This window comes from Syngnathus floridae, chromosome 3 (assembly GCF_059516105.1).
Source record: "Syngnathus floridae isolate MCC-2025c chromosome 3, RoL_Sflo_1.0, whole genome shotgun sequence".
Lineage (NCBI taxonomy): Eukaryota > Metazoa > Chordata > Actinopteri > Syngnathiformes > Syngnathidae > Syngnathus > Syngnathus floridae.
This window is the reverse complement of record NC_142415.1, coordinates 5,124,764-5,268,942: the sequence shown is the minus strand read 5'-3', so window position 1 is coordinate 5,268,942 and position 144,179 is coordinate 5,124,764. Positions and strand designations below refer to the sequence as shown.

Genomic DNA, 144,179 nt, shown 5'->3' with positions numbered 1-144,179 from the left:
CATGGGCGAAGACCCGGCCACCAGACGCTCGCCTTCGAGCCCCGCCTCCAGGCCTGGCTCCAGAGGGGGGCCCCGGTGACCCGCGTCCGGGCGAGGGAAAACAAAGTCCATTTATGGTTTTCATCATAAGGGGCTTGGGTGAGCCGTGCTTTGTCTGACCCCTCACCTAGGACCCGTTTGCCATGGGTGACCCTACCAGGGGCATGAAGCCCCGACAACATGGCTCCTAGGATCATAGGGGCACGCAAACCCCTCCACCACGATAAGGTGACGACTCGCGGAGGGGATGGAAATTTAATTTAAATAAAAGGTCGCTCTGAATCTCTCGCACGTGAACATTTCCACCAATTTATTATACTTTGGGCTTCACCAAGGAGTTGCGATGAATGTGAGGAGATTTTGTGCCCATCACAAGTTTTGTTTGATAGAAGTCAAGTCCATTGTATATGAACAGACTTCACCTACAACACGCTGAAAGGCAGTCGACCCCACTACTCTCCGACAGGCTGAAAAGCGTGAACATTTAACATTGAAAATGTAAATACAGAAATTCTAGCCCTTTCAAGAAAATTCCACATATTTTGTTGTTGTTGTCTTTGTTATTATCAATTGCATACATAACTGCTGTGCAAAACCGTAAGAAATTGCAGATATAAAAACATGGAACAACGATTACAGCAATGTTGTGTCCAATTCTATAGGCTAAAATAATGACCATTTATTTGAATTTCTTCTTCTTGCCATGTTAGGAATATTTATTTTTGAGGCACTGCAACTTGACATCATAGATTATTTATATCTCCCAACACTGAATGGCAAGAACAAGGACTTAATGTGACTGGTATGTTGCGGTCTTAAGACATTGGAATAGTGGTCACAAGATTGGAAAGGCTGCTTTCACAAATTATTAAAGTTCCTCTGACTACTCCATGACACAACAAAAAACAAGAAGATGGCTTTTCCTAAGCCAGGCATATTTTTTAATTTTTAATAAATCGTTGTATTTATTTTATGGAAGTGATGTGTCTCCCCAGGTCACAGTGAACGAACACTAAAAATGTTCAAGTCAATTTCTAAGGCAACAAACATAAACAGAGCTGTGTTACACCATTCATGAATGAATGTGATGCAGATGCACATGTGCACACTCTCAGCTCATTTTATACTGTAAGCTCTTCAAACGTTCACGTTTAAAGAAATGTTTTTGTTTACTCACAAGGGCACTGTCTGTATGAGCGACCAAAAGTACACCATTCTGTGACTACCTCATGGAAACAGGACCTAAATCAGCTACAACCCCCAACTGTCCTCAGAGTTAAAAGAATAATGAAGAATATTGATGTTTTGAATGGACTGATGCACTGCCTTTGAACAAAGAATAGTACAAGAGCATTGAGACAAAAGTAGAGTTAGAGTTTTGTCACGTTCAATTCATATTCTGGATTACACATTAGATTGGGGCTGGTTGTTAAAAAGACAGTCTTCTTTTCTGAGCACGCTCCTGGTGTCCTTGAGAAAGTCACAAAATGACAGTGACATAGCAACATCGAACTGCTCCATTATTCTTGCATCTGCATGCCTACAAGTGTATGAATTGGATCGTTGTATTGTTTAATGCAATTCCCAACTATTTTGACAACATGGAGTGTTGAGCATCATGTGAAACTTGCGACAGACCAACAGCAACATATTATTTGGATTGTTATAGTAGTAGTAATACATTTACTTTTATTCATCGCTTTGCAAGGAAAATATCCGCTTGAAAATCTTGTAATATCTCTAAACACTTTCTGTCACCACATTCAATCTTAAAGATAATGTATACAAATTTTACAACGGCAGGAAATAAAGATGAAAGAATAATACAGTGGTCATCCTTTAGCATGTTTAATGTCTTCCACCCTTTATAAGAAGACAAAAAACATTTGTCGGGTCAAGGGTATCTGTTATTGAATGGGAGCGCTTCACTCACAGCTCTGTTTTAGGTGTGTGATGGAGTAACTATGAGTGGGACAGCCTAGTTATTCCACACTAACCAACCAACTTTTGCTATGTAGGGGAGCTCAAGAATTAATGTTCACAAAAACAATATGTGTGCTTTACAAGTTCTCTCCGGGCAATCTGGTTTGCTTCCACATCCCAAAAACCCGATTAGCCGATTGAGCACTCCAAATTGCCCCTAGGTTGTGGTGGGAGTGTGAACGGTTGTTCGTCTCTGTGTACCCTGCGATTGGCTGGCAACCGGTTCAGGGTGTCCCCCTCTGGATAGGCTCCAGCACGCCCGCGATTCACATGGGGACAAGTGGTATAGAAAATGGATAGATGGATATACTGTATATATTAAACACAAACGGGCTTTATAAAGATAATTTACATTTGGAACAATGATATTGTGTTGATTCAAATGCAAAGTGCCTATTAACAATAATTTCAGAAGTTTTCACATCATTGTAGACCACTTGAACGTTCTCACAGTTGAGCTCAGTTGTCATTTTGTCACCTTGACAACTCAAAGTTAAATTAGTGCAAATGTAAATCAACTTCAAAATATGCACAATAAAGTATGTACAAAGTAAGTTTGTTGATTCAAGCTATGCACATGTAGTAAGTGTGTGTATGGGTGTCTGCATGTGTGTGTTTACGTGTGGATATTCTTTGTAAAGGTAACCTGACACACAACAAAGAACTACAAATTTATAGCTGTCTCACCAGGGAGGTTTTGGTTCTTTTTCAAAATAACCTCTATAAATTTAAGTCAGTATTTCGGATTCTATACAGTGCCACTGCTATTAACAACTAAATATAACAACCACTCTACCAAGCCGCCCCAAGCCTCACATCCAAAGAGATCAGATAACAGGGGAGCTTTCTGGGGTCATCTGGCTGCACTTAGAACAGTCAAGTCAAGTTAAGTCAAATTTATTTGTATTAGCCCTGAAACAAAATAGTTTCAGAGGGCTTCCACAGGACCACAGTTGACAAATATTACAGACATCAGTAGACAAGTTTCCACCCAGTGGTACACATACATTGGGTTTACTACAGATGATTTGAAAATGGCAATCCCTGACCTGGCTTGCATTTACATTGTCGGGTGCGTCGTAATATGACATCATTGTGCCAAGATGCCGCACGGTGTAAGAAATAGAAACCTTGCAAGCAAGATTACATTTCAGAGATGGACACCCCCCCCCCAAAAAAAAGCACATACACACGTGGTGTAACAGCAGGCAGAAACTTGGGTGTGGGTTCACATCTTGGAGGCAGGTAGCGTACTCACAGGACTCACTGACCTCTCACAACACTTGAGGCAACTCATGTAATGTGTGGGAGGAAAACATGTTGTTGTGTGTCCACCTATGTTTCCATTCAATCAACCATGCCCAAAAATGTGAATGAACCACGCCAAACTCTCCCTTCTCTACACTGAATAAGTCATTAGAATGTAGTACTTCATTTAAACGTGGAAAATTACGCCAGTTACCACGTTTTAGTCATTTGCCACAGATGTAGAGTAAATGATCAAATTAAGTACTATGACTGTTTTACAGCGGTAATAAATGGGTTGAAGAGGTGGTCGTTGGAATTGGTTTCATTCGCAACGCTTAGGGAGTTTTATGGTATCTGACGAAATCCACACAAAGAAATAACATTCCATCATAATACCCATGCATGTCTTTAAAGTTACCTGTGTCTGCTGGCGACTCGAGTACCTTGAGAGTGCGCATTCCCGCCGGCGTATAGGTTATAAGAGGTCCTGAGCGGGAACGCGCTTTTGGCGTCCACGCAGGTCAAGAGAGCTAGCAGAGGCAAAAGAAGTGCCATCCCGTTGATCAATACCCGATCAATACAGGATGTCGTTACAAATTAGTTTGGGAAGGCTGATTCAACTGTTGATAAACGTCCCGGCTCCATGGAGACAACAATAATAGACGGCAATGTTTTTTTAAGTGAAAAAAAGAAAGTTCGTTCTATCGACCTTGATCCATTTTCGTGATGCTGATCCAAAATTCCCACTTGACGCACAGTTTAATCTCATCAGATCCACTCAGAGTCCCGCCTGTTGTCCACGTTTACTCCGACCAAACCCAACAGATTTTCCCCATCAGAACAATCTATGTCTCATTCGAAACAAAGAAAAGAAGAAAAGGTTGCGACATAGTTGCGAGAGACTCAACCAAATCCAGCTGCTCCTCCTCTACAACATCACCGCCCCCCAAAACTGCCCCCGCCCCTCCCGGAGGAGAAAACAGCCAAATGCATCTGGCACACTTTTCTTACTAGTACAGTTATCCCCCGTTTCTTCGCGGGAGATGCGTTCATGAACCACTCGCGAAAACCGATAATCCGCAAAATAGAAATTTAAATACCAATGTATTGAAATTTCCAGAGTTTCTTGTTTGCTGCAAGAGCGCATGGGTGTATTGTAAGTAACTCACAAGTGTGGTTTACCTTGACAAACAATGCAAAGGGTCCAACCTCAGAATTACCACATTACACTAACAGTGGTTCTTAACCTGGGTTCGATTGAACCCTAGGGGTTCGGCGAGTGGGTCTCAGGGGTTCGGCAAAGCCTCGACTGCGGAGGTCCGAACACCTGATTTATCGTGTAAATTTGTGATGACGCATATCTGAACTGGTCTCGCAAAGGCAACAGCAGAAGTCAGTGTTGTGAGTACATGCATTGTGTTGGTTTTGTTCTTTCAATAACGTGATCTTCATGCACGGCTCATTTTGTGCATCAGTAAAAAACATCCATCCATCCCTCCATCCATCCATTATCTGAACCGCTTAGTCCCCACGGGGGTCACGGGCGTGCTGGAGCCTATCCCAGCCGTCATCGGGCAGTAGGCGGGGGACACCCTGAACTGGTTGCCAGCCAATCGCAGGGCACACAGAGACAGACAACCAATCGCACTCACACTCACACCTAGGGACAATTTGGATTCTTCAATCGGCCTACCAAGCATGTTTTTGGAATGTGGGAGGAAACCGGAGTGCCCGGAGAAAACCCACGCGGGCCCCGGGAGAACAAGCAAGCTCCACACGGGGAGGGCTGGAGTTGGAATCGAACCCGCACCCTCCTAACTGTGAGGCGGACGTGCTACCCAGTGCACCACCGAGCCGCCCCAGTAAAAAAAGTAAAAAACATCTGTCTTGAATTTGAAAAGAGTAATTGTATTTTTCACTAAAGAGGGGTTCGGTAAATGCGCATATGAAACTGTCAGGGTTCAGTACATCCAAGAAGGTTAAGAACCACTGCACTAATAACATCATGCATAGCAAAATCAAAGTGAGTCACAGTTGTGCATGAATCTCCTGTTGCATTGTGGTCCAGTACACAATATTAATATTAATATATTAATATTCCAAACCCTCCCTGATGATTTATTCCCGTAATAACTATTGCCACAGTGTTCTGTGCATGTATTGTACATTTACAGTAAATAAAAGAACATATAATATCGTCACGTCCCAACTCCTTCGGCACCGGTTGGTGATTGTTTCCTTGCGCGTGGCCGGCTGCCGCCTCCATCCATCCATCCATCCATCCATCCATCCATCCATCCATCCATCCATCCATCCATCCATCCATCCATCTTCTTCCGCTTATTCGGGGTCGGGTCGCGGGGGCAGCAGCTTTAGGAGGGACTCCCAGACTTCCCTCTCCCCAGCCACTTCATCCAGCTCATCCCGGGGGATCCCAAGGCGTTCCCAGGCCAGCTGAGACATAGTCTCTCCAGCGCGTCCTGGGTCGTCCCCGGGGTCTCCTACCGGTGGGACATGCCCGGAACACCTCCCCAGGGAGGCGTCCAGGAGGCATCCTGATAAGATGCCCGAGCCACCTCATCTGGCTCCTCTCAACGTGGAGGAGTAGCGACTCTACTCCGAGTCTCTCCCGGATGACCGAGCTTTTCACCCTATCTCTAAGGGAGAGCCCGGACATCCTGTGGAGAAAACTCATTTCAGCCGCTTGTATCCGGGATCTCGTTCTTTTGGTCACGACCCATAGCTCGTGACCATAGGTGAGGGTAGGAGCGTAAATCGACCGGTAAATTGAGAGCTTTGCCTTTTGGCTCAGCTCTCTCTTCACCACAACGGACCGGTACTGGGTCCGCATTACTGCCGTACCCCGTACTCCCGAAGCACCCTCCACAGAACCTCCCGAGGGACACGGTCAAACGCCTTCTCCAAGTCCACAAAACACACGTGGACTGGTTGGGCGAACTCCCATGCACCCTCGAGGGTCCTGCCGAGGGTGTAGAGCTGGTCCACTGTTCCACGGCCAGGACGAAAGCCACACTGCTCCTCCTGAATCCGAGGTTCGACCTCCCGACGGACCCTCCTCTCCAGCACCCCTGAATAGACCTTACCAGGGAGGCTGAGGAGTGTGATTCCCCTGTAATTGGAACACATCCTCCAGTCCCCCTTCTTAAAGAGGGGAACCACCACCCCAGTCTGCCAATCCAGAGGCACTGTCCCCGATGTCCACGCAACGTTGTAGAGGCGCGATAGTAAAACGGCCCGATAGGACTCCTTCTTCAGCTTGACGGCATCCCTTACCGCCGGTGTCCACCAGCGGGTTCGGGGATTGCCGCCACGACAGGCACCAACGACCTTACGGCCACAGCTCTGGTCGGCCGCCTCGACAATGGAGGCGCGGAACATGGTCCACTCGGACTCAATGTCCCCCGCCTCCCCCGGGACGTGGGAAAAGCTCTGCCGGAGGTGGGAGTTGAAGCTCTTCCTGACAGGAGATTCTGCCAGACGTTCCCAGCAGACCCTCACAGAGCGTTTGGGTCTGCCAGGTCGGACCGGCAACTTCCCCCACCATCGGAGCCAACCCACCACCAGGTGGTGATCAGTTGACAGCTCCGCCCCTCTCTTCACCCGAGTGTCCAAAACATGCGGCCGCAAATCCGATGACACGACTACAAAGTCGATCATCGAACTGCGGCCTAGGGTGTCCTGGTGCCAAGTGCACACATGGACACCCTTATGCTTGAACATGGTGTTCATTATTGAAAATCCATGTCGAGCACAGAAGTCCAACAATAGAACACCGCTCGGGTTCAGATCGGGGGGGCCGTTCCTCCCAATCACGCCCTTCCAGGTCTCACTGTCATTGCCCACGAGAGCATTGAAGTCACCCAGTAGAACGATGGAGTCCCCAGAAGGAGCGCTCTCCAGCACTTCCTCCAGGGACCCCAAGAAGGGTGGGTACTCTGAGCTGCTGTTTGGTGCATAGACACAAACAACAGTCAGGACCCGTCCCCCCACCCGAAGGCGGAGGGAGGCTACCCTCTCGTTCACCGGGGTGAACCCCAATGTGCAGGCGCCCAGCCGGGGGGCAATAAGTATACCCACACCTGCTCCACGCCTCTCACCGTGGGCAACTCCAGAGTGGAAGAGAGTCCAGCCCCTCTTGAGAGGGCTTGTATCGGAACCCAAACTGTGCGTGGAGGCTAGCCCGACTATATCTAGTCGGAATTTTTCTTCCTCGCACACCAGCTCGGGCTCCTTTCCAGCTAGAGAGGTGACATTCAGAGGTGACTATCTATCAGGCAGGACGCACCGAGTGGTCCATGGTAATACGTCCTCTGAGCTTTATAATGTTACGTGTGGTGTTCCACAGGGATCGGTACTCGGACCGATTTTATTTAATATTTATATGATTCCGCTTGGGGACATAATACGTAAATATAATATTAGCTTTCAATGCTATGCGGATGAAACCCAATTATATATGCCGTTATCGATGACAGATCCACGGGACTGTTGTAATCCCGAGGCGTGCCTTGCGGAGATCAAGCAATGGATGTCTCTCAAGTTCCTTCGTCTTAACCCAGATGAAACTGAGATGTTGATAATTGGTCCTACTCGTTATCAACACTTATTTAAGGAAACCACTATAACTATAGATAACCGGACTATCACTCAGAGTGATACGGTAACTAATCTCGGGGTAATATTTGACCAAACGCTCTCCTTTCAAAAACACATTAAGAATATAACCAGGATTGCGTTTTTTCACCTTCGTAATATTGCTAAGATTCGTCCTATCCTCTCGACCGGGGATGCGGAAACCATTATACATGCGTTCGTTACGTCGCGCCTGGACTACTGTAATGTATTATTCTCTGGTCTTCCTAAGTCCAGTATCAAAAGTCTACAGTTAGTGCAAAATGCCGCTGCGAGGCTGCTCTCACGGTCAAGAAAATTTGATCACATTACCCCAATATTAGCCAAATTACATTGGCTCCCGGTCCATTTAAGATGTGACTTCAAGGTTCTTCTACTAACCTATAAATCACTGCATGGCTTAGCACCTTCATATCTCGTCGACCTTGTCGTTCCTTATGTTCCGTCTCGTAACCTTCGTTCGCAAAACGCTAGTCTTTTAGTTATACCGAGGGCCAAGAAAATGTCTGCAGGGTCTAGAGCATTCTCTATTCGGGCTCCAGAGCTTTGGAATGCCCTACCAATGGATATTAGAACTACTACCTCAGTAGAAACATTTAAGACACGTTTAAAGACACATTTCTATGAGATGGCCTTTAACTAACTTGTGATGGCCGATTTGGCCGGAGTTTGTTTTGTTCTCTCTGCCCACACCCTCCCCGGCTGGGGCGGGGGGTTAGGTGGCTCAAAAGCTGATAGCGGCTCGCTGGATTCTCGGGGACCAATTCAAGATGAAGGAACTGCAGCTCAACCCCCTTGAAGACACGGCCAGGACAATCGAGGGCACCTCCGACATCCATTTTTTCATTGATTTTCATATTATGTATTACTTGTGCACTCTCTGCATCCATTACAACCTGGTGATCCTGAAAGGGGGATCCTTCCATCTGTGGTCCCTTCTAAGGTTTCTCATTTTCCCCTGGCAGGGTTTTTTTGAGTTTTTCCTTGCCCTTTTGGGAGCTTATGATCAGGGGATGCTTTGAGAATAATTGTCAATATTTGGCTATGTGAAGCCCTTTGAGACTGTTTGTGATTTAGGGCTATACAAATAAACTTGACTTGACTTGACTTGACATTCCATGTCCCAAGAGCCAGCTTCTGCAGCCGGGGATCAGACCGCCAAGGTCCCTGCCTTTGGCTGCCGCCCAGCACACATTGCACCCGACCCCTTCGGCCCCTCCCACAGGTGGTGAGCCCATGGGAAGGGGGACCCACGTTTCCTTTTCGGGCTATGCCCGGCCGGGCCCCATGGGCGAAGGCCCGGCCACCAGACGCTCGCCTTCGAGCCCCGCCTCCAGGCCTGGCTCCAGAGGGAGGCCCCGGTGACCCGCGTCCGGGCGAGGGAAAACGAAGTCCATTTATTTCAATCGTCATAAGGGGCTTCTGTGAGCCGTGCTTTGTCTGGCCCCTCACCTAGGACCCGTTTGCCATGGGTGACCCTACCAGGGGCATGAAGCCCCCGACAACATGGCTCCTAGGATCATAAGGGCACGCAAACCCCTCCACCACGATAAGGTGACGACTCACGGAGGGGTCCTGCGCCTAAATGTCCACAGTGATGCACATAGCTCAGAGGCACGCCCGCGCTATCGGGCTCATTGCCACTGCCCCACGCATGTTGGAAAAAAAAGCACTGCCGTCCAGGAGTCAGGACGGCAGTGCTTTTTTCCTACATGCGCTGCAGGCGAAGCGCAAAGTGGCAAGGGATCACTGTACTGCCGTTCGTGTTCTACTGTCTCTCTTTTATATTTATTGAGGGGACGATTTACTTTTGATTGTGGAAATGATTTTGGGCAGTTTTAAAACAAAGTAGATTTACGATTTTTATATGTCATTGTTCATTCAAAAGGCCCAATTGAACAGTTCACTTTGTTATTTGCCTGTTCTTGTATGGTACATTTTTATCAAGTGGTGCATGAATCACAATGTCATTGTCCTCAGGTGTTTTTAATGGAGCATGCGTAAATGTTCAGGTTCATGACCTTGACACAGAGGTTGTCAACCAAAACCGAGCTGACACAAACGGGTGACACAAACCTTTAGGTGTTTTAGGCCTTCAGAAGCAGCTTACCCATTTCAGCAATGTAAAATATGACACAAGACAAAAGTAAATGAAACAAATAATTCAGTATGTGTGTTGAAGAACTATAGATTAATGACCAGATAATAACGAAAATCAACATTGCACGATATCTACATGTTCTTGCTCTTTCAAAGGTCAAACTGACCAATTATATTAATTAAATAAGTTGAATTTGAATGATTTTATTCCTATTCTTCTTTTGCTATGATTTGCTTGTATTCTTTGTGATTTAGATTTTTTTTTTGGGTCAGTCTGAATTGGCTTTCACAAAATAAGTTGATGAAACCTTTTTTTCCTTTTTTCCACGGCATACATTTTTTACAGCCTGTTATCTGGTTTATTCACAATAATGCAATTTAGTCTGAAGAAATCAGAGCCTGTGTTTCTAAATTGTTTTGATTCACCAACAGGAAAAGTAAATGTCAGCATGTGGATTATTTATTACTTTTTCCAAGACGGTTATATTTCCATCACTACTTTTTCATTCAAAATATCAAACGGAACTCTTGAGTGTTCATACTTGAACTTTTCTCTGGTTTAATCTTCACAACAGGACCAAACACTATCAGCAGACTGACATTTTAAACTTACATGAAATAGTAATACGTTATCACAGTTTAAAAGCGCAGGGTGGTGCTGAGTACAAAATGATTTATTTATACTTTTTACCAGAAGTGGGCAATTTACCAAACAACATCATAGTGATAGTCCAACAAATGAAAAATCACGTCTCATTCAAATGCTTAAGTGCATGGTGGAGATCAAATTGTCTGGGGATGTGTGAACTTTTTTCCCCTCCTCTTGTGAGCTCAAAGCAATGCGCAGTGAGTGAAATCACTCCCTCATACAAACAAACAAACAAACAAACAAACAAACAAACAAACAAACAAACACTCACGAGACAAATGGTATTTCGGCACAATATTTCACATCCGGTCTGAATGTAGTGTTTTTACAGATTACACACCAGAGACAAAAGAGGACTAGGAGGTTTGTCGCCACTTGACCCTGGTAGCGACGATCACTCAGACGTACAATAGAGAAACGTTTGTCCTCAGTCTCTCCTTTTGTAACTTTCTCGTCCTTCGTAAGCAAAATGGGCATCCGTCAATAACGGACGGATGGACCATTTCATCACTGGGACTGAATGCTGTTTTTTGTACTGATAGTAAATACTGATTTAGAACTGCTCTACTGTAGTGCAGAGGTTTGGAGGTGTTTAGCGATGATGTATTGGAAGATAAAGGTAACTGTTTTTAGATTTAGTAATAATTGTATTCATTCTCAAAACCTTGAAGAGATGGTCTTGGTGCACTTGCAAATGGACTGTGGAGCAGTTTAGTTCATCTCAACTGTGTAAGTCTTGCAGCACATCTCTACGCCTGTCTTTGGGCGCAGTGCAGGAACTTCTGGAACTTTTATATGAGTGTAAAGACAATTTTATAAAGCCTCTCTGATGACTCAAAGGCCTTAAGTATCCACAGAGCGGGGTAATTCCGGTAAATAATTGCAACAATATGGCACAGTTCTGACAGATTCACTGTCAAAGGGCTTTTGGCTTGTGAGATAAAAATACACAAGCACTTACATGAACAGATGACATCACACGCATGAGGAAAAACCTGACAATGTCTAACCTTCAGTAGTAGATGATGATAAAACTCACTTGTAAAAAACATGTTTTAATATAGATTATCCCCATGACTGCATTTTATTTAACCTGAGAAGAAAACAACCTTGTAGATTTCCTGGAGCACAAGGAAATGTCATATCAGTGACTTACTAAATTTACTCCATGCATAACAATGAAGAGTGACCAGCATGCATGCGAGCACACGCAAGCAAACACACGTACACACTAGCTGAACTGTCTGCTCCCACTGTAAGTGGGGTGTGTTGTATTTCAGTTACAATGCATTACATCAGTAACTAAATAGATGCCTCAAGCGTCGACCCTTGTCCAGTGAAATGGATCATGACTGGTATCGCTCTTTTCTGACATTGAGTAATGCTGACAGCGACAAAATATAATCGTGAACAAGGAAACGTAAGAAACACTTATCATAGAAAATATGATAAATGTGCTTACTTATCCTCTTTCAGTTATTTTTACTGTTTCCTTCTTGCCCTCTGGAGGTTGCTGCTGATGTCACCAACTGTTCTTTTTTAACCTCACAAACTAGCAATTTCTTTCATGTTCAAGTCAGTCTGAATTATATTGGCTGTGCCAGTGTTTCTGCGACTCTGGCAGATTTTCTATCTTTTCCGAGATTCACTCCTAATTATTTTTCAAATGTACTGTACTCTGTTTATCATGTTGTGTCACATATAGTAGTTTACAATCCTCCCCTGAATGAAAAAGCAAAAAGTTATATCTTCTCAGTTGTAGTATATCAGAACCTGATGTAATTACTAGCCCATAAAATTCATAAAAATAAATAGTGAACAGTTTCTTATGTCAAGTCAAGTTGAATTTATTTAAATATTCCTTAATCACCAAAAATGTCTCAAAGGGCTTCACATGCCCACAGTTGGTAATTATTGTCGACTTCTTAACCCCCAGGAGGCAAGGAAAAACCTACAAAACCCCAGCTGGGGGAAAAATGAGAAACCTTAAGAAGGGACCACAGATGGGAGGATCCTCCTTCCATGACGACCAGGCTGCAATGGATGCAGAGTGGGCAACATTTAACAAATAATACATATAAAACAATACAAAATAAGGTAATGTAGATGTTCATAATCAAGTAAAGAACTGCAGGAAGACGTCCTCAGTCATCATGGCAACACCTGCAAGGAAATGGTCCAACCCACTGCTTGTCTTGGTTAGTTGATGTAGAATCCATACAGCAACTTACAGTTTGGGTGTCACTTCGCCCCCTCCACAAGGGGAGGAGGGGGCAGAAGAGAGAGAGCACAAAGTGCAGCTTGTTTGTCTCACTGCACATTTTTCAAGCACAAACAAGCACTACCCTGGGCTGAAATGGTCAATTAAAAACAGTGATAGATGGGTATTTTGGAAGCTGTCATTGTAAGGTTGCTTACATTTGTGTTTTGATCAGGTTTCTTGTTTTTTTATGGAAAATAAAATGTTTATTTCTATCTTTTAAGGAAGATGCTTTTTTTCAAATGTTCTGTGACTTGGGTGATACAATCCATCCATTTTCAACACCACTTTTCCTGTTCAGTGGGGGTGCTGGAACCTACTCCAGCTCACATCGTGCGAAAGGCAGACTTCATCCTAAACTGGTCACCAGCCAGTTGCAGGGATGATACAATGTTTTGTCCAAACTAAATAAATCAATTAAAACTCTCAGTCTAAATATGGAATGTCGTCAGAAGTCCACACATAAACTCAAATATCATTGTTTGTCCCCCTCCTAATATGACCAAGAGATACTAGAGCAGCAAAACAAATCTTGATGGAAATATTCTTTATTTGATCTCACATATCAGACACCTTCCTTGGGAGGAGCCATAAGCCCACCAAGGCAGTATTTTCCCCATCACCCGGTGAATTTACTTTCATGTGACTATTTTCCAATGAACACTTTGTTCTCAACAAACTTCCAGTCAGAGTAAAGATTGCAGTTGACCCATCGCGTCTCTTAATCATACTTGGAGCAACACTATGTAATTTGACGTGAAAATACTTACATAAGCACTTTTAGAGTCAAGGTGGTTCTGTGTTTGCTCATTCAGCCCTCCCTTTTGTTTAAAAGAGTATCCTGCCATATTCATAAGTGAGTTGGAAATATTGTAATGTGGTCAAATCCATGTATATTTGTTCTCCTATTTAAAGCCACACAATAATTCAGACGGTAAAGTTTGCCCACTGCACGTTTTACACCCACACGTACAAAGGTTTTTAATGATCTTAAAGTCAATTCACTTCAATTTCAACTGACCCTAAGGTTTGTTCTTCTACTTCAAGACAAGAAAACACTGATAATAAATAATATCATACCCAGAGACACATATTAACCAATTGCCAAACGTCATATCAGTGAACTCTCTGGGTTTTTAATAAATCCTTTTAGTGATGATTAGAAATTTCTCATCATCTCCAATATAAACTTTTGTCCACATTGTTATATTGAGCTACACTAGCTATCGTCAATGTAAACTGGTTTCCAAGTCTGTGAATTTTATAGTACCTTTTAGCCCCCCTAGAACACTGCACTTCAAAAGGTTAGTCCTATTTGAGTCAAAAGATATTTCAAAGACTGAATGGGAGGCAGAGCCTTCAGCTGTCTGGCTCCTCTGCAATTGAACTATCTTCAAGTTTTGGTCAGGAAGGTCTATTTTTAGGAATAGATTAAAACACTCTTTTGATTTGAGTTAGTGGTGGCTCAGACTTATCCCGAATACCGTAATTCCCGGACTACAAGCTGCGACTTTTTTCCAAAATTTTGGACCCTGCGGCTTATAGTCAGGTGCGGCTTATATAAGATTTTTTTTGTGATTTTTGTGATGACTTGATCACTTTTACTCTTAACACTATTATATACAGTAAAACCTACAAAACAAACTGACAAATAACTCGTTTTCAAATCAGACAAGTAAAAACTGGTCAAATATTTAAAAAAAAAAGATATTATTAAAAGTGAAGACAATTTGCAATTCTAGTAATGACACGAATTTGATGCACAATTTGTCTTCGCGGGCCACATAGAATGATGTGGCGGGCCGTATCTGGCCCCCGGGCCTTGAGTTTGACACCTGTGCTCTAAACCCTTTCTCTTACTCTGCCATGTCACTTAGAGATTACACAAAGCAGTGGCGCTGTTTGGACCATCTGCATTGTATTAAAACCCAATCAATCAGCATTTATATTCAACTCTTCTGACATTTTGCTCACCAAAAACAAGTTGTAATGAATGTGAACTTTTTATTCAGAAGGTTACTTTGAACCTTAAACGGCAGCGCGGCGTACTTATGGATTTTACGGCCTCCAGCCTCCAGGGGACGCTCTGGCAAGAAGCAAGAGCGAGACAGGCGAAGAAGAGATAATGCGCCAAAGAAGACGCGCTAGTTTGTGTTTACATTTCGCGCAGCACGCAGAACGCGATCAAGACGGACATTACTGAAAGGAAGCATTTATACACAAACCGTCATCATGGGGGACAAAAGAAATACATATGATGCCACTTTTAAGCCAAAGGCAGTCGATGTTGATGACATTATCTTGTGTCTACTGTACTGATCTCCCTGTGCGTTATGTACTTCATGTACGTTGTCACAGTTCATCAGCCAACCAATCTCATGTATAGAACACTTGAGCCAGGATTCAGAGCGTCTTGCTCCCTTTATTTCGATTCAGTGTTAAACACGACGAGTGAAACTGCAAGTGAAACAACAAACACACTTAGTTTCTTATATAAGTTTTCTTCTTATCTTATAAACAATAATAAAGTTATCCAATAAAACAATGATAACTTACAGCCGTTGATTCCGTGAGCATAAGGAGAGGAGAAAGTTTCGCTTAGATGACGCGAGTAACGCCAACGTCTCTCAACTCATCACTTGTCAAGTCGCTTCAACAAAAACATGCGCAGCTTCCGGTGCGTTTCAAAATGCATTTCCGGTTTGCTTCCGAACGACAAATAACCATTGTGTATGCTTCTTTAAGTAGAAAACATTTCTTACATCATGAAAACAATTCTGAGGGCACAACATCTACTCTGGAGCGTACTTATGGATTTTTACGGCCTCCGGTCTCCAGGGGGCGCTCTAGCAGGAAGCAAGAACGAGACAGACGAAGAAGAGATAATGCGCCGAAGAAGACGTGCCAGTTTGTGTTTTGATCGTCTCGCGCATTACGCACACACCCGTGCTCAGACAAAGTCAGGAAGCTTGTATACACGAACCGTCATTATGGGGGACAAAAGAAATGCATATGATGCCGCTTTTAAGCTATACATGTCGCTCGCTAGTTTAATGTAATTTAGAGCTTCGTGCATGAATAAGATTAGCATGAACAGACCCTCTTCACACTCGAAGAAATGCATAAAATCGACGACGAAAGAGAGACTGAGAAAGTGTGAGGCGAAGGATATCTAACGCTATTCCAATCGGACACTAAGGAGGAAGACTTCGATGGTTTCAGTGCACAGGAGGAAGACGAAGACGGCTCTTTTTTTACTTTTACTGCTATGCTTTTTTTAACCAGCCCTGTTAGTGCTGTGCTACCGTGTTGCTGCTGTGTTACCGCCGCGTCTCAGTGACTTTGCTGTGTTACTGTCACGGTCGGGATGGAACATGGAGCAGGGCGACCAAGTGCAGCTTGGACCAGGGTTTATTGAGGGAAAAGGGAAGTGGAACGAGGCATCGAGGGAAACAGACGAGAACTGGCAAACTAATAACATGACAGACTGACCGACAGGGATGGCAAACAAAAACAGACTCGAAACAGACAGGAACCACAAGGACAGCAAACGGGACGACATCGACGATCCGACAGGGAGTGAGGGGCAGACAGGACTTATATACACGACAGGTAACCAGAGGCAGGTGGGAATAATTACACTGATCATGGGCACACAGGAGGGGAGGGGCGAGCACACAGACACACGAACAGAACTATGAAACGATCGGGGACGAGTCCTGACAGTTACTTCCGTGTTGCTGCGGTATTACTGCCGCGTCACAGGCAGTGTTTGGAAAGAAATGTTAAGGTATGTTATTAAAGCTTTAAAAAAAAAAAACTTATTGTGTCCAGTGTTTCTTTGCTAATAACTCGCGTGCACACTTCCGTGTTGCTGCGGTACTACTGCTGCGTCACAGGCAATGTTTAGAAAGACATGTTCAAGTATTTAATTAAAACGTTAAAAAGGCTTTCTATGTACTGTCTTTCTTTGTAAAAAAACTCGTGTGCACGTGCGGCTTATAGTCCGGTGCGGCTTATGTAAGAAAAAAACTGAAATATCCCTGAATTTTAGCTGGTGCGGTTTATAATCCGCTGCGGTTTATAGGCCGGCAATTACGGTACTCGCTGATCATTTTGAAGGTGTACAAGAGCGCTTCTCAACTTCAGTCTTGAATGCAACGAGAATGGCCTAATATCACTGTCATAACTCATACTGGGATGGTTGTATTCATTCATTTGTATCTGCAGTCTATCTGTTCTAAAGTAGTTGCTGGAACTACAGGGGAAAAACACAACCCTTTTTTTTTCTTTTACGAAGGGGGACAACACTAACTTGTTCTATGCCTCAAGCATTAAAAGAGGTGTGGTTGGTTTCCGGTAAAAGGTGTGTTTGGTGAGCAAATTAATAGCAAGCATCTGTAAGAATGTATCTTCAATGTTTTTCCACCTTCTACCTACCAGAGGAACTAAAGTTTAATTCACACGCTGACTCAAACTTTTGCAAAACATACTACACATATATTGACTGGTTCCATAACACTATTATATAATCTTTAACTCAAAATAATTGCGACTACAAATTATCTAGATGTCTTGATGTATTTTCCACACTCATAATGTTCTCTGAATTTGAAAAACATTCACAACAATAATAATAATGATAATAATAAAAAAAAACATTCCCCAAATATTTGGTATCTTGTGGTCTTTGGGGTCTCAGATAATGTGCTCACCCTGAAGCTAAAGTCGTGCCCTCTTCTCCATCAGCTGTCTGACCTGCAGGCTATCACCTGCCCATCATTGCCGAGGCGTAAATCAGTTCACAAGTTTGACACACTCAGCGAATGAAAAATACATCTAACGTCAAAGAAAGGGTAAATTTCTTCAATTGAAGAAAAACATAGTACTGTAATATATCTCAGGGTTTTAAAATGTTCAAAGTTTTGGATTGGTTTGCAACTTAGATTTGTAGTCTTTGTTTCGGTGCTGATATTGTCAGCAAAGTAGCCAGGAGGGAACAATAAAGTTGCCTTTAATTACTTTAAGTGTGATTGTAAAACCACAGTCGCCTGAAGCGTCTTCCTCTTGAGTTTTTTTTGCCATGATCTTCACCAGGAAGGTGAAAGGACACCAGGATGAGACAAGAATGCAAGAAGCAGTTGTTGTCCATTTAGTGGAACGTTTTTGATGTTTATTAATGACAATAGCATGACAAAGTCCACTCCTTTCTGGGCTGGTGTGAAAACACTATTCTTGTCCACTACATACTATGAAGCAGCAGTGAAATTATCCATCCAATGAATAATATTTTTTAACCTTAACCACAATCAAACTTTATTCTGCCCATTTAAGGTGCTTCTCTCAAAAGATTTGATATGTATTACATTACTATTTCCAGGTATTTAGTATTTTTTGTCTGTATGGAATAACATATAAAAACGAATAGATTCTGATAAAAGTCTAAAGAGATTTCTTGATTTTTGGGTTGAAATTAAAAGTTCTCCCTGGTCTGTTCTGCATTAGTACTTGTTTTGTCTCTCCTTCATTTAGTTCCAGCTGGTGTTCAGCCAGCTTGCTTTCTCTCGTGTCATACAAGTTTTATTTCTGTCCTTGTATTTCTTCTATCCTCAAGATATTTCTATCCATGTGTTTGCATGGATATGAGAAACATCCTTTAAAATACCAGGTGTCAAACTCAAGGCCCGGGGGCCAGATATGGCCCGCCACATCTATTCTATACTCGTCTCATTTGAAAACGAATTATTTGTCAGTTTGTTTTGTAGCTTTTACTGTATATAATATGAGGTGCTCATACATTTATTGGGTTGACAGTCATAATGGCCCTCCGAAAGAAGCTATGACTACAATGCGGTCTGCGAAAAAATTGAGTTTGACACCCCTGCTTTAAATAGTTAAATGACAAAGTATTGCTTCCAGTGTGCATCGCCCACATAGGACCCATTCCCATTCAAACAGAATGCAAAAGGGAGCCACCTGAAAAGGAAAACAGCTGATCTCAGGCAATTTCTGACACATGTTTAATGTAAAATATCCACATGTATCTAATGTCCATACATTTCAGTATTAAATTACATATATTATGTATGATAATAATTTAAGGTTTTATAGAGCCATTGTTGGCCCAGTGATAAACAGACTTTTTCCTTTAAAGAAATACCGTTATATTCTATTATGTGTTAATAGAAAAAAAGACTCAAGAATCAAAGAAGCGGTGTCGATTCAAAGTCAAACTCAAAGTCAAAGTCTGTTTTATTGTCAATTTCTTCACATGCCAAGACACACAGAGATCGAAATTAGGTTCCCACTATCCCACGGTGACAAGACATAGTTCACAATGTACATACAAGTAAACAACACAGGAAAATAAAAACAAGAAGGCACAAACAATGAATAAATAAGAGTGATGAATAAATAATAAATAAACAAATAACACAATAAATAAGTACAGGACAAATACCTAAACAACAGCACGTAAAGGATACCACCTTTAGTGTGCTGCATCATCATAAAACCAACACGCACTCTGGTTCAGATTAAGCACTCAGATATCAATCACGGGTTTCAGGAATGTTGGTGAATAAGCAGCAATGGAAAATGGGTCAAAAATTCCAAGATTGTGTTGCTTTACCAGAAATGAAAGATTTTCCAAACACTGGGGGAAACGTTTCAAACCAGATGACAGGTCAATGAGGGTACTGCTGGTGAAACTGATGAATGTATCCATCTTGAAGTGTTTCTATATTATCACAAGTTTTCTTGTGAATAAAAAATTCATCAGTTTGACATCCCAAGATATTTATGTAATACTTGCTGTACACAGCATGACATGGCCGAAAGCAACAGAGCTGGAAAATAGTGTGAAAAATACAGTCAGCAACTCCCTGCTGCACATCAGGCAATCGACACTTGCACAAATTAACTAACTCTTTCCAACCGGAAAAACTACGACCTCCAGTGTTTTCATCAGGAAACAATGTTATGAGGCTCCCCATACGCTGTATGTTCTATTATTTTGAACTACAAACAACATGGCGTGAGTGTCAAGAGATTTTGCCCTGGCCTCTATATGGAAATAATACAAAAAAGGAAACTGAAGATAATTTAAAAGAGAGTCTGCCTGTGGATAATTGAGAGGCATTAGATTCCATTCGTTGATTACAATCGCGCATACGTATCTACAACTGAGACTCTCCAACTCTTTTCTTTTTCATCCAAAAATACATATACAATTCTAAATGCAGTCAATAATTTACTACTGCGTATCTGCTTGGCAATGCTAGTAGCTGGCATACCCTCGCTTCATACTTGAAAAAAAAAAATGGGCTGTGTGAGCTGTGACATCTGTGGCATCGCAACACTCTTAACAAGCAATTCAAGTTTTGAATCATAGCAAAACCAGAGGCTAATGGTTGGCCTTTCATGAAAATAAAGACAGAACCCACTAGTGACAGTTCAGTCGGGTTCAGCTGCTTTGCTGTGTGTTTACAGTGGATAGTCTAGAACCACAGAATTATCAACAAATTCATCACTATCAAGCCAAGGAATTTAAAAAAAAACGTCTTTGACAAGTGTGGGATGAGCGTGTATATTTCAGTTCGGTTCAGCGTGTCTTGAGAGTTATCTTTGTTTATTGTTCAACAGAAACTTCCTCACATTTGGTCTGTGTCTGGTGTTAATCTAAACTGCTTGAACTGTCTTTGGTGGAGGGGTGGGCATACCTGGGGGCCCAAGTTAACCCTTGTAACAGCAACACACACACATACACGCACATGCGAACACACGCATGCACACATACACGCACATGCGAACACACGCATGCACGCACGCATGCACACACACACACATACGCGCACGCATACACGTACGTTTATTTTACTCCCTCCAAAAAAGGAGCTATTGAGGCTGCTGAGATTAGGGTGTAGAAAAAAGAACAAGCAACAGAAACAGTGAAGCCGTGTGGCAGTGAAACAAGACACCTTACTTTGAGTAGATAACACGAGGCAAAACATGCGACTCCATCATGGAGATGACAACAAATGACTATTATTATGCTTTTGCCAAGCATGCAAAAAGACTGCAACTGACAAAATATAATAATCGTGAACAAAAACAGCAGAATATCTGCTAAATATTTAGATGTGTAATTGCATATGGCAAAATCAGTGTTTGGTAAGGAACATCTGTTCACTTTTGTTTTAAAACTGCTTCAAGTCTGGCATGCAGGTCATTGTATGACCACAGACCTGCTCTTTCCAGCTCACTCCACACATATGGCACAATTCAGAATAGCACATGCTGGATGCAAGAGTCAGTTTTGAAAAGACTCAATACGCAATGCCACAATGAACCCCCCAAAACTCATACTGTATGATAATAACTGACAAAGTCTAAAATGAAAGAAATAGAATAGAATAGAATAGAATAGAATAGAATAGAATAGAATAGAATAGAATAGAATAGAATAGAATAGAATAGAATAGAATCTTTTATTGTCATTGTACAACAATGTTTTCGCTAACAACTGACAATAATTAACTGGGACTTTGATGATTAGGAAACGCATTTGTTTTTTGTGATCGCAAAGATTATTGACATTTCAAAAATTTGAAAAATCAGGTTACATTGTCACTGTTGCCAAATTTTCAGAATATCTTGTCCGATGGTAGGTGAATATGTCTAGGAGTTTGTCAATGAAATACTGCGCATCAATATGGATCCCCAACACAAATTTCCATATTCTGGGATATTTTAACTGTTAGTTTGTCCATATTAGTGGCAATATATTTGTCAAGAGCAGCAGCTCAAGGTCTCATAGGCTACAAACCAGTGAACGACAGAATTATAACAGTTAGATTGAAGGGCCAGGCAAAAGATATTACATTGATACAAGTATATGCACCAACTTCTGCAGCAACAGATGAAGAATTAGAAGAATTCTACGAGAATTTACAAAAAGAAGTAGACAACAAAGAACGGCAGGACATCTTAATCATTTCAGGAGATTTCAATGCCAAAGTCGGAAGCAAAAAAAACAGTGAGGAAGATGGACTGATCGGAATGTCAGGGCTAGGGGAAAGAAATGAGAGAGGCTCTAGACTTGCTGAATTTGCACTCTCAAATCAATTGGCAATTAAAAGCACAATGTTTGAGAAACATCCAAGAAGGCTGTATACATGGACATCACTAGATGGAAAAACAAAAAATCAAATTGACTACATCATGGTTGAAAAGCGATGGTCATCTATAATACAAGATGTCACGACAAAACCAAGTGCTGACTGTGACACAGACCATGAACTTCTCGTAGGAACAATGAAACTGAAATTAAAGTGTAAGGAGACAACAACAAGACCTGTCCGTTACGATGTACGAGACATAGATCAGAACTTCACCATAGAAACAAGAAACCGTTTCCAAGCACTGTTGATTGACATTGAAGAAAAAGAACCGGACGACATTGCAAATGAGGCAAAAAAACATATTAATGGAAACAGCCAAAAAACATCTAAAGAAAAAGCGAGGCAAAAAACAACCTTGGATGACAGAAGAGACACTAAACAAGATCGACGAAAGAAAAGAAGCAAAGAAATCCTATGGACTACATAACAAACAGTACAAAGCAATAGCAAAACTTGTGAAGCAAATGTGCAAGGAGGATAAGAAGACATGCCTGGTTAAAAAGTGCCAGAAAATTGAGGACCATATGAGAAAAAACAAAAGCAGAGAAATGTATGAAGAAATAAAGAGTCTCACAAAAACTTTTCAACCCGGTCTTGGGGTAATTAAGGATGAAAACGGCAACACATTGACCGAGAATCAGGCAATTGTGGACAGATGGAGGAGGTACTGTGAGGGGATGTACGCACAAAATGATGCAGAAGAAGTATTGGACCAGATAGAACCAGAAACAGAACCACAATTACCACCACTCAGATCAGAAATCGAATGGGCTATCAAATCCCTTAAAGAAGGAAAAAGTCCTGGATGCGACAACATACAAGCAGAAATGTTGAAAGCAAGTGGAGAAGAAGGAGTAGAGGTATACCAAAAATTGTGCACAAAGATATGGCAAAAAAAACAGTGGCCGACTCACTGGAAAAGGGCAATTTTCATAACTTTACCAAAAAAGGGAGACTTACAATTGTGTTCCAATTACAGAACAATATCGCTTATCAGCCATGCAAGTAAAATACTATTCAAAGTTATCATGAAAAGACTGGAAAGTAAACTGGAAGAGGGAGTTAGCAAAACACAAGCAGGATTTAGAAAAAACAGAGTAACGAGAGACCACATTTTCAATCTACGAATGATGATTCAGAAACATTGGGAAGTGAATATAAATCTTCATACATGCTCCATAGACTACTCAAAAGCCTTTGACTGTGTCAATCATAAAAAGCTCTGGCTAACTCTCCAGGAAATGAACTTCCATCCACATGTGATTAACTTGATTAAATCACTCTACAAGGGCCAACAATCAGCTGTACAACTTGAATGTGGAACAACAGAATGGTTCCCAGTAAAAAAGGGAGAGAGACAAGGGTGCATACTTTCACCACACCTATTTAGTCTTTACACTGAAGGAATCATGAGGGAAGTGGAACACGACCATAGGAGATGTGAATACAATGAAGCAAGAATGCAGGGGCTGACCATCAGAGACCTAAGGTATGCCGATGACCCTGCGCTGCTGGCCACTACTCCAAGAGGGCTGGAAAATCTCATCAGGGCGGTCAAACAACACAGCGAAGAGAAAGACCTATATCTGAATGTGAAGAAAACAAAAATTATGGACACGGACAAGTGTGAAGAGAAGGCGGTAATAACGATTAGTGATGAAGAAATAGAAAGGGTCAGTCATTTTGAGTATCTTGGAGCCAGAATAGAAGCAAATGGAAAAACTACCCCAGAAATACGGCGAAGACTGGCAATGGCATTTGCCAAAGTGAAAAAGATGGAGAAGCTCTGGAAAGGACAGTGTATAGACACAAAAATGAGAATTCTAAAGAGTACAATATTTCCAATTGCAACTTACGGTTGTGAGGCGTGGACCATCAACAGTACTGACAGCAAAAAGATCACCACCTTCGAAATGAAATGCTACAGAAGGATTCTGCGGATATCGTGGATTGATAGGATATCAAATGGTGAGGTGTTGACACGAATGGGAGTTGCATCACCAGTACTGCTGCAGACTGTGAAAAAATTGAAACTGCAATATTTTGGGCATATCAAACGCCATGAGTCACTTGAAAAACACATTCTGGAAACAAAGATGGAGGGTAAAAGAGGAAGAGGAACACCAACAAGAAGATGGGAGCAAGACATACAGGACTGGTTGGGGACGACAACAACAGAAGATGGCAGAATAGCAGAAGTCAGAGTGCTGTTTCACAGGAAGGTTCAAGAGGCAACGTCCTACAGCGGGACAAGCTGAAGAAGAGAGAGAGAGAGAGAGAGAGAGAGTTTGTCCATGTAGCACAAGTGTTGCTCTTTTCAAAGTTTTATATGAAAGACACTATTTATAAAGCATATATTGAATTGAAATGTGAGATTATTGCTTCAGCCTCATTTATTGCAAACAGAATGAGGCTCTCAGACATCTTAGTGTGTTTGGGGCCGTGCTGCGCTCATCTGGACATGTCGGCACACAGAGCAGCCTCGCGTCCTTGCGCCTGCTAATTTAGTCATTTAGTCAGTTATCTGCACTTGGCGTGAAAACGGACGCATGTTCATTTTTCTGCAGGGGGAATTGTTTGGTTCAGCGTGTTTGTGAATTTGGCAGATACGCTACGCTTTGCTGGGCGTTTCTGTCTCACCTACCAGCGCATCTATAATTTGGTGACAAAGAGTAGACTACATTCTACACCAGAGAAAAGCAGGTCTAATTTCAGATGCAGACAGTCAAATGACATTTTTGCTGTATTTAATCGAGGGTCTGACAGACGAATCTGTAATCCACGAATGAGAGCGATGGACAACATTATGTTGATCATTTCATTCACAGATACTGTAGAACACCATTGTGGGACAATCAATTAAAGACTCTGACATGATGTTTTTTGAGTTTTTTTTTTAATCATAAATATGCACCCCCCCAGCCTGACCAAGTCCTCAAAGTTGTGAAAAGTTTGACACATGTTTCCCTTGCTCATGGCTTTTTGTATCAACATAGTTTAAACAGCTTTCTCAAAGGCTGCTTGATCAGGTCAATTTCTGTCATTAACTCCGCCTTTATCGGGGCCGTGGTCGCACACGCTCGTTTGAGGGACCGCGCAGGGCGGAACTATTCGAAGAAGTGGACCTTCGGCGGCAAAGTGCATATGTCAATATTACTAAATATGCTGACGTCAAAGACTCAATGTGAAACAGGTGAAGCAAATAATTCTACAAAAAGGTGACATTTTGTGAGAAAAATGCGCCCAGAGGATGGTTGTTGTTGATTTTGCTGCAAAGCCCATGTTAAGACTCTTTTGACTGACAGATTACAAGATTCATCATCGTCTTCAAGAATATAGTGCTGTATCTTGAAAGTACCCCATCACTATTGTTTGTTGCGGGGTGGGTAATAAGGTTATTTCTGGTTACCTCACCACCAAAGAAGGGATGCTGAACTTTGTCTTTTTTGAGCATTTGCATGATTACTGGGTGATCAATAATAGATCAATGTGAACATTGAAGGGCATCTTGCTGAAATAGAGAGCGCAAGAAAGGTCCAGAATAGAAACATTTTTAAGATGCCAATCATGGCAACCTCGGTTGTGCCTTTCATTGAGGGGCTATAAATTAATGAGGTGGGGTAGTAGTCCAGTCTTTTAACTCAATGGGTTTAGTGCTCTGCGCCATGCCGGCAGGGCTGCGGGTACTATCCCCAAGTTGGGTGATGCTTTTGTTTCCACATCAGGCACAGCGGACTTGGGTTTGCACTTCGACCACCCTGATATTGAGGCAAATAGCGGCTCAGGCAGTGGAGCAGATCATTCAGTAACTGGAGGGATGGCGGTTCAAATCCAGCTCACGTATCGTAACTCACCTTACCTCCAGCGCAACTCACACTGGACATGAATGTTTGGTGATGTTTGGAGGGGCCGTAAGCGCACACTGTCAGCCACACCTCTGATAGGCTGCCTCACGTTCAGCTGTGATGACACACGTAGCTTACTACGACCAGAGTATAAATGGGTGTGTGAGCGCTTTGAGTAAAATTGTGCAGTGTCTTTGAGGGTCCAAAAACGTGCTGTATAAGTTTGATAAAAAAAAAAAACAATAATAATATATATAATCTCATCAGGTTTAGTAAAGATGATATAGGACACAGGTACCTAAAGAAAGACAATGCAAACTTTTTTTCTGCATTCTTACCATGGTACGTCTCTCCTGGAACATGCATGCCACCCACCAATTTCAATTCTAGCTATTCTTTACAATAACTCACTTCTGTTGTAAACCACTATTTTGAACAGCCAATATCATAAACCATATATTATTGTTACAAAGCCGCTTTGCATGTGGCTAAGTCTATTTCTCCCTCCCATCAACAATCTCTTACACTTACCAAGTATAGTAACTGTTTTTGTCCACTGCTCAAAGCAGCAGTAGACCCCCTCTCATGGTAAGAGTCAGTCTTCCACTTTCTGGTAGAATCACTATTTTTATTACCTGCAGGAGGGTCCATGTGTTCAATTGTATATTTTAGTTTCAGTGTATCTTTACTGCCACACCCCGGTGTTTTGTTCCAGAAATGTAATCATTAAATCTCGGTGAAAATCCACACATTGATGATATCCCTTAGGTGGTGATAAAACTTCCCTGGGGGACGGGCCTCAGAGGATCTGTGGGGTTGGCAAACCACCCTGGGTCTCTAGGCTTGCGTGGTGTCCTCTGGCCCCTATGGCTCCCCACATCGTGCCTTTTGCCACCATGTTCCATTGCATTAGACCAGGGACTCTATCATCATTAAATCCACAAGGTAATTGATCCACATTTGCCAAAAAGACAAATTTTCCAGCGAGAGTCTCCTGTTATCAAATCACTGTGCTTAGTTTCTACAAGACATTCTTAATCTAACCACATTCATAAATTTCATTAGCAACTTAACATTTAGTGAAAATTAAAACTTTGAAACTTTTTCCCACATCACTGTGACCAAATTTGAATCTGTTGACTAGATTTTGTGATTTTAGTATCATTTCAGAATGTTTTGTAGGCCCTGCATTTTGGCTGGCAACCAGTTCAGGGTTTACCGCACCTTCCACTCAAAGTCAGCTGAAATGGGTTCCAGTACGAAGGCGACACTAGTGAAAATATGTGGTATATAAAATGGATGGATGGACGGACGATGGATAGTCATTTTCTTTTGCTTATTTAGTCAGTTCAATGTAGATACCTTGTGAAGAGGGAGCAACAGCAATGTGTACATTTATTAGTTTATACAAACTTATATACATTATCATATCAATTTATGTGTAAATACGCTTATTAATTTATACAAACATCGTTGCGCAGTCAGAGCACAGACACAGCACACAGAGCTGGTAATTTTCCATTACACATAAGGCACAGCTCAGTAACTTCATGAGACATAGATACAAAACATTCAAGAGATCATAGGACATTCAGGAGATAACAGAACAAGACAATATATTTTTCCTTCTTTTCCCCTCCCATTTCTTCTCTTCCTTATTCCTGCTTGAAGACACTATAAAGCCTTCTGACCAGAACTATAATGTTGTTTCATCTGCTTAAATGCCTTGCGTACTGACTGCCATTAAACAACACAAGATCTTGCAAATAAAGAACCAACTATTACTCAACATCTTTGTTTTCCTTGCTCGACGACGGACATCTTGAACAAAACGCATCACAACCTAGGGTTAGGGTTTTAACAAAGGGTTTTAAACTAGAGTTTGTGTTTCAAAGTAGGGTTTTAAACTTTAGTTTGTGTTTTGTGCAACACTTGGGTTGATACTACCCGTGTATCCCCATTTCTTTTTTGCTAACTAATCTCTTTCCTTCCAATCAGTGTGACGATAAATGTTAAATGGGCCTCTAACCCACTTTTTTAATCTTTATAATCTATTTATTCTATTTATTTATTTTATTTTATGCACTGATCAGCTGGCACTTTTAAATTTCGTTGTACAAGTGAGACAATGACAATAAAGATCTATTCTATTCTATTCTATTCTATTCTATTCTATTCTATTCTATTCTATTCCATTCTAACCCTCTACCTCATTCACAGTGACACAATGTTACTGTATACCGAATATCATCATCATAGGAACATTACAGCTGATTCAAATAATGACAAAGCCGCAGGAGGAACTTTTCATTTTCTGTATTTGCTCAAGAATACAATGATCTATACCTCTTGTGAATGTGGATCATTAAGGGTGAGCCTGGTGACTGACTAGGGATTGTGCTGTCAGCAAAGATGAAAGAGCAAAGAGAATATTTCAGCTTGAACGCTGGCTCAAGTCCATTTGTAGAGTGCAGCAGTGTGTCCAAGTTTTGGCAGCTCTTGTATGAATGTGCATGTGTAGCCAGTGGCTATTCGGGCAGCCCCACCCGCGGCGCAAACCCACACCAACGTCACTGAAGTGGGAGCACAGAGTGCTGACCACTGAGCTGGTAATCTCTATATGAGCTAACAGGGAGTGAGGTTTTACTAATGTTCAACGCGCACAGCTCAAGCTGGCATCTGTTACACATGCTGTTACCACTAATAGTAATAAAGTGACTGAAATTTCATCCTTGACCACATATGATGACATGGCTGTGGAGGAGCTGAGGACCATAACACCAACCTTTAATTGATTGATTGCAATACCTTTTTGTTGTTATTGTTTTCAAATCCATTTTTGTGGGGAGTTGTAAAGCTTTACAGAAATATCTAACATAAAATAACAATAATACATAAGAACCGATAACAGGCCGTTGGTTGTATTCTCTCAATTCACAATGAACACTTAAACATGTACGTATTAGGGTACAATTACTCCATATCACTAAAGATACTTAAATCTTGGGCCTTCCAAATGCCAGCCCCAAATCCAATTTTTCTCTTCTCTCGTTTGATCTTATGAAAAGAAAAAAAAACACAGGAAATCTTATATTTTAAAGACAACCCTTAGAGATGATTAGTACGCTATTTGGATTCATTGACAAAATGGGCACTCTGGTCTGATCGGATATCAGAGCACAGTGATTCACTTGCAGCATGAAACACGCACAACAAGGTCAATGTAATTGGAAGTACTTAAAAAATACCAACATTGCCAGCATCGTCATGGAAGACGGAAACGTTATGCAAAGCAATATGCATCCTGCTACTTTGGATTTGAATGCATCCCGCAGTTGTGCATGCAATTTCATTAATGCAACGATTAAGGGCTCATGTTGATAAACAATAGACACCGATTTATGAAAGCAAAAAAGAGATAGAGATTTTATGTGTTGTTGATGTAAGGTACAAAATTTTTTTTATTCAAGCCTGTTGTTATGCTTTGCAAATAGTTTTGTTATATCTTCATTCAAAATCAGATCATAGTAAATATCTGTTTTGTCAACCACTGCTTGTTATAGACGGACTTTATATTCACAGGAAAATGTGTTGAAGATGTAACTTGAGTCACTGCCAATCCTCATACTAAACTTAAACTTCCGGTTCAAGATGGCGTGCACACGCAGCGGCCACTCTCTGTCCCGTTCGGTGTTTTGTGAGTGTTTACTGAGTGTTTGTCCGGCAGTTTTGTGTGTGTTCGTCTCGTGTGATACGTCGTGCTACTAGTGCGGCGGGCATGTTCTGCTCAACATCGGCGGAAGTGGGTTTTATGGCGTTCTGGACTTTGGTGCGGAGAGATTAAGGGCGCTCGGACTGCTTCGTCATGGAGCGACGCCGCACTGGCCTGCTCTTCCTCCCCCGGTTGGACTGCGTCGTGAGCTCGGACTGCTCCGTCCTGGAGCATTGTTGGGATGCGTCGGCAGCGGGTCTGCGAGGCAGCGGAAGAGGGGCCAGCGCGAAGACGTCGGGCCAGGCTTGCGGCCAACCCAGCTCGCCCAGCCGTGCCTTCCATTCTCCTGGCGTACGTTCGTTCGCGGGACGACAAGATGGGTTGCGTTCGCCTGATAGGATCCACGAACCGGACAGTGTGTGCCTGCTGTGTGCTCGTGTTCACAGTGGCCTGGTTGACTGTCATCTTTCCGGACTCTGCTGTGCATCGGGAGCGGCTAGCGTGCTATCACTCTTATATGTTCATCTTCTTGTTTTATTTTTCCTGTGTTGTTTACTTGTATGTGCGTTGTGAACTCTGTCTTGTCACCCTGGGATAGTGAGAAACGTAATTTCGATCTCTTTGTGTGTCTTGACATGCGGAGGAATTGACAATAAAGGAGACTTTGACTTTGAAACAGTTATGTAGGACTACTATTCATTAACATGTATGATCACCCAAAAAATGGTGCGACCCAATCATGCGCTCGAGCCACCAACTTGGCCACACGAATGGTTGTGAGGAGCGAAGGTACAGAAAATTGATGGATGGTTGATTTGAATAACAATGGCATCAAAGATGCTGAACACAATGGCACCACACACCTGGAAGTAGCCAGGAATAGAGTCAAGTATGTATGATCAAAATAAGAAAATATTAAACTATGATAGTATAATGAAACCTCAGGTGGAAATTATGTGTAGAAATCAAACACCCACTCAGTTAAAGGCAGCTGGAAGTCATTAGACCTACCCCCCAAACTCACCACCCCACCCCTGCATTGTAAGTCCTCACTCTCTGACTTTGCTGGTGAAAGACTGCAAGAACATTCGGAGAATGTTGGAAGAACACTGTAAAAGCAATGTCATTCGGACATAAGAAACAATGTACAGTGTATCTAACCTGATTTGTGCCTCATCAGAAACTTTGCTGAATAGCACATGCACCCCACACAGACACGCAGACACAAATACATCAAAACTTTGGCTTTAGTATGTGCTTACTGCTATTCTACTTTGTTTGTTTTCATTTATATTTTTAATTTGAACAGGACACAATATTAAATGTGGACTTACAATTGCCTTGAAAAAGTTACTTTTTCTCTTTATTGTTTAAGAAAAAAAAAGCTTACCATAGGCTTACCATTGCATGTTCTCCTGCTGTTTATCGATCTAAAATACTGATTTCTTTCCGCTGATGAAATATAAACTCGGATTCTGTCTGCCCAAATTGAAGGATTTGTCATAGTGTTGTCTTGCTTTTGTGCTTTGTGCTTTGACTGTTATTCAACTTCAACAAGTAGATGCCTGACTTCTTTCTGTACACGGAACCCTGCATGTGTTTCAATATTTCCATATTCATATTTTTTACCTCACATCTTTTTAGACGTCCTCTATTTTGCTATCTTTGAACAGGATTTTTATGCAAGTCCCTTTGCATAGACAGTGTTTTTTTTTAAGATGCTGTTCCGTGCACTGATGCAAATAAATACACATTTTATATTTTCATAATGCAAATTATACATCTGGTTAGGAAGTGTGTGGTCCTATGAGGCCCCCCAGCAGCGCTAACAAAAATTGTAGTGCTCTCTATCGTGTTAGATTGTGCATTTTTGGAGTAGCGCCACATTTACCATATGATGTAATATACAGAAGGACCCTGCTGGATTCTGTCCACAATTTAGGGAGCGCGTTATCTGCGCCTCATGGCAAAAGCCTTTGCCAATCACCTGTTATCCAATTTACTCACTGCGTGCTCGTTTGATTTCTTCAGATTTAGGAAAATGCAAAGACACTGAAGCAGAAATTAGACTTACACAGATTGGTTGAGTTCAATCACAATTCTTGTTCAAAAAGCTCTGTTTTCAGGAAAGTACAATACAGCGCTGGGCCCTTCAAGAGCGGAAAGTTTCCATTCAGAAAAGGCAAAGTCCAAGGTTGTTAGATCAGTTTTATATTCAGTAGCACATTGTGGGCCGGGATTGATGGGCGATGAGTCTTCGGGGTGGGGCAAGTTCGAAGCAGAGTCTGCTTGCATGGGAGTGGTGCTGATTATGGGCGATTCGGTGTGGAGGTGGGGGGCTATTGGTGTGTGTGTGTGTGGAGGGGGGCTGTTGTCTTCCATCCCGTCTTTCGGCCCTGGCGATCATCTTTGGCCGAGTCTTTGGGTGGCTCCTTCTGGCACCTGCTGGTTTTATCTCCACGTGACCTACCGGTGAACATTCTTCTCCAATCTTAGACATACACTGTCGTACTGCTGGATTCTTTTAATTTTGTCATTTTGTACGAAATTATGTTAGCTTTTGGCTATGACATCATTAATCTATTGCTGTTCTTTTGATACATCGTGTCTTTGCTTATTCTTAGTTTAATCATGCTTCCAACCGTATCTTTTCTTTGTTAGGCAAACTATTTCCCTCTGTGCAGAGTGTTCAGTAGTAATCAAAAACTGGCGTCTAGTATTAGTCAAAACATAAGATACAATCAAGTACTGAACGGTCAAGAAGACTCTGGTCGTGTCCATGATTCAGAGAAAAAACATCAGGCATGCATTACACAGTTCCTTAAGGGTCATTAAGCTATTTAGGCAATATATCAAAAGTCATTTGTTATTTCAAAGTGCTCAGAAATATATCAGATCATAAAGTTATAAAAACCTTTCTCATCACCACTTATTAAAAATGTCTAGTTATGTCTTCTTTATTGATTTGGTGTGTAAGTATAATTATATGCTTAAAATGTTTCTTTTATTTATTTAAGATGTGAATATACTTGTCTGCTTATGTACTTTATTCAATGAGGTTTGAGCATATCTGTTTTTGTAGCTAGGCAGGACTTTTTGTATTTCGACCCCATTTCCTGCAACCCCATTGGTTTGAAATAGTGGCAATACTTAACCATACACTAGTCAAGCATGTTTATGGCTTTATATGTAGGCATGGATGAAATAACAGTAGTGACGTTTGTCACCCAAATTTGAGTGACATTTGAAAATATTATATGGAGACTTGTCCAATTTTTAATCCCAATCAAAAAATGAAATTGGCCATGGGTGGAGTTGGGGATTGATTTCATTAAAATGGGCAATGACCGTTGAGTCCATGGACTCAAGTACCATATTCTTCGGACTAAAAGTCGCTCCGGAGTACAAGTCATCAGTCATAAAATGCACAATATAGAGGAAAAAAAACATACGCACCGGAGTTTAAGTCGCATTTTGGGGGAAATTGATTTTACATAATCCAACACCAAGAACAGACATGAACCAGCAACAACAGGCTAAACGATACGGTATGCTAACGTGACAAACACAAACAAGGAGCTGAGAAGGGGCCTGGCGTAATATTAACAGTTATCCAAATAACTATAACATTAATCACACCTTTATCAAACCATCTGTGTCACTCCAAATCATTAAATCCATCGATCGAATTCTTCGTCCTTTATGTAAACAACGCCGCGTGTGCGCCGCGCCACTGACGTCGGACTTGTCGTCAGTTGCAGTTCAAATTATTCCACAGGCCCATATAACAATATATAAGTACATATCAAAATATATCAAATAGCTATAATATAAACAACAATTTTATCAAACCATCCGTGTCACTCCAAATCATTAAATACATCGATCAAATTCTTCATCCTTTATGTAAACAACAGTTGCAGTTCAAATTAGCGAGTAATCCCTCGGTACATCGCGGTTTGTTTATTACAGTTTCACTACATCGCGGATTTTTGAATTTTGAAAATTTGTGAATAATTTCACATATAAAAGTTAAAAGTTAAAGTCCCAATGATTGTCACACACACAACTGGGTGCAGTGAAATTTGTCTCTGCATTTAACCCATCCCCGAAGGGAGCAGTGGGCAGCAGCGGTGCCGCGCCCGGGAATCATTTGGTGATCTAACCCCCCAATTCCAACCCTTAATGCTGAGTGCCAAGCAGGGAGGCAATGGGTCCCATTTGTATAGTCTTTGGTATGACCCGGCCAGGGTTTGAACCCACAACCTTCCAGACACTCTACCACTAGGCCACTGATACTAGTTGCTCCTGAGTATAAATCCCCCCCCCCTACCCCCCCACCCAAACTATGAAAAAAACCGCAACTTATACTCTGAAAAATACGGTACATCTTGGTTGCTGTGAATGCCTATTCCTATGCAACACAACAAGATCAGCTCAGATGATTAATAAGCTTATTCACACGAACATTCCACGGTTTGGTGTGCCAAACTCAATTCAGTCTGACAATGGCATTCATTTCATGGCAGAAAATGGCAAGAGGTGGAAGAGATTGGTTTTAAAACATTTGGGTGGAGCAATTCACTCCCATTTCCAGGTTTGGTTGAAAGGGTTTATCTTAAACGACAGGTTGTTCATTGACTGGCAACGTTGTTGTTCTTTTCTTGGCAAATTATGAATCACTCACACATTCACTTTCTGAACTGGTGATGTCTGGTAAGTAGAATGACAGTGCCTTCATTGACTTGTTTGCAAACAACAAATGCAGACATTCACTCACTGATTCGTTCGTGAACGCCAATAACATGGGAGTACGTTCAGTAAAAGTCCCTTCCCCACCTAAAGCTCGGTAATGATTGGTCATTCCTGAAGATTTACAATTGAGTGACAGAGTCTGCATTTCCGATCTCGAGAGCATTGATGTCACAGACATAGAACCCTGAGCCCTCCAGCGAACATGTGATTTTAGCACATTTTCCAGCATCATAAAGAGACTCTTCATTTTTGTTCTTTGCATACAACTTCAGTGTATCTTCACTTTTCATTTTAGTTTCAACACACTTTCGTCCTGTAATTTGTTTGATCTAGTAATTTACTGTCGATTGAAAATTGCGTTCTCGTCTGCTGGTCAGTTGGTTGGTCGACAAGCCCTTTTCCGACCAAGTCCATATTAATATCTCAGACATCAGTTTCGCGGGACGAGAATGTGATTAACCATTATTGTGTGTGCAGGAGGGGCATATACAGTCTGTAAAATTGATTAGAAATTAAAATAATATTATAATTAAATAAATCAAGTGTACTTTTCTTAATAAATATAACAGACAAAGACATTAAATCATTTGCTGACATGAAATTGTGACCTGGAAAAAAAAGAAAGCATAAGATGAGCAAAGGCTGTTTTGAAAAGGTAAAAAAAAAAAAAAAAAAACTTTCTCTCCCCAGAACCTATTTCTTGAAGAGTCATTTCTATTCAAATACTATGCTAGAAATGTACTTACAGGTCTCTTTCTAATCATACAGTACACCAGATCTTTATTTATTTTACTTAAAATCTCCAAGGACCAAAACCCTGAGTCACCACTGAATTCCAATGAAACCACTCTTAAACTGAAATTTACATGGCAATAAAAAAAGGTTTAACAGTCCACATTGACAGCAGCACACAGCAGAGGGGAAAAGTCTGTCTTAAGACCATCTTAAAAAGCCAAATAAAACTGGTGGACTCCAAACTGAATATATGGAGGGTTTGCCATGCAAATTGTTGAAACATTGGGACTGAAACATTAATATTAAAAAGAAATAACAACACTATTCTAGAAAATCTACTTTCACATACTTTAATTAGAAACCTTACCAATGCAGGACAAAGGACAGGATGGCTGATTCTCTGTGTTTGGAAGTAGAGAGTCAATATTTGGTCTTACAGGAAAGTGCATGGATAGGCTAGATGCAATAGCTAATGCAAAGCAATCTAGATAAGACAATGACCAAACAGTTAGTATGGCAGTGTAGCACAATTACAGTAATCACTCGCTACATCGCGATTCGCTTATCGTGACTTAAGTACATCGCGGATGTCCCCCCCCCCCCCCAAAAAAAAACAACAAAAAATTCACAAATTCAAAATACCGTATTTGCCGGTGTATTGGTCGACCTTTTTTCGATCCAAAATCGACCGAAAAAAATCGACCTCGACTTATACACCGAGTCATGAAATTTAACTTCGTATTCATCGCTTCAAATGTGATGGTAACCAAGGCCGTTTCTCATGCATCTCATTGTGCGTGGGTGTGCGTCCGTCAGGCTCATCAAACAGCGAGAAACTGAATCATTATAAAGCGTTCGTCGCATTAACACGCATCCTCAGCAACAATTTCAAATATTCTCACCTCAATAACGGACATCGAAAGCCAGACAGCGACGATGACTGCTAGGGGGAAGTACTGGGTATTGAGCGAATGTGCGAGTCATCGCGCGTCAAGCAACGACAATAACTACCGGTACGTAAACATTCAATCGCCATGTCTACATGAATGTCGTTGGCACTTAGAAAATATTCGCCAAACTTGGCCAGACTTCCAGGGGAAGAGGCCGAATTTTCACTTGTTCTGGCCGACCGGAGGAACCAGCCGAGGCGGACACTTTACGGCGGTTGAGTCGTTGGCACTTAGAAAATATTCGCCAAACTTGGCCGGACTTCCAGGGGAAGAGGCCGAATTTTCACTTGTTATGGCCGACATGGGGAACCAGCCGAGGCGGACACTTTACGGCGGTTGAGTCGTTCGCACTTTGAAAATATTTGCCAAACTTGGCCAGACTTCCAGGGGAAGAGGCCGAATTTTCACTTGTGATGGCCGACATGGGGAACCAGCCGAGGCGGACACTTTACGGCGCAAGAGCCGTTGGCACTTAGAAAATTTGAACCGGGCGGCGTGCGCGAGTGCGCGGCCCGCTGGAAGTCGAATGAGGCTCCGCGATTTCATCCGCGGTGCTTATAAAGTGCCGATCCGCTCGGCGGGAGCTATTTTCGGCCACTTGGCGCGTGCGCACGGCCTCCCGGATGTGCCGGGCGGCGTGCGCGAGCTCGCCGGCCGCTGGAAGTCGAATGAGGCTCCGCGATCTCCTCCCGGTGCTTATAAAGAGCCGATCCGCTCGGCGGGAGCTATTTCCGGCCACTTGGCGCGTGCGCACGGCCTCCCAGTGGTGCCAAGCGGCGTGCGCTAGTGCGCTGGCCGCTGGAAGTCGAATGAGGCTCCGCGATCTCCTCCGCGGTGCTTATAAAGTGCCGATCCGCTCGGCTTGGAGCTATTTCCGGCCTCCCGGTGGTGCCGGGCGGCGTGCACGAGCTCGCCGGCCGCTGGAAGTCGAATGAGGCTCCGCGATCTCCTCCGCGGTGCTTATAAACAGCCGATCCGCTCGGCTGGAGCTATTTCCGGCCACTGCGCATGCGCACGGCCTCCCGGAATTTGAACACATTTCGTCAATAAATTTCACATATTTCTGATTGAATTTTGAAGTTTAATATAATGCAACAATTGAGCTCGACTTATACAAAGGATATATCATAAAATCGTAAATTTCCGTCGAATTTTAGGGGGTCGACTGATACACCGAGTCGACTTATACACGGCAAATACGGTAAACCTTCTAAATTGAGGAATTATTGCTTGAAAGTTGCCCACACGGCAGCAGAAGGCAGGGAGTGTCCACACAATTGCAGTACGTACACTTGTACCTTTTTATAAAAAAAAGTTATCATAATAAGAGTTGTAAAAACATATTTACAGTATTGTACCTTCTTATAAAATATTTGTTGGAATGTACAATCAAACTTACTGACGATATTGTGTGATGGGTGACGTGGGTGTTTTTTTATTTCCAAGCCCAGCGATGCAGCCATCCATCTAAGAAAGCAGTTTGACGTTCACCCTTGATTTGTCTTGAGAGCTACTTTTGATACCCGTAATTAAATAATAATTAAAATAACATAATTGAATTAAAGTGATCCACCTACGGCCCTCCCTGTGTGGCGTTTGCATGTTTGCAATAAATTCATCTTTATTTTCTCCGAGCACTCCGGTTTCCTTCCAAAAATATGCTTGGTAGGCCGATTGAGCAATCCAAATTGTCCCTTGGTGTGAGTGCGAATGGTTGTTCGTCTCTGTGTGCCCTGCAATTGGCTGGCAACCAGTTCAAGGTGTCGCCTACTGCCCGCGACCCCCACGGAGACAAGCGGTATCGAAAATGGATGAATGGATGGAATTAAATTGAATTAAAATACTAATAAAAAAAAGATCTACACTATAAGCATGAGATTGCTCTGCAATCACAATGAGTCAGACCGTCTCTGTGATATGAGTGCATTGGTCATGCACGCCCTTGAAAACTGACATCATTTCCAACTCTTGCAGTTATAGTAAGGTAAATATAAGCAGGAAGCACTTTATCACTGTGTGACAAAACATTTGCTTACAGTGGATGAGGCCCTGCTGTAAACATAGTGAGGTCTTGAGCATGTTAAGATGGGATCATAAGTTTCAAGTTTCTCATCTTTATTTCTCAATCTTTTCATTGAGCATTACAATACCAAACATCATTCTGTGTCTTTGTGCAGCATGTGTGTCTTGATTGGTACTGCCTACCTCCTGCCTACTTTGTTCAAAAACTCTTTTTTTCACATTTCAAATACACTTTTACATTTGCTGATAGGAACTATACACTGGACTTAGTACTCTGGGCAAGTTTTTGAGGATGATCCATGGTTGTTAGTTAGAGATAATGAGTGGCATGTTTCAAATCCATCTCATCTGCAAACTCGACGAGCTGGGCCTCAGTACCTCCCTCTGCAACTGGGTACTGGACTTCCTCTGTCAGAGGCCTCAGGTGGTGCGTGTTGGCGACAAAATCTCCGCCAGCATCACGCTGAGCACGGGGGCCCCCCAGGGCTGCGTGCTCAGTCCATTGCTCTTCACCCTGCTGACGCATGACTGCACTGCGACCTACAGCGACAACCGCATAGTAAAGTTTGCTGACGACACGACTCTGGTGGGTCTCATCACGAAGGGCGACAAGACTCAGTACAGGTCGGAAGTTGACCTTCTGACCACGTGGTGCAGGGACAACAACCTCCTGCTGAACGTCAATAAGACCAAGGAAATCATTCTTGACTTCCGGAAGGGTCACACAACACACCTGCCGCTGATCATCGACGGTGCTGTGGTGGAGAGGGTGAGCTGCACTAAGTTCCTGGGGGTGCACATCAGTGAGGACCTCTCCTGGTCCGCAAACACCTCGTCACTGGCAAAGAAAGCTCAGCGCCGCCTGTACTTCCTGCGGAAGCTCAGGCGTGCATGTGCTCCTCAGGCAGTCCTGTCTACATTCTACCGTGGCACCATTGAGAGCGTCCTCACCGGTTGCATCGCTGTCTGGGGTGGTAACTGCACTGAACAGAACTTGAAGGCCCTGCAGCGCATAGTGAATACGGCTGGTAAGATTATTGGTGCTTCGCTCCCCTCCCTGAAGGACATTTACGCCTCCCATCTCGCCCGCAAGGCAACCTCGATTGCCAGAGATGTGAGTCACCCGGCTCACTCTTTGTTTGACCTTCTGCCCTCTGGGAAGAGGTACAGGAGAGCCTGCGCTCCCGCACCACCAGACTCGCCAACAGCTTCTTTCTCCAGGCTGTTAGGGCCCTGAACTCGCTACCCCCTTCTGCGTAGCGTGCGGCACTGTTGCGCTATTTTCGGGAATGTCTGCTGTACGCGCACTTGCTCCTTTTTTTTCTGCTCCTCTTATTTATTTATTTATTGTTGTGTTATTTATTCAGTATTTATTCAGCACGCTTTTGTTATACTTGTTTACTTGTTTGTCTGTCCGTGGGATAGGGGGGAACGAAATTTCGGTTTCTTTGTGTGTCTTTGGCATGTGGAGAAATTGACAATAAAGCTGACTTTGACTTTGGAAATCCTCCTTTTGAGGTTAGAATACTTGCACTGTGGCTTGTCTATGTGTAAGTCGATCTTTGCTTCACAGTCTGACTGCACCATCATTGGCTGGCTCACTCACTCACTATTTATACAATCAGTGGATGCGCCACATGGCAACCAGTGTAAACAGCTCCATTGGAGATGTTGAAAGGCATCCATCCAACAAAGTGTCATCATATTAGAGAGTAGTGTTGGAGTCAAGACCACACCAACTGAGACAGCACCGAGACTACAGAGTATCGAGACTGGGACGAGACAAAATTAAAACTGAACAAAATGACCCAAGATGACCAGTATCTTTACTAGGTTGGTCTTGCGTGTTTGGGGCCATCTTGCGCTGACCTGGGCGTGCCAGCGCACAAAGCTTTTAATTCCATACAAAAAAACACCACCAAATGTGTGAGCAAATTTATTGGAACAGATTGACCCATCGGTTTCAGATGTGAACTTGGAGTCAGTGCTTTGCAGCATTTGGCTGCAATTTTCAGATAAAAGACATCGTGAAAAGTTTGTGTTTCTTATCCTCCCAGTGATAAGTTAAAGAGAAAGCATGGGTGTGGATAAAACAACTTACTGGCTAACAGCTGTTTTGGGTTATTACAAAAAGACAATGCAAAATACTTTGTAAAAAATATATATATATAAACAAAAAATGTGCAAGATTTAGCAGACAGAAAGAAATGTTTTATTGTCATGAAAGACACACATTTACTCTGTGTGACATGTTATTGTCCTTCTGCCTTAGGTCCCACTTCAAATTTGAAAGGTTGAACAGGTCGCATGTTTCATAGTTGTGTAGTGTTGAAAGACTTTGAAAGTGTCAACTTGACAACTAAGGTCCCATTTAGAGGGTGGCACCAATGCACCAAAAGTTGTTTGCTAACCACTAAAACATAGAAGAGGAAATAGAAGACAAAGAAGAACAAATCCAAGAATACAATGAAGGAGATAACAACAAAGTCAAAGGAAAAGCATTGATAGAAAACTGGTGATTTAGGATGCACTTTAAACCAGGATTGTACCTTCGCAAAAATGCAACAAAGGATTCTGGTTAAGTGAAGCAAAACTTTTAAGTAAAACATTTTGGCCTATTGGCGGCTTGGTGACGCACTGGGTAGCACTTCCGCCTCATAGTTAGGTGGGTGCGGGTTCGATTCCACCTCCCTGTGTGGAGTTTGCATGTTCTCCCCGGGCCCGCGTGGGTTTTCTCCGGGCACTCCGGTTTCCTCCCACATCCCAAAAACATGCTTGGTAGGCTGATTGAAGACTTCAAACTGTCCCTAGGTGTGAGTGTGAGTGCAAATGGTTGTTTGTCTCTGTGTGCCCTGCGATTGGCTGGCAACCGGTTCAGGGTGTCCCCCTCCTACTGCCCGATGACGACTGGGATAGGCTCCAGCACACCCACGACCCCCGTGGGGACTAAGCGGTTCATAAAATGGATGGATGGATTTTGGCCTATTTAGCAGTTCAGTAGCAAATGAAGGTAGGCTATTTGAAATATATGTATGTGTAAAGCTCCACCGTATGATGTAGGTAGATACTGGACTATGATTTCTTTTTTTTCCCCCTTTTTTTTGGTGAAGGGGGGCAGACTGACGATTTACACACTAAAAGCGATGACCAAAGTGTTTCAAATAGAAATGATGAACTGACTTACAGTTTCGTTATGGTTGAAAAAAATGACGAACTTACGATTACGGAAGGCTGCCCATGCCGCTGACGATTGTTAATGATGGACCGTCGCAATTTAGTAAAATACCCACCCTTGTTTTTAACCACAACTTTCAGTCGTCAAAACGTTATTGATTGATTGATTGATTGATTAAAAAATATTTACCAGTCTCAGGAAGACTCCAATCTCTGTTTCTTTTGCAGCCGTCATTGTAGACAATGGGTGTTTCTGAAGTCTGAATGGCAGAATGCACTTAGTGGAAAGGTGCACAAGCAGGGGCCCTAAAAATAGAGAATAGTGCAGGTTGCAAAATGTTTTTTTTTTTTTTTTTGCAGCCCTGAAACATCAGCGTTAATTTAACATACCAGTTCCTTGCTGCATTACATTTGTATTAAAACAAATAAAACACATACGACATTGACAATAACTTCAAAGACAGACCAACAAGACATTTGTTGCACAATGATTACCAACGTGATGGTCCTTTACTTTCTGCTCCAATCTAGATAGGAACCACTATCACTAAGGGTGTATTCAGACCTGACTGTTTGGTCCACTTTAAAAGGACCAGCGTTCAATTCTCACGCTGATCCAGACCTTTTATGCAAGTGTGAATACACGCATATAAATCCTGGTGCAGATTAAAGAACCGGACCGAGACTCGCTTTTTAAAATGATCTCGGTTCGTTTCCAAACGAACTCTGGTGCGGTTCGCTTCAGGTGTGAATACAAACACGCATCCGAACCAACAGCACAAATATGCAGAGCAGGAACGCAGCGCAGAGGACTCGCATGTTTTCCTCCATTTCTGGGTCTGTGCTCTGTGTGCCGCCCTGGTCATTGCTGTCCAATGGGAGCACAGATCGTCACAAGCGTCGATGTGTTTACAAAATATACTTCACTTGCCAAATGTACAGTCTGAATAGGAACCGCATCAAACAAACAAACAAAAAAAATTAAGTCCGCTTTTGGCCCGGACCAAACAAGTGGATTAAAGTTCTTTTTGGTCTGAAAACACCCTAAATGTGTTTTCCTGAAGACAAGATGAGTATTTCTTAAATGCTGATATGACAGGACGAAATGAAGCTTCATCATGGAAGTAGAAAACACTTCAAACTGGAAACATCCATTCGAGTATTTGGTCAAGGGTCATCAGAACGGCATATCTTGGTAGACAGACGATTTTTGAAAGTGGGTGGATTCTGAATGAAATACGTTTGTTTTATCATTTTGGATGTATTGTTAAAGCATTAGTAGATATTTGTAGATAGGGTTAAATATTGATCATTTTCAGTGTACAACCCAACCCAATTCATACGAGTATAACAAAACGGTCAGGGGGAACACGGGACAAAAAAGGTTGGAAACCACTGGCCTACATTGTCAAGGTATGTACATCGAATTAACTTTGTATATGGTCATTAGAGGATGCTGCATTTTCAGCAGAAGTGCACGTTTTTGTATTTGTCATTAGAAGATGCTGCATTTCAATAAATTATATTTACATTGCACTTTACATTTTAAGAAAATCTCAAAGTGCTACAGAAACGCTTTTTAAAAAAGAAATGTCTTAAGACCATTTTTAAAAGTGTAAACCAACTGCGGTGCTCTCAGGTGGACTGGTAGGACATCTACCAAGGTAGTGTGTTACTTCTCAAACACTATACAAATGTTGGTTCATTACCGTCAATATGGGGTCTAGCCACTGTTTTTTTTTTAAAAAAGAGGTCAAAATATATTACTGTTCGACTTCCAAAGAAACAAAAGTACGTGTACGATTAAACTTTAAAACAAATAGTATGAAAGCCCTACCCTTCCTCATTACCTTTTAAATAAATAACAAATAAATACCAGTGATTTTTTTAAGGGCTGACATTTAAGTACTGTGTTTCCATCCTAAATGGAACCTGCTTTCAAAATCCATCCATCCATTATCTGAACCGTTTATTCAAGCATCACTATAATCTATGATACTACAGTGATGGGATATGATGGGACTACCATGATATTTGTTGTATCATCGGAGGCCAGTGTTTTCAAAAGTGACTAAACACTGCTATCTCCTGTCCATCCTATGTAATTACATCATGATGATCATCAACACAAAAATTGAGGCATTTAATACTAGTTGTGAAATTCAAGACATTTACATGTAGGTAAGAAGATAGATAGATAGATAGATAGATAGATAGATAGATAGATAGATAGATAGATAGATAGATAGATAGATAGATAGATAGATAGATAGAGAGAGAGAGAGAGAGAGAGCGAGAGAGAGAGAGAGAGAGAGACAGTAGGATTTAGTGATCCGAGGGGAAATTTAGTTGCCAGCAGTTAAATACTTAAAATACATAAACAGACAATGTAAACATCATACACGACAAAAACGATAACAAAAGAGATGAAAACAATATATTAGATTAAATAGTATAATAATAAATAATTAAATAGATCAAATAAATCAATAATAAACAGTATCATGACCGTGAACGCGCCCCTAACTCCCTCAACGAGTTAAAAAGTTTCACGGCATGGAGAAGAAATGCCTCAGCCTTGCCGTGGAGCAAGACGGTGTCAAAAGTCTGTCACTGAAGCTACTCCTCCGCCCAATGACGGTGCTGTACAGTGGGTGGACGGGGTTGTCTTTGATGGACAGCAGCCCTGCCAACATCCGCTGTTCTGCCACAGTCGCCAGATCAGGCAGCTCCATGCCCACAAAGAACCCCCCCCCTCTCGTTTCACTACCCTGGTTTACACTACAGTTCACGAGGTTTACGCTTAAAAAGGTTTACACCTAAATCCCCATTAAACAAGTGTCTGCTCAGTGGTAATCTTCCAGTGGAGCAAAACCTAACAAAAAATATTGTAAAAATAAAATAAATAAAAATATCGAAAATGTTTTAAAGTTTATCCAAACTTATTTTGCTGGTGCTTGGGGGCATGATAAAAGCGTGCAGCTGCGTACTTTTAAGAGCCACAAAATTGCTTCCTTATTCCATCTCATCTCATGCCGATGTGTAAGGTATGTCGGTGGTCAGTGCCCACAAAAAAACGAAAATACAACAAATCTGTTTAATCATTTAAAGAAGTACCACCCAAGTGATTTTACACAAATCATGAAATTGTGAGCGGAGTCTCAAGTAACAAATTAAGATGAATTTGGGCATGGTGTGTGATAATGTGATGTGATGCTAAGGGGCAGTCAGGGTACGGTGTGGATGCAAACATTTATTCTCATGCACACAAATAAAAAAAAAAGGTCAAATCCATCTGCTTCCCAGTTCATGTAAAAAACAAATATAAAAGAAACAGGAGGAATGTTAGAAGGATAAAGATTGTTGAACTTGGTCAAAAGTCCATAAGGTCCCATGAACAGTATTTTTCAAAAAGTGAAGACTACCGTTATTCACATTACCTATATTTTGTATTTCAATTCATCCAAATTAATGCATTTTATGTTAGCTAATGAAAAATAGTTTTACAATTGGTGTTATCCAAACATTCTTTAAGTTATTAAATTGTAACAAACTATTATTTGCTCATTAAAATATGACATGAAGATGTTCTGCTGTATCTTTATTGGATGCATTGTATATACAAATATCATATTAGAGACAGTAATAGGGGGACAGGTAAATGTCACACGGGTAAGCAACTGCCCTTGTTTTTTTTACCGTAAATGAGTCAGAGCAAAATTTGGTTCATAATGGGTGCTTGTCTTAGAATATTTCAATTTTAGAAGCATCCTTGCAGAAGATAATGAACCCGATTCTCATATAGTGTTGTCAGCAAAAGAGCTACTTACTTTACTTGGATGGTACTATACACGCCATTAGCACTGTGTGAATGGGTGAATGAGGTAGCATTGTAAAAGCACTATGAGTAGCTTGAAGGTACAAATGCATTATATAAATACAGCCATTACCATTCACTTGACAGCCTCTCTCCACAGATGTAGATCAAAGAATGCTTTTGGAATTAAGTGTATTTCCTCCACTGATAGCCATTTCCTGTAAACACTCAGTCTATCAGTCTATCCTCTTGTAATTTGAACTGGTATACTAAAGGCGCCGTTGGTCTTTTTGTGCATTGGCGTTTAAGTGTATTATGGTCCTGCTATTGCTGACCATAATTGACAGTTAATCAAAACTATACTAGATTAAACCCTTATTATGGTACATATAGTAGGTTTTGATATTCTCCCTAGATTTTGAGACTCACTTTGAGTGAAAGGCAATTTAAAATAAAAATAGAATGGGCTGAACGGTACGGTATGCTAAAGTTACATAAACATATAAACAAGGAACTGAGAACGTGCCTGGCGTAACATATTAAGAGTTATTTAAATAACTATAGCATAAATAACATGCTTACAAGTTTATTGAACCATCCGTGTCACCCCAAATCAGGAAATCCAACGAAATCTTCACGCTCTGTGTCACTTCTAAACAACTATACTAATCCCGGAAGTAGAAGATGGAGCGTCAGTTGCAGTTCTAATTATTCCACAGGCCTAGAGCGCCCTTATGCGGTTTAATAATAATAATAATACATTTTATTTGTAAGGCGCCTTTCAAGGCACTCAAGGTCGCCAAACACACATAAAATAGCAGGCACAATGAAAAGAAAAGAGAGTCTAAAAGCAAAGAACATCTGCAGCAGAGTAGTAAAATTAGGCAAATGCCTGCCTAAATAGGTGGGTTTTGAGGTGGGATATGAACAGTTGGATGGAATCAATGTTTCTGATGTCCGGGGGGAGGGAATTCCAGAGGCGAGGGGCAGAGCAACTGAAGCCTCTGGCCCCCAGAGTTGACAGACGAAATGGGGGGACAGTGAGGGTGATACTGGTTTAGTGTGAAAGTACCATGTGAATTGATATAATGTGTTAATCCGGTCCCGTGTATAAGTCGCACCCCTGGCCAAACTGACAGAAAACTGTGACTGATAGTTCGGAAAGTACTTAGTTGCTTCAGACGTAAGGCAATAAGCAATCGCAAAAGGTTCATCAGTATCGTAAGTGTCCCGTAAGTACAGTAATGGCTGGAAGGTCATCATTTCATGACATAAAACTGTTCATTGTCCTCAATGTCAAACAGTAATTTTGTAAATATCAGAGAAACAGCTCCATAAGCATAATTTTCCTTAAAACTTGTTTTTTTAAAAGGTTTTTTTTTTTTGGGTGGTTTTGTGGTTTTGTGCTTTTGCGTTTTATCGTGCCTCTTGTCCACCCAAAGACATTTGGGATGTGACCCTTTAGAGCAGGGGTGGGCAATTAATTTTTACAAGGAGCCACATGAAAAACCTGTGTTGTGTCAGAGTGCCACACCTACGATAACTTAAACCTGCTCAATTTTCTTCCATTGTAAAATGCACTAAATTATTTATTTTGAATAGTTGGTACTGGTAATTAGAAGAATACAATTCTTCTGTTTATATTTATATTAAGCTATGTGAAATTGTGGTGTAAAGGTGAAATAAAAAAACAATTATTAATCAGTACAATTTATTCTTAACTTCTTTAACTTTTCCTAAAATGACAAAGCCGCTCCATCTCTGGGTGTGAAGTTTGATAAAAAGTCCTTGTTGGGCTTGCAGTTTTGCTAGCAATGCATCAGCCTCTGATGCGCCCTGTTTATCAGACACATGTATTTTTTGCCATGCTTGGTCGTGTAGTGGCGACTCAAATTATATTCTTTAAACACAGCGACCTGTGTACCACAAATCAGGCACATGACTTTACCTTTCATTTCTGTATAGAAATACTTGGCAGTCCATGTCTTGTTGAAAACACGGCGCTCCTTGTCAACTTTTCTTTTCTTCGCGTTAGCACACATTTTGAGGGCAGCATTACTTCGCGCTGTTCACCTACACGCACAGCTCACATGCACGCACGCTACACGGAAGTGCGACACCTTTCAAAATAAAAGCGAAACAGTTGTATTGTACGCACGACACAATTTTTATTTTATTTTTTTAAAATTACGATTGGCCTCATGCGGGCCGGACAGGGACGCACAAAGGGCTGGATGTGGCCCGCGGGCCGTAATTTGCCGAGGTTTGCTTTAGAGAATGGATGTATGGTTTACTTGTTTTTGTTTTGTTCAATTGTTTATGTTTTGCACTTCAGTATTGTATTGTTTTGACTTATTATTTGGAATGTACGATAAATTGAAAATAGAAAAGATGCAAACAACTTACCTTTTGATACATTGAAAATGACACCTTTGGCATTGAATTGTCCAATTTCTTCTTTTGGAATTTTGTTGCTAAAAAGGCCAGCAGACCCTTTGCACATTAGCCTACATGACTGTCCGCACATACAAATGATTGACAGAGTATTGGTTATGCCCTCTACAGTTTGATGGAAAGTTATAAATATTCATCCATTCTGTGTACCACCTATCCACACTTGGAAGGTTTTGTGGAGGCTTTCGCGGCGGACTTTCAGCTACCATGGCTCACTAGTCTAGGTTTGGTTACATTCAAACGTTCTTGCTCTGTAGCTAACAACAGTTAGCCATCTCTCCCACTTCACTTTCCTTATTTAGAGCTAACTCTCATGTGCCACATCTCTGGGATGTACTCGGTTCCACATTGTTGACGTTCCTCATATTCTCTTCCAATGAATGGCCAAAAATGCAGAAAACAATCAACAACAGGTCTAAACAACATCCAATAGATAAAAATCAGGTGGTAACTTACAAACAGGATAAAAATGACCAGAGCTTGTGTAACAGGCTGAGACACAAAGGTGCCAAATTGACTTTCTTTGACTTCAGTTGATCTTGAAACATATTCTCAATTGCAATCAATGCACCTGATTAAAAATTATCATTATTATTGATGCATTTGGAAGCAGAACTTTGCTATGGTAGGTTTTATAATTGCTACAGAAATACAAAGCTTACAAGACTGACTTGTTACCGTATTTGCCGGTGTATTGGTCGACCTTTTTTCGATCCAAAATCGACCGAAAAAAATTGACCTCGACTTATACACCGAGTCATAAAATTTAACTTCGTATTCATCGCTTCAAATGTGATGGTAACCAAGGCCGTTTCTCATGCATCTCATTGTGCGTGGGTGTGCGTCCGTCAGGCTCATCAAACAGCGAGAAACTGAATCATTATAAAGCGTTCGTCGCATTAACACGCATCCTCAGCAACAATTTCAAATATTCTCACCTCAATAACGGACATCGAAAGCCAGACAGCGACGATGACTGCTAGGGGGAAGTACTAGGTATTGAGCGAATGTGCGAGTCATCGTGCGTCAAGCAACGACAATAACTACCGGTACGTAAACATTCAATCGCCATGTCTAAATGAATGTCGTTGGCACTTAGAAAATATTCGCCAAACTTGGCCAGACTTCCAGGGGAAGAGGCCAAATTTTCACTTGTTCTGGCCGACCGGAGGAACCAGCCGAGGCGGACACTTTACGGTGGTTGAGTCGTTCGCACTTAGAAAATATTCGCCAAACTTGGCCGGACTTCCAGGGGAAGAGGCCGAATTTTCACTTGTTATGGCCGACATGGGGAACCAGCCGAGGCGGACACTTTACGGCGGTTGAGTCGTTCGCACTTTGAAAATCTTTGCCAATCTTGGCCAGACTTCCAGGGGAAGAGGCTGAATTTTCACTTGTGGTGGCCGACATGGGGAACCAGCCGAGGCGGACACTTTACGGCGGTTGAGTCGTTGGCACTTGGAAAATATTCGCCAAACTTAGCCAGACTTCCAGGGGAAGAGGCCGAATTTTCACTTGTTCTGGCCGACATGGGGAACCAGCCGAGGCGGACTCTTTATGGCGCAAGAGCCGTTGGCACTTAGAAAATTTGAACCGGGCGGCGTGCGCGAGTGCGCGGCCTGCTGGAAGTCGAATGAGGCTCCGCGATTTCATCCGCGGTGCTTATAAAGTGCCGATCCGCTCGGCGGGAGCTATTTTCGGCCACTTGGCGCGTGCGCACGGCCTCCCGGATGTGCCGGGCGGCGTGCGCGAGCTCGCCGGCCGCTGGAAGTCGAATGAGGCTCCGCGATCTCCTCCGCGGTGCTTATAAACAACTGATCCGCTCGGCGGGAGCTATTTTCGGCCACTTGGCACGTGCGCACGGCCTCCCGGATGTGCCGGGCGGCGTGCGCGAGCTCGCCGGGCGCTGGAAGTCGAATGAGGCTCCGCGATCTCCTCCGCGATGCTTATAAACAGCCGATCCGCTCGGCGGGAGCTATTTTCGGCCACTTGCCGCGTGCGCATGGCCTCCCGGATGTGCCGGGCGGCGTGCGCGAGCTCGCCGGCCGCTGGAGGTCGAATGAGGCTCCGCGATCTCCTCCCGGTGCTTATAAAGAGCCGATCCGCTCGGCGGGAGCTATTTCCGGCCACTTGGCGCGTGCGCACGGCCTGGTGCCAGGCGGCGTGCACGAGTGCGCTGGCCGCTGGAAGTCGAATGAGGCTCCGCGATCTCCTCCGCGGTGCTTATAAAGTGCCGATCCGCTCGGCTTGGAGCTATTTCCGGCCTCCCGGTGGTGCCGGGCAGCGTGCACGAGTGCGCTGGCCGCTGGAAGTGGAATGAGGCTCCGCGATCTCCTCCGCGGTGCTTATAAAGTGCCGATCCGCTCGGCTTGGAGCTATTTCCGGCCTCCCGGTGGTGCCGGGCGGCGTGCACGAGTGCGCTGGCCGCTGGAAGTCGAATGAGGCTCCGCGATCTCCTCCGCGGTGCTTATAAAGTGCCGATCCGCTCGGCTTGGAGCTATTTCCGGCCTCCCGGTGGTGCCGGGCGGCGTGCACGAGCTCGCCGGCCGCTGGAAGTCGAATGAGGCTCCGCGATCTCCTCCGCGGTGCTTATAAACAGCTGATCCGCTCGGCTGGAGCTATTTCCGGCCACTGCGCATGCGCACGGCCTCCCGGAATTTGAACACATTTTGTCAATAAATTTCGCATATTTCTGATTGAATTTTGAAGTTTAATATAATGCAACAATTGAGCTCGACTTATACAAAGGATATATCATAAAATCGTAAATTTCCGTCAAATTTCAGGGGGTCGACTTATACACCGAGTTGACTTATACACCGGCAAATACGGTAATTCTAGTGTTGCACTGTGGTGTATACGGTATAAACAAGACTACATTATTACAAAGGGAAAGTTTATCTAAAGCACTGACATAGAAAAATAAGTAATTTGATTCAATAACAATAATAAATAGTGCCTGAGCTCAGGCCTTATTTCTTACAATCAATATCCAGTTTCACAATACAGCAAAGGCACTACATTATTGCTTTTAACATAATAAGCAACAAGTCGATGGATGGTCAATTGATGGTAATAGTGTGGGACCAGGACTCTTCATAATTCATGTTCATGCATAATCCTCTCATAATGTTCCTGGTTAAGGCCCCTGCTGCATCTGCTTTGCTCAAGACCTGGATTTTTGTCTGTTCAGCTCTTGTATTAATTACATTAATGTGGGCAGAGAAAAAGGGCAATAGGTCATAAAACTAGAAAAAACAAAGAGGTTGACAGAGATGGACATAAAAAACTCAACCTTCTTATCTCTTACCACATTTATAAAATACACACATACAGTAGTTTCTATACTATAAGTAACTAAACTGGATTAAAAGGCGCATCTTCATTGAATTTTTCATTTTAGAATTTTTTTTTCATAAATAGGGCACACCGGATTAAAAGGCGCATACAGTGGGGGAAATAAGTATTAGACCCCTTGCTGATTTTGCAGGTTTGCCCACTTACAAAGAATGCAACGACCTACTATTTTAATCATATGTACATTCTAACTGTGAGAGACAGAATCCCAAAGAAAATTCCAGAAATTCACATCATATGAATTTATAAAAATTGATGACCGTCTGATGAGGAAAAACAAGTATTTGAACCCCTGGACAAACAGCATGTTAATATTTTGAAGAAAAGCCATTATTGGCCAGCACAGATGTCAAACGGTTTTTATAGTTGGTGACAAGCTTTGTGCACATTTCGGCAGGGATGTTGGCCCACTCCTCCCTGCATACAGCCTCCAAATCATTCAGGTTCCGAGGTTGTCGCCTGGAAACTCGAATTTTAAGCTCCCTCCAAAGATTTTCAATTGGATTCAGGTCTGGAGACTGGCTAGGCCACTCCAGAACCTTGATGTGCTTCTTCTTCAGCCACTCTTTTGTTGCTTTGGCGGTGTGCTTAGGATCGATGTCGTGCTGAAACACCCATCCTCGACCCATCTTCAGCTGTCTCACTGAGGGAAGGAGATGTTGGTCCAGAATTCTACGATACATGGCCCCGTCCATCCTCCCCTCAATACGATGGAGTTGTCCCGTCCCCTTGGCTGAAAAGCACCCCCAAAGCATGATGTTGCCACCACCATGCTTGACTGTGGGGATGGTGTTCTTTGGGTTGTACTCTGTGTTCTTTGCCCTCCAAACACAACGAGTTGAGTTGAGGCCAAAAAGTTATATTTTGGTCTCATCTGACCACATCACCTTATTCCAGGCCTCTTCTGAGTCGTCCAGGTGCTGAATGGCGAACTTCATGAGTGCCTGTACATGTTTCTTCTTGAGCAGGGGGGCCTTGCGTGCGCGGCAGGATTCCAATCCATGACGGCGTAGTGTGTTACCAACCATTTCTTTTGTAACTGTGGTCCCAGCTGCCTTCAGTTGATTCATCAGTTCCCCCCTTGTGGTTTTGGGATGATTCCTCACCATTCGCATGATCAGGGACACCCCACGAGGTGAGATCTTGTGTGGAGGCCCAGACCGAGGGAGGTTGGCGGTGGTGTGGTGCTTCTTCCATTTCCTGATAACTGCACCGACAGTTGATCTTTTCTCTCCAAGTTGCTTTCCGATTCTCTTGTAGCCCATCCCAGCCTTGTGCAGATCAACAATCCAGTCTCCTGACCTGAATCCAATTGAAAATCTTTGGAGGGAGCTTAAAATTCCAGTTGCCAGGTGACAACCTCGGAACCTGAATGATTTGGAGGCTGTCTGCAGGGAGGAGTGGGCCAACATCCCTGCCGAAATGTGCACAAAGCTTGTCACCAACTATAAAAACCGTTTGACATCTGTTCTGGTCAATAATGGCTTTTCTACAAAATATTAACATGCTGTTTGTCCAGGGGTTCAAATGCTTGTTTTTCCTCATCAGACGGTTATCAGTTTTTTTAAATTCATATGATGTGAATTTCTGGAATTTTCTTTGGGATTCTGTCTCTCACTGTTAGAATGTACATATGATTAAAATAGTAGATCGTTGCATTCTTTGTAAGTGGGCAAACCTGCAAAATCAGCAAGGGGTCAAATACTTATTTCCCCCACTGTAGAATAGAAGCTACTACATCAAACTGGGGTTGACTAGGGTTGCGTTATCCATCCACTAGATAGAGCTGTGCTAATGTCAACCCAGTCCATGAGGTAAAAAAAAGTCCAACTTCCATTCCATATGAAAGTGACGTATGAAAGTTAGTTTCTTACTTGGCCCACCCATTTTTGATGGTCATAAACTTTCTTCAGTTTAAAAGAAAAAAGCGAGTGTTGATGAGTATAATGCGTTGATTAGCTTGTTAGCTTTGGCGCCGGGTTTGTGTACGCGCAGCCAAATGCTGCGGTGAGGGAGTGTGGTCACTGTCTATTGCGCATGTGCGGTTCACTGTGATTGCCTGCCGACAGGCTTACCTGCATGTCATTCGATCGATGAGATGGATTCTGGCCTATAGACAAAATGTTTTTTTTTTTAAATGTCAAGTGATCAACCAGTAGTAGCTTACTTCGGTGATGCCCCTGACTACGATTGCCGTAATGCTGAAAGCGATCCGACCTTGTAATTTACTAGTTGTACTGAAACGTACTGAAACATTTTGGCAGAGCGCTGTGTACAACCAATATGGATCAATAAAACTGCTCCATATATAAGGGGCTCTGCATTATAAGGCGCACTGTGGTATTTTGAGTAAATTATAAGCTTTTAAGTGAGCCCTATAGTGCTGAAAATACGGTACTATAACTAATTTAACGCTACTAATCCCTATTAATTCTTTACTTACAGCAAACATTTTAAAAAAAAAAGATAAAACTTTTGAGGGCGGATGTAAAATCAAGCAAGAGAATCTGTTTGTCACGCACAAGTGCAGTCCTATAGTATCTGGGGACCGAGTTGTACAAGTTAATGGAAATAATGGTGGAAAAAGGTTTTAAATTATTTTTCCTGGTCTCATTTTTCCCATCACAAAAACCTGGAATTTGATCAGGGGTGTGCAGACTTTCATATAGACTGTCTCAAAATTTTCAGCTGAGGGGATAAAGGGAATGTGACTTATCTAGGCAATTTTGTTTAGTATCATATTTATAGCTTATTGAAAGGTCCCAATAAAATACGTTCAGTTCTTAAAACTTGAATACATTTACTGCAGATGCAATATATGGCTCAGTCAGATTTCACCATCCTGCCTTTTGTTGCATAGTTTACATGGTGAGGGTATCACAACAACAGCAACTAAACCTTATGAAATGGTTTCGATGGATTGTCTATTATGCTGTGTTGAATGTCTTAAGGCTAGCTTCTACATACTACCCAAATGCTGTTCTTTGACTTGACCATGTTACGGAATTGCTTTTGAGTACCATTCTTATTGTTCCTAGAAATTACCAACCACAGTGTTATCCTGTGGTCTAGGGAGGATCAGATCAAAATCATATAGGTTCTTAGATCTTTGGATTATTGCAAGTGTCTCCAGCTATAGCGCTGCATGGAGAGACTGAACAACAAAAATGTTTTTTGTCTCTTTCTTTTCTTTGGGTGCGGAGCGGGGGAGGGGGCTGGAATAGTGTTGTCGTCCACCAACAATTTATCCATCCATCCGTCTGTCCATCCATCCATTCTTTTTGTCTCAACGTACTGAGTGGAATCACTTCAAGAACGACTTATTGACTTTCTCAGTTCAGTTTAGCAAAGCTGTACATTAAATTCCCCCATCCACAAATGTTTTTATTTGCATCTCTACTGGGCCATCAAAATATGTCTTTACATGGAACTAGTCTGTGGTGCAAAAAAAAAAAAAGTTGGGGACCTCAGCCTAACAGTAACCTTTTTGGCCAGAATATGCAAAAAGGCACAAATGAAGCATTGATGGGGTACGGTTTGGTACGAATGCTTTTTAAAAATGATGCGTGATGTACAGAGAATCGACACTTTTAGGACCAGTTTACAGCAGATTGTGAAAATAGTGAAAAGTGAAGTGCCCACTTCAGGTATGCAATGAGACCTTTCCCCAGACGGAGGAGTTCAAGTATGTTGGGGTCTTGTTTGTAAAGTAATAAGGGAGTGGGATATCAATGGGTAGATTGGTGCGGCATCTAGTAACAGTGATGCAGACTGGGCTGCACTTCTGGACTGCACTTTCCGAGAGCCACCCATACACAGTGAACAGCCAAAATTAGTTTCATCCACAAGGTCTCTGGACTCATCCTTAAGACCATATCGCACTGAGTGGCAAAGGTGTACAAGCGTTTGTGAATGGAGTGAATATAACATTTTAGTCAGGGTTCGTTCAAGGTTGCAAACGATCTCAAAGATGATTGCCAGACATTCCACAACAGTTTTAAAGATTGCAAATAGAACATGGTCAATATTTCTTGGCAACAAAAGAAACTGTTTGCAACAATTAAAACTATTGGCAAATGTCCCTAGGGAACACGCAGAACATGCTGAAGAGAACTATTGTATGTCTCTCAGTGGGCTTGGGAAAACCCTGAGGATGTCCCTGAAAGAGTTGGATGAAGTGACCACGGAGAGGGAAGTCTGGACTTCTTGCTTAAGCAACTACCCTCATGACCCAAGCTTAGAGGCTATTACCTTTCGAAAGAACCAGTCAGGAACCTCTCAAGAACCCTAGTTGTGTACAATGGTGCTATATGGAACCAGGGGTGATCGCTAAAACCAGAAGTGTAATACAACACTCAGAAGCATCTTGATTTTTTTAGAGTTCCATAGCCATTATATTTTATCCCTGACCTTTAGGAATCATTATTAGAACATCACCACGGTGTTGTGCTTTTGTGAAACCTTTATTCGAGACTATTGCTTGTCATCCATCCGTCCGTCCGTCTGACAAACGGATCGTTAGCCAGTCACAGGCCATTAAAACAAATTAATACCAAATACTGTAGTTGAAGGATGGGGGTAGAAACTATCTTTTGCGTGGGCGTTCAATTTTATTATTGAATCCCCAGTTGGTCTTCACGGATTAAAACTCTAAGGTGAAAAATAAGGTGGATGGAAGAAAACATATTTCTCCTCCCCGGCCCAGATGTATAGGTGATGGGGTCGGCTAAATGTGAGAATGATTAATGTGTTATTCTGTAGTTAAAGTTTTATTTGCCCAATAATTGCGAATATTTTGTAACGCTTTAAAATAATGAACATGATATAATGATATAATGAACATGAAATAATGAATAATAATGAGCAATGAAACTGTGTAATACTGACTAGAAAACAAACAAACAATTAGCTAATTGAGTACGAAGCATTCGGTTCATTAGGCTACAAATTTGTGTTATGTTTTTATAAATGTGCTTTGTAATTTAAATTCCACTTAAAAATGGGTTCAGTAGATTACACATATCCAGTGAATTAGACAATAATGCAAAATATACAGGTAACTAAGAACCAGCTTATCATTCATACAATAACAGCTTCTGGACTGTACTAATTTTCATTGTGAGTTGTTCCCAATCACTGGTGCTTTGTCTGGCTTCTTACTTCACCTGTAAGGATATAATTATACTTATTGTTCTTCATTTGTTCTGCAGAAGCTTAAGCAAATTTGCTGAGTGATTCATACATAACCAGACTAACTCTGATGAAGAGTATTAGCAGTGTGTGGCATCTATAGTATAGTATATACTCACATGCAGACACACCCAGACAGTCCCTGAAGCTAAAAGATAGACTAAGATAATCAAACTGGCCTTGAATGGATCGTATTTTAAAGGTCTCAAAAACAATAGTGAATTAACCATCTCTCACTTCTATAAATTAATCTGTTTATATTTAGAGTGTACATATGAAAATATTTAATATCTTACTAAATTGTGTACAAAGTCATAAGGTGTAAACATTTCCTCCACTCTGACTGACCTCCACAACCCAATTCACTTCTTAGTCTAAATAACCCTCCAAATACCTCTGTGCTGCTTTGTTTGCTGTTCTTGAACTAGGTGTTCATGGGAATAGATTGGATCATGTCCACCGGGAATTTTTCTGATTGTCATTATTTTTGTTTTCAGTCACGCTTTCAAGCTAATTCTTTCAGTATCAAACCTGGATCAGACCAAGTGAATCCTGCACATCAGGATTTTATCATGTTGAACGTTCGCCTTGTCCTATCACAATAAGTACAGCTCAGAGGCCCAACAATGTCTGGTAGGGGTGTAAAACTTTACCATTGCATTGCAACCTGGTGCTGGCCATCGTAGACCATCAAATCAATATATGTATGAGCTCTTTATGACTGACAGCATTGTTCAAATGTTCCTCTGAGCAGTGAGGTACTTGAGAGCAGCTGAGCCATACTTCCTGGACAACTCTTGATGGAACTCCTCTTTCAAGGTCTTCAGGCAGTCGCGATAGCTAGTGCTAGAACGAAACTTGGAGATGTCAAAGCTTGGCGCATGGGGCATGTGGATCATGAATGCATTCGGTAGAACCATAAGGTCATACTCCTGAAAGGAAGAAAAAAATATTATTAATAATTTAATCTGGCATTTATTGACCTCAATATTGCGTATGTTTGTAGATATTTAGTGTTTGCAGTATTAATATGTTCTGTTAAAACAGAAGTCAGCCTGGAATTTGCATTGCGAAACATCATGTGATCAAGCCCATAAAACATGAATTGTGATGTTCAAAATGTAAACCCAAGGGCACTTTGACGTCTATCACATTCAACAGCAGGAAGCGGTGCGGATTAAAATGTTTAACTCTTTGGCTGTTTGGAAACAGTTACCATATTTTCCGCACCATAAGGCGCTTCGGATTAAAAGGCGCAGACTCAATTGTGGGTGGGTTTCTGTACTTATCCACACAAGGCGCATCACATTATAGGGCGCATGCATACCATGACTTACAGTGAACAAAAAAAAAAAAAACGTCACGGAGGTAAGTGACTTTGGTTGAACGAGTTCAATTGTACTTTATTCTACTATTTAACCATGTACTTTACTGTACTAACATTAGTCAATATTCATACGCAAATCCATCAAAGTCCTCTACTTCTGTATCCAAATTAAACAGTTGGGGAAGTTTGCCATTAAACATGATAAGTTCCCGCTCAGCATTGTCTCGTCGTTGTCACGTTGCTTTTCGGCAATGAATCCGGCTTTCCATAAAGCTTGAGTTGTGTCTTGTAAGCAGGGCTGTGGACTCGGTCCGAGTCCGGCCTCTTGACCACCGAGTCCGAGTCCGAGTCTGAGTCTGAGTCCGGCTGTCCATTTTTTCTGTTAATTCATGTGACTGCTTAGTCTTTATTCAAGGCTAATTTAGATCAAAATCAAAATAATGATATAAGCTGGGTGACATAATCATCCTTGACATTGGTACATAATGTAAACATTAGCCTAAGTGCAACTCAACGTGGCCGCATTGATTGTAAGCAGGGCTGTGGACAGTATTCCTACGCGCATTCTCAGCAGCATGGTGAAAATAAAATTGAACGTATTTTTTTTTTATTGTCGGACTCGGTGGACTCGGTCAAAATCAGCACCGAGTCCGAGTCCGGCAAAAATGACCGAGTCCGAGTCCCCGAGTCCGGCAAAAATGACCGAGTCCGACCGAGTCCCCGAGTCCGAGTCCAGAGCCCTGCTTGTAAGCATGTCCAAATTGATCGTATTTATTCATTAATGGCGGCAGAGGGACCTCTCTATGTATTACGTACAGTCCTCTGATTGGTTTACAGCCCCGATCTACGTAAAACATAATGTCATCTGATTGGTTCATCGGGTCTATACATTACGCCTACATATTACGGGTGGCTCAGTGGAGCACTGGTTAGCACGTCGTCCTCACAGTTAGGAGGGTTCGAATCCACCTCGGGCCCTCCCTGTGTGGAGTTTGCATGTTCTCCCCGAACTTGCATGGGTTTTCTCTGAGCGCTCCGGTTTCATCCCATATCCCCAAAACAGGCTTGGTAGGCCGATTGAGCACTCCAAATTGTCCCTAGGTGTGAGTGCAAGTGCGAATGGTTGTTGGTCTCCGTGTGTCCTGCGATTGGCTGGCAACCAGTTCAGGGTGTCCCCCGCCTACTGATAGGCTCGAGCACGGCTGTGACCCCCGTGGGGACAAGCGGTATAGAACACATTTCTGTGTAGAGGAAGCCACACAACAACATTTATAGATTTTGGAATTTGGACCACACAAAAGGTGCACCTTATTAAAAGGTGCGCATTAGTTTTTGAGAAAATTAAAGGGTTTTAAGTGTGCCTCATGATGCGTAAAATACGGTAGAATAATTCTTAATCCGAAGATAATATTCATCAGAATACCGTGTTTTGAGTAGTGGGGGCACTCAGAACATATTACTGCAAATATTTTTTTTCTGTTGACTTCTGCTTTAATAACCCGACAAGTTCAAACAACAGGCTGAAATGCATCGTTCATCGTATGCAGCGATATGAAGTACAGTGCGTATTACAGAATTGTGTTGTACAGTACCTGTGCGTCTAGCTCTATTATATGGGAAACCTTGTTCCAGCCAAAGCCCACAAAGCGCTGATCATATTCCGGACAATGTCGTTTCACTACAACATAAGGTTCAAAATCTGCCTCCCAGTCTACTTGATATGGTGTGGTGGCTGTCCTCCATTTCGCGTAGTTGGTAGGAGCGTGGCCTTTAGGCCACACATGGTACCTGCAGATACAATAACTCATGGTGAAAAAATGTGTTTAAAATTGAAAATTGCTTTACCAGGTTATCTTAACAGGTTCCTAACCTAAAGTGTTCTTTATAATATTCATTGTATTTCATTATGTTACCTTGACTTGGCATTCACAGAGTTCCTGTGGTTGGAAGATGGACGACGGGTTACCGTTCATGTGTGTCATTTGACTTTTGTTATCTGAGCCATTGTCGTTACTTTATGTTGTGTTTCTGTGATCTTTGATATAAATATTTATATATATTGCACCTACACCAATGGCACATTGTGGATTTATTACACTTTCCCCAGGTATAGAGAAAGCAACTCAAAAAGTGAGTATGATTAATCCATCTTTCATGAATCACTTTCACACCGTGGGAATAAATCTGAGATGAACACATTATGCATTTACTAGTTCCCTTAATCTAAAATCTTTGATCCCTTCTGAAACTAAGAATGTTGAGAATAATTCAATAAACCCTCAACAGTACATTTTGAATCTGCCTCTCTCCATTGTCTAGAACTTCTTGATTATTCCCAAACAATGAGTGGATAAAACAACCTCAATCAAATGTTACTATTTAGTTATAATTGAATACCTGGTGCTGCTTCTGGTGCAGTGGTTTTTAACCTGGGTTTAGTCGAACCCTAGGGGTTCGGTGAGTCAGTCTCAGGGGTTCGGCAGAGCCTCCACTGCGAAGGTCTGAACACACCTGAATTATTGTGTAAATTCGTGATGACAAATATCTGAACTGGTCTCACAAAGGCAATTGCAGAAGTCACACTGATTTGCAGGTTTGTAATTTTTTTGAGTTCATGCATTGTGTTGGTTATGTTCTTTGAACAAGGTGATGATCATGCATGGCTCATTTTGTGCACCAGTCAGAGATGGGACCAAGTCACGCATGTGCAAGTCTCAAGTAAGTCTCAAGTCTTAACCTTCAAGTCTCAAGTAAGTCCCAAGTCATTTTTTTCTTGGGCATGTCAAGTCAAGTCCTTAAATAGGTCAAGTCAAGTCCAAGTCAAGTCCTTAAATAGGTCAAGTCCAAGTCAAGTCACCTTATTATTGCAATTTTACCCGCAAAATCTGATCTTATTAGTAAAAAGACAAGATATCAGTAACTTTAAGTAACCATCATTGTCCAATGTGTCTAACCTGTTTAAAAAATATGACAATAATTTGGATTTGCACTGTAATTACTGATATTCAGTAAAATACACCATAGAATCAAACAAAAAAGAAATTACCTCATACAATGATTTATTGACAGCTCAATCTAAACAAATGAACGTCTGCCGACAGTGTCTGACACATTTGAGTTGCAAATATGAAAAAATAATCCGAAAAAAATCTGAGAGAAGAAACACAAAGAGCTTTAGAAACATTTTATGTTTCATCTGTAACATCTGGAGACACCGGAGCTCTATAAACTTCAATTTTCAACATTGTCAGAAATGTTTTGTAGCATATCTCACACTGTGCTGTCCGTCTTTTGCCGTCATAAAAGTAATTGCGATAGCCGAAGGTGATGACTCGCGGTACCGCTCCCGCTCCTGCTGACATGTTTGCGTATGTCTGATATAAAGGGGCGTGATTCTCCAATAAAAACGTTCGGTAGGTAGAGAGGGCACGACTGATTGATTGACATTGTAGTGATCCAATCATGACAACGCCATTCTCAGCCTGCGCTCCTGCCGTGTTACCGATATTATATATTTTTTAAATGTATTATTAATTTTATATTCAAACTGAAAACATAAACTAAATAACACTGAAGTCATTCAAGTCATCGTGTCTCAAGTCAAGTCAAGTCCCGAGTCTTTAACTTCCAAGTCCAAGTCGAGTCTCAAGTTTTTTCATTTTTTGTCAAGTCAAGTCACAAGTCATCAAAACAGCGACTCGAGTCCAAGTCACAGTGACTCGAGTCCCCATCTCTGGCACCAGTAATAAATAAACATTGACGTCTTAAATTTGAATAATATAATTTGTTCACTAAAGAGGGTTTCGGTGAATGCGCATATGAAACGGGTGGGGTTGGGTACCTCCAATAAGGTTAGGAACCACTGTTCTGGTGGCATATGCTGTCCTTAGTTTTTTCTCAAAACATTTATCGTTCAAAACCAATGAAAATACTAATAGAAACGTTGAATTATGTCATGTCGAATTGTGTGATAGTTTTTCTGGGCAGAGAAAATAAATAGATCAACATTCAAGAATGTTGGTTGTTGCACTTGCTTTAATGCATAATGTCATGATGTTTTACTTGCAAATGAGTAATTTCACTGAGTCATTTCACACTTACGGGTAGACTGTATAGAATTTAGTGCCATCTAACGGTGAACTCATAGAATGCAAGAACGAGAGCGGGATATTCTGTCCCAGGAACGGAAAAGGTTCGTCCATTTTACAGATGAGGCTCAACCATTGAAATTTGTCTTTACATTGACATCATTCTTTAGATGAAGTACATATTATTTCATATATGTTTTACAATATTATTTAGGCAAAAAAAATCCCCAATTTGCTCTTTTATCCATTGAAACGAACGGCCCTCATACTAGGTCTTTATGTTAAGGAGTGTCCACAAGCACTTAATGGAAGTGAGGTCATAGATGATAGCGGCCACATGTACTTTTTCTCCTTTGGACCCAAAGGTTCAATTATTATATTTGCAGCGTGGGATGATTTGTTGTTTATATTATTATTCTTATTATTCATGTTTTTAATGCTTTGTTTAGTTCTTTTTAAAACATGACAGGAATTGGTCAGTTACAAACTCCTCATACCTCATACAAACTGTACCAGGCCGTCAGTGAACAGCAAACGGCGCACCCTGACGGTTTCACCATCTTCGCTGGAGACTTCAATCATGCCAACCTGAAGTCTGTTTTCCCGAGGCTTCACCAGCATGTTCCTTTTCCGACACGTGGAGACAGCTTCCTGGACCTGGTCTACTCGGCGCAAAAGGGAGCCTTCAAAGCCACCCCCCTCCCCCATCTGGGGCTTTCTGACCATCTCACCGTTTTGCTTTTGCCCGCATACAGACAATTGGTAAAGGCATCCAGGCCGGTTCGGAGGCAGGTTCGAGTGTGGCCTGAGGGTGCCTCCGATGCACTTCGTGACTGCTTCGACACCACTGACTGGGACTTGTTTAAGCAGGCAGCCACCTACAACGATTGGACGGACATAGAGGAATATACTGACTCTGTTACCTCTTACATCACGAAGTGCATCGATGATGTGACTTGCTCGAAATCCGTCGTCACTCGCGCGAACTGGAAGCCGTGGCTGACGGGGGCTGTCCTCAGACTGTTGAGGGCCAGGGACAAGGCTTTCAGAGCAGGGGATGAGGCTGGCTTGAGGACAGCGAGGGCCGACCTGTCCCGAGGCATCAAAGAAGCGAAGAAGGCGTTCTCGTGCAAGGTCTCCACCCATTTCAAGGACAGCAAGGACGCACGTAGCCTTTGGCGGGGCATTCAGACCATCACAGACTACAAGCCCGCGCCGAGGAGCTGTGAGGGCGACGTCCGCCTGCTGAACTATCTGAACCGCTTCTTTGCTCGCTTCGACGCCCAGAACAGCACTTGCCCGCTGAAGACCAGTCCCTCCCCGCACGAGCAGCCCCTGCGCCTCTCTGCCGACGGTGTGAGGAGGGCACTTGCCGCTATTGACACCCGTAAGGCGGCGGGCCCTGACAACATCCCGGGTCGAGCGCTGAAGGACTGCGCTGGGGAGCTGTCGGGTGTCTTCACAGACATCTTTAACGTTTCCCTGCAGCAGGCCATCGTCCCCTCGTGTTTCAAGGCTGCCACCATCGTTCCTGTGCCGAAGAAACCTGCACCGTCCTGCTTCAATGACTACCGCCCTGTGGCACTGACGCCCATCATCATGAAGTGCTTTGAGCGGCTGGTCTTGGAGCACATCAAGTCCGTTCTCCCCCCCACCATTGACCCTTTCCAGTTTGCGTACCGTGCCAAGCGGTCCTCTGAGGATGCCATCTGCTCTGCCCTCCACTCGGCCCTCACCCACCTGGAGAGAAAGGACTCATATGTGAGGTTGCTGTTTGTGGACTTCAGCTCTGCCTTCAACACCATTGTGCCGCAGCGACTCATCTCCAAACTCGACGAGCTGGGCCTCAGTACCTCCCTCTGCAACTGGATACTGGACTTCCTCTGTCAGAGGCCTCAGGTGGTGCGTGTTGGCGACAAAATCTCCGCCAGCATCACGCTGAGCACGGGGGCCCCCCAGGGCTGCGTGCTCAGTCCATTGCTCTTCACCCTGCTGACGCATGACTGCACTGCGACCTACACCGACAACCGCATAGTGAAGTTTGCTGACGACACGACTCTGGTGGGTCTCATCACGAAGGGCGACGAGACTCGGTACAGGTCGGAAGTTGACCTTCTGACCACGTGGTGCAGGGACAACAACCTCCTGCTGAACGTCAGTAAGACCAAGGAAATCATTGTGGACTTCCGGAAGGGTCACACAACACACCTGCCGCTGATCATCGACGGTGCTGTGGTGGAGAGGGTGAGCTGCACCAAGTTCCTGGGGGTGCACATCAGTGAGGACCTCTCCTGGTCCGCGAACACCTCGTCACTGGCAAAGAAAGCTCAGCGCCGCCTGTATTTCCTGCGGAAGCTCAGGCGTGCATGTGCTCCTCAGGCAGTCCTGTCTACATTCTACCGTGGCACCATTGAGAGCGTCCTCACCAGTTGCATCGCTGTCTGGGGTGGTAACTGCACTGAACAGAACTTGAAGGCCCTGCAGCGCATAGTGAATACGGCTGGTAAGATTATTGGTGCTTCGCTTCCCTCCCTGAAGGACATTTACACCTCCCATCTCGCCCGCAAGGCAACCTCGATTGCCAGAGATGTGAGTCACCCGGCTCACTCCTTGTTTGACCTTCTGCCCTCTGGGAAGAGGTACAGGAGCCTGCGCTCCCGCACCACCAGACTCGCCAACAGCTTCTTTCTCCAGGCTGTTAGGGCCCTGAACTCGCTACCCCCTTCTGCGTAGCGTGCGGCACTGTTGCGCTATTTTCGGGAATGTCTGCTGTACGCGTTTTTACGCTCCTCTTAATTAATTATTTATTTATTTATTGTTGTGTTATTTATTCATTATTTATTCAGCACGCTTTTGTTATACTTGTTTACTGTTTGTCTGTTGTGAGCCATGTCTTGTCACCGTGGGATAGGGGGGAACGAAATTTCGGTTTCTTTGTGTGTCTTTGGCATGTGGAGAAATTGACAATAAAGCTGACTTTGACTTTGACTTTGACTCATACTTTGTAGAGCTGATCATCTCCATCCCCATTATTCCAGCATAAAACATTCTTACTAAAAAATCTCTTTGCCAACGTCATAGCCTTTTTGGGACATGCTGTCCATCCACCTTGTCCATCTGGACCATCCATCGGCCCATTTGTACAAAAAAAACAAAAAACAATAAATGGTATTTGTGGGATGCCAGCTTGAGCTGTGCTTACCACGTTAGTAAAACCTCAGTTGCAGTAACCTCATATAGAGTGCTGACTGCTTAGCGGTTTCTAGTTCAGTAGTCAGTGCTCTGCACTCCCAAGCCAGTGATGGTGGCCATGTGAGATCAAGCCCGTATTTGACCAAGGGCATGACAATTTTGCATATTCACTGTACTAGTGGAGATATATGTAGCTCCACTTCAAACTTTGGGAAGATTTTAAGAGTGTAGAGACATTCTCAGACCTACGACAAATCAAAGCAGCTGTTGGAAATTCCAATTACAACGTAGTTAAGTTAAATAACACCATAGTGTTGTTCCATTATTACACAATGACAACTCGAAATAAGAATTTAACTCAAATGAACACTGCGTAACTAAGGGACTGTGAGATGACTAAGCATTTCTTAGGATATTGTGAACAAGCGGGTGTAATATAGCAGATTGGAAGTCAGCTAGTCTTACCTGAGATAATCATAGAGACCATACATTGGTAAGAAGTCCACATCCGTCAGGAAAACGTAGGGAGTGTTTGCATTCTTCAGGGCAACATTCCTCACCAGGTTGACGGGGTAGAACTGTCCCTCCTTATAAACAATATGATAGCCAACGTTCTTTCGGTTTTTCAGAACCTCTGAAGCTTGAGCATAGCGGAGGAACTGTTGAGCTTCTGCATCAAACATATATAGCGCCAGACTGATGGGCCCTTCCCAGTCCTTGCAAATGGCCTCCAGCATCTGCAGCCTTCAGATGAAACAGACAAAACAAAATTTTAAACAGATGGATCATAATGCCGATAGGTTAGGTACAGTATATTAATTAGCATGTACATGTATGTAATGAATAGCCGCAACAAGGATATGAGGGGTACGTAACTCCTGATGTCAACACAAATGCACAGTCATTGATACTTTGCGATACGAAATTACAGAAATACAAAATCATCACAGGGTTTATTTGGTCTTTGCTCTATAACAATGTATATAGATATGTAGATGTTTTTCAGTCGTTCAAATGTTTTATCCAGATTTTCTTGATATTCTTCTTCTAACTGTTGCAATGAAAATAAAAATGAAAAATAAAATGTCTTTATGGCAGGTACCTATCCATAGAAAGTTGAGCTACAAGAGTGACATCATTCCCATCCTCTGTGGGTGTATATTCATACTGCAGAAAGTAAAGATGGACCCTGTGAACGGTGAGTCGCTCACGGTGGAAGTCATAACACTGATCATCCTCATCCAGCTCCTCCAGAGCAGTCTGCAACTGAAGATAAATGAACATTTGTTGAAACAGTTTCAAGTAACTGCGATCGAGTGAAAAACTTTAGAAATGGATTCACATATTCTGGGCAGACACAACATGCAACTGTTTGCTGCTCATATGAGGGAGAGTATTACAATAGTGAAGTCTACTGCAGATAAAAGCATAGAGGAGATTCTCCTGGGCTGCTTGGGGCACTCAACCCATCACTTCGAATGTTTTTCAGATGGTAGAAGGTTATTTTAGTGATAGATCTGATTATGACTGCTGAGAGTCAGATACAAATCTACCAGTACACCAAGATTTCAGAGAGGGATGCCCAATATTGTTTTTCAAGCAGATACCAATACATTCCTGTTTCGCAACACAGGCATTTTTTTTCATTTGTGTTTATGCAGAGTTAACAGTGCTTCCTGGACAACTCGATAGACATCGTCAAATATCTGCCCTTGCTCTCTCAGGATTCTCAGGAGTCCATTATTTCTGAACTGATCTATTTTCATGTTTGTAAATATTAAGTTTCCAATTAAAGTTAATTGATACTTGATTGGAATTTTTTTACAACTATTGAGAGGATTGTTTTATTTTTTACTTTAATGGTCAAAGTCCATATCGTCTATATTTTCAACTGCATGATTTGCAAATCATTTGAATCAAATATCAGTAAAGTACATAAATGAATAGCAGGTGTACTTTAAATATTGTTTATATGACCAGTTAAATTTTTATTTAAATTACATTTTGTTGCTATAATCAATTTATCTCGGTGGGTCACAATAATCTTGATTTCTTTTATACCAAAAAGTCAAAGTCAAAGTCTGCTTCATTTTCAATTTCTTCAGATGCCAAGACACACAAAGAGATCGAAATTAGGTTCCCACTATCCCACGGTGACAAGACATAGTTCACAATGTACATACAAGTAAACAACACAAGAAAATAAAACAAGAAGGCACAAACAATGAATAAATAAGAGTGATGAATAAATAATAAATAAACAAATAACACAACAAATAAGTACAGGACGCTATGCAGAAGGGGGAAGAGAGTTCAGGATCCTAACAGCCTGGAGAATGAAGCTGTTGGTGAGTCTGGCGGTGCGGGAGCGCGGGCTCCTATACCTCTTCCCAGAGGGCAGAAGATCAAACAAAGAGTGAGCGGGGTGACTCACATCACTCACAATCGTGGTCGCCTTGCGGGCGAGATGGGAGGTGTAAATGCCCTTCAGGGAGGGGAGTGAAGCACCAATAATCTTACCAGCCGTGTTCACTATGCGCTGCAGGGCCATCATGTTATACTCAGTGCAGCTACCACCCCAGCAGGGACGTGCACTCATAGGAGGCAGGTGAGGCAGTGCCTCACCTTGCCACCAGGGGCCGTAAAGGGCTCAACATGGCTTCCTCAGCTGTCACCATAAGTTGTTAAAAAATGAATAATACAATAAAACATAATATATCTGTCCTGTGGTCTATGCTTTTAAAGCAATTTTGGTGTGTTTCCTATACATTTGGATCATTTTCATTGTCAAAATAGCTGTACTTCTTGTTCAAATAACAACGGGAGACGCGAATCATGGAGGCTGCGGCAGTGATAGGTCGTGCCTCTCAGGGCGTGCGTGTGAGAGTGTGCACCACTCACACACACACTGTAGTGAGCGCGTGCAAACGGCGCGTGCTTGCAGTCAGCGGGAAAAGGCGCGTGTCTTGAAGCAGCCAGTACCTGTGCCACAAAGATGGGGCGATAGTGAGCCTGCAGCTAATTGTTCAGGACTCATTAATCACGACACGAGTAAATGCGAGAGTAAATTAAGAAGAAGAAAAACAACAACAAAGTCATCGAGATCTTCGTCCAGAAGGACAGGAGAATGGACTTCATTTACAAGTAAAGGTAAGAATACTGCAGTGGTGTGTTTAAATGTACAGTGGTGTGTTTAAAATGTTATTAAATTTAATCAAGAATGGGATAACAACCATGTATGCTTGTAAATCTGACTTGTGAGTCAGTGCCTCAGCGTCATACAGTACGTTTGTAAACCTGACTCTGAGTCAGTGCCTCACTAACCCCAACCCTCACCACATGTCACTGCACCCCAGACAAGCGATAGAACTGGAGAGGACGCTCTCAATGGTGCCATGGTAGAATGTAGTCATGACGGCCGGAGGAGCACTTGCTCGCCTGAGTTTCCGCAGGAAGTACAGGCGGCGCTGAGCTTTCTTCGCCAGTGGCGGACCAGGAGAGGTCCTCACTGATGTGCACGCCCAGGAATCTGGTGCTGCTCACCTTCTCCACCACAGCACCGTCGATGGTCAGCGGCAGGTGGTGGGTGTGACCCTTCCGGAAGTTAACAACAATTTCCTTGGTCATGTTGACGTTCAGCAGGAGGTTGTTGTCCCTGCACCACACGGTCAGAAGGTCAACCTCCAACCTGTACTGAGTCTCGTCGCCCTTGGTGATGAGACCCACCAGAGTCATGTTGTCATCAAATTTCACTATGCGGTTATCGCTGTAGGACGCAGTGCAGTCATGCGTCAGCAAGGTGAAGAGCAGCGGACTGAGCACACAGCCTTGGGGGGGCCCTCGTGCTCAGGGTGATGCTGGCGGAGATTTTGTCGCCAACACGTACCACCTGAGGCCTCTGACAGAGGAAGTCCAGTCGCTAGTTGCAGAGGTAGGTACTGAGGCCCAGCTTGTTGAGTTTGCAGATGAGTCTTTGTGGCACAATGGTGTTGAAGGCAGAACTGAAGTCCACAAACAGCAATCTCACATACGAGTCCCTACTCTCCAGGTGGGAGAGGGCCGAGTGGAGGACAGAGCAGATGGCATCCTCAGAGGACCGTTTGGCTCGGTACGCAAACTGGAAGGGGTCTATGGTGGGAGGGAGAATGGATCTGATGTGCTCCATGACAAGCCGCTCAAAGCACTTCATGATGATGTGCGTCAGTGCCACGGGGCGGTAGTCATTGAAGCACGACGGAGCAGGCTTCTTCGGCACAGGTAAGATGGTGGCAGCCTTGAAACACGAAGGGACGATGGCCTGCTGCAGGGAAATGTTAAAGATGTCCGTGAAGACACCCGTCAGCTCCCCAGCGCAGTCCTTCAGCGCTTGACCTGGGATGTTGTCAGGGCCTGCCGCCTTACGGGTGTTGATAGCGGCAGGCCCATGGAAAACAACTTCCGGACGGCTTCTCTGGTCCACCATCCAAAGTCTCAGAATGGAGAAGCAGTGCACCGTTAACACTGTGTGTAGTGGAGATGGAATGCTGCTGACCTCGACTCGGGACGTCGTGGGTTGGTGGGGAAAAAACTTAGAGGACCTGCTCAATTCCACTGACACACCTTTCATTGAGGCAGCACAGCCTGGAGACTCTCGAGTGGACTTTCTGTGGTTGAAATCACTGAGGTGGTTCTAAAGGTCCTCAGTGGCCCCAGGGGTGAATGAGATCCACCCGGGGTTCCTAAAGGCTCTGGATGTTGTGGGGCTGTCCTGGCTGACACGCCTCTGCAACATAGCGTGGACATCGGGAACAGTGCCTCTTGATTGGTTGATCGGGGTGGTGGTTACTTTCTTTAAGAAAGAATACCGACGGCAGAGTGTGTTCCAACTACAGAGGAATCACACTCCTCAGCCTACCCGGTAAGGTCTATTCACGAGTGGTGGAGAAGAGGGTCCGTCAGGAGGTAGAATCTCGGATACTTTGTATTGTATCAGTATTGGCGATATTGGCACCAGTAATTACTTGGTATCGATCGATACCAAAATCACAGGTATCGCACAGCTCTATTTGAAACTGTTAGTTGTGCATGAGATCACTTATGTTTGAACTTCCTCACATTTTTATTTATTCATCTTCTTTTCATCATATGTGAAGTCAACAATTTGGGATTTATAACATTCCTTTTTCTAATCTTATTCCGTGTCAGATAGTATTTCTTAAAACAGTTAAGTGCACTATTACATTGATCATTTGTTTAAACATGAAAAAGTTAGAAAACTGTCACGTGCCCGCTCCTCCAGTACTCTTGTCAGCGCCCTGCCGGTACGCCGGGGTGTCAATCATGAATTGTAAATTGTTATTTATGTTATAGTTATTTGATATATAGTTTATATATACGTAGTTGTATAGGCCTGTGGAATAACTGGAACCTCAATTGACGATGAGTCTGACGTCAGCGCCACATGTTTTTCCGGAGTCAGCAGCGGCGTTATTTACACAGAGGACGAAGATTTTGATGGATTTAATGATTTGGAGGGGCACGGATGGTTCGATAAAATTGTTATTTATGTTATAGTTATTTGATATATAGTTTATATATTGTTTTCTAGGCCTGTTTAATAACTGGAGACGCAACTGACGATAAGTCTGACGTCAACGCTGCATGTACTTCCGGAGTCAAAGGCGGCGTTGTTTACACAGAGGATGAAGATTTTGATGGATTTAATGATTTGGAATGACACAGATGGTTTGATAAAATTGTTATTTATGTTGTAGTTATTTGAAATATAGTTTATATATTGTTATATAGACCTGTGGAAAAATTGGAACCGCAACGGACGATGAATCTGACGTCCGCGCCGCATGTACTTCTGGAGTCAGCAGCGGTGTTGTTTACACAGAGGATGAAGATGTTGATGGATTTAATTATTTGGAGTGACGCGGATGGTTTGATAAGATTGTTATTCATGTGATAGTTATTTGATATATAGTTTATATATAGTTATATAGGCCTGCGGAATAACTGGAACCGCAACTGATGATGAGTCCGACGTCAGCGCTGCATGCACTTCTGGAGTCAACAGTGGCGTTGTTTACACAGAGGACGAAGATTTCGATGGATTTAATGATTTGGAGTGACCCGGATGGTTTGATAAACGTGTTATTTCTGTTACAGTTATTTGAATACCGTAATTTCCGGACTATAAGTCGCGTTTTTTTTCATAGTTTGGGTGGGGGGGTGACTTATACTCAGGAGCGACTTATATATGGTTTTTTTTTCCACAAATTTTTACTTGATCATTAAGACATCACTTAAAAGTATAGTTGACCACTTCCCATGTTATTTTTAGTATAGTTGATCACTTAACATGCTTTTATATCTTTATCTTGAACATATTCAAAACATAAAAAATAGAGAAAACATCAAATAAAGCAATTAACTCTTTAAAGCACCATATCCAAGTCCACTGTCTGTTTGCTCCTCTTATATTTATTATTATTACTTATCATTATTTGTTTATTTATCATTTATTCAACACTCTTATTTATTCATTGTTTATCCCTTCTTGGGTTTTTTTGTGTTGCTTGTATGCATATGTGTAATATCTCACCGAGGGATAGTGGGAACGTAATTTCAATCTCTTTGTGTGTCTTGGTATATGAAAAAAAATAGACAATAAAGCAGACTTTGTCTTTGATAAAACAACCAAATAAACAAAACAAAAAAACTACATCTGAAAAAAATTATATTTTCAGACGAAACTGGATGAGGGCGCTTCAAATTTCACCGTTGGCCGTGACTCATCAACTGGGTGGCCTTAAGAAAAATGGCACCAAAATGAAAGTCATATTTTGCAAGTTACAAACTTCAAGTTTTAAAATAAGCAGCTGAAAACAGTCATCGAGCAGCAGAAAGAAAGTTTGGAGAACCGTGATGTACCAATGGATTACTATTTCAAGTGACGTCAGTGGCACCGCGCGGCGCGACCCACGTAAGCACTACCGGCATCATTAGCGGTGATCATTTCTAAGTGACACGGAGGACAAAGAGTTTGAAGGAATTAAGGATTTGGAGTGACATAGAAGGTTTGAAAAACTATTATGGCTTTTACGCACGCCCGGTCCTACTCTACTGAGTCGGGGGCCGGCGCTCGGCCGAGCGGCTGTCCGCGAACGGTGCATGGGGCTCGGACATGGCCATTACGCACGCCCGGTCCTCTGCCATGGAGCTCTCGTGTCTGGAAGTCCGCGCCGCCACACGCTTAGAAGTTTGTTTTGTGGAATAAAGAGCCGTTTACCAAAACCACGTCTATCCTTGTACTTTGTTAACGCTACAATATAGTTATATACTAGATCTGTGGAATAAAGACGAGGCTGACGTCAGGGCGCACGCGCGGCGATGTTGACAAAGGACGAGGAATTTGATCGATGGATTTAATGGATTTAAAGTGCACGGATGGTTTGATAATATTATTGCTTATATTATAGTTACCGTATTTGCCGGTGTATTGGTCGACCTTTTTCGATCCAAAATCGACCGAAAAAAATCGACCTCGACTTATACACTGAGTCATAAAATTTAACTTCGTATTCATTGCTTCAAATGTGATGGTAACCAAGGCCGTTTCTCATGCATCTCATTGTGCGTGGGTGTGCGTCCGTCAGGCTCATCAAACAGCAAGAAACTGAATCATTATAAAGCGTTCGTCGCATTAACACGCATCCTCAGCAACAATTTCAAATATTCTCACCTCAATAACGGACATCGAAAGCCAGACAGCGACGATGACTGCTAGGGGGAAGCACTGGGTATTGAGCGAATGTGTGAGTCATCGCGCGTCAAGCAACGACAATAACTACTGGTACGTAAACATTCAATCGCCATGTCTAAATGAATGTCGTTGGCACTTAGAAAATATTCGCCAAACTTGGCCAGACTTCCAGGGGAAGAGGCCGAATTTTCACTTGTTCTGGCCGACCGGAGGAACCAGCCGAGGCGGACACTTTACGGCGGTTGAGTCGTTGGCACTTAGAAAATATTCGCCAAACTTGGCCGGACTTCCAGGGAAAGAGGCCGAATTTTCACTTGTTATGGTCGACATGGGGAACCAGCCGAGGCGGACACTTTACGGCGGTTGAGTCGTTGGCAGTTAGAAAATATTCGCCAAACTTGGCCAGACTTCCAGGGGAAGAGGCCGAATTTTCACTTGTTCTGGCCGACATGGGGAACCAGCCGAGGCGGACTCTTTATGGCGCAAGAGCCGTTGGCACTTAGAAAATTTGAACCGGGCGGCGTGCGCGAGTGCGCGGCCCGCTGGAAGTCGAATGAGGCTCCGCGATCTCCTCCGCGGTGCTTATAAACAGCCGATCCGTTCGGCTGGAGCTATTTCCGGCCACTGCGCAAGCGCACGGCCTCCCGGAATTTGAACACATTTCGTCAATAAATTTCGCATATTTCTGATTGAATTTTGAAGTTTAATATAATGCAACAATTGAGCTCAACTTATACAAAGGATATATCATAAAATCGTAAATTTCCGTCGAATTTTAGGGGGTCAACTTATACACCGAGTCAACTTATACACCGGCAAATACGGTATTTGAAATATAGTTTATCTATCGTTATATGAGCCTGTGGAATATTTTGAAGTGCAAGCGCCCTCAGCCGCGTGCAGCCATTGTTGACAAAGAACGAGCCATGAATAAACACAACATAACCACACCTATCAAACCACATACAACACTCCGTCGAATACTGGTCCACCCAAAAGACAAAATCAACCCGGAAAACAAATGCAATTCCATATACGAAATTCCATGCAAATCATGCAATAAATCATACATTGGAGAGACAGGGAGGAACTTCATCACAAGAAAAATAGAACACAAGAAGGAGTGTGAGAAGGAGACGGCAACAAGACAAACAAGAGCAATAAAACTACAAGCAGAACAGGAGCACTACAAGTCAGCCATAACCGATCACTGTAAAAGAGAAAACCACATCATGAACTGGGAAAAGGCCAGAGTCATCCGCACTGAAGAAAATAAACATCAGCGTTGGATCAGGGAGGCCATTGAGATCCGCAAGCGGGGCCCGAGAACCATCAACAGGGATGAGGGAGCCTATATGCTCTCTACAACCTGGAACAGCATTCTGGAGAGGTGAATGGACAGCAGAGGGCGTGGCTCACCTGTCAAATCTGACAGGTGAGCCACGCCTTCATTCATCCATCTGCTGATAAAGACGCGTCACTATCACATCTGTGACACTCTGATGAAGGCGGAAGAAACCACCGAAACATGTCAGGTAAATAACCTAAAACAATTTGTTTGATATAAAAGAAACCAGTGAAGTGACTGTTGTTGCCTATTCATGCCTGTTCTTGGTGTTGTATTTTGTCAAATAAAGTCCCCCCAAAATGCGACTTGTACTCTGGTGCGACTTTTTTCTTCTTAATTTTGCATTTTATGGCTGATGCGACTCCGGAGCGATTTATAGTCCGGAAAATACGATACATTTATTGTGATCAGTTTATATGCATAATGCACTACTATTAATGTTAAAGTGAGTGTGTTGTTGAAATTGCGCAAACTTTACCTTAAATATCTTAGCTTGTTCATAATATATTTAGTAAAATGGAAATTCATTTGAAGAAAATTGTGGACTTATCATTAGTTCTATGTAAATTTGCAATGAGTTGTACTGGTCTGGCCCACTTGAGATCAGATTATGCTGTAACCAAAATGAGTTTGACACCCTTGCTCTACGCACATCGTTCACAGACACACCCACGTACTAATCAGCGCTCATTGCACATCACCGACACCTGCTCCTGGTTCATTATCTCCACTACTTAAGCGCAGCTCTCGAGATGCGCGTTGTCAGTCTGTCCGTGATGCTGCCTGTTTGTTCACTGGTTGTTCTCCGACAGACTCCCGTTGCCGACCTTGCCCGTCTGTTTGCCCGACCATTCCTGAACGCTGGCCCACTGCCTATCCCTGACCACGTCTCTGCCTTACATCCTGCTTGCCTGTCTGATCGTTCTGCTCCGAACTCTTTCTGGTCTGACCTCTTACCTGTCCCCTACCACGAACTCGCCTTGTCCTTGTCTGGCTCCGCGTCGCTCGACGCCTGCTTGCCTATCAGCTTGTCTGCCTGCCCGCTTGCTCTCACTCCGCAAGCCACCAGCTGTGTTCCGGCACCAGTCATCGGCTAGCCTTGCTGCTGCTGCACCTGCTCGACCAGCACTCCAGCCTCCCACTCCCCTTTTCCCTCTATTCAAAAAACAAAGTCTCATGCTGCACTTAATTGCTCTGCCTGGTCTGTCACAGACACCTCTCTCCCCCATGGAATATAATGTGAAATTAATGTGAAATAATTTACAGGTAGACATTTTTCATTACTGAAATATGTCCCAAAACATTTAGGACATTAACTGAAGTATGTACTCTACTCGCTAAAATGGCACTGTGTGTGTGTACATGTACATAAGTGTGTTAATTTAACCTGGATGCTCTCTGGACTAGCTTGACTCGAGCAGCCAAATAGCTCCCGCCGCAACAAGTTCCCATCATACTCCAGGAAGGTCAGGTAAAGGTTCCTGAAAAACTCCACATGCTTATTCTTCACACGAAGCTTCTTTGGAGAGTTCCAGTGGATTACCTATAAGAACAGATTCATGCTATTGGTCCTTGGGTACTAAACAGGTCAAACTGACACGTCTTTGAAAACAGCGTCTGGAAGAAAATTACATACAATGACCCAAAACATCGCAGGAGGGTTTCAGAGAATATCTGCCTTTTGGAAAGGAAATGTTAAACGAGTGTACTGTAATGACATTCACAAGCTTAGCCAATTATTAAAACTAATTAATTGAAATAATCATTAGATGCACCCCTAAATGACTGTGTTAAAAATCATAAAATATATTGTGATATCTATATTGTGATATATATTAAGATATATAATATTTTTTTGTGTCATTATTTTTAGACACATTGGGCTCTATTTTTTCAGACACATTTGCGGCGAGATGAAAATACTAGCAGATCTTAATTTAATGTCAAGCACAAGGCTCACTGCACGTTTGCCAATTCGGTAGACCTGTCTGTAGAAAACAGTAGGTCAAATGACAATTATGAAAAAACAAATCTATTTAATTTTACACCTCCTCAGATCACTGGTGCAAGATAGGCTGATGGTCGAACAGGATTTTATTAAATTTGACTGGGGCACAGGCAGATACTGAGGTCTCCGGATATATCAGTCGTGAGCAGCGACCATGGTTCACATTATCAAGCAGTGACAATGCTTTACTTACTCACGGATCGTTATAATTTTGCATCGTCCTCTTACACCCAATTTTGAAACTCAATTTTGTGTGCGCATACCTTGAGGTCAGAAACCTCAGTGTAGCACAGTTCAGAGCGGGTGTGATCAGACAGCTGAACATTCCGGAAGCAGGGCAACTGGTAGACCAAGGCTGGGTTCTGTTTTATGAACGCATTGAAGATATCCTAAAAGCACAAGACTGTCTAAATATTATAGGTCTTTTTTGTTTACATATGATTAGCTTCTAAAATCGGACTAAAGAATACATTTTTGAACTACAGAAGCCTTTCTCACCTGATCAGCCAGAGATGTACTGAGCATACTCATTAACTCTCTCTCTCTGCTGTCAGACGCCACATCTGCGGCCATCCAATTTGTCGCAATCGCTCCAGGTATAGGAGAATTACACCTAATTTTGCATTATAATCAAAAGGAAATAAAACTTTAAAGCCATAATTTTAGGGATGGCTGGATAACAAATTGTTTATAATCAACATCTGTAAGTGTTCAGCACTCTAGGTGCAACATCCAACCTGATATTGATAGGAGCAAACTGCTATCTTGTGTCAGAATCCTACCTGTGTTGAAGCCTCGGCCAAGTGCAGGCCACGGTCTATGATTTTTCCACAGATTTCCAAGGTACCAATCACTCTGGTTCTCCACAAGACCAATGACCTGTTTGTCTGAGAATACATAAAACAAGATATAATCAACCAAACATGCTACAGATAGAGAGGCAGATTAACTGTTATCCATCCATCCATCCATCCATCCATCCATCCATCCATCCATCCATCCATCCATCCATCCATCCATCCATCCATCCATCCATCCATCTTCTTCCACTTATCTGGGGTTAGGTCGCAGGGGCAGCAGCTTCAGGGGGGTGGCCAAATGTGATGGCCAAGGCCGAAAGACGGGATGGAAAACAACAGCCCCTGTGAGAGTGGTGCTCACTCTAATTTATTTTGCAAGAACCACACGGGAGATAGTATGCCCTTTAAACACTTGCAAGTGGAAAATTTGCTCGTTACTGTAGGTACAGTAGTGTTCGAACAAAGCCTGCCTTTGGTCTCTTGCAAGAGCATATTTATTGAGAACAGGTAGGGTGGGGGTGACATTGGACATGTTCGGTGGTCACCTCAGCAACTGGTTAATCAGTGCGGAGGGTCCCAGCTCATTGTTTTACAAGGTCGTGAAAACAGAAACTAGTGGAGCATTTTAGATGACTAACTAAGCAAAATGTTTCCACACCATTTGGAAAGTTTCAATAACTAAATGGTTAAACTTTTCAGAGTCAAGGAAAGGTAAAAGGTTTAAACAAAGTTAATAATTCTAGTCTACATTCCAACATAATCATACGATCAAGATAATCAAGATAATCTGTAAACCCTAACAGCCCCCACCAAGTCAAACCTCTACATACTCACCGAATCGCCCATAATCAGCACCCACTCCCACGGAACCAGCTCTCAGGGAACCAGCACCCACTCCCACGGAATCAGCTCTCACCGAACCAGCACCCACTCCCATGGAATCAAACTCTCCTGCAAACTTGCCCCACCCCCCTGGACTCATCACCCATCAAACTTGGCCCATACCGGCATGTGCAACCGAATATAAGATGACCAAAGAACTTTGAACGTTGCTTTTTCTGAATGGAGACTTTCTGCTCTTGAGCATTGTCGCACGAAAGCGCTTTATTGTTTTTTTTTCCTGAAAACAGAGCTTTCTTAACAAGAATTGTGATTGAACTCAACCAACCTGTGTAAGTCTAATTTCTGTTTCGGTGTCTTATTCTTTTCCTTAAACTGAAGAATGAAAATGAGCATGCAGTGCGTGAATTGGATAACAGGTGATTGGCTATGGGTTTTGCCGTGAGCCGCAGATAGCGCGCTTCCCAAATTGTGGACCAAATCCAACATCGTCTGTGTCCGCACCTGTTGTTCCTGTACTGCTCATCTATTTCCCCTCGGTCTCGTGCGGAGGCTCACGGTCAGAACCTGTCCCGAATCTGTTTCTGGTCGGAGTGGAATTCTGTTTCCTGCCTGCTGTCCGTAAGCCTCTTTCCCGCTTGTGTCTCCTTCCCTTCAATAAACCCTGGTCCAAGCTGCGTTTGGTCTCCCTGCCCCACTCATTCCCTGACATCATGTGTATCAAATATCGACGGAATAGGAGACAGTTTACCATTCAAAATAATTGTGTTTAAAGTTGAACAATATTTACCTGAAAAAAAGTTATATTATTCAGTTCGCGACAAAATAAAAAGTTCTCATTTTTATGTATAAAACAATAACTCAGGTTAAACAAGGTCAAACTATTTTCACATGGAAAATATTTAGTGAACCGTTTTAAGTGAATGTCTACAAATAGTGCACGTTAATTGATTTTCTTGAGTCAATGTAATTGGATCTGTATAAGAGCATCAGCAACGAATATAAACGGCTTAAAGTCGTGGCAGATTTTCCTCAGTTAGATGTGAGTTAATAGCAAGCCACTGTAAGCAGTTGTCAGCACAAAGGCCTTATTACGATTCAGTATAAAGATTAGTCAGGAAGCCGAATGTGATGATGTCACTGGGTCAGGATAAACAATCACAACTGCAAAAAAGCACTCATACACTAACCCACGTGTGCAGGAAGAGACACAAATGTGAATGTGAATGAATCAGGATGAACAATCACAACTACAAAGCACTCTCACCCACGTACAGAAGAGACACAAAGAAGGGGGAGAGAGAGAGAGAGAGAGTGAGAGTGAGATAGAGAGAGAGAGAGAGAGAGAGAGAGAGAGAGAGAGAGAGAGAGAGAGCAGTAACTCAACCTTGGAGGACAAATGTTTTTCATTTTTGTCTAATCCCTTTGAAATGTGTTCCAAAGTAGGTTGTCTTTCTGGGAACACATTTGAATAAATCATCGAGCAGAATAAAACAGCTCAAGAATACAAATTAAGTAACTTATTTGGGTATTTGAAATATTGTATGTACTTGACATGTTTCATCGTTTTATAGGATTTTGCGTGTCTGTGAATTTGTGTATTCACCTAGTATCATAGAATACCATTTAACCTGACAAAAAAATGACAGAGAAAACAAAAAGCAGCATCAACACCATAGATTAACTGTACATTTGTAGGTGAGCTGTCAAATATTAGTAGTCGTCAAATTCCTTCAGCAGTGGGCAGCAAATGTACTGCTAACCGCATTAGCACTAACCACCAACACTGGAGCCCCACACCAATGCCCCTCTCACCAGAACCTATATTTCAAATACTCTGACAACACAGCCATCTTTGCTCTTCTCACATATGTAATTTCTGTCCTGGACTACCGCAACCTCATTCATTTCACCCAGTAGTTTGAGACCAACCATCTCCGCCTCAGTGTCACCCAGAAAAACAAACAACTAAACACACAAACTAAACTATGAGTCCTCACAACTTCACAGCACCCCATTGCCATCAATACCAAAGCAGGAAAACAGCAATTTGGACAAAAAAAAACTCACCTTTGACCAGCGCATCATCTTTTTCCGTTACCATATTCAAGCATCAGCCTATTGTATTTGCTGTTCTACTCCACCTGTTTCTATGAAAATCTGTCTGTTAAATAAACTAAACTCACAGATGGAAACCAGCACTGTTGTAAATATCATTGGCCTGTCCACACACCCACTTTCGCTGAATTCAATAACAAAGGTAGTCCTTGCAGCAATACAACTTCAGTCATTCAAGACACGATTCACCCACTACATAAATGCCCCAGCCTACTGCCCTCAGGCCACAGGTTCAGGTCAGGAGGGCTCTTTTTAGAAGAAGCCATATTCCTGCGGTCATAGCTGCCACTGAGAATTGTGTATGTTGTGTTTTACAAGTGTCTGTATTTTCTTATGTTGGGCTTGTGGGGTCCATGTGTGGCTTGTGGAAGAGAAATGTCTCAGTTTGTTAAAAATATAAACATACGTACTTGCTTTTCAAAACAGAGGGATTTTGATTGAAAACCTAGTCACACCTTGCATTGTCAACAAATTTGCAATTGTCTATTTTGAAGTAAAGAGTCTTTAGCAAAGCTATAGAGCAGGGGTGGGCAAACTTTTTGATCTGCGGGCGAAATTGGGTTCTAAATTTTGACCGGGGGGGCTGAACCAAGAGCAGATGGATGTAGTGTTTGTGTGACGTAATATAAACGACATGTAAAGGTCATTGCATAAAAAGTTTTGGCCTTTAGTAGGTAGTAAAGCATGGATATTCAAAAAGGCCTTTTGAAAACAAATGCATTTATTAACAGCATTAAAAAAAATATTTCACCAAAAACTACTACCAGTAATTCTCATTAAATATGGCACTGTTATTATGAATAACAGTATCCATCACTTCAGCGCCTGCAGGTCAGATTTATGAAAGATGTTTATTTTATGAGGTGAAATCATACGGCAAACATTCTGACCAAATACATCATCTTGAAGAATCGGTGAAAGAATACATCTAAATAAAGTGATAAAGAAATCTAAACGGCAACACGGTAACGGGTATCTGAAAATCAGAGTACAGCTTTAACTCACAAACACCTGGTGACAGAGGTGAGGAAACGGGAAACACCTCCTTAAAATTGGCCCTAAGAACTTTAAAAGTTAAGATTAGTCGCTAACAGGTGGTGCATCAATGTCCTTGAGCATCCTGCATTGTTTGAAAATGAGAATGGTCGCTAGTTTCAATCCCTGCTATTTGTAAAAATCATTTTCAAAATGCATTTTTTTTACAACAAACTAAAGAAACTCCCCTTCATTTTCAGTGGGAACAGTGTTGTTGGGCTCCCTTTTTTGCTAGTGCATCATAGTCTGGATTAAAATTTGTTGTTGCAATTTTTAGGATCGAGCCGACGTGTCGGTCCGTTAACCTAGATCTGTGACGGGCTTTGTTGATGATCATGTGGCTGAACGTCTGCTCACACATGTAGGTCGAGCCAAATTTTCCACTCTTTTTTAAACACTCGGCACTCAGTGTCCACCTTTCTTTTCCTTGGGCCACTTATTTTAATGGAAGGATTCCAGGGGAGGGTTTGTGGGTGGCTTCAGCGTGAAACTGTATCTGAAAATTCAGCGTGCAAATTACGAGAATGCTGACGCCACAGCTCATACTTGAAATTCGACACTGATAGAAATAGAGCGCAGAGTGTACCGGGTCCGTACTACTTACTGAGTACGTACACGCACTTGTGAGTGTGCACCGAGCTATCTGACACGACTTCCGAGAGTAAATGCGCGGGCGGGCGTTTCCCCATCTACTGGGGAAACACAGTCATTGCACAGAAAATAACCCCGAAAAATGTTTACTACAATTTATTAAGCTCTGGCGAGCTGGATTAAGCGGCCCTGTGTGGCCCACGGGGCCGCTTAATCGGGGCCGTAGTTTGCCCATGTCTGCCATAAAGCCTAGTTTCCATTCTTTCCATCCTTTCAGGTTAGTGCTGAACCACCTGAAGGATGTCACGGGCTCCTTGCTTGACCCCCTCCAGTTTGCCTACCGGGCAAACAGGTCAGTGGATGATGCGGTCAACATGGGACTGCACTACATCCTGCACCACCTGGACACCCCAGGAACGTACACCAGGATCCTGTTTGTGGACTTCAGCTCAGCGTTCAACACCATCGCTCCTGACATCCTCCAACAGCAGCTCATCCAGCTCGCGGTGACTGCCTCCACCCGTCAGTGGATCACCAGCTTCCTGACCAACATGAGACAGCGTGTGAAGCTGGGGAGCATAACATCTGACACCCAGACCACCAATACTGGAGCCCCTCAGGGGTGCAGCCTCTCCCCACTGCTCTTCTCTCTCTACACCAACGATTTCTCCTCAGGTGACTCTCCTGTGAAACTCCTGAAGTATGCACCACTCTCATCGGACTGATCCAGGACGGTGATGAGACTGCGTGCACACAGGAGGTGGAGCGGCTGGTCCACTGGTGCAGCCAAAACCACTTGGAGCTGAACCCGTTCAAGACCGTGGAGATGACAGTGGACCACTTTCACCCCTCACTATCCGCAGTAATACTATTCTCTCCACAGACACATTCAATTTCCTGGGAACCACAATCTCTCGGGACCTGAAATGGACCGGCCACATAGACTCTGTCCGGAAGAAGGCCCAGCAGAGGCTGTACTTCCTGAGACAGCTCAAGAAGTTCAACCTGCCGCGGGAGCTGCTGAAGACCTTCTACACTGCCATCATCCAGTCTGTCCTCTGCACCTCCATCACTGTCTGGTTTGGATCGGCCTCCAAACAAGACAACCACAGACTGCAACGGACAATCAGGACTGCAGAAAAGATAATTGAAATCAACCTCCCATCTATCCAAGACTTGTACCTGTCCAGGACCAGGAAACGTGCAAGTAACATCTCTACAGACCCTTCTCACCCAGGTTGCAGTCTGTTTGAACTACTCCCCTCCAGACGGCGTTATAGAGCTTTGTATGCCAAAACCAGCAGACACAGAGACAGCTTCTTCCCGCAGGCTGTTGCTCTGATGAACTCACACCACTCTTAGAGTCTCAGAGTCATTACTGTGCAATAACATCCTGCGCTCCACACATTTTTTGAATTGTCTACACTGTTTGTACTATGTGTCCTCTCTGCATCCATTGCAGCCTGGTCATCCTGGAAGAGGGATCCTCCCATCTGTGGTCTCTTCTCAAGGTTTGTCATTTCCCCTAGCTGGAGTTTTGAGTTTTCCCTTGCCCTCTTGGGAGTTTAAGATCAGGGGATGTTTGAGAATATTTGCCATTTGTCACATGTCCTGAGTGTTGTTAGTCACCTAAATGTTGAAGAGAGGCTGTGATTTACCGAAGTCAAATTCCTTGTTTGGCGTGCTCAAACATGGCGAATTAAAACTCTTGAATCTTGAATCTTGAATCCACTATGGTCACAAATAAAGAAACGCTTATATGAGAAACTAATGTGATTACTGGTCTGGAGAGAGTAACGAGTTAAGTATACTCGTTACAAGAAAAAGTGGTCATCGGGATAACTTGTAACTGTAAAGCACAAGACATTACTGGCATCACTGTTGGTGGTTGTCTTGCTATAAAAAGTTACAGGCCAAACTCATACTTGAAGAACCATCCACTTATAATCAAAGTCTAATATTCTTCTGACAGAAAATGTTAATTGAGACAAGTGTGATTTCAGAATCTGTGTAAAAGTTGGGACCTCATGTGTGAGCATTTGTATTGTCTGTTTCACTTTGATGCTCTTTAAATCTAGTGGGGAAAATTTTTTTGACAAGACCTTTATCATCTTCGAATCATCGCAGCTACCTTAGACAGCAGAGATTGTCTTTTGATATGATAATTGTAGTAACTCATGTTTTACGAACAAGAAGAAGGTGGCAAGGGCATTGGAGAACAAGGGCAAAGTACAACCATTGGGACAAGCTTTGCAAGTATGCACACACCTGTCATACTCTTACCTTGAGATCTTCTGCGTCATAAAAGCTAACTTGCACAGAAGGGACCATCCATGACTGAAATAGGGTGCTCAAAGTTTGGTTGGCCACAGCATCAGTGATTAAATGAAAGTGAAGAGGATTTCTCCTGGAAAATTGAGGGGGAAAAGTCAGCTTGATGAGTTAAACAATAATTAAGACATTAAGAAATCACAATAGTCATTTCTTATAAAACAACAACAACATTGCAGAACAATTTGGAATGTTTGAGCTAATCATTTTTAACACATCAAAGTCAAAGTCTCCTTGATTGTCAATTCCTCCGCATGTCAAGACACACAAAGACATGGCCACCATAGAAAAAGTTTGCCATAACTCACTGATCATCATTAGAACACTTTTATAAAGATCATGTTATCAGATCTTCTCCTCATAAAAGCTGAACACAACCTAGAGGGGTTGGTTGTCTTTCCATGTCCTTCTAAGAGTTTTAATTCCAATTGATAGGGGGCACAAAAGTCAATGGTATCTCCTTACGCAAGTGTGATTAACTTAGAATTTTACACTCAAATCCAACTCGATACTTGAAGATTGGGCTGGGCGATAATTCCATATCAATATGTATCCTGATTGACACAATATCAATAGACAATACCTTTGATAACATTTTCTGAATGCAATATGTGTTGTAGGGTTTGGAAATATTTTTGAGCGTGCAATGTCTCTCCAACCGTTTGAAAGCTAATTGCAGTGCTGTTATTCAGATTGCCCTGAAAACATATGTGTACGGTGATCCCTCGTTTTTCGCAGGATATGTGTTCCAGAACCACCCGCGACAAACAAAAATCCGTGAAGTAGATACGATATATACATTATTTAGAAATTTAAAAATCGATGTATTGAAGTTTCCAACATATAGTATTTCTTGTTGGCGGCTAGAGAGCATGGGTGTATTGTAAGTCCATTGAAAGTGTGGGTTTTCTTGCCTAGCAATGCAAAGGGTCCAACCTCAGAATTACCACACCACACTAAGGCATAGCGAAACCAAATTGAGTCACAGTTGTGCATGAACCTCCTGTTGCATTGTGGTCCAGTACACAATTTAAAAGGCTTTTTAAACCCTCCCCAATACTTTTACGCTACATAAACCTTTCTTATTACCTTTATTAATGTGGAAAATAGGTTTCAGAGTCACTGTGAGCTAGAAAATCACCATGCTCATATTCTATTAATTAAAGTGCACAAGCATACATTTACATACACACAATAATTAATTAAAATGCACAAGTATATATTCGAATATAGGAATAAATATACTTGTACAACTTATCTTATTACACATTCTTTTGGGTATGTGTTTGAATAACTTCTAATAATTAGTAGACATACATATGGCTCAATAGCTCTAAATACAGTGGAGCCTCGGTTTTCGAACACAATCCATTCCAGAAGGCTGTTCGAGAAGTGAATCGTTTGAATTCCGAATCATATTTTCCCATTACAAATAATGGAACAAAAATTAATCCGTTCCAAAACCCTGCCTTTTTTAAGCATTTTTTCATTTGCGTATTTTTGTCCAATCGCACAACTGCAGCGCACCGCCGAACACACAACCGTAGCGCGTCGCCGACCGCGCAACTGCACCGCGCTGGTCACATTATTGTGACAGAGCCGTCACTGAAATTTAGAAAATATTTTTAAAGTCCTGATGTTCCAAAATTTAAGTGGACCTCAATGCGCAGGGAGCTTAGTTTGGTCTGATCGCGCAACCGCAGCGCGCTGGGCGCTCAGTGTCACATTGTTTATGTAGCGTCTTTGTGTTTTAGGATGGCTTTACTGCTCCCACTTGCTTCCTTTGGAGGCATGATTAGAGTTGATGCAATCCTCAGAGTAACGAGAACGTAATAGCGAACGGAGTCAGTTGGCATGCGGGTCCTCTCGGCTCACCTCGCGTGGTTCGACAACCGAATATCGTCCGACATCCGAAGCAAAAAAATCTCGAATTTTTTGTTCGAATACCGATTTGTTCGAGAACCGGGACGTTTGAAAACCGAGGCTCCACTGTAGTATTTATTATAACCAGTGGCTGATGTTATCTTGAACTGCTTGATGTTTTTGTACTGCTTGTGGTTTTTATATAATTAACAATGAATTACGTGCGACATGTTTAAGTTGGGGAAACGAAATAAACAAGTTTGCCCGGAATATGAGACAATGAATTTGGGCATAAAAGACGATTGGGATATCAAGGCCATTAGTAAATAGACATAATAGAGTGGTACAAAATGACAAAAAGAGCTGACGTTGGGAAGAACATCTTTTTTTTCTTATGATGAGTACAAAAAGTATTAATTGCAGTGTGACATTTTTCATGATCTTTATTTTTATGGGAAAAGCGTGTGAGTGCCATATCTGCAGGAACTGGCACCATCTGGTGAAAACAAACCAAGAAGTGGGGAGAAGAACGAGGACAACCACGAGGGCCGCCAAGGACAGGACGAGACGCCAGGAATGATTACAGAAGATGAACTTCTCCCCACCTTTGTGTGTGGCGCAATATAATCTTGCATTGGAGCATTGTCGAAGAGAAAAGCCCAGCTCAGATTTGTAAACCTTTTTCCTGAACGCAGATTTAACATAATCGGCTGAGATTTAACTAATCTGGTATGAGTGTGATTTAGTGTGTGGATATTTTTGTCCTTAGAAGAAAAACGAACATCCGTTAAAGAAGATGGACACAGGTAATTTGAAATGGTTGATGCAAGGCAGAAGGCCCTATCCTCCTATATGTTTTCAATTTTCCAACATTACCATCGCCACACTGTTCTGTGCATGTATTGTGAATAAAAGAATGAACACGTGATATTTTCACATATAAAGTCCTTCTACGCCGGTTGGTGTGCGTGCCCGGCTGCTGCCTCCTGCGCTTGAACTCGGTCACGTCTGCAGTGATACACATTGCTCAGAGGTACACCCCACTCTATCAGGGCGTATTGCTGCTGTCCTGACTCCTGAACGGCAGTGCTTTTTTTCCCACCCTGCGCTTGTCCTCAATGAAGCACATTGCTCGGAGGCATTGTTGCTGTCCTGATTGTTTCTACACAGCGGTGCATTATTATTTTTTTATATTAAACTACGCTGGCGGATTTGATTGCTGTTTGTGCTCTCTCTCCTTCCCCCTCCTCCCTGGCTTTGGGAGGGGACTATGTGACGCCCAAACTGAAAATAGCTGGTTCTACATCTACTAATCAGGACATGAACTGGGGGTTTGGCCATTTGCTGCAGCACTTCATTTGTTTATGGACATCGACATTAGCTTATTTGATATTAATTCACATTGTGTGTTAAATGTTGCCCGTTTTGCATCCATTGCAGCCTGGTCATCCTGGAAGGCAGATTCTCTTAACTGTGGCCCCTTTTCAAGGTTTCTCATATTTTTCCCCTTGCCCTCCTGGGGGTTAAGAACAGGGGAACTCGACAATAATTGCCAACTGTGGCCATGTGAAGCCCTTTGAGAAGTTTTTGTGATTAAGTGCTATATAAATAAATTTGACTTGATTTGACCTATCTGTCAATCCATTCTTTTATCCCAGATGACTGCTAATAACACACTTTGGTGATATTCTAAAAATAAATAATACACCGCATTTCTCACCTGTGAAAGAGGACAGACTTGACGAGTGTGACCATGTCTCTACTAGTTTTGTGTCCAGCGCAAACACAGGCGACATGTATTACCTGTAGAAAAAACAAAAAAATGTAAATGTCATAGAGTGCATACTCAGCATATACACTGATTTTATAATCCCTCGTTTATTGCGGATAATTGGTTCCAAGACCACCCGTGATAGGTGAAAATCCGCGATGTAGAGAAAATATATCGTTACAATATCCACATAAGAATTTTATGAACCTTTATTGTAGTTTTATACACTTTATTGGCTTTTTAAATACTTTTTTGTTTTTTTAAACACTTTTGTAAAACATTTAAAGTCAAATTGACTTTCAGAAACATTCTTATTTATTCAAACAAATACAGTAAATATATTGTTACAATATCCACACAAGACTTTTATGAACCTTTTATGAAGTGTAAATGTGTCAGGCCCCTCTCTGCTCTTGCATACTGGCCGGCTGACGCGACCCCGCGGCCCAGCGCAAGGGCATCTGTACAAGACTATTATAATTTTATTTGTTAACACTTTATAGTACTTTGAAATACCGTATTTGCCGGTGTATTGGTCGACCTTTTTCGATCCAAAATCGACCGAAAAAAATCGACCTCGACTTATACACCGAGTCATAAAATTTAACTTCGTATTCATCGCTTCAAATGTGATGGTAACCAAGGCCGTTTCTCATGCATCTCATTGTGCGTTGCACTTAGAAAATTTGAACCGGGCGGCGTGCGCGAGTGCGCGGCCCGCTGGAAGTCGAATGAGGCGCCGCGACCACCTCCGCGGTGCTTATAAACAGCCGATCCGCTCGGCGGGGGCTATTTTCGGCCACTTGGCTAGTGCGCACGGCCTCCCGGATGTGCCGGGCGGATGCGCGAGCTCGCCGGCCGCTGGAAGTCGAATGAGGCGCCGCGACCACCTCCGCGGTGCTTATAAACAGCCGATCCGCTCGGCGGGGGCTATTTTCGGCCACTTGGCTCGTGCGCACGGCCTCCCGGATGTGCCGGGCGGCTGCGCGAGCTCGCCGGCCGCTGGAAGTCGAATGAGGCGCCGCGACCACCTCCGCGGTGCTTATAAACAGCCGATCCGCTCGGCGGGGGCTATTTTCGGCCACTTGGCTCGTGCGCACGGCCTCCCGGATGTGCCGGGCGGGTGCGCGAGCTCGCCGGCCGCTGGAAGTCCAATGAGGCGCCGCGACCACCTCCGCGGTACTTATAAACAGCCGATCCGCTCGGCGGGGGCTATTTTCGGCCACTTGGCTCGTGCGCACGGCCTCCCGGATGTGCCGGGCGGGTGCGCGAGCTCGCCGGCCGCTGGAAGTCCAATGAGGCGCCGCGATCTCCTCCGCGGTGCTTATAAAGTGCCGATCCGCTCGGCTTGGAGCTATTTCCGGCCGGTTGGTGCCGGGCGGCGTGCGCGAGCTCGCCGGCCGCGATTTCCTCCGCGGTGCTTATAAACAGCCGCATACGCACGGCCTCCCGGAATTTGAACACATTTCGTCAATAAATTTTGCATATTGAATTTTGAAGTTTAATATAATGCAACAATTGAGCTCGACTTATACAAAGGATATATCATAAAATCGTAAATTTCCGTCGAATTTTAGGGGGTCGACTTATACACCGAGTCGACCTGTACACCGGCAAATACGGTAGTTTATTGTACTTTAAACACTTGTTAAAAATATTTTAAAGTGTAAATGTGTCACGGCTCTGCTCTCGCTGTGCAAGGTTGTTTGCATTATCTCTTGCTATTCCTACCAGTAGCTCATCATCATTAAGGCTATGTGCTTGAGGAGTTTCCTCAAAATCTGAAATCTGAATCATTATTGGATTATGTAGCAGATAAGGCCCTATCAGGTAGGCAAAACATTTCAATGGCTTCCTTGACTGAGTAAAACATTTGTCAGCCTGCCATAACACACTACAAATCCCGCAGAGTATTCTTTAAGAACGTTAGCTAAAAAACCTTTCCGTCCAACAAAGATCTATACTAATATGCTATGTCCCAGGAATTTAGGCCTCATCAGTTTTACTCACTGCACAGTAAAATGAAAATTATATTATGCCATTGGCTTTGATCAAATCTGCCTCTGATAGTTTATGAGATGGGCAAATGCAGAAAGGAGATGTGGTGGTGCCAGCAGATGTGTTCAGACAAACTTGGTCAAACGTCACCTGGAAAGAATGGAAATAATAATTATATAGAAATAACAAAACATTAGTATAATAACTATTTAAGTAATAGTAGTACAAATATAATTCCAAATACTATGGGTATGTCTTAATGGTCAAAGAATCTGATGATGTTGACATTTTTTTTTTAGCTTTATTACTAATCAACAGTTTTTCTATATGTGCTTGGGTTCTGTCTTTAGAGTTACTTCTTACAAATGCAGCTGTAACCATTTTTAAAAACAATTTCTGAAAAAAAAAACAAGAAAACATCTTGACGGATTACAACAACATATCCTTTGGCATTCCTGTCCGTCTCCCTAACCCGGTTGACCAGCTGAGTAGAGTGACTGTCTTAAGATTTACTTCTCACAAATGTAATGGCCTCATTTATACATGACACTGACAAGCTTGGCTCTTCACGCCTGTCATTTGGCAGTACCTTGGGAGTTAAAAGTATATATATCTGGTAGTTCTAATGTATTTTATGTGTGGAGCCCTTCATGGTTGTTACTGTTTAGCATCTACATGCTTCCACTTGGTGACATTATACGCAACTATATCATTAGTTTTCACTGTTATGCTAACGATACCCAGTTATATGCCGGTGGAAATAACAAACCCGCGGAATTGCTGTCATCCAGAGGTGTGCCTCGCTGAGATTGAACAATAGATGTCTTTAATTTTTTTTTCTTCTTATTTCCGATAAAACGGACAAGTTGATCAATGCCCCTGCTCATCATCCATACTTATTTATATCTTGTCAAATTCACATTAGTAGAAAAAATTTGTTTTTACTGCCGCAATATCGCAAGGATCTGTCCCATTCTTTCTGTTCGTAATGCAAAAATCATAATTCATCCGTTTGTTATGTCTCACCTTGATTATCGTAACATTTTACTTTCTTGTGTATCTACGTTTATTAATAAAAGTCTGCAGTCAGTTCAAAATGCTGCAGCTGGACTCCTGACAAGGATGAGAAAGTTTGATCATATTAATAATAACTTCCATTGGCTCTCAGTCCATAGATGCAATTTCAAGGTTCTGCTATCTACCAATAAATACCTTCATTCAAAACGCGCAAGTCTTTTATGATCCCGGGAGCCAAACAGAAGTCAGGTTCTTGAGCATTTTCTATTTGGGCTTCAGTGTTCCTGAATAAACCTACCCATATATATTAGAGCCCGCTGCCTTGGTAGAAATGTTTAAAACATGACGAAAGACCTATTTATATACCCTTGCATTGAGTTGAACTACATGTTCGCCTCTGACTGCCGCTTCTACTCTATCTCCTGCCCCATCCTCCCTGGCTCGGGTAGGGGGTGAGGTGACTATGACTGAATTGGAAGTCACTATTTGGATTCTGCCCCAACTAACCAGGACAAGATCTAAGGTGGACCACCTCCTCAGAGGCGCCACTATGGTGTCTCCCTGCAGCGTTTCATAATGTATGATTGAATTGATTTTCACTTTATTTTAAATGATATTGTACAGGATCACATTATGTATTAAATGATGCTCACTGCGGCCTCTTAAAGTTTCTCATTTTTCCCAGATTGTTTTTGTTGTTTTTTCCTTGCCTTTTTAGGGTTATAGTATCAGGGATTTTCTTAATATTTGTCAACTGTGGGAATCCGAAGCCATTTGAGACTTTTCTGTGATTAATTATTATATAAATTAATACTATATATGTATAATATAAATTTGACACAAAAATTGAATTATATGCGATGGAAGTGTGCCCCTCAAATTTAGAACTATGAATAGAAGTCAAAAGCAACTCTCTGATTCTGAAATGGAATTTGTTTTCCCTTTGCATTATAAATTGCTGCTATGTGGTAAGGCCATTACATAGACCTTCAGGTGATGTCTGTGTGAATCAGTCCACTGGTATAAAAATGACCCAGCTCACAATACCAGAAATGTTTTGCCAAAATGTATTTAAAATTTATTTACTTACCAAGGCTAAATATTATTATACAAATATATGTCACAACAGACATGTCATTTAGTTCAAGTTAAGCCCAGTGAGCAGAGCCACTAGCAGTGACCTTGGCAACTTTACATAACAGCTGCCACATCCAGGACATTCACTTAGTCCCTTGATATGAAACTTCAAATTTAGCTCGTCAAATGTGTATGATATCAGTTCACTGGATTTTTAGCAAGAACATTTTCCAAAACTTGGAGATCAGAGGCGGATGGAAGGATCAAAGTGTGTGTGTGTGTGTGTGTGTGTGTGTGCGTGCGTGCGTGCATGCGAGCGTGCGTGCGTGTGTCTCGACGGAACACCACCTTATCATGGTGAGGCATTTTGCGCGTCTCCATGACCCTAAATTATGTCGGCCAGATTCTCGCACTCCTGGCAGGGTCACCCAAGGCGTCATTTTAAAGAGCTAAAATAGAGAGGAGCTGGAAACATAGTTATTCAGATTTTTTTTTTTTGAAAAGCCCAAATAATTGTGTCAGTTGCAGATATATTTGTGAAGTGAAGTCTCAACCAGCTCTGTGCAGTGTGCTCTCCAAACTCCAAATCTATCAACATCATAGTTCACTTCAATTCCGATGAGGCACCATTTCTGTTGCGAATATGGAGTAACAAATGAGCAAACAAATTAAATACTTAATTTATAATTTAGTTAATGGGGTGGAATTCTACTGCCTGCAGTTAACAAAAAACACTGCAGTTACATAATAACTTCGCTGCAAACACAGGTTAACACACTTTGGTAGACAGAATACCCAACGCTAGTTCACATAAACAAAGTAACTCGCCATCGGGGAATTGATCCCCGGTCTTCCGCATGACAGGTGGAGATACTGTCCACTATACTAACGAGGAACACATGTTACGAAGAGGGTCTTTAGTGACTTGTCACTAGAACCGGCCGCGTGGTGGTAGGTTAAGAAGTCCAAGTCAAAGTCTGCTTTATTATAAATTTCTTCACATGCCAAGACACACAAAGAGATCGAAATTACGTTCCCACTATCCCATGGTGACAAGTTCACAATGTACATACAAGTAAACAACACAAGAAAATAAAACAAGAAGGCACAAACAATGAATAAACGAGTGATGAATAAATAATAAATAAACAAATAACACAACAAATAAGTACACTACGCAGAAGGGGGAAGAGAGTTCAGGATCCTAACAGCCTGGAGAATGAAGCTGTTGGTGAGTCTGGCGGTGCGGGAGCGCAGGCTCCTATACCTCTTCCCAGAGGGCAGAAGATCAAACAAAGAGTGAGCGGGGTGACTCACATCACTCACAATCGTGGTCGCCTTGCGGGCGAGATGGGAGGTGTAAATGCCTTTCAGGGAGGGGAGTGAAGCACCAATAATCTTACCAGCCGTGTTCACTATGCACTTCAGGGCCTTCATGTTGTATTCAGTGCAGCTACCACCCCAGATAGCGATACAACTGGAGAGGACGCTCTCAATGGTGCCACGGGAGAATGTAGTCATGACGGCCGGAGGAGCACTTGCTCGCCTGAGTTTCCGCAGGAAGTACAGGCTGAGCTTTCTTCGCCAGTGGTGGACCAGGAGAGGTCCTCACTGATGTAAACGCCCAGGAATCTGGTGCTGCTCACCTTCTCCACCACAGCACCGTTGATGGTCAGCGGCAGGTGGTGGGTGTGACCCTTCCGGAAGTCAACAACAATTTCCTTGGTCATGTTGACGTTCAGCAGGAGGTTGTTGTCCCTGCACCACGCGGTCAGAAGGTCAACCTCCAACCTGTACTGAGTCCCGTCACCCTTGGTGATGAGACCCACCAGAGTCGTGTCGTCAGCAAACTTCACTATGCGGTTGTCGCTGTAGGACGCAGTGCAGTCATGCGTCAGCAGGGTGAAGAGCAGCGGACTGAGCACACAGCCTTGGGGGGCCCCCGTGCTCAGCGTGATGCTGGCGGAGATTTCGTCGCCAACACGTACCACCTGAAGCCTCTGACAGAAGAAGTCCAGTAGCCAGTTGCAGAGGTAGGTACTGAGGCCCAGCTTGTCGAGTTTGCAGATGAGTCTTTGTGGCACAATGGTGTTGAAGGCAGAACTAAAGTCCACAAACAGCGATCTCACATACAAGTCCCTACTCTCCAGGTGGGAGAGCGCCGAGTGGAGGACAGAGCAGATGGCATCCTCAGAGGACCGTTTGGCTCGGTACGCAAACTGGAAGGGGTCTATGGTGGGGGTGAGAATGGATCTGATGTGCTCCATGACAAGCCGCTCAAAGCACTTCATGATGATGGGCGTCAGTGCCACGGGGCGGTAGTCATTAAAGCAGGACGGAGCAGGCTTTTTCAGCACAGTTACGATGGTGGCAGCCTTGAAACACGAAGGGACGATGGCCTGCTGCAGGGAAATGTTAAAGATGTCTGTGAAGACACCCGTCAGCTCCCCAACGCAGTCCTTCAGCGCTCGACCTGGGATGTTGTCAGGGCCTGCCGCCTTACGGGTGTTGATAGCGGCAAGCGCCCTCCTCACGCTGTCGGCAGAGAGGCACAGGGGCTGCTCGTGTGGAGGGGGAGTGGTCTTCAGCGGGCAAGTGCTGTTCTGAGCGTCGAAGCGAGCAAAGAAGCGGTTAAGATCGTTGAGCAGACTGACGTCGCCCTCACAGCTCTGCAACGTGGGCTTGTAGTCCGTGATGGTCTGAATGCCCTGCCAAAGGCTCCGTGCATCCCTGCTGTCCTTGAAGTGGGCGGTAATCTTGCAAGAGAACGCCCTTTTCGCTTCCTTGATGCCCCGGGACAGGTCGGCCTTCGCTGCCCTCAAGCCAGCCTCATTCCCCGCTCTGAAGGCTTTGTCCCTGGCCTTCAGCAGCCTGAGGACAGCCCCCGTCAGCCATGGCTTCCAGTTAGCCCGAGTGACGATGGATTTCGAGTGAGTCACATCAGCAATGCACAGAGTCAGTATACTCCACTGAATTAGATGTTTGTTTTTAACAATGTGCCAACATGATCTTTATTTATATAGCAATTTCACATGCGATTGAATTTGATAACCAGAATTATGAAAACACAATCGATCAGCAAGATATTGCCACTGTGGCTTTAATTAAATTGAAATATTTTTGGTAACTAAATGTGTAGTTGGTAATCAAATGTGTATAATAATAATATGTTTGTTAGATCGCAAAAATTTGTCCCTGTTTTCTAGTAGTAGTCGGCCTGTTGGCGACAAAGTGATCGAGAATTGTCCCTGCATATTACGTTATGAGATCCCTTGACAAAAACTTCATACTACTTGTTTCCACCCGGTTTCGAATCGGGGACCTTTCGCGTGTCAGGCGAACGTGATAACCACTGAAGCAATGGGGTCGAAAAATACAAAAATTCCTGCATAGCTACAAAAACAGATGTGCTCAAACCTCACTGAATAAAGTACATAAGCAGACAAGTATATTCACATGTTAAATCAATAAAAGAAAACATTTTAAGCATATAATTATACCTACACACCAAATCAATAAAGAGGACATAACTAGACATTTTTGATAAGTGGTAATGAGAAAGGTTTTTATAAACTTTATGATCTGATATATATTTCTGAGCACTTTGAAATAACAAATGTCTTGATATATTGCCTAAATAGCTTAATGACCCTTAAGGAACTGTGTAATGCATGCCTGATGTTTTTCTCTAAATCATGGACATGGCCAGAGTCGTCTTGACCGTTCAGTACTTGATTGTATCTTATGTTTTGACTAATGCTAGACGCCAGTTTTGATTACTACTGAACGCTCTGCACAGAGGGACATATTTTGCCTAACAAAGAAAAGATACGGTTGGAAGCATGATTAAACTAAGAATAAGCAAAGACATGAAGTATCAAAAGAACAGCAATAGATTAATGATGTCACAGCCAAAAGCTAACATAATTTCGTACAAAATGACAAAATTGAAAGAATGAGGTACGACAGTGTATGTCAAGATTGGAGAAGAATGTTCACAGGAAGGTCACGTGGAGATAAAACCAGCAGGTGCCAGAGGGAGCCAGCCAAGGACTCGGCCAAAGATGATCGCCAAGGCCGAAAGACGGGATGGAAGAGAACAGCCCCCACACACACCGAATCGCCCGTAACCAGCACCCACTCCCATGGCGAACTTGCCTCACCCCAAAGACTCATCACCCATCAATCTCGGCCCACAATGTGCTCCTGAATATAAGCTGATAAAAGAACCTTGCACATTGCCTTTTCTGAATGGACACTTTTTGCTCTTGAAAGTCCCAGCGCTGTATTGTACTTTCCTGAAAACAGAGCTTTCTAAACAAGAATTGTGATTGAACTCAACCAACCAGTGTAAGTCTAATTTCTGCTTCAGTGTCTTAGCATTTTCCTAAATCTGGCTGATAGTCACCCGAGAGCCCCTCTTTCAAAAAGCAGCATCACGAACTGGCGCTGGAGACAACCTTTTCAAATGGGCTGACACAAAGGTACACCGGCTTGGTTCCAACTGGTTTCGAACCGCAGACCTTTCCTGTGTGAGGCGAACGCGATGACCACTACACTACGGATCGTTGCCTGACTGTGTTACGGGAGCCGCCTTGCAAAAAGTGGCATCATGGACTGGCGCCGCAGATGGATTTTTAAAATGGGCTGACAGAAAAGTTCACATTGGTTGTTTACACCCAGTTTCGAACCGGGGACGTTTCGCCTGTGAGGCAAATGTGATAACCACCACACTATGGAAACTTGCTTGAGGGTTTCATGAGAGCCGTCTTCCAAAAAGTGGCATCACGGACTGGCGCCGGAGACAAATTTTTCAAATGGGCTGACAAAAAGGTACATCTGGCTTGTTTCCAACCGGATCTTTCACGTGTGAGGCGAACGTGATACCCACTACACAATGGAAACTGCCATGGCTAAAACTTGAGAGCCATGTTGCAAAAAGTAGCATCACGGACTGACGCCGGGCCGTTTTCACTTTCGCGTATTAGGCGAACTGGAGAACTGCTTGGTATGACAGTGTCATTATGTACCTTTACATGCTGGGTAGCTGCCACTTCCACTGGGCACTGACACAACACGGGTGTGCACCTCAGTAGTATAGTGGACAGACTCTCCGCCTGCCACGCGGCAGACCCTGGTTCGATTCCCCGATGGGGAGAACTATGTTTTGGGAATAGCTCTAGGCATGTGCGCAAGTGTGCGTGCGCGTGCGGGCGTGCGTGTCTCAACGGGAACACCACCTTATCGTGGTGAGGCACTTTGCGTGTATCCATGACCCCTAGACTATGTCAGCCGGAGTCTCGCACTTCTGGCAGGGTCACCCATGCTGTTTTTTTAAAGAGCTAAAATAGAGAGGAGCTGTAAACATAGTTATTCAGATTTTTTAATGAAAAGCCCATACAATTGTGGTAGTTGCATGTATATTTGTGAAGTCTCAACCAGCTCTGTGCAGTGTGCTCTCCAAACTCCAAATCTACCAACATCATGGTTCACTACAAGTCCGATGAGACACCATTTCTGTTGCGGATATGGAGTAACAAATGAGCAAACTAATTAAATTATTAATTTTGTTAATGGGGTGGAATTCTACTGCCTGCAGTTAACACAAACTGTCACACAAAAAAAATTGTAGTTACATAATAACTCTGCTGCAAACACAGGTTATCACACTTTGGTATACAGAATATCCAATGCTAGTTCACATAAACAAAGCAACTCTCCGTCAGGGAATCGAACCCTGGTCTTCCGCGTGACAAGCGGAGATACTGTCCACTATACTAACGAGGAACATGTGCTGTGCAGAGGGTCTTTTGTGATTTGTCACTAGAACCGTCCGCATAGTGGTAGGTTAAGAACCACTGATTTAGATGTTTGTTTTTAACAGATGTGCCAACATGATCTTTATTTATATAGCATTTTCACATGCGATTGAATTTGATAACCAGAAGCATGAAAGGACAATCCGTCAGCAAGATATTGCCACTCTGGCTTTAAATAAATTGAAATATTATAGGTAACTAAATGTGTAGTTGGAAATTAAATGTGTATAATTTTAATATGTTTGTTAGATTGCACACATTTGTCCCTGTTTTCTAGTAGTAGTAGTAGTAGTGGTAGTAGTTGTAGTAGTGGTAGTAGTAGTAGTTGTTGTTAGATAAATTGTATATATATATGTTATCATGCGTTCTCTAATGGGTACTTATTAATAAGATTATTGCACAGAATGCTTGCTGTTTCGCCTTGCAGACGTCCACCAGACGGATTGTGAAAAACAACAAGTCAAACGATGCTGTCTGGAATTTCCTGACCTTCTAGACCTCTGGGAATCCAAGAAAGTTGTTGATACCTCAAACTATTTTGTTGATGTCTGCACATGGCATTTTGTCCTTGCATTCTTTTCTCATGGCATCTTGTCTGTGACTTCGTGTTTCACATAGCATTTTGTCCTTGCATTCATTTTGTTTCTCATGACATCTTGTCTGTGACTTCTTGGTTCACATAGAATCTCGTTTCTTCTCTAATGAGACAAAGCCCACACCTTCTCCCCACCGATTAGGGGCTAGTCTCACATTGTGGCTAGGGCATTCTAAATAAAAAGAGTGAAGAGTGCAAACAGATTTTTAGTGTAGTCAGATTGCTGTAAATCTGAATGCACTCCTCGCGAGAAAAAACTCAATATTCTGCCTCACTTGTTTTGTCTGCTGATCCTTTTCCTTTATACAGATATTCAGTTAGAGAATTTACCTGACAGAAATTGGGGGCTCGTCCGGGATCTCTACAAGACCAGAAGGGGTTCGGCTGACTTTGTCGACACAGGACAAGTCCTTGGCCAAGGCATATAAAGAAACCCTTTTCACGGGGCTGTCTCGATCAAGTCGGCTGGACACCGGAGTGGTTGACGAGATCATCCGAGGAAAAGAACCGGCAGACTATGAGTATGAATATTGATTAATGAATGTGCAGTGACAAGAGGTCATTTAAAACCTTGACAATTCTAGACCCTATCAAGTGCAATTAGAAACAGTTAAATTCCGCTGGGATGATGGAGTCCCCTGACTTATTCAGTTAAATTCCATGGGAGGGCGGACTCCTCTGTTTCCTAATAGAAGTACAGGTGTTCAGAGCAGTTAAATTCCGCTGAGGTATCGTGGGGCCTCCTAACTTGAAGAGTTTGTTAAAATCCACGGGAAGGCGGACTCCCCTGCTTGCCTGTGAGACGATAAGAGTGCGCGTTGTGTGTGTGTGTGTATGGTTTGACTGAGAGTGATCTCATTAGAGCTCTCCTCTATATAAACACACAGGTTTGTAAACAGTGGCCTTGTGTGGACGCAGAGGCAAGGACTCTCCGCTTCCCCCGGGAAGGTGAAAGGAGACTCACCACACATTGAACATTTAACCACTGTCCTGTGAATAAAGTTGGCTTTAGGACACTGTAGGTGCCATTTGAATTGCCAACTCCGAAATTTAGAATAAATAAACCACGGGAAAATCAAGTAGCAAACAAAAGCCGCTACCCCGACATGAATTAAAATGCAAAGATTGGAAATTGATGGGAGGGGTCGACCCCGAAAATATAAAATATCTTGATAAATGGATAACCGATTACAAATTTGATGGTCAGCTGAAATCGAATTCGTTGAATAACCTAAAGCAATCAATTGATGCTAAATGTGGCGTAAAGAAGAATAAAGACGGATATCACCTAATAGTAAAATGGGAATTGGAAGCTGAGAAGAGAAAATGTCGGCAGATGAGAGGAAAAGTGAAAGATAAGGAAGACGAAGAAAAGATAAAAAGAACTTGCTGTTGCACAGACAGGAAGATGATGAGACAGTGTCAGCGCGGGCTCGCTCGAGAACTGAAGCTGACAATGTGATGAATGACGATGAGAAAAATGATCAAATTATAAAGTCTCTGTACCCCACATTACCAAGCAGAAACCATCCTCCTGAATATAGTGATTCTGCTCATGGTATGTTTACGCGGAGCCGTGCGAAGTTGGGTCCCTCGGCTGACGAATACCCGATGATTCAAGTGGCCAATCCTATGATGATGGAGGACCCACAATTTTAGGATACAGAACATGGACCCAAGCTGATATAAAATCAGCAATTGAGGGTATAGCGTTGCCCACTGAAGATGTTGATCAATACTGTATCGACATTAGACAACTCATTGCCTCCTACAATTTGACAGGCGATGAAGTACAACAGGTTTTCATGGCAACCTTAACCAAACATTGGGCAAGCGTTAAAGGCACCTGGAATCCTTTTGATTTTCAGGGCCGTCCATTGGAATGTCACGGGGGGGCATTACAAACAAAAATTGACCAACTATTGGGCAGGATAAAAATAAAATTCGAACGTAGAGCAAATTACACAGACATTGGCCGAACCAAACAAAGAGAAGATGAGTTGTTTGAAGACTTTAGACACAGACTAGAAAGAGTGTTCAAAGCCAATAGTGGCTTGGAGCATGGAACTAATGTCTATGGGCAACAACTCAAAAATCCTCTACATGCAAATTCGAGACCAGCAATCCAAAACTGGATCACAAAACACATGATCACTTTCCCGACATCTACTTTGCCACAGTTCATTGATCATGCTATACACGCTGAAACAGTTGTCAATTCAAAAAGAGCAAAAAAGAAAGGGAAAACAGGCACCATTTTTTTTAGTTAAAGGAGAGCAGTCTTAAGTGTTCTATCAAAATAGGACCTTCGAACCACGCCTAGGGGGGCGTGGTCGTAACAAATTCCGTGGCAAAGGTAGCAGGGGTACAGTCGTGGTTATCCCAATTATGAAACAAATGGCCAGCCTGCCTCAGGTCAGTCAAAACGGTACAATGCTGAACCTTCTATTTGCTGGTCATGTGGGAAAAAAGGCCATATAGCAAAGAACTGCCCGGGTAATCATGGGGGCGAGAGTAAACCCCCCTTATGACTAACCGACGGTCAAAATACAGTTGAAACAACTGCCTTGCCAACAGCTCCCCCTGTTGACGTAGATGTGAACATTCAAGATTTGCTGATGAACAATATTGAGAAGCCCGTGATAACCCTAATGGTAAATGGGACTCCAATAACTTTTTTGTGTGACTCAGGGGCATGTGTGACCACATGTCGTGACATACCTGCAGATGTGCGAGAAAATGGTAAATCTTTTTGGGTGAGAGCAGGAAATGGCTGGCAACCCCAGTTCCCCAGTCTCGACCAGTTTGGATACGGGACCCAGAAGGGGGAAGTTGTTGCATTCTCATATTGCTGATGCCCATTGCCCTATTAATTTGCTAGGTAGAGATGCTCTCACTGCCCTTGGGCTTTTCCTTGTGCTCTTAACGATCAAATTGTTGTCAAAAGCCGACACCAGGTGCAGGTTTTTGGTCAATTTCACTGCTACTATTTTTATTCATTGGATTTGGCTGACGCAGAAGTGGTGGAATTTGGTTCCCCTCTTTTGGCCCGTGTGGCCACCCTTTTGCACTGCCCTGAACAGGCAATGGAAGCCAATAAACTACACATAACCATGTGGCATAAAGACACACCTGGTCCTGATCACGACTACGAGAACATGCTTGAAGCTGCTACACCTGCCTCTTTGACGACATCTTTCCTTCTGCACGATGGTGAAAGCCGTGCTTGTGTAGTCATAAAAACGGCTCCCCCTGCTGTTCAGAAAATGCACGTGTCTCCCACTCCGCTTCACATCTCCCTCTACAGGCCTCACACTGCAACGTGACAAAGTTTCGGATTTATGGCTGGTGATGTGCATTGGCAGCTTCTGACGGGACTCAGGTTAATCCTGACTCCTTTTATAGTCCTTCCACCAAGCTCTTTAAACAAAATATGACTCAAGACTTGTCATTTATTAGTGGAATCCACGCTGATCCTTGTGTTGAACAAACACCCTCATTTTGAGATTTTGTGTTGACATCCAATGATGAGCACATCCTTGCTGAGGTCCCAAGTCATCTTTGGTCTGCGGGTCCTTCTGACGTTGGTTTAGTGAAAGGGGCGCTTCCTGTTGTCATAAGACCTAGAACTGAATACTGCCCTTTTGTGAGGCAGTATCCTTTAAAACCTGATGCCTTACTGGGTATCGCACCTGTTATCTCTGATTTGTTAAAAGCAGGTGTCATTGTTCCTTGCCCGGATTCTCCTTGCAATACTCCAATTTTCCCTGTAAAGAAGGCACCCCCTTCTGTGGGGTGGAGAATGGTGCAAGACTTGCAGGCTGTAAACAATGCTGTTATTCAGAGAGCACCTTGTGACCCTGACCCGCATACCTTTTTGAATTCATTGACACCTGATGCGAAAATCTTTACAGTGATTGACATTGGCAATGTTTTTTTCTCTGTCCCTATTGCAGAAGAGAGTCAGTTTTGGTTTGCATTTACATATGCTGGCTTGAGGTACACCTTTACAAGGTTACCACAAGGGTATTGTGGAAGCCCAACAATTTACTCGCAGGTGATGGCAGCCAGCATGGCTAAATTTGGCCCGCCAATGGGAAGTCAAATCCTGCTCTATGTTGATGACATTTTAATAACATCTCCTGATTTTTCCTCTTGCTAGAAAGACACGCTTGCAGTGTTGCATCACTTGGCAAGTGAAGGCCACAAGGTCAGCAAGAACAAGCTTCAACTCTGCTCCACTGAAATTAAACATTTGGGCCACAATCTAAGTTCCCAAGGTCGAACTATAGTTGAGAGCAGGAAAACCTCTATTTTGCAAGCTCCTAAAACACTCACAAAGAAACAAATGTCTTTTTTGGGTCTCACAGGTTATTGTAGAAGCTTGATACTTGATTATGCCCAAATTGATGCTCCTCTGTCCAAATTGATGTATGTGGAAAACATCTCAATGTCCACTCACTTAAAATGGACTTCTGAAGCTGAGGATGCTTTTGTTTTGATCAAACAGACTTTGGTCTCCAGCTCCACTCTGGCCTTACCCAACTATGATAAGGCATTTGTCCAAACTGTTGACTGCAAAGGTCATTACATGACCTCTGTTTTGCTCCAATCACATGGCTCGAAGTTGCGACCTATTGCTTTTTATTTCTCTAAACTGGACAGTGTTGCATGTGCTCTCCCACCATGCGTGAGGGCCGTGGTGGCAGCCTCCATGGCTGTGGAGAGCAGTGCTGGTGTTGTGTTGTTTCATCCTTTGACACTGAAAGTTCCTCATGCTGTCTCGGCTCTTCTGCTACAGACTAATATGACCTTTCTGTCGCCTGCACGTCATCTTTCTTGCATGGCCACGTTGCTGTCTCAGCCGCACCTAACCGTTGAAAGATGCACGACACTCAATCCTGCCACTTTCATTCCCCTTCCTGGCGACGGTGAATTCCATGATTGTGTCGATGCTGCTCAACAGATTGCAAGGGCTCGGCCTGATTTGGGAAATACGCCTCTGCCAGATGGTCATGTGGTTTTTGTTGATGGGTCTTCTAAGAAAAATGAATTTGGTGTGACCCTTACTGGGTATGCCATTGTTACTGCTGACGAAGTTTTGGAAGCTGCTAATCTGCCATTCTATATGTCAGCGCAGACCGCTGAGCTCATTGCTTTGACTGGGGCATGCAAATTGTTTGCAAACAAATCCGTCACTATCTGGACTGATAGTCAGTATGCTTTTGCTACAGTGCACGTTTTTGCTCAGCGGTGGAGCAACCGTGGCATGGTGACTTCTACGGGGGAGCCCGTCACCCCTTCCGCATTACTAACTCAACTTTTGGACGCTGTCCAGCTACCTTTAAAGGTGGCGGTTTGCAATTGTGCTGCTCGCACTGTAAGCTCTGGTCCTGTTTGTCTTGGTAATGCTTTTGCTGACGAATCCGCCAAGGCCTCTGCAGAAGGCCTGCTCCATGTCCTCTCGTCTCTCACTGATCATGATTCGATGTCACACATCTCCCCTGATGTGTTGCTTGACATGCAGTCTCAGAGCCCCTCCCAGGAATGACTCTCTTGGGAAAAATGGGGTGCAACTAAAAACACTGATGGTCTTTTTGTGTGACCTTTGGGCAAACCTGTCTTGCCTCGTAACTTGTTCAAATGGGCTGCTATTTCGAGTCATGGGGTCACCCATGTCTCGACGGGGGGTATGGTGAAACAAGTTAAGGCTATTTATACAACATACGGGTTTGCAGCTTTTTCACAACACTTTTGCAGAGCGTGTTTGATCTGTGGTAAACATAACCCACAAGGAAACTTAAGACCTCGGAGAGGGACGTTCCCGACTCCATTGTATCCATTTCAGATAATACACATGGATTATATACAATTAAATAACTGTGAAGGGAAAGAATAGTGTTTAGTCATCGTAGATGCATTTTCTAAATGGGTAGAAACATTTCCCACCAAACATGCTGATGCACTCACAGTGGCAAAATCCTTATGCAAAGACATCATTCCAAGGTATGGTATTCCAGAAAAAGTTTACAGCGACAATGGTCCACATTTTGTAAATCAAATAGTGCATAACATTGGAAGAATGTTCCACATAAATTTAAAGAGCCATTGTTCCTACCATCCACAATCGGCTGGCCTTGTTGAGACATCCAACGCGACTATAAAAAAAGATTACGGAAATGTATGGAAGAAACCAAACGACCATGGACTCAGTGCTTAGACCTGGTCAAAATATACATAAATATTACAAGTACAACAGGGCTAACTCCCTATGAAACTGTGTTTGGAAGACCTTACAGGCTTCCTCAGTTCAAGAACACATGGGAGATCCCCGAGGAAGCCACATTAGCTGATTACATGACAAAAATGTTGGAACGTCAGAAGAATCAAACCAATAACACTGATGATGAACCCATTTCTCCACAGGAAGACCCCAAAGTGGTACCGGGAGAATGGGTTTTGATCAAGAGTATCAAGAGGAAGAATTGGCATTCACCCAAGTGGGAAGGTCCCTTTTTGGTACTACTCACGACACCTAATGCTTTGAAAATAGCCGAACGCAACACGTGGATTCATTTATCTCATTGCAAAAAGGTGATCTCCGCAGAGCCAGCCTAAGTAAGGAAGGTGAGCAAAGTCTGGTAATAGTGCCTGATCCTGGTGCCAAGATCCAGGGTTGACACGAAAGCTAGCAGAAGCCTATTCTGAGACACCAACCCGAAGCTCAGGGTGTTGACTCTGAGGAGTCTAATGACATTAGAGAGTCATTCGTAAAGTGCTTTAACCGGGCCGTAGCCTGCGCAAAGTCTACCATGTGCTTTTGGTTGTTTTTGCTGGTTTGTGTTATTGTTATACTTTTTTCGGGGGTTATTTTACTGATAGAGTACCATGAGCCTCGAACATTCTTCTCTCAACTATCAACACTGATTCTAATCAATATGGCTCATGGGGAAAAATTGCTGGACATAAACGCAACACAAAATCCCCTTTTGATCATGTTGTTTGTACTCCAGAAACCGTCCGCATTCCAACTTGCGTGCCATGGCTTTTGTCCTGGAGTTACAATAATTCATTGATGTTTACTGTGGCTACTAATACGTCTTCTTCTATTATTTTACCTTTGAAAAGTTTGAAAGGTTTTCAAAATGGTCACCCCACTACTGGGGGTGAATGGCTCGGATATTGGTGGTATTTAACTGGCCACCCGGTTAGCACCGACTGGGGCACCCTTGTTGTTAAGGTTTTCCAGGTTATCTTTATCATAGGATTATGTTGGAATGCAACAGGTAATAAATACCTTACCTTGTCCTCCTTACCACAAGGTCGTAAAACATCCCCTGAGATGTTTAGACTAGAGGACAAGGGCTTTCTATTCAGCCCACTCATACCCCCACTCTGTTTCTCTTAATAAATATCCTCTTGCAGGAAGGAGAGTTCAGACCTCCATTCGAACATCGCTGCACGCACAGCAACGAATGGACTCTCCACCTGCAGGTGTCTAAAAGGACTTACTTGTCTCCCGTGTAGTTCTTACAAAATAAGTTGGAGTGAGCAAATCTCTAACACTTGTCACCACACAAACGCGAGATTATTGGCCCTCTGGTTCCAGTGAAGAGGCTGTGTTCTTCGCTAGTCGAGTAACTTTGAGGAATCAGGGCACAAGCCTCCTTTTGACTCTTACACTCCCTGATGGTCAAATTTGTCCACCGAATGCCACCTTGTTTAACACTTTCTGTTGGGGTTTTCAACTGTGGGCTTGGTCCTCTGGAATTGATCCTCACTTTCCTATTGCTATTTGCATTAACAAAACAATGTCGATCGCGGACCATCCCGTTATAAATAATTACACCCTGTCAGCAGGAGCAAAAATCACAAGTGTGCTCCTCACTGATGTAGACAGCTATTTTTTAGCCTCCACGGGAATAAGCGGTCAAACCAACAACTGGCTTCTTATGGTTGAGCAAGCCGCAAAGATGGCTAACACCAGTTGCATTGCATGTATGGGTCCAAAACCTCTTTTTAAAATCATACCTGCAAATATAGTTCCTAGGTGTGCTGTTGTTTTATTGTTAAACTCATCCATTTCACCCACTCATGATTGTTTTAAATGGGATAAGGTTTACCCTGTTGCCTCTATGACAAAACGTAAACCCCTTTTTTCTTCCGATGTAGCTAAGGGTGATTTCACATGCATTAGATTACCTGGTACCGGTGAGAAGATCGGCGCCCTAGCTACTCCATGGTGTGGGTCCATGATTAATGTCACTGCCCCTTTTTTGCCTATTGCTCGTAGTGATATTTGGTTTTGGTGTAATAGTAACAAACTTTATGATAGGTTGCCTTTAAACAGCTTTGGAATTTGCGCCTTGGTAACCCTAAAATTAGTAGAGAATTTTCAAGATGGCGGCGCGTGCACACGCAGCGGCCACTCTCTGTCCCGTCAGTACGGTGATTTGTTCGTCTAATGTGTGTTCGTCCCACAGTCTTGTGTGTTCGTTTCGTCCGTGCTACAAGTACAGCAGGCAGGTTCTGCTTGACATCGGCAGAAGTGGGTTTTGCGGCGTTCTGGACTTTGAAGCGTCGACATTAAAGGCGCTCGGACTGCTACGTCCTGAAACGTCGCCGACCTCACCCGCTATTCCTCCCCCGGTTGGGAGCCGTCGGAAACGGTGTGCGAGGAGGCAGAAGAGGGGCAAGCGCGGAGGCGTCCGGGCCAGGCTGGCGGCCAACCCAGCGCGACCGGCAGTGCCCTCCATTCTTCTGGCGAATGTTCGATCGCTGGACAACAAATGGATTACGTTCGCCTGCTGAGGTCTACGAACCGGACGGTGCGGAACTGCTGTGTGCTCGTGTTCACGAGACCTGGTTGAGTGACAACATTCCGGACTCTGCCGTGCATCTGGAGCGGCTAGCGTGCTATCGGGCGGACCGTGCCATTGTACGAGGGGGAAAGTCGCGAGGAGGTGGAATATGCGTCTACATCCGAGAAGAAGGGTGCCGGGACTCTGTGGTGGTATGTAAGCACTGCTCGCCCCTTGTGGAGTTTGTAATCATTAAGTGCCGTCCTTTTTATCTGCCGAGGGAATTTACCGCGATTCTGCTAGTCGCGGTATACATCCCGCCTTCCAACATCGAAGGAGACAGGAACGCGGCGCTTGGTGAATTGTACCAGGCTGTCCGGTTCGGAGGCAGGTTTGAGTGTGGCCTGAGGGTGCCTCCGATGCACTTCGTGACTGCTTCGACACCACTGACTGGGACTTGTTTAAGCAGGCAGCCACCTACAACGATTGGACGGACATAGAGGAGTATACTGACTCTGTTACCTCTTACATCACGAAGTGCATCGATGATGTGACTTGCTCGAAATCCGTCGTCACTCGCGCAAACTGGAAGCCGTGGCTGACGGGGGCTGTGCTCAGACTGTTGAGGGCCAGGGACAAGGCTTTCAGAGCGGGGGATGAGGCTGGCTTGAGGACAGCGAGGGCCGACCTGTCCCGAGGCATCAAAGAAGCGAAGAAGGCGTTCTCGTGCAAGGTCTCCACCCACTTCAAGGACAGCAAGGACGCACGTAGCCTTTGGCGGGGCATTCAGACCATCACGGACTACAAGCCCGCACCGAGGAGCTGTGATGGCGACGTCCGTCTGCTGAACGATCTGAACCGCTTCTTTGCTCGCTTCGACGCCCAGAACAGCACTTGCCCGCTGAAGACCACTCCCCCCCCACACGAGCAGCCCCTGCGCCTCTCTGCCGACGGTGTGAGGAGGGCGCTTGCCGCTATTGACACCCGTAAGGCGGCAGGCCCTGACAACATCCCGGGTCGAGCGCTGAAGGACTGCGCTGGGGAGCTGTCGGGTGTCTTCACGGACATCTTTAACGTTTCCCTGCAGCAGGCCATCGTCCCCTCGTGTTTCAAGGCTGCCACCATCGTTCCTGTGCCGAAGAAACCTGCACCGTCCTGCTTCAATGACTACCGCCCTGTGGCACTGACGCCCATCATCATGAAGTGCTTTGAGCGGCTGGTCATGGAGCACATCAAGTCCGTTCTCCCCCCCACCATTGACCCTTTCCAGTTTGCGTATCGTGCCAAGCGGTCCTCTGAGGATGCCATCTGCTCTGCCCTCCACTCGGCCCTCACCCTCCCCGAGAGAAAGGACTCATATGTGAGGTTGCTGTTTGTGGACTTCAGCTCTGCTTTCAACACCATTGTGCCGCAGCGACTCATCTGCAAACTCGACGAGCTGGCCTCAGTACCTCCCTCTGCAACTGGCTACTGGACTTCCTCTGTCAGAGGCCTCAGGTGGTGCGTGTTGGCGACAAAATCTCCGCCAGCATCACGCTGAGCAGGGCTGCGTGCTCAGTCCATTGCTCTTCACCCTGCTGACGCATGACTGCACTGCGACCTACAGCGACAACCGCATAGTGAAGTTTGCTGACGACACGACTCTGGTGGGTCTCATCACGAAGGGCGACACGACTCAGTACAGGTCGGAAGTTGACCTTCTGACCACGTGGTGCAGGGACAACAACCTCCTGCTGAACGTCAATAAGACCAAGGAAATCATTCTTGACTTCCGGAAGGGTCACACAACACACCTGCCGCTGATCATCGACGGTGCTGTGGTGGAGAGGGTGAGCTGCACTAAGTTCCTGGGGGTGCACATCAGTGAGGACCTCTCCTGGTCCGCAAACACCTCGTCACTGGCAAAGAAAGCTCAGCGCCGCCTGTACTTCCTGCGGAAGCTCAGGCGTGCATGTGCTCCTCAGGCAGTCCTGTCTACATTCTACCGTGGCACCATTGAGAGCGTCCTTACCGGTTGCATCGCTGTCTGGGGTGGTAACTGCACTGAACAGAACTTGAAGGCCCTGCAGCGCATAGTGAATACGGCTGGTAAGATTATTGGTGCTTCGATCCCCTCCCTGAAGGACATTTACGCCTCCCATCTCGCCCGCAAGGCAACCTCGATTGCCAGAGATGTGAGTCACCCGGCTCACTCTTTGTTTGACCTTCTGCCCTCTGGGAAGAGGTACAGGAGCCTGCGCTCCCGCACCACCAGACTCGCCAACAGCTTCTTTCTCCAGGCTGTTAGGGCCCTGAACTCGCTACCCCCTTCTGCGTAGCGTGCGGCACTGTTGCGCTATTTTCGGGAATGTCTGCTGTACGCGCACTTGCTCCTTTTTTTTCTGCTCCTCTTATTTATTTATTTATTGTTGTGTTATTTATTCAGTATTTATTCAGCACGCTTTTGTTATACTTGTTTACTTGTTTGTCTGTTGTGAGCCATGTCTTGTCACCGTGGGATAGGGGGGAACGAAATTACGGTTTCTTTGTGTGTCTTTGGCATGTGGAGAAATCGACAATAAAGCTGACTTTGACTTTGACTTTGACTATTGTTTCCTGTTCATTTGATACCAATGTCCTCTTATGATCTAACATCTTTTGCTAAGTCCGTAGTGCCCGAATTCTGGCCGAGAACGAAGCGAAACGCCGAATGACAGGGCGCAGCTAAGCCAACTTACATAGACGCCATTGGTGTTCCTAGAGGAGTACCGGATGAGTATAAGCTGGTAAATCAGATAGCAGCTGGTTTTGAATCCGCCCTGTATTGATGGTGTACTCTTAACAAAAATGTTGACAGGATTAACTACATCCATTACAACGTGCAAAGGCTTGGAAACTGGACCGAGGCGGGTTTCAAGGCGGTCCACTCCCAACTGGCCACTACTTCCCTCATGGCTTTCCAGAATCGAACGGCCCTTGACATGCTACTCTCAAAAGAGGGTGGTGTCTGCGCCATGTTCGGTGAGCAATGTTGCACATTTATTCCAAATAATCCTGCAGCCGGCGGAAGCCTGTCCCGGGCCCTTGAGGGCCTGCGGACCTTGAACGGGAAGATGAAGGAACACAGTGGGGTGAACACAGAGGTTTGGACCGACTGGTTGAACGTGTTCGGAAAGTACCGCACCCTGGTTTCCTCTGCCCTGGTCTCCATTGCCGTTTTCTCTGCCATTTTGACCTTGTGTGGATGTTGTTGCATTCCTTGTCTCCGATCCCTAATTAACAGGCTAATTACAACTGCTATCTCTCCACCAGTTGAGACTTTTCCGTTGCTCCAAACGGATGACCTTTCGATCGACGGGTTTTTTTTCTCTAGTGACGACCCGGTCAGCAAATCTATTGTGGTAAACCTGTCCGATTTATTTCCCGACCCTGGCTTTGACAATTAAGACTCAATTTTCTCCCGGGTGTAAGTTAGTTCTTGCAAAATGTGATCTCTTCGCTGAAAATCTTTTGAAGTGACCATATGGGTGATGAGTTGGTCTCCGGGAACTTATGATAAAACAGGGGGGAATTGTTAGATAAATTGTATATATATGTTATCATGCATTCTCTAATGAGTACTTATTAATAAGATTATTGCACAGAATGCTTGCTGTTTCGCCTTGCAGACGTCCACCAGATGGATTGTGAAAAACAAGCCAAACGATGCTGTCTGGAACGTCCTGACCTTCTACACCTCTGAGAATCCAAGAAAGTTGTTGATAGCTCAAACTATTTTGTTGATGTCTGCACATGGCATTTTGTCCTTGCATTCTTTTCTCATGGCATCTTGTCTGTGACTTCTTGTTTCACATAGCATTTTGTCCTTGCATTCGTTTTGTTTCTCATGACATCTTGTCTGTGACTTCTTGGTTCACATAGAATCTCGTTTCTTCTCTAATGAGACAAAGCCCACGCCTTCTCCCCATCTATTAGGGGCTAGTCTCACATTGTGGATAGGGCATTCCAAATTAAAAGAGCGAAGAGTGCAAACAGATTTTCAGTGTAGTCAGATTGCTGTAAATCTGAATGCATTCCTCGCGAGAAAAAACTCAATATTCTGCCTCACTTGTTTTGTCTGCTGATCATTTTCTTTAATACAGATATTCAGTCAGAAAATTTACCTGACAGTAGTAGTAGTAGTTATATCGCACTTTACATTTCAGAGAAATCACAAAGTGCTAATTTAATACCACACCACCTGCTTTTTTTAAAGACACATTATTCACTCCATGTGAGGCCAACGGTATTGATGAAATAAAACACACTTTGGTTAGACCTTTTTTTGTTACAAATTGATTTTAATACATCAAATGTATAGCGATTCTTTCCATCCCAATCTTCAATCAATCTTGAATGCACGTTGCACAATTTTGCTACAAAATCAAACTTGTAACCCAACGCTACATCTTGACTCCGTCTTCCAAAAAGTAGCATCACTGACTGGCGCTGGAGAACATTTTCAAATGGGCTGACAAAAAAGCACATCTGGCTTGCTTTCACCCGGTTTCGATCCGGGGACCTTACACGTGTGAGGCGAACGTGATAACCACTACACCACAGGTGTCAAACTCAAGGCCCACGGGCCAAATACGGCCCACCACATCATTTCATGTGGCCCGCGAAGAAAAATTGTGTGTCATTATTAGAATTACAAGTTGTCTTCACTTTTAATAATATCATTTTTTAAAATATTTGACCAGTTTTTACTCGTCTGATTTGAAAACGAGTTATTTGTCAGTTTGTTTTGTAGCTTATCCTGTATATAATATGAGGTGCTCATACATTTATTTGGGTTGACAGTCATAATGGCCCTCCAAAAGAAGCTGTGACTACAATGCGGCCCGAGAAAAAAATACGTTTGACACCCCTGCACTACACCATGGAAACTGCCCTGTCTGCAACTGGAGAGCCATCTTGCAAAAAATGGCATCACGGACTGACGCCGGGCTGTTTTCACTTTCGCGTGTTAGGCGAATGTGATAACTACCCTGGAGAACTCCTTGGTATGACAGTGTCATTGTGTACCTTTACCTGCTGGGTAGCTGCCACTTCCACTGGGCACTGACACAAGGCCTTCCAACAAAGGCGCACTCCTCGTTAGTATAGTGGACAGTATCTCCGCCTGTAATGCAGAAGACCGGGGTTCGATCCCCTGATGGGGAGAGTTGTATTCTGGGAATACCTTGCGGTTTCCTTGACTTAAGTCAATGCTACTTGGCTTCTTTTAATTCTTTATAATGCTTGAACTACACACATCTTGGGGAACTATTGCACCAAGTGGACTGACATGAACGATGGCTTCAACAGAAGAGATGTCAATTAAAACAAAGGAAGAAATTCTTATCAAACTTCTTAACGGAGGTACAGTAAATCATTGCGTTAGGTTGCAAAAGATATTAGTTGTTCACAGTCAGCTTTGTATAAAATCTTGACCAACTACAAACAAGGGAAGGTTGTTAAAGGCAAGCATACGTCTAAATCAAGGCAAACATCACAGCGTCAAGACGAAAAACAGGAGATTTTTAACACTTTTCTTATTGTGTCAGTTGAAAAGATGTTTGGGGCTGGTGAAATCATTTTTGAAGATCAAGAACATTCCTTAAAGACACATATGGTCTGTTAACACTCAATCCAATTGAAAGATTTGAGTGATTCCACAATTTTTTTCTCCTCGTCTTGTTTTAAACAAGTAATCATTACTGACTACCACGTTTTTATCTTTTAGTGTTTCATAAAGCTAAACAAGCAATTTGCGATTTGAAATCACTTTATTTGAGTCATGTCTGTGATGTGCTTTATTCTGCTAAATTAACTAAAAGAGCATACTCGGAGACAGATGATTCCCTAGTTTTTGCTAGCTAATTTTCACAGGCTTGAGGCCCCGCTGCCAATTTGCTACGTGGACCAAACACCCTCTCTACAAGCTGCTGTGTGCAAGACGTCCATATTGTTAATACCAAAGTAATGAAACCATTACATTTAAAATAATGTACCTGAACAAAAGCAATAATTTCCTGAAGGAGTCCAGAATTTCCTGAGGGAGTAATCCCAAAGGATTAAGAGTCTAAATCTAAATTGATAAATGAAACAGGATACTTAAACCATTTATGCTGGGGGAAAGTAAATTATGTTTATTTACCTCACACTTCTGGACAGCAGGAATTCTTGGACACTCGGTGTGGTTGTTCTTCTCTTCCACTGTGTTGTACCCGTCCTCTGGTCCATTGTCAGCTGAGGCACCCCATGGCTGGTTGCCATAGTTCCTCTCACCTAACTGGGTAGCAGTGTTCTGTGACTGGCTAAATTGTAGTCTAATCTGCCTGTTCTGTTCTTCCACCTTTCGAACCCGTGACTCGAGGATGGCTCGTTCCAAGAACTGAGATGCTGGTGTGTCCACCAAACAAGGAAGAAGGAAAAGGGATCGACGATCTTTGGAAAGGCAAAATAAAATCAGGACTTTCTTTTGTTAACAACTTAAAGGCGCTGACACACTGCACTTGGTTTTTACGGCACAGACATAAATGTGTCCAAACAAAGTACAGGAGTTCTCTCAGTTGTCTCAGTGGTCAACAAAGAGTGTACTTAGTGTGCAAAACATTACTATTAAACATTACATATTGACCACTAACTATATGGACATTTAATGGGGTACAGTAAACTACCAAACAGCCAAGAGCATTTTAAGGCAAAGTGTCTGAAGGAGCAGAACATCTTTGGTGTGTCTTTCTCTGTTTGCTTTAGTCAATGATTAGCCATTCGTCTGTCTGTCCAGCCGTCCATCCATTCGTCCGTCCGTCTGTCCATCCATCCATCCATCCATCCATCCATCCATCCATCCATCCATCCATCCATCCATCCATCCATCCATCCATTTAGACTTTTGACAGTTTTTCCTCATAAAGTGTCTTAAGGAACTTTCACACTGCACTTGTTTTGCTTGCCATACTTGTTGCTGGTTAATAAATGAACAGGAATTTCACTCCCTTAACTTTTCCCACTTTAACCTGAAACAAGTAGCAGGTCCACAATATAGATTTGTCGTCTTTGCAATGAAAATCACTGGCTTTACTGATAGAAGGAGGAAGAGATGAGTGGCAGCAGGAATTAGGAAATGGGTTACAAAGCCATATGAGGATCTCAGGGAGTTCAGGCTTGTCTGTGAACTCCAGCTGTTCAAAGACACCATCGAGGTGTATTTCAGGCTTCTTCAAGTTCCTCAATACTTTTTAATGTAGCCTACAATGCCACCAAAGTATTTAGCACTTTTGATTCGGAAATTAGCCCATGACCATTTCTCCTTCTAGATCCCACATCTAATTTCATACGTAGATGCATTGCACCCAATTTGAAGTCTTTTTAATCTGCGTGGCAGTGTTACAGTGCTAAGGATTGGGGTCAAATCCCCGGCGCCGATGCTGCCAGGCGCGTCAACATGCTGTTCTATTGGTGTGCCACAGCACCTTATCGTTGTGTGTGTTCTGCATTGATCTGCATTGCAGGGTGGTAGAGTGTCCGCCCTGAGACTGGAAGGTTGTGGGTTCAAACCCTGGCTGGGTCATACCAAAGACTATAAAAATGGGACCCATTGCCTCCCTGCTTGGCACTCAGCATTAAGGGTTGGAATTGCGGGGTTAGATCACCAAATGATTCCCGAGCGCGGCACCGCTGCTGCTCACTGCTCCCCTCTCCCCCAGGGGATGGATCAAAATCACACGCGAGTGGGTTAAATGCAGAGGACAAATTTCACCACACCCAGATGTGAGTGTGACGATCATTGAGACTTGACATGACTATAATTACTGTACTTAGTCAAGAGAAAGGTGAGCCAAACAACTGCATCTAAGGTTGTGAGGACGACAAACCACTATTTTGTGAAAATATGTATACGTAGATCAAGCTACACAAAAAAGCAAAGGACTATGTTCCCACTGCCAGTGATATTAGAATGGAAACTCATACTCAACTGAATAGGTTCCAAAGGTGGTGAAAATTGAGCAGCTGTAAAGAAATTGAGCTGAATACAAAGGGATGTTTTTTGTTCTCATATGTTTCAGTCCTCTGATTTGTAATCCAAACCACAATTACGTTAGTCTCCAATAATCAATACCCGGAAACGTTTTGCACATACGGCTTTTCAGAGAAAATTTGTACTCACTCTCCAGGTTCTCAGATAGCAGGTAGAGTCCAGTAAGGAGCACAATGGTCGTTAAAGATGCGACTAAAATCTTCAGGCGTCCACGGCAAAGCAAGGTCATGATGGGATGGTGACTTAGAGATATGGGTGAGAGGTCAAGGGTAATGGGTGGAGGAGAAGAGCGTTTATGGTAACTCAGGTAAGGTGCATCTTTTCATCTGGGAAGGAGACTAAGAAACATCATTTTAAAATATTTTACACTCAATGACAACACATGACATTGTGTCTAACATTAATGCCGCTGTGTCAGGCCATACCCAGCTTCAGACCCAGCCTATTAAGGTCATAGAAAAAAAGCATAGAAGAGCATTTTTGGGGCGGTGGCAACAAGAAAAGTTTTCTATTCTAATTTTTTTTAACACTTACTTGGTATCAAGAAAAAACATGATTGCAACCATTAAAACTGCAATGTTTTGCAACAAAATAACAATCATAGCGTGCACAAACATCCATCCATCCATCCATCCATCCATCCATCCATCCATCCATCCATCCATCCATCCATCCATCCATCGTCTTTCGCTTATCCATGGTCGGGTCGCGGGGGCAGCAGCTTCAGGAGGGACTCCCAGACTTCCCTCTCCCCAGCCACTTCATCCAGCTCATCCCGGGGGATCCCAAGGCGTTCCCAGGCCAGCTGAGAGACATAGTTTCTCCAGCGCGTCCTGGGTCGTCCCCGGGGTCTCCTACCAGTGAGACATGCCCGGAACACCTCCCCAGGGAGGTGACCTGAAGGCATCCTGATGAGACGCCCCAGCTACCTCATCTGGCTCCTCTCAACGTGGAGGAGTAGCGACTCTACTCCGAGTCTCTCCCGGATGACCGAGCTTCTCACCCTATCTCTAAGGGAGAGCCCGGACATCCTGCGGAAAAAAACTCATTGTATCAATTGTATTGTACTCATTGTAAAACTCACTTGTATCCGGGATCTCATTCTTTCGGTCACGACCCATAGCTCGTGACCATAGGTGAGGGTCGGAGCGTAAATTGACCGGTAAATTGAAAACTTTGCCTTTTGGCTCAGCTCTCTCTTTACCGCGACGGACCGGTACAGAGTCCGCATTACTGCCGACGCTGCACCGATCCGCCTTTCGATCTTGCGCTTGCAGGAAATGGGGTCAAAAAACAAAAAATCCTGCCTAGCTACAAAAACAGATATGCTCAAACCTCATTGAATAAAGTACATAAGTAGACAATTAAATAAATAAAAGAAACATTTTAAGCATATAATTATACCTACACACCATATCAATAAAGAAGACATAACTAGACATTTTTGATAAGTGGTGATGAGAAAGGTTTTTATAACTTTATGATCTGATATATTTCTGAGCACTTGATATGCTCAAACCTCATTGAATAAAGTACATAAGTAGACAATTAAATAAATAAAAGAAACATTTTAAGCATATAATTATACCTACACACCATATCAATAAAGAAGACATAACTAGACATTTTTGATAAGTGGTGATGAGAAAGGTTTTTATAACTTTATGATCTGATATATTTCTGAGCACTTTGAAATAACAAATGACTTTTGATATATTGCCTAAATAGCTTAATGACCCTTAAGGAACTGTGTAATGCATGCCTGATGTTTTTTCTCTGAATCATGGACACGACCAGAGTCGTCTTGACCGTTCAGTACTTGATTGTATCTTATGTTTTGACTAATGCTAGACGCCAGTTTTTGATTACTACTGAACGCTCTGCACAGAGGGAAATAGTTTGCCTAACAAAGAAAAGATACGGTTGGAAGCAAGATTAAACTAAGAATAAGCAAAGACATGATGTATCAAAAGAACAGCAATAGATTAATGATGTCACAGCCAAAAGCTAACATGATTTCGTACAAAATGACAAAATTAAAAGTATCCAGCAGTACGACAGTGTATGTCCAAGATTGGAGAAGAATGTTCACAGGAAGGTCACGTGGAGATAAAACCAGCAGGTGCCAGAAGGAGCCACCCAAAGACTCGGCCAAAGATGATCGCCAAGGCCGAAAGACGGGAGGGAAGACAACAGCCCCCACCCGAGAACTCGGCCAAAGATGATCGCCAAGGCCGAAAGACGGGATGGAACACAACAGCCCCCCTCCACACACACACACACCAATAGCCCCCCACCTCCACATCGAATCGCCCATAATCAGCACCACTCCCATGCAAGCAGACTCTCCTTCGAACTTGCCCCACCCCGAAGACTCATCGCCCATCAATCCCGGCCCACAATGTGCTACTGAATATAAAACTGACCTAACAACCTTGGACTTTGCCTTTTTCTGAATGGAGACTTTCCGCTCTTGAAGGGCCCAGCGCCATATTGTACTTTCCTGAAAACAGAGCTTTTTGAACAAGAATTGTGATTGAACTCAACCAATCTGTGTAAGTCTAATTTTTGCTTCAGTGTCTTTGCATTTTCCTAAATCTGAAGAAATCAAACGAGCACGCAGTGAGTAAATTGGATAACAGGTGATTGGCAAAGGCTTTTGCCGTGAGGCGCAGATAACGCGCTCCCTAAATTGTGGACAGAATCCAGCACGCTCCATCCTCCCCTCACTCGTGAACAAGACCCCAAGATACTTAAAGTCCTCCACTTGGAGTAGGATCTCATCCCCGATCCGGAGAGGGCATTCCACCCTTTTTCGATCGAGGACCATGGACTCGGATTTGTAGGTGCTGACCCTCATTCCGACCGCTTCACACTCGGCTGTGAACCGCTCCAGTGAGAACTGGAGATCACGGCCTGACTAAGCCAACAGCACCACGTCGTCTGCAAAAAGCAGAGACACAATGCTGAGGTCCCCAAACCGGACCCCCTCAACGCCTTGGCTACGCCTAAAAATTCTGTCCATAAAAATTATGAACAGAATCGGTGACAAAGGGCAGCCTTGGCGGAGTCCAACCCTCACTGGGAACGAATCCGACTTACTGCCGGAAATGCGGACCAAACATTGGCATCGGTGATACAGGGACCGAACAGCCCTTATCAGTTGGCTCGGCACCCCATACTCCCGAAGCACCCTCCAGAGAACCTCCCAAGGGACACGGTCGAACGCCTTCTCCAAGTCAACAAAACACGTGGACTGATTGGGCGAACTCCCATGCACCCTCGAGGATCCTGCTGAGGGTGTAGAACTGGTCCACTATTCCACGGACAGGACGAAAGCCACACTGCTCCTCCTGAATCCGAGGTTTGACCTCCCGACGGACCCTCCTCTCCAGCACCCCTGAATAGACCTTACCAGGGAGGCTGAGGAGTGCAATTACCCTGTAATTGGAACACAACCTCCGGTCCCCCTTCTTAAAGAGGGGAACCACCACCCCAGTCTGCCAATCCAGAGGTACTGTCCCCGATGTCCACGGAATGTTGTAGAGGCGTGTCAGCCATGACAACCCCACAACATCCAGAGCCCTTAAGAACTCCAGGCGGATCTCATCCAACACCGGGGCCTTGCCACCGAGGAGTTTTTTAACTACCTCAGTGACTTCGACCCCAGAGATTGGAGAGTCCTCCTCAGAGTCCCCAGGCCCTGCTTCCACAATGGAATGCGTGTAGGTGGAATTGAGGAGGTCTTCGAAGTATTCTCCCCACCGACTCATGACGTCCCGAGCCGAGGTCAATAGCACGCCATCCCCACTGTAAACAGAGTTGACGTTGCACTGCTTCCCCCTCCTGAGACGCCGGATGGTGGACCAGAATTTCCTCGAAGCCGTCCAGAAGTCATTCTCCACCAAACTCCTCCCACGCCCGGGTTTTTGCCTCGGCAACCACCGAAGCCGTGTTCCGCTTGGCCATCCGGTACCTGTCAGCTGCCTCCGGAGTCCCGCAGGCCAAAACGGCCCGATAGGACTCCTTCTTCAGCTTGACGGCATCCCTTACCACCGGTGTCCACCAGCGGGTTCGGGAATTGCCGCCACGACAGGCAGCAACGACCTTACGGCCACAGCTCCGGTCGGCCGCCTCAACAATGGAGGCGCGGAACATGGTCCACTCGGACTCAATGTCCCCCGCCTCCCCCGGGACGTGGGAAAAGCTCTGCCGGAGGTGGGATTTGAAGCTCTTCCTGATAGGGGATTCTGTCAGACTTTCCCAGCAGACCCTCACAGAGCGTTTGGGTCTGCCAGGTCGGACCGGCATCTTCCCCCACCATCGGAGCCAACCCACCACCAGGTGGTGATCAGTTGACAGCTCCGGCCCTCTCTTCGCCTGTATGTCCAAAACATGCGGCCGCAAATCCAATGACGCAACTACAAAGTCGATCATTGAACTGCGGCCTAGGGTGTCCTGGTGCCAAGTGCACACATGGATACCCTTATGTTTGAACATGGTGTTCATTATAGAAAATCCATGAAGACCACAGAAGTCCAATAGTAGAACACCGCTCGGGTTCAGATCGGGGTGGCCGTTCCTCCCAATCACGCCCTTCCAGGTCTCACTGTCATTACCCACGTGAGCATTGAAGTCACCCAGTAGAACGATGGAGTCCCCAGAAGGAGCGCTCTCCAGCACTTCCTCCAGGGACCACAAGAAGGGTGGGTACTCTGAGCTGCCGTTTGGTGCATAGACACAAACAACAGTCAGGACCCGTCCCCCCACCCGAAGGCGGAGGGAGGCTACCCTCTCATTCACTGGGGTAAACCCACGATGTGCAGGCGCCCAGCCGGGGGGCAATAAGTATGCCCACACCTGCTCGACGCCTCTCACCGTGGGCAACTCCAGAGTGGAAGAGAGTCCAGCCCCTCTCGAGAGGGCTTGTACCGGAACCCAAACTGTGCGTGGAGGCAAGTCCGACTATGTCTAGTCGGAACTTTTCTGCCTCGCACACCAGCTCGGGCTCCTTTCCAGCCAGAGAGGTGACATTCCATGTCCCAATAGCCAGCTTCTGCAGCTGGGGATCAGACCGCCAAGGTCCCTGCCTTTGGCCACCGCCCAGCTTACACTGCACCCGACCCCTTTTGCTCCTCCCACAGGTGGTGAGCCCATGGGAAGCGGGACCCACGTTTCCTTTTCAGGCTGTGCCCGGCCGGGCCCCATGGGTGAAGGCTCGGCCACCAGACGCTCGCCTTCGAGCCCCGCCTCCAGGCCTGGCACCAGAGGGGGGCCCGGTGACCCGCGCCCGGGCAAGGGAAAATGTAATCCATTTATTTTATTCATCATAAGGGGCTTGTGAGCCGTGCTTTGTCTGACCCCTCACCTAGGACCCGTTTGCCATGGGTGACCCCACCAGGGGCATGAAATCCCAGACAACATGGCTCCTAGGATCACAGGGGCACGCAAACTCCTCCACCACGATAAGGTGACGACTCAAAAACACTTGTGAAGCATTAGCCGGTCAGTGAGATACAAGCTTAAGAGGGAGAAGTTTACAACAAAGTGCACAGCACTTAGTCAACTTTGTGCTTTATGCAAACCATTACATTTGTGCTTCATGCTAACCATTTTTTTCTTTTCTTTTTTTATACCATTTTATATGTGTTAATTGAAATAAAATCAAACTTCTCAAAATTTAGTAATTTTCCATTCCACATCCTTAAATATCAGTAGTGTTAAATTGTGGGCTAATTTGGACAGCTGAAACTGATGAACCCTTCATATTTACTGCATCACATTATACAATTTGAATGAAATTCGTTTTATTGTAGAAACAAAACTTTAAGCTTTAATTTTAGGTTTTTACATTTTCTACCAAACATTTTGTGAAATTTTGGGAGCAAGGATGCAATTTCAATCAATCTTACTTACAGGTGTTTAATGATTTGCTTCCCCCCAATTAGGAAATGAATGTATTTTAATCTTAAAAGGAGATCCCATTTCATGGCAATGAAGAGATGAGAAGGAATTAATCTCAAACCAACTCATCTAACCCTAACCCTAACCCTAACCCTAACCCTCATCACACTAACCCTTACAGCTCTTGTAGTTCTGGAATTTTTTTGCTCTATTTTTTACTATGTTGTGCTGTTTTACATCAGATCGTTTGATGTGCGAAAAAATGGTTCGATATAAAGAGAAATTGTTCTCATGCCAGACATCCCAAAAATGTTATGATAAAATCAAATGCGTGTCGACCTTTTTCAGAGGTGTCAAAGTTTAATGTCAAAAACAAGTCACAATAAATTGTTAGCCACAATATACGTAGAATAGAATCAAAAAGTGTAAAGAAGAGTGGTGAATCGAAAGATTAACCATGAGTAAAAGTTAGTGTACTTTTTGAAACATGCAAACAAAACTTAATAGAATGAGGAACTCAAGAGTTAGGTTTAGAAGTTGACACCGATTAATGCTAATAAATCCAGCAAGGATTTAAAGATAAAGGACGAGAAATGTAGTTGGAGACTTTAATCCTTCCCATTCCCTTTTGTTTTTTTAGAGCTACACTGATATTCCTGAGTTCTAATTGTAGCTGAGAAAACAAAAGATTCTCAGCTGATTTATCTTTAGATCGCGGAGAAAAGCCATAGACTGAAAACAGTAGAAAGTAATCCAATCATTTAAATGTTTTTGTAGGCTATGACAACCTGAACAGAAGACACAAAGGCTGTGTCTCGTCTCTACTTTTTAGTTTGTATTTTTGGCCAATATCAGTATTGCTGTAGACGTCATGGGTGTTTTCGGGGTTTGGTCAGGTACTGTTTGCAATCCTGAACTCATCACATTGGATTTTATTTTAACACAACTGTATTTAAATCTTGCACTAGTTTGCAGGCTGCTGACACCGTCTTGTGCCACGGAGAGGCTGAAGGGTTCATTCCTTCCCTATGCTGTGAGACTTTTAAACTCGTCGCAGGGGTCTGTCTGTCTGTCTGTCTGTCTGTCTGTCTGTCTGTCTGTCTGTCTGTCTGTCTGTCTGTCTGTCTGTCTATCTATCTATCTATCTATCTATCTATCTATCTATCTATCTATCTATCTATCTATCTATCTAGTATGCACACACTTGCCTACCGTCAAGCTGTGGTTGCAAAATCACACTAAATGTTGAACACAAAAACTGCCAGGAATAGTGGTAAACCATGAATAATTTATGTCACCTCAACAGGGGGTTGTAAATATATATGTATGGATGGCAAAAAATCTTGACAAAGCATTTAAAATGAGGATTATATAGCATTTACACCAGGGGTTTTCAACTGGTTTTGTCCAAGGGACTGCCATTATAATCAAGATGCAACCGATATTTTGCAACGAAGGAGGATAAACCTATACAGGCTATTTATTTGCATCTGTATGTTTATTTTGGGAATCTCAGCTACATTTGACATAATTTGGATGGGTAAATAATTCACAAAATTAGCTGGAAAATAAATCAAGTCTAAATAATGAATCAATTTTATTTTTGAAAATGTTACAATTATTTTCCATTTCCATTTTTGCAGCAAGCCTGCAATACCGCCATCGACCACTGGAGAGCCGCGGACCACCGGTTGACAATTCCTGATCTAAACCATAAATCTAACACAACCATGTACTCAAGCTACAGGTTCATTTGTTACATTATTCAACCAAACAAACCACCTTTACGTATAGCTCATCAATAGCTAACATACTACTTGTCCTTTGCTGAATAAAACTCAAGCACAAATTGATTTGACATCACACGTAGACAAATTGAGAGTGGGGCGGGCGACCATTAATCGCAAACTATTAGTATTGGGTCTTGGCCGCCCCTAATCCCTGCACATAGTGGCGGTTCACAGATCGTCTATTCTGCTCTCAGACAGGTATTTAAAGAGAACCCTGTTTACAAGTGAAAAGGTGTTTGAACCCAAAACCTTGCTGCTGAAAAGCAACCTTGTAAACGTTGATTTAGTGCTTTTTTGTGCTCTCAGGAGTTTTGGATTGTTCATCAGGTCAAATGGCGACTCATCTTTGCACAGATTAGAGTACAACAGATGTTCAGCTACACATTCAAAGCTGTCTGTTTTGTCTGTACTTCAGCTATACATTCAAAGCTGTCTGTTTTCTCTAAACACAAAGCATTGTTAAACATCAGAATCCGTACAATTACCTGTAAGACCTGTTTAAATATGACCATTTCCTAGAGATGGAGATTTTGAGAAACCAACTTTTTATGCTGTCTGCAAGCCCTCTCATGTCTATTGTATTGTATAAAATACAGTCAACTTGAACTACAGCAACAATCTCAACCTATTTCTCTTATCATTCACAGTAAAAAAAACAACAACAACACTTTCAACACGCGATGATTCTTCAGCTATGCTGCCCGCAGTGAGGTTTAGTTGCAGAACATATTAAAAGCTGACTTTACCTGAATGGTAAATACTGTATCGTCATTACACGGAAGACTACTGTAATGTCCAAATAGGGGATTTTTATGTCAATCAGAATAGTAAGGAAAAAAAATCATAATCAAATCATAGACAGTGCAACCAGGTTGCAAATGCAAGAGGTAACCTTTGTCCTTACCTGTATATTTCCTCTCCAAAACTTGGCATACCTGCAACATGAATTGAGCTGCTGAGACAGAATTGAATGATCTGCTCCTGCTATTGCACATTTCCAGTTATCCACAGGCTCGGATTCAAACAATAAACTCCATGGGTCTTTTAGTTTGTTCTCTGAAGATGTTTGTCCCACTTCTTCAACTTAGATCGCTGCCTCATGCTCTCATATCCTTTCCTCTCCAACACTCCTCCCACTCCTTTACTTCATGCACAAACACGCTATAAATTGCCTCCACCTCCAAGGGGAGGACTCTGATTTCAGCCCCCTCTGCTCCCTCTTGTTTCTCTTTCAGTTCCTCTGACAAATGGGAAGAGATTGGTGGAAAAAGAGAAACAACAGGGAGAAAGGAGTGGTGTCACCTTGCATATTGTCAGCAACACAAGACGTGTACTTTGTGAGATTATTTTACAGCTGTGGTATGCAGCGTCCTTGAGAAATGAAAGCAAATGCATTTTTTTTGTAGGTGTCTATAATCTTTTACTTTACAGAATTCGCAAAGCCTTGTTCAGTCTCACACGGAGGAAAAAGAAGAAATGTAGCACTTAACACAAGTTAAAATGTTATGGTAATGCTCTGTCAAGTGTTTAAAATGTCGCTGTGGAGATGCCACATTAAGGTCTTGATGGGGAGAGGAAGCAATGTTGTAAAGCAGGGGTGTCAAACTCATTTTTGTCGCGGGCTGCATTGTAGTCCTAGTTTCCTTTGGAAGGCTATTATGACTGTCAAGCCAAACAAATGTATGAACTATATTATATATAGTGTAAAATACAAAACAAACTGACATATAACTCATTTTCAAAACACATTAGAAAATGTAAAAACAATTACAACTGCTCAAATATTTTAAAAAGATGATTTTTAAAGGTGAAGACAATTTCAATTTTAGGAATGACACATGAATTTGATGAACAATTTGTCTTTGCGGGCCACACAAAATGAGGTGGTGGGCCACATCTGGCCCCCGGGCCTTGAGTTTGACATGTTATAAAATCTGGTCAATATCTGGTGTCCCCATTTTTGTGTCTAGTCTTGTATTTGCCAAAATAATCCCCCACTCTTCCTTTAATGCATGGTGCCGTGTTGGAGCGGGTGACGTCATGTCTTTGACAGTCGTCCCTTTCACCCACCACCTGCTAATGTCCAGATTGCTTGTCCATGGAAGGAAATCTTTTCTTTTTTACTAAGTGACTTTAACAAGCCATTATGTGAGGAAACAAGTCCACTGCTTCCCAGACAGACACAGAGGAAGCTCGTCGCCGCTGATGCCGCAGAATATGCTGCTTCTTTGGCACCAAAATCCACACGGGCTCAGCAGTCGACAACACCTACTAATTCTATCAAATTTGGGTTTTCTCCAAAATTTGTATCGTCAATATTGACCACAGGTTTGTCAATCTTTCATTGAAAGGCTGTCGCATGAAAAAGAGCTATTGGAAGAAGGTCTGTCAATCTGTCATTGTCACGATTGTAGATGCCCCGTTCAACAAGCACTTGGATTTCTTTATTATTTATCCTTTGGACATCCATTCAACATGGACTCTGATTTATTCATTTAGTATTTATTCCTTGGCTGTTGAACATGAAATCATCACTCTGATTTGTTTATTACGCATGCAGGGGTGATTATGAGCCACGCCTGTTAGTGATATAGACCCTCGCAAGGGTCGCAGATGCGCTGGAGCCTTTCCAAGCTACCTTCGGTAGTAGGCTGGGGACAACCTGAACTGGTTACCAGCCAATCGCAGAGCACACACTGACAACCAACAATTCACACCCATATTCACAACTACGGATAATTTAGAGTGGTCAATCGGCCTACCAAACTTATCTTTGGAATGTGGGAGAAAACCGGAGTACCCGGAGGACACCCATGCAGGCACAGGGAGAACATGCAAACTCCACACAGGAAGGTCAGAACTGGAATTGAACCCTGCACCTCTGAACTGTGAGGCGACATGCTAACTTGCGTCACCATGCCACCCGTTATATCATCATATTTTTATTTTTTAATCATTTGTAATTTTTTATTTTTTCTGGTCCCTTGTATTAACCTGCAAAAACACTTCTCAAATTGAGAAGGTGGCTCATCTGATTAAGTGATTAGTAAAACCGCTCCACAAAGAAAACATTATTTTGAGCCTTGCCATTTAGTACATAACATAACATAACATAACATAACAAAGACGAGACACCAAAGGAATCAAACGTGAAACGCATACAGCAACTTATATGCAGAAATGGTTATTTTAAAAAGCTCTATAAATAAAGTTGAGCTAAGTTGAATAAACCACACCAAAACACCACTGATATCAACATGTCACAGATTACATTACATTACATTACATTACAGCTTTGTGATTATGATGCAAAATGAAATGGGAGGAGTCCAATAACGCCATATTACATCATATCTATACAAACGTGGTAGGGGTGGGGGGGTTCAAAAAAAGAGCAAGAGAGTCAGAGGAGTTGGAGGTTATTAGCCATAATAAGGGAGTGAATTTCCCCTGTGGATCGCTGACTAGATTTCTACCAAGCTCTACTGATGGAGAATAATCTCCAAGACAGCACCGGAGGGAACAATCTTTTCTCATTCAGTGATATTGAGTGCAGTTTCAATTGCATGTGAGGAACAACATGCATCAATAATTCTATCATTATAAAATGTCTCTTCTTTTAATCATAGGATGTCTTGCCCAATCTTTGTTCACCTACATGCCCACCCGCTTCAATCTCCCTTCATTTCTCTAGTTATCACAATAAAGGCAGCAGCTGGCATAACACCATTTCAATATTTACTCACCAAGTAGAAGAGCATAATTCTCAAAGGGAACGTGATTAAATACTGTTGCTTTCAATAGTGGGATAAAAGTGTTGATATTATCATTTTAACTAACTACTACTAATTTTACTATGCATTTGTCCAAAATATTTTGGCTGTTTACATGCTGACAATGCTGATAACAGGTTTAAATACCACATATTTTATTATAATCAGCCCCGGCCAAAGGTACACAAGTCCCACAGGAACCATATCCTACCTGTTTCATAGCTCTCCCTAATCAAACACACCTGATTCAAATGATTACCTCAACTGCAAGCTCTGTAGAAACCTGAAAGTATCCTGGTCATTTGAATCAGAAGCAGGATATACGTAGCTCTCATGGCACGAGGGTTCCTTACCCCTGGATTAGCGTCCTAACATGAATAGCAAAAAGCCGTGTGCAATAGGTGCCGCCCAGAAATGTGTTGTTTGCCTGTTAATAGTTGAAACATTAAATATCCCACAAGCAATTGTCCTAAAATATTAATTATCACTTCAATTACCCGCCCAGAAATGTGTTGTTTGCCTATGTTAATAGTTGAAACATTAAAGATCCCACAAGCAATTGTCCTAAAATATTAATTATTACTTCAATTACCCGCCCAGAAATGTGTTTGCCTATGTTAATAGTTGAAACATTAAATATCCCACAAGCAATTGTCCTAAAACATTAATTATCATTTCAATTACCCTTGAAAATAAAGAACAGCTGACACATGGAGCACAAGGTCATTGGTGTTTGTGTAGCCTGTAAAAATATCAATTGGAATCTGGTCTGGCAAAAAGGTCAAAATACGCAATTTGAAGTATTCACATTTTCTAAATGTAAACGTACATAATTACCTTTATTATCATGTATAACATCATGAAGTACCTAAAAATTGACAAAGTTATAGTTTTAATGTTGCCAGGAACACATCCCTAGTTTTAATAAAAACGTTTTTTTTTTTTGTTGTTGTTTTTTTTTTGTTTATTTCAGCTCGTACACAGACATCATCAAAGTCACACTTTCTTTACAAAGCTTAGAGTTCGTTCCGTACTCGCCAAAAACGGAACGGGTGGAAGCAGCCTTGCTTATCGAGTCCCGTCCCAAAACTTTCATCCAAAGATAAAAGTTTTAAATCTTTGAAATATCTATAGAAAATTGGAAAAATTATGCTGACCGCAAACTCTCAGCTCCAGACCACTGGAAGTTAATTTCCAATATCAGGTGAGGACATCTGAGATTTTAACCCCTTAAAAGATGAGGACCTCTGAACAGGCTCACAATGATGATTCAGTGTCAACCAAACAACTTTAAAGATCCCATTTAGCTTACAGTTCATGTCCTGAGGTATTATTAGCCATTGGTTATTTTATTGTTGGACTGCTAATTATGTCATTTTTTTTTAGTTGAAATTAAATATTATGAAATGCGTAGTAGGTCTGGCACTGATTCATGAAACCTCTCAGCCAATATGCCTTAACTATAAAAATCGCCTTGTCCCACTCGACTGTTAGTCAGGACATCACATGTTTATGTTTCACCGCTGTCTTGCTCAATGCATCGGATACACGGTGGACACATTGGAGCTAAAATAACATAAAACACATAAAGAATGATTAGGTTGTTCTACATGTAGGGCTCACTTGTGGATTTAAAGTCCATGGAGGAACGCACATCAAATTTTGTGTTTCGATAACCAAGATTTCCCAGGTGCCACACAATAAGAGCAGTGTCACCAAAAACGTCATGGTATGATTTTATGTCTACAAGGGAAACAATACTTTAGTATGAGGAATAATCCCAATAATGCCCCTTACGTACATCTTGTCCTGTCCCTTCCCCCCAGAAATGTGCATTCACGAGAACCAATACGATGTAAAATTCTCTGTAAACTTTAGGGTATTGCCAAAAGACATGGTGTATGACCTACAGCACAAACACACACCCCGACCTACCGAGACGACAAGACTTCTACACAGTCAGCCCCCTCGGCAACGGGTAACAACAACATTGGCACGCGAAAAGAGAAACATATACCGTATTTTTCGGACTAAAAGTCGCTCGGGAATATAGGTCGTATTAGCCATAAAATGCACAATAACGTGAAAAAAACATATATATTGTTAGGGTTTTCCAGGTTATCTTTATCATAGGATTATGTTGGAATGCAACAAGTAATAAATACCTTACCTTGTCCTCCTTATCACAAGGTCGTAAAACATCCCCTGAGATGTTTAGACTAGAGGACAAGGGCTTTCTATTCAGCCCACTCATACCCCCACTCTGTTTCTCTTAATAAATATCCTCTTGCAGGAAGGAGAGTCCAGAGCTCTATTCGAACATCGCTGCACGCACAGCGACGAATGGACTCTCCACCTGCAGGTGTCCAAAAGGATTTACTTGTCTCCCGTGTGGTTCTTGCAAAATAAGTTGGAGTGAACAAATCTCTAACATATATAAGTCGCTCCGGAGTATAAGTCGCATTTTGGGGGAAATTTATTTGACAAAATCCAACACCAAGAACAGACATGAACGAGCAACAACAGGCTAAACGATAGGTATGCTAACGTGACATAAACACAAACGAACAGCTGAGAACGGGCCTGACGTAACATTCAGAGTTATTCAAATAACTATTACATAAGTAACACATTTATAAAACCATCTGTGTCACTCCAATTCATTAAATCCATCAATCGTCCTTTATGTCAACAATGGGTGCGCGCCGCTGACGGCGCTTGCACTTCAAAATATTCCACAGGCCCATATAACGATATATAATTTATATATCAAATAACTATTATATAAGCAATAATATTATCACACCATCTGTGTCACTCCAAATCATTAAATCCATCGATCAAATTCCTCGTCCTTTGTCAACAACGCAGCGCGTGCGCCCTGACGTCAGCCTCATTGTTATTCCACAGATCTAGTATATAACTTTATTGTAGCGTTAACAAAGTACAAGGAAAGATGTGGGTTTGGTAAACGGCTCTTTAGTCAACAAAACAAGAGTTCAACGAGCCAACAACTACTGGACTGTAACGATAAAAAAATATACAAGTTGCTACATGAAATAAAATACATCAAATAACTATAACATAAATAGTTCACCGCCACACGGCCCCAAGCACTGGCGTGGACTTCCAGGCGTGTGGCGGCGTGGACTTCCATCCCCGGAGATGGCACTTCCAGCCACGAAGGTGGAAGAGAGCTCCATAGAATAGGACCTGGCGTGCATAAAAGCCATGTCCGAGCCCCAGCCACAGTCCCCGGACAGCAACCCGGCCGAGCACCGGCCCCCGACTTCCATCCACGGAGGTGAAAGAGAGCTCCGTAGAGTAGAACTGGGCGTGCGTATAAGCCATGTCCGAGCCCCATCCACCGTCCCCGGACACCCACCCGGCCGGGCGCCGGCCCCCGACTTCCATCCACGGAGGTGAAAGAGAGCTCTGTAGAGTAGGACCGGGCATGCGTATAAGCCATAATAGTTTTTCAAACCGTCTGTGTCACTCCAAATCATTAAATCCTTCAAACTCTTCGTCCTCCGTGTCACTTACAAACAAAGCCGCTAATGATGCCGGTAGTACGTGGGGCCCTTTGTCATCTTCGTCATCCCGTGATCAAATCTTTGTCCTTTATGTAAACAACCGCCGCGCTGTGCTGCTGACGTCAATTGAAATTCAAATTACAGTAATCCCTTGCTACATCGCGGTTCGTTTATCGCGGATTCACTTCTTTTTTTTTATTTTGAAAATGTATGAAAAAATTCACATATAAGTCGCTCCTCAGTATAAGTCGCCCCCCCCCCCCCCCCCCCCCGGCCAAACTATGAAAAAAACGCGTTTTATAGTCTGAAAAATATGGTATGCAAGCAGAGACGGGCACTTAACCAAATGTTGCCATTCCTTTTTGCATCCTTTGATCTCGACCAGGGTGCCCTACTATCCTTTCCCTCCATCCTTATTCATCGTACAGTCGTCCCCTGTCCCCCCCTCCGTCCTTGTACACGAAAAGGGCTTCGTCCATCCATCAATCTTCAGCCCATAAAAAAGTCAACAAAAAGTTCCCTTGTGGGGCTTAGTCGCTTGCCTGAGCCCACGTCCCTTGTGTACAAGCTTTGTTGTTTGGGATTTTTTTTTCCCGACTAAAGGGACTTTATGTGTTACAGCTAGTTTTGTTGTGCCTGTACCGAGAGTGAGTACCTGTTTACTTGAGAACGTGTTTTCTCTTAGTGCTTTCCACGTGTACACATTTTTTTATTTGGGTTTTCTTTTCTCACTAACGGGACCTTCTGTGTGAGTGGTTAGTGTTGTTGTGCGTGTACCTAGAGTGAGTAACCATTTGTTTGAGATCATGTTTTCTGTTACTGCTTTATTTTGACTGATTGTTGTTTTCTTTATTTGCTTCTATGAGTGATGCGCAACTGTGCACATTCCCATTTTACTCAGTTTTATAATTCGGGCTGAAGACCGTAAAAACAGTGGGCTGTTGTACTTTTGATTCAGCCTTGTGTTACTTTACAGTTCATTGCTGGTGGCTCACAGCGCAGTAAGCAGTCATGGAGGACCCAGTTACTTATATTAGGTACAATTATAGAGCAGATAATTGTAAAACAACAACAACAACGGATAAACGAAACTAAAAGGTCCGGGGATAATTCTTATATGCTAGTCCAGTCCTGGTTTGGATGCTGCGTAATGCTCTACTGAAAATATTGTAATTCAGATAAACAAAATTAAAAGGTCCGCGGACAATTTTTATATGCTAGTTCAGTCCTGGTTTGGATGCTGCGTACTGCTATATTGAAAATATGGTAATTTACTGTAAGTTTGGCAAGAATTGTCATTCACAAATATGTTGCAGTAAACACATATGGTACATACATTCAATATATAATATATATGTACATTCCACTTGAAAGAAAGCAGTTTGAAGACAAGTCAAAGACAATCAATTGAGAAAAAAAGGACATTTTGTCCAGTTACGTTTGTATAAGTGTCTGTAAAATTCCTATTTAAAAAGCAAGTTTGCTCTACAATTACTATAGAATACTGGAAATAACACCCCCTTTAAAAAAAAATAAAGGGGAAGGCGATCCCAAAATCTTCTACAATAGTATGTTCTATGGACCCCCACTAGTCTAATCAGTATTGCATTAATGCAATTAATCTGAATCATCACCCCCCCACCATCCTGACACACACACACACACACACACAAACACACACACACACACACACACATAAAACTTGTCACCATTGATGTCATTAATAATAATAAATTCCAGTCAATTTATTGTTACACAAACAATTTGACAATCAGGACTATTATACAAATTAATTGTCAATTTATTCATGACTATTAAGACGACAAATTATTATTCACTTTTGTCATTCTTTGCGTATTTTCACTTCAAGTCATGAGCCTGACCGAATCACACCTCTTATGAGAAACAAACTAATCAAAAGTGAAGATGAGAAACGCCCAATGTAGAGCAAAATAGGTGACTCTTCAAGCAAATCACATGAACTCAAATGTTACTAATGTGTCCAGTCAGAGATAGAATGCGTTGGAAGGTCTGGGGTCAGGGGATTTGGAGTGGCAGAAAGGAAAGCCGATTGTGGGTGACTGCCCGTGCTCCTTGTCAGGTCTCTCTATAGGCACTATCATCGGGAAGGAAATTGTGTTAAGTGTGCGGGTGTTTGTTTGCCACATTGAAGTTCTTACAGGTCATGCAAAGCTACAAGTAGAGCACATCAATCAAACAACCCGCTCAGAACATAGAAACCAACACACACAGACTTGGTGATGGAGTCAATAAAATTCTGTTGCCATCTTAGTTGTAGCCACACCAGATAATATGCATCTATAATGTCCCAAGATTGGTGAACATTGTTTGAACACTGTTTGAGTTTACATTGGATACCCACCATATATGTGAGGGGACTGTGGGTATGTGACAAAAATCCTCATGCATGTACTGGAAATAATGTTGATTCTTGCTGTGGCCACAAGACATGATCCTAATATTGTCATTTCCCTTGTTAACCATATAGGTCAATTTCTTTGTGTGCTAATAACTCTTTCCCTCGTGTCCAACGGTCACTACTTGCATTGAATTCTCTAGACAATTGCCTTCAATGTTCACAGGGGCGCGACTGGACATTAAGTAGACCACTTGTACGAGGGAGTTGCCACTTAATATATCATACAAGTTCAATACTCTGAATACCATCTTCCTTTGCTTTCTTTTCCTATGCTTTTAAATTAAGGTTCGGGCTTCGCGGTAAATATTTCCCATATTTGTCACAAATGTCTGTAATAATATAATGCAAATGATGCCACGATTTTCTTCACAGATAGTTCTTAATATGATAAAGAAAGTTAAATCAGTCAATCCAATGACACAATGTTTACATATGCCAGCGTTCTGCAATAGTAACAAGGATTCACAAGCTACCCCCTCTGCTGAAGCCTCAGGCCCTGAATATATCCATCCATCCATCCATCCATCCATCCATCCATCCATCCATCCATCCATCCATCCATCTTCATCCGCTTATCCGGGGTCGGGTCGCGGGGGCAGCAGCTTTAGGAAGGACTCACAGACTTCCCTCTCCCCAGCTACTTCATCCAGCTCATCCCAAGGGCATCCCAAGGCATTCCCAGGCCAGCTGAGAGACAGTCTCTCCAGCGCGTCCTGGGTCATCCGGGGTCTCCTACCGGCGGGACATGCCCGGAACACCTCCCCAGGGAGAAGTCCAGGAGGCATCCTGATGAGATGCCTGAGCCACCTCATCTGGCTCCTCTCAACGTGGAGGAGCAGCGGCTCTACTCCGAGTCTCTCCCGGATGACCAAGCTTCTCACCCTATCTCTAAGGGAGAGCCCGGACACCCTGCGGAAGAAACTCATTTCGGCCGCTTGTATCCTGGATCTTGTTCTTTCGGTCACGACCCATAGCTCGTGACCATAGGTGAGGGTAGGAGCATAGATCGACCGGTAAATCGAAAGCTTTGCCTTTTGGCTCAGCTCTCGCTTCACCACGACAGACCGGTACAGAGTCCGCATTACTGCCGATGCTGCACCGACCCGCCTGTTGATCTTGCACTCCAACCTGCCCTCACTCGTGAACAAGACCCCTAGATACTTGAACTCCTCCACTTGGGGCAGGATCTCATCCCCGATCCGGAGAGGGCATTCCACCCTTTTCCGACCGAGGACAATGGACTCGGATTCGGAGGTGCTGACCCTCATCCCGACCGCTTCACACTCGGCTGTGAACCGCTCCAGTGAGAGCTGGAGATCACGACTTGAAGAAGCCAACAGCACCATGTCGTCTGCAAAAAGCAGAAACGCAAAGCTGAGATCCCCAAACCGGACACCCTCAACGCCTTGTCTGCCCCTAGAAATTCTGTCCATAAAAATTATGAACAGAATCGGTGACAAAGCGCAGCCTTGGCAGAGTCCAATCCTCACTGGGAACGAATCCGACTTACTGCCGGAGATGCGCACCAAACTCTGGCATCGGTGATACAGGGACCAAACCGCCCTTATCAGTTGGCTCGGCACCCCATACTCCCGAAGCACCCTCCACAGAACCTCCCGAGGGACACAGTCGAAAGCCTTCTCTGTTAGGGTTGAGAGATTAGTTTCATACTATGATTATGTTGGAATGTAACCTGTAATAATTAACCTAACTTGTCCTGTCTTAACAAAGTGGTAGAACAAAGTGCTAAGATCCTTTAAACTGATTGACCAGCTGCAGAGGACACAATCAAAGTTGTTCTGTTTACACAACATAGTAAAACACCCCCTGCTATGATTTGATCAGAGGCCAGGGGTTTCACCCCCACTATCACCCCCACCCTGTTTCTCTCAATAAAAATGCTCTTGGAAGAGTCCTGAGTCAGACCTCATTCGATCATCGCTGTATGCACAGCGGCGAATCACTCTCCACTTGCAAGTGCTTAAAAGGGGCATACTGTGTGGTTCTCGTGTGGTTCTTGCAAAATAAGTTGTGAGTGAGCACCACTCTAACATTTTGGTGCCGTGACCCGGATCCCTCATACCCGCTGCTGGTGGACGGAGGATGACGTGCTGCATTGTCGACAAGCCAGCGTCCATTGGGAGGACCTGGAAAAGAAAGACCTGGGAAAAAAAATTCTTCGCTGGGCCAGCATCTTAGGTCTGCCTTCGTCTGACAACAGTGGATTGACGGGATCCGGAAGTGCAACGAACCAGGGGACAAGTAAGTAAAAGCCCTAAAGTAAAAGATGTGAAACGGGTAAAAAGTAGAGGTGCACGAGATATAGTTTGGGTTTAAGTCCCAGTGGAACAAACAGGCTAAGAAAAGCAGAGCTTCTTTTTCGTTCATCGAAGAAGTGTGTAGATTCTTCTTCGCCTGTTTTTCCAAGGTAAGGGATCAGGCTTGGGTTAGTGTCCCAGTGGAAGAAACGTGCTAAGAAAAACAGAGCTTCTTTTTTGTTAATCAAAGAAGAGCGTAGATTTTTCTTTGTCCGTTTTTCCGGCCAAAGAACAGCTTGGGTTTGACTCCCGGTGGAGGAAACGGGCTAGAAAAAAACAGAGCTTCTTTTTCTTAATTAAAGAAGGGCATAGATTCTTTATTGTCCGTTTTTCCAAGCTGTTTGCATGAAAGTTGTGTGGTTGAGTGTGACTGGTAGGATAAATCGACTAAAAAGCAGTTCTAGCATTGATCCACGGCAATAACACAGGCTAGTAATTTGTTGAAAGGTCAGTTTAAACCTGCATTGAGGATCCTCAAAGAAAAAAAAAACCTTGAAAAAAAACTGAAAAAACTAAAACTACTAAAATTAAGATGGGAAATAAAAAGGGTAAATCTCTAGCTCTTGAAGGAGATGAGAGGTACATGGCGAGTAGATTTTCTAATTGTATGCAATACATGCCGAAGTGGAAGAAAAAGTATGGAGTACAAGGAAAGTTGAAAGTTGAAATGTTTAACGTAGTGGTAGAACTTTTGGAGGAGGGTGTGGCTAGGAAACCAAAGGGATTGAGAAAGGAAAGAAAAGAGAGAGAAGTACCTTGTGCTAGAATGTGGTTGAAAGCTTCACAAGAGAGAAGAGAACAAATTCAAAAGACAAAAACTAGAAAGATAAAAAGTGATGAGGCCACCATTCAATTAAGATTTGAAAAAGAATTCAGGTTGCACAGTGGCATCCCAGTCAATGATGCAGCTGAGAGTGCTTATCAGCAACATCTTAAAAATGTGCTCCTCACTGGTTTCCCCCCTGAATTAGGCAGCTGGGTGAGGAAACACTTGAAGGAAGCTGACACTGCTTGTGTTACAACAACCATGCAGTGGGCCAGAGACGCTGACAAAGTGATTGAGAAAGGCAAAAGTTCTGACGTATTTCATCTAGATAATGATGATAATGATCTAGATGAAGATACAACAGTCTTCTTCTAAAGTTCCCAAAGGGGCAGAGGAAGAGTTAGAGGCCAACAAGGTCGCAATGTCAGGCTGGGAACAAGGCGGAGGACTCGGATGCAGAGTCGTTTCTTTCTCTGATTTATTCCAGCACACACACTGATTAAAAGTACAACTCAAAACGCCTCTTGCGAGGGAAAACACGTGGCAAAAAGTTCAAACAAAAGCGTCGCACTGGGGCGAGACAAAAAGCCTATGGGGATCAAGGCACTAACAAAAAGCGTCGCTCGGTGGCGAGACAAAAAGGCTATGGGGATCAAGGCACTAACAAAAAGCGTCGCTCTGTGGCGAGACAAAAAGGAGGAATCTTACTGAGAGCTCGGACGTCAAAGAATTGCTGGTGGTCGGGACGAGGCAAGACACACTGGCACAAGACAAGGGGAAGACACGGACTAAATACACACAAAATGGCGGGGACACAGGTGCTGACAATTAGTGTCAACTACACAGGTGCACACAATCGGGATCAGGGAAGACAAGACAACCAAACACCGAGGAAGGAAACACGAACTGAAACGGAAGGGATGACAAAATAAAACAGGAAGTAACGCGACCGCATGACATAACTCCCCCCCCCAGGGCCGGATCCCAGACGGCCCAGGAGCCTCAGGGTGAGCTGCATAAAAGTCCTCAAACAGTCCCGGGTCCAAAATATAACTAGGCGGCACCCATTGCCGCTCCTCCGGCCCATAACCCTCCCAGTCCACCAGGTACTGCCAGCCCCGGCCTCTTCTGCGCACGTCCAACAGTTCTTTCACGGTGTAGGCCGTCCCACCTCCCACAGTCCGCGGAGGCGGGGGCGGCGCAGGATCTGGCACCAATGGACTGTCCACAACAGGCTTGACCTTCCCGACGTGAAAGGTGGGGTGGACTGCAAGGGACCTTGGCAAGCGGAGACGCACCGCGGCCGGGTGCACGACCTTGGCGATGGGGAACGGACCCACGAAGCGAGGCGCCAGTTTCCTGGAGTCCCCCCGGTAGGGGAGATCCTTGGCGGACAGCCAGACACGTTGACCTCGCTGGTACACGGGCGCCAGACGTCTCCTCCGGTCAGCCATCCGCTTGACCCGGTCCCCCTGTCGGACTAGCGTGGCCCGTGCCGCCGACCAGACGCGACGACAGCGGCGCACCAAGGCGTGGGCCGAGGTCACTGTCACCTCCAGCTCACTGTCAGGGAAGACTGGGGGCTGGTAGCCATACACACACTTGAATGGGGACATACCTGTAGCCGTGGTGGGCAGGGAGTTGTGGGCATACTCCACCCAGGTGAGGTTCTTGCTCCACGAGGAGGGGTTCTGGGAGACCAGGCAGCGGAGACTTGTCTCCAACTGCTGGTTGATGCGTTCCGTCTGCCCGTTTGCCTCCGGATGATAGCCCGACGTGAGACTCACGGTTGCCCCTATGAGCCTGCAAAACTCCCTCCAAAACCTAGATATGAATTGGGGCCCCCTATCAGAAACAATGTCTTTCGGGAACCCATGAACCCGGAATATGTGGTCCATCATCACTGTGGCCGTTCGTTTAGCGGACGGGAGCTTGGGCAAGGCGATAAAGTGAGCCATCTTTGAGAATCTGTCTACCACCGTGAGTATGGTTGTTCGCCCATGTGAGGCCGGAAGCCCGGTGACGAAGTCCATGGATATCTCTGCCCACGGACGCGAAGGAATGGGTAGGGGATGCAGCAACCCCATACGGGCGCCGTGGGAGTTCTTATTCCGGGCGCAGACGGGACAGGCTGCAACGTATTCTTTGACGTCTGCCCTCATGGAGGGCCACCAGAATCGCTGCTGGATGACAAACAGGGTTCTGCGCATGCCCGGATGACAGGAGAGTCTGGAGGTGTGAGCCCAATGGACGACTTGGGATCGTAATTGATCGGGGACAAAAAGTCGGTTCTCAGGGCAACCACTAGGGGGTGGCTTGTTACCATTGGCCCGCTGTACCCGGCCTTCGATTGGCCAGGTCACTGCTCTCACCAGGCAATGAGGAGGCAGAATGGATTCGGGCTTCTTAATTTCTGGATCTGAGTTGTAGACACGGGAGAGGGCGTCAGGCTTGGTGTTTTTGGTTCCCGGTCTGTAAGACAGAGAAAAGTTAAAACGATTGAAAAAAAGTGACCAGCGGGCTTGGCGGGAATTCAATCTCTTAGCTGACTTTATGTATTCTAAATTCTTATGGTCTGTCCAGACCAAAAAAGGCTGCTGTGCTCCCTCCAACCAATGTCTCCATTCTTCCAATGCCAGTTTTACTGCCAACAGTTCGCGATCTCCCACGTCGTAATTCTGTTCGGCGGGCGTCAGCCGTCGAGACAGGAACGCGCACGGATGGAGCTTGTTGTCGCTCTTAGCTCTCTGTGATAGAATGGCCCCTACTCCTCGATTGGAGGCGTCCACCTCCACCACAAACTGTCGTGACGGGTCGGGAAGTGTGAGGATGGGAGCGGTGCTGAAGCGGTTCTTCAGCTCCTGGAAGGCCGCCTCCGCCTCCGCCGACCAGCGGAAGGGAACCTTAGGAGACGTTAGCGCGTGCAAGGGAGCCGTCGTGGCACTGAAGCCCTTGATGAACCGCCGATAAAAATTGGCAAAGCCCAGGAATTGCTGCACCTTTCTGCGTGAGTCAGGGGTAGGCCATTCCGTTACCGCGCTAACTTTCGCCGGGTCCATCTCAACTTTGCCCGGGGCTACGATGAAACCAAGAAAAGATACGGTGTTCTTATGGAATTCACTTTTCTCGGCCTTTACGTACAGTTGGTGTGCAAGGAGTCGTCGCAGCACCGTCTCGACGTGAAACCTATGGGTCTTCAGATCCGGGGAATAAATCAAAATATCATCCAAATATACGTACACAAAACTGTCCAAACAGTCTCTCAAAACATCATTTATCATGGCCTGAAACACAGCGGGAGCATTGGTGAGGCCAAATGGCATGACTAGGTATTCAAAGTGTCCTCGATGGGTGTTGAACCCTGTCTTCCATTCGTCCCCTTCCCGGATGCGCACTAGATGGTATGCGTTGCGCAGATCTAACTTTGTGAATACCCGGGCTTGCTGTAATTGGTCGAACACGGTCATCATCAGTGGGAGCGGATACCGGTTCTTGATTGTGATCTGATTGAGGGGACTATAGTCAATACAGGGACGTAGGGTGCCGTCCTTCTTGCCCACGAAAAAGAACCCCGCCCCCGCAGGCGACGATGATGGTCGAATCAGTCCTGCTTGCAGGGAGGAGTCTATATATTCGTTCAAGGCTTGCTTTTCAGGTCCCGAAAGAGAATAAAGCCTCCCCTTGGGTATGGTTGAACCCGGCAGGAGTTCAATGGCGCAATCATACGGACGGTGGGGAGGTAGGGAGGTAGCCTTGGCCTTGCTGAATACCTCGGCCCATTGGTGGTAACACGCAGGAACCCCGGTTAAGTCTGGGGTTTGCGCGTCTAGAGCAGGAGGCACAGCGCGCGGGTTAGACTTGATACAGGAATCATGACAGTTGGGCCCCCATCCCGTTATTTCCCCTGATCCCCAGTCTATAGCGGGGTTGTGGCGTTGAAGCCATGGATACCCGAGAATGAGAGGGTTCATTGGAGAGGTCACGACATGTAGCCGTATAGTCTCATGGTGGGGCCCAATCGACAGCGAGACAGGTTCTGTTATGTGGGTTACCTCAAAAAGTGCCTGTCCATTGAGTGCCTTAGCTTTCACGGGAGTGTTCAGCAGGTCAGTCTTTACCCCCCATCGGCGAGCAAATGCCCAGTCTATCAAGCTTTCATCCGCTCCTGAGTCTATTAGCACTTCAAGTTCTATTTCTTTTCCCAGCTGTGTAATCCTGCCCTTGGGGAGCACTCGCCCCGGGGACAGAGCCGCAGAGAAGGCGCTTACCTTCAGGGTCCTCCTCACCGGACAAGAGAGGAGGAGGTGTCCGAGCTCACCGCAGTAGTAGCATCTTCCTTCCCGGCGTCGCCGTAACTTCTCCTCCTCTATTAACTTAGCTCTGCCCAACTGCATCGGTTCTGGCTCCTGGCGCTGCCGATCCCCGTCCGGCCTGGAGTGGTTAGCGTCTAGGACGGAAGGATCGGCTACTGGGACGAAGGCGGGGGCGTTCCTGCTTCGGTACTTCCTCCACTCTTGCAGCCGGTTGTCTGTGCGGATAGCCAGAGCGATGAGGGCGTCGAGGTCGGTGGGAAGATCTAGGGGGATTAGCTGATCCTGTATGGATCCAGAGAGGCCCCGGAGGAAGATGTCATACAGTGCCGTCGCGTTCCAACCGCACTCCGCGGCCAGCGTGCGGAAACGGATGGCGTAATCTCCGACGGTCTCTTGTCCCTGGACTATCTGACAGAGTTGGCGAGCCTTTTCTCGGTCAGCGGAGATTGGGTCGAACACCGTTCGCAGAGCCTCGATAAAAGCGGGGAGAGAGCGACAGGAGATGGAATCCCTGGCCCATTCCGCGGTGGCCCACGTGCGGGCCCTTCCCGTCAGGTATGATACCATGTAGGCCACCTTGGAGCGCTCGGTGGGGAAATCTGCTGGGGACCTCTCAAAGTGCATCTCGCATTCAGTAATAAAGGCCCGGCTAAGGCCGGGTTCACCGGAGTAGCGCTCTGGAGGAGCCAGTCTGGCACCACCGGTCATGGGAGCTATTGCAAGGGGAGTAACTGGGGAAGCAGCGGGTGTACTGGAGGTCGCTGCTGGCCCCGCGTTTAAGAGCGAGAGCACGTCCTGCATTTGCTGACCCAGCTTTGCTACTTGGGTGGCGACCGCTCCTCTGAAGTCTTCTTGACTCTTAGCGAGTCCTCGGATTTCTTCACCCAAGTCGCCCACTTGCCTCTGGTGCTGGGCGAGCTGTGAGGCATGGGAGCGCACTGCGGCGCACAGGTGCTCCGACTCTGCCGAGTCCATGTCTGGCCAGTGTGTACTGTCAGGCTGGGAACAAGGCGGAGGACTCGGATGCAGAGTCGTTTCTTTCTCTGATTTATTCCAGCACACACACTGATTAAAAGTACAACTCAAAACGCCTCTTGCGAGGGAAAACACGTGGCAAAAAGTTCAAACAAAAGCGTCGCACTGGGGCGAGACAAAAAGGCTATGGGGATCAAGGCACTAACAAAAAGCGTCGCTCGGTGACGAGACAAAAAGGCTATGGGGATCAAGGCACTAACAAAAAGCGTCGCTCTGTGGCGAGACAAAAAGGAGGAATCTTACTGAGAGCTCGGACGTCAAAGAATCGCTGGTGGTCGGGACGAGGCAAGACACACTGGCACAAGACAAGGGGAAGACACGGACTAAATACACACAAAAGGGCGGGGACACAGGTGCTGACAATTAGTGTCAACTACACAGGTGCACACAATCGGGATCAGGGAAGACAAGACAACCAAACACCGAGGAAGGAAACACGAACTGAAACGGAAGGGATGACAAAATAAAACAGGAAGTAACGCGACCGCATGACACGCAAGCCACCATTCAAATCAAAACCCCCATCAGATTCAGACAACTGTTGGAACTGTGGGAAACATGGACATTGGTCAAGAGAGTGTCGTCATAAAAATCAAAACCAATCAAAGGGCGGAGGAAGAGGCGGAGAAAAAGTCAAATTTTTAGCATGACAAGCTTCCTCCCCCTTGACCGCTCATGCTCCGACAGATAAAGAAATAATAGATGTCCATACGGCATGAGACATTCTGAGTGCATTAAATGAAAAAAGGAAAAAAAAAGTGTTACTTTTGGTTTAGATTCATTGTCAGATTATAGAATGACAAATGACCAGGGATCAAATTGTGTGCACACTAAAGTTAAAATTTGCAAATCAAGTGGTAAAGAAATGCAAATTGCTTCCAAAAGATAAATAAAAAAATAGAATGTGCTGTCCTCGCTGGCTTCGCGGGACCAGCTCATGATCGACTGCAGGAAATGGCCAGCCTGTGACGAATCATTGGTGCCGGGGACCCCACCCCTCGTACGCGAGAGCTGTGCATGTGTGTGCGTATGTGTTAGAATGATAAAATTGGCTAAACTTTTAGTGCAAATAAATTGCTAGACTTTGGTCTATCCAATTTGCACCGCAAAACAGAAACAATTTTGAAAAATAAAAATGAGAGGAAATCTGTTTGCGGGCAGAAACTGATCCACACTGAAGCATGTTAGTGTCGAGCCCTCATGAGGAATTAGGGAAAAAAAACGACAGAACATGCTTTCAGGAATTGGAAGTAGCAACATTGTGAATTTGAGAGATTGCAATGCTACATTTAATAGAAATACAGTGGAGCCTCGGTTTTTGAACATCCCGGTTCTCGAACACATCGGTATTCTATTAAAAAATTCGAGATTTCTTTGCTTCGGATGTCAGACGAAATTTCGGTTGTCGAACCTAGCGAGATGAGCCGAGAGGACCCGCATGCCAACTGACTCCGTTCGTTATTACATTCTCGTTACTCTGAGAATTGCATCGACTCTTATCATGCCTCCAAAGGAAGCAAGTAGGAGCAGTAAAGCCATCCTAAAACACAAAGACGCTCTTAAGGCAATGTGACAGTGAGCGCCCGGCGCGCTGCGGTTGCGCGATCGGATCAAATTAAGCTCCCTGCGCACTGAGTTCCACTTAAATTTTGGAAGGTACATAAGGACATTATAAATATTTTCTAAATATCAGCGACGGCTCTGTCACAATAATGCGACCAGTGCAGTGTAGTTGCGCGGTCGGCGACGCGTTACAGTTGCGCATTCGGCAAAGCGCTGCAGTTGCGCGATCGGACAAAATTAAGCTCCTTGCGCACTGAGGTCCACTTAAATTTTGGAAAGTGCATCAGGACTTTAAAAATATTTTCTAAATTTCAGCGATGGCTCTGTCAAAATAATGCGACCAGCGCGGTGCAGTTGTGTGGTAAGCGACGTGCTACTGTTGTGCGGTCGGCGGTGCGCTGCAGTTGCGCGATTGGACAAAAATGCGCAAATGAAAAAATGCTTAAAAAAGGCAGTTTTTTGTTTTTGCTTGGAACGGATTAAATTTGTTTCCATTATCTGTAATGGGAAAACATGATTCGGAATTCGAAGGATTCACTTCTCGAACAGCCTTCTGGAACGGTTTGTGGTCGAAAACCAAGGCTCCACTGTAATTGATTGGTTGTGTGATGCGATTATACAAACTTCTATATGTGAGTTAAATCTGAGAGAGTTCTTCAAATGTAAAAAGTAAGAAAAAAATTCTGATTAACATGCCAGCATTTTTTTTGTGTTGAGTTTTTTTTTGTTGGACTGGTGGATTGTTCTATCAGGAACCTTGAGTTGAAAATGGTACATGAATGTTGTGTGGAGAGCCTGGATAAATTGGGACCAATGTGATGGAAAGACTCCTTTTTGGAGACTGTGTGTGAGATGCAAATGAGCATTGATGAATGATTGCCTGAATGAAAGGAAAATACAGGTTGAATGGTTGAAGTTGTTGGGGACTGTTAGAGATTCGCTCACTCCAACTTATTTTGCAAGAACCACACGGGAGACAAATAAGTCCTTTTAGACACCTGCAGGTGGAGAGTCCATTCGTCGCTGTGCGTACAGCGATGTTCGAATGGAGGTCTGACTCTCGGCTCCTGCAAGAGCATTGTTATTAAGAGAAACAGGGTCAGGGTAAGAGTGGATTCAATAGAGAAAGCCCTTGACCTCTAGTCAAAACATAGCAAGGGGTGTTTTACGACTTTGTGTAGGATGGGACAAGCTAGGTTATTTATCACAGGTTGCATTCCAACATAAGCATAAAACTAATCTAGCTAGGTTATTTATTACAGGTTGCATTCCAACATAATCATACAATAAGGATAATCTGGAAAACCCTGACATCTCCCTCCTGTTTTATCATATGATTATGCCACCCCAAACAACAAAGACAAGCAAGAAAATATAACGAAGAAAGAAGAATAGTAAAAATAAAAAACAACAAACAATGATAGCAACAATTTCCAGTGAAGATGAGGTTTTCCCTCAATACCCCAGATCAAACTTATTGTGTAAGCAAAAAACCTGCTGGCCAGATGTTATTAGCAGGAAACGTCTCACACGGTCCCTCTGCCTTAGGCGACCAGAATGCTATCAATAAAAAAGAAAAAGAAAAACACAGAAACAGTACATCATTGTAGCCATTACTTGCGAAGCATTTTTGATGGTCAAATCAACAAGTTTCTGTAAAACATGCTCAACAGAACAGCATTGACGCAATCCACATTTCATTATCATTACCACATCTGTTACGTCTAAGAAGTTGTATATGTACTTGTGGTTTCGTCAGCTGACGGTGTCCTAGTCTGTAGGTGTGGTCTGTCACTCACACTGGTGCACATACTTGTGTCCAGTTGGCAGGCAGCATCGGACAACTCTTGTGACCACAAAACCACGATCCGTTCTGAACAGGCACGTGCACTCATAGGATGCAGGTGAGGCAGTGCTTCTGAACTTCTGGATGAAGTAGGTCCTGTCCGATGGTGCAGCCATGTTGGTAGTAGAGCCCTTACACCTTGAAAACGTCTCTATCATCCTGGCACACAGCGGTGATGTCCAAAGCTCCCATCCAGTTTCCTCCTGGAGAGCAGTCGTGCATTTGTGGGTCCCGTTACCTTGGATGTAACGTGTAATTCACTCCAGCTGGTCTCTCTGTGTAGGCCACTTGTGGTATTGTTCATCCTCTAACAGTCACATTGAGATTAGCCCAGAAGAGTTCATCATAGGCACCGTC

At 43.7% G+C, this 144,179-nt stretch overlaps 2 protein-coding genes and 1 long non-coding RNA gene across 4 annotated transcripts in view; all 3 read right to left on the bottom strand.

Annotated features, from left to right (window-relative positions):
- LOC148400137 (EMILIN-1-A-like) overlaps positions 1–15,583 on the bottom strand; it is a 55,609-nt gene extending 40,026 nt beyond the window's left edge. Inside the window, exon 1 of one of the 2 annotated variants that reach the window (XM_088370754.1) lies at positions 15,489–15,583. Coding sequence is in view for 1 of the 2 variants with exons in the window: in XM_088370753.1 (XP_088226879.1) it covers positions 3,689–3,825 (137 nt within the window). In the remaining variant the exon portion in view is untranslated. Of the gene's footprint in view, positions 1–3,688; positions 4,204–15,488 lie in introns of those variants that run through there. The other variant, XM_088370753.1, reaches the window with a different exon arrangement.
- A 24,473-nt stretch (positions 15,584–40,056) lies between these two features.
- LOC148400136 (uncharacterized) lies at positions 40,057–43,103 on the bottom strand. Its single transcript, XR_015857440.1, has 2 exons — positions 41,803–43,103; positions 40,057–41,613 (listed from the first exon to the last, which is right to left on the bottom strand). It is a non-coding gene; the product is annotated as an uncharacterized LOC148400136 (long non-coding RNA).
- Positions 43,104–55,379: 12,276 nt separating this feature from the next.
- LOC148400135 (xylosyl- and glucuronyltransferase LARGE2s-like) lies at positions 55,380–123,360 on the bottom strand. The gene is given in 14 exon segments (XM_088371022.1): positions 55,380–57,057; positions 59,045–59,240; positions 65,198–65,476; positions 65,835–65,998; positions 75,218–75,373; positions 76,102–76,227; positions 76,337–76,381; positions 76,384–76,451; positions 76,621–76,771; positions 83,506–83,629; positions 87,137–87,219; positions 112,655–112,944; positions 114,671–115,572; positions 123,140–123,360. Coding segments are annotated over 13 exon segments (1,980 nt in total). The 5' UTR covers positions 114,771–115,572; positions 123,140–123,360; the 3' UTR covers positions 55,380–56,859.
- Positions 123,361–144,179: the final 20,819 nt, after the last annotated feature.